The 144,179-nt window shown below is 38.2% G+C and overlaps 10 protein-coding genes across 14 annotated transcripts in view; 6 read left to right on the forward strand and 4 right to left on the reverse strand.

Moving 5' to 3' along the window:
• Positions 1-14,531: 14,531 nt before the first annotated feature.
• On the reverse strand, positions 14,532-87,184 carry LOC120418908 (beta-1,3-galactosyltransferase 5). Its single transcript, XM_039581435.2, has 3 exons — positions 86,723-87,184; positions 66,065-66,598; positions 14,532-15,971 (listed from the first exon to the last, which is right to left on the reverse strand). Exon 3 carries the CDS (start codon positions 15,841-15,843, stop codon positions 14,692-14,694), a length of 1,152 nt encoding a protein of 383 aa, XP_039437369.1. The 5' UTR covers positions 15,844-15,971; positions 66,065-66,598; positions 86,723-87,184; the 3' UTR covers positions 14,532-14,691.
• Positions 87,185-91,902: 4,718 nt separating this feature from the next.
• On the forward strand, positions 91,903-101,927 carry LOC120418919 (vacuolar protein sorting-associated protein 26B-like). The gene is made up of 7 exons (XM_039581450.2): positions 91,903-92,867; positions 99,621-99,831; positions 99,890-100,055; positions 100,119-100,283; positions 100,343-100,449; positions 100,509-101,021; positions 101,080-101,927. Exons 1-7 carry the CDS (start codon positions 92,865-92,867, stop codon positions 101,526-101,528), a joined length of 1,614 nt encoding a protein of 537 aa, XP_039437384.1. The 5' UTR covers positions 91,903-92,864; the 3' UTR covers positions 101,529-101,927.
• An 8,299-nt stretch (positions 101,928-110,226) lies between these two features.
• LOC120418937 (hatching enzyme 1.2-like) lies at positions 110,227-111,221 on the forward strand. Its single transcript, XM_039581475.2, has 3 exons — positions 110,227-110,535; positions 110,598-111,034; positions 111,095-111,221. Exons 1-3 carry the CDS (start codon positions 110,247-110,249, stop codon positions 111,176-111,178), a joined length of 810 nt encoding a protein of 269 aa, XP_039437409.1. The 5' UTR covers positions 110,227-110,246; the 3' UTR covers positions 111,179-111,221.
• A 1,857-nt stretch (positions 111,222-113,078) lies between these two features.
• LOC128093501 (uncharacterized) lies at positions 113,079-113,775 on the forward strand. Its single transcript, XM_052710498.1, has one exon. It carries the CDS (start codon positions 113,079-113,081, stop codon positions 113,745-113,747), a length of 669 nt encoding a protein of 222 aa, XP_052566458.1. The 3' UTR covers positions 113,748-113,775.
• A 3,488-nt stretch (positions 113,776-117,263) lies between these two features.
• Positions 117,264-122,624, reverse strand: LOC120418936 (uncharacterized). The gene has a single exon (XM_039581473.1). The coding sequence runs from the start codon at positions 122,622-122,624 to the stop codon at positions 117,264-117,266; it is 5,361 nt and encodes a 1,786-aa protein (XP_039437407.1).
• Positions 122,625-124,004: 1,380 nt separating this feature from the next.
• Positions 124,005-125,033, forward strand: LOC120418935 (uncharacterized). The gene is made up of 2 exons (XM_052709303.1): positions 124,005-124,603; positions 124,755-125,033. Exons 1-2 carry the CDS (start codon positions 124,274-124,276, stop codon positions 125,031-125,033), a joined length of 609 nt encoding a protein of 202 aa, XP_052565263.1. The 5' UTR covers positions 124,005-124,273.
• A 411-nt stretch (positions 125,034-125,444) lies between these two features.
• LOC120418926 (uncharacterized) lies at positions 125,445-132,703 on the forward strand. 4 transcript variants are annotated; one of them, XM_039581458.2, is made up of 4 exons: positions 125,445-126,302; positions 132,288-132,359; positions 132,420-132,515; positions 132,579-132,703. In XM_039581458.2, the coding sequence occupies exons 1-4, from the start codon at positions 125,445-125,447 to the stop codon at positions 132,639-132,641; spliced, it is 1,089 nt and encodes a 362-aa protein (XP_039437392.1). In that variant the 3' UTR covers positions 132,642-132,703. The 4 variants fall into 4 exon arrangements, with proteins under 4 accessions (XP_039437392.1, XP_039437393.1, XP_039437391.1 ...); XM_039581459.2 differs by lacking the exon at positions 125,445-126,302 and adding an exon at positions 126,319-127,257; XM_039581457.2 differs by lacking the exon at positions 125,445-126,302 and adding an exon at positions 130,201-131,123.
• A 4,954-nt stretch (positions 132,704-137,657) lies between these two features.
• LOC120418914 (39S ribosomal protein L54, mitochondrial) lies at positions 137,658-138,222 on the reverse strand. The gene is made up of 2 exons (XM_039581445.2): positions 138,080-138,222; positions 137,658-138,019 (listed from the first exon to the last, which is right to left on the reverse strand). The coding sequence occupies exons 1-2, from the start codon at positions 138,180-138,182 to the stop codon at positions 137,718-137,720; spliced, it is 405 nt and encodes a 134-aa protein (XP_039437379.1). The 5' UTR covers positions 138,183-138,222; the 3' UTR covers positions 137,658-137,717.
• A 75-nt stretch (positions 138,223-138,297) lies between these two features.
• Positions 138,298-139,435, forward strand: LOC120418915 (uncharacterized). Of its 2 annotated transcripts, XM_052709818.1 has the most exons (3): positions 138,298-138,415; positions 138,472-138,639; positions 138,696-139,435. In XM_052709818.1, exons 2-3 carry the CDS (start codon positions 138,486-138,488, stop codon positions 138,932-138,934), a joined length of 393 nt encoding a protein of 130 aa, XP_052565778.1. In that variant the 5' UTR covers positions 138,298-138,415; positions 138,472-138,485; the 3' UTR covers positions 138,935-139,435. The 2 variants fall into 2 exon arrangements, with proteins under 2 accessions (XP_052565778.1, XP_039437380.1); XM_039581446.2 differs by having other exon boundaries at positions 138,365-138,639.
• A 2,881-nt stretch (positions 139,436-142,316) lies between these two features.
• Positions 142,317-144,179, reverse strand: part of LOC120418909 (F-actin-capping protein subunit alpha) — a gene marked incomplete at its 5' end in the record, with an annotated part of 2,588 nt that continues 725 nt past the window's right edge. The window contains one exon of the mRNA XM_039581436.2: positions 142,317-144,179. This exon is cut by the window's right edge and continues 725 nt beyond it.

Below are 144,179 nucleotides of genomic sequence, written 5' to 3' on the forward strand. Positions count from 1 at the left end.
ATTTGATATGTTTTTAAAATATGATTCCAAAGATAAAAAATACCCAAAACTAAACCTTTCAAATAAAAAAGCAGTAAAATTGTTAATACAGCGAATGAAAATATTACTAAATTTAGCTAGTTTCTAAAAAAACTCAAATACTGAACATTCCTTCTAATGGTTCGTATCAACTTGAAATACATGTATATTCAAGCTTTTTAATTGAAAACTAATAATATTTAATGAAATTGTCTTTTTGGATGAAATATTTATTAAGTTAACAAGAACTTGTTAATTAAAAACAAAAATGATTGCAGAAAATTGATAAATTTCACGAATTTTACGCCGTCCTCGAAATCGTCAAAAATCAATCACCTTATATTAGTAATTAAACCAAAGTCTTCACTCGCTTAATTCTACAGTAGTTGAATTTGATAAAATATTTTGAGAAAAATCGTTACATTTTCACACAAACATAAAATTTCACGGGATTTCGCGGAAAAAGCCAAATTTCGCGGATTTCACGCTATCCGCGAAATCGTGAAATTTCACTAACCCTAATTATAAGCATCGAACAAACTTTTTCGAACAATTCAACTTTTCGGAAAGTTTATTTAAAAAACCTCGAAATAAACAACATTTGCGTGGTTTCGTCAATAAATTTACATTTTTGCTCATTATTCGAAAAATACAATCAATTCAAACGTAGTTTTCGGTTTTGTGATGTTATTTGACGTCCTTCATAAGACCCTTGCCTTACAGTTGGTCTAAATCCATTCTAAAGCCCAAAACCAAGGGTGGCCCATTCTGCCCCTACGGCAAGTAACATTCCGGGAGAGCTATTTTTTTCTCAACTCATTGCAAAACTTGAATTTTTCAGCACTCGTTGTTTTTTATGAAAATAAATGAAAATTGAAATTTTGAAATTTAGTGTTTATTAAAAAGGGCAAAATTTTCCGATTTAGTTCAAGATTTTATAATTTTTAAGTTTTTTTTCGTTTTTCAAAATTTTAATTTCTAAATTCCAATCTTGAATGGGTAATTCTCCGCCAACTCACACAGCAGTTGCCCCGACCCCTCTTCGATTTGCGTGAAACTTTGTCCTAAGGGGTAACTTTTGTCCCTGATCACGAATCCGAGGTCCGTTTTTTGATATCTCGTGACGGAGGGGCGGTACGACCCCTTCCATTTATGAACATGCGAAAAAAGAGGTATTTTTCAATAATTTGCAGCCTGAAACGGTGATGAGATAGAAATTTGGTGTCAAAAGGACTTTTATGTAAAATTAGACGCCTGATTTGATGGCGTACTCAGAATTCCGAAAAAACGTATTTTTCATCGAAAAAAACACTAAAAACGTTTTAAAAATTCTCCCATTTTCCGTTACTCGACTGTAAAAAAATTTGGAACATGTCATTTTATGGGAAATTTAATGTGCTTTTCGAATCAACATTGACCCAGAAGGGTCATTTTTTCATTTTAAAATTTCGTGTTTTTTCTAACATTGCAGGGTTATTTTTTAGAGTGTAGTAATGTTCTACAAAGTTGTAGAACAGACAATTACAAAAAAAATGATATATAGACATAAGGGGTTTGCTTATAAACATCACGAGTGATCATGATTTTACGAAAAAAAGTTTTGAAAAAGTTGGTCGTCATCGATCATGGCCGTTCATGGTCACCCGTGCTAGAGGGTGACGAGCGGAAATTCCCGGGAAAAATTTCCCGGGAAATCGGCCATTTTTGGACTTCTCGATTCCCGGGAAATTTGCTCGAGACTCCCGGGAAATTTTATACTTACAAATATCAAACCAAATTCAATAATTCAATCAGAAAAATATTTGAAAAATTCGAAATGGTTAAGAACATTGGATGCTCAATATTCGATTTTCAAAATGGAATAATCCAATGCTTCTCTAATCTTCTTAGTGTAAAAGTGTAAATTTTAACTTTTAAAAATTCCAATAACTATAATTGAGAGTAACCAAAAATGTCGACCCCAAAATTTACCTTGAAACATTCTTAACAGTTACATACCAAGAATGAAATATTCTTTTTTTTAAAGAAGGAAAACCTTTTCAAGATAAATCTTGTTTTTTTTTTAATTCTTGGTAAGCCAATTTCGCTGTATCGAGATAATTTCCTTTTTTGATGTCAATAAGTAATTTTGTGTTTTGCATATTAAATTATATTTTGAGAATAACAATCAGGCATTCTTTGTAAAGTTAGTGTCTGCTAATTCTGAACATTTACAGTTGATCTTAAGAAGGAAAAAATCAACTTAAATTGTGGTTTGGTTGAGCGTTTTAGCAGAATGCATTACTGTGAATACAAAGAGTTGTTCCTTTTAATTCCGCTACATATCAACTTAAAGTTTTTACTTTGTGTCGTTATTTATCATATTGCAAAAATACGATATTGCATAAATGGAAAATTATATATTAGTTATTTTTTTTACCTTCAAAAAATCTAATGACAAGTTCAACAACAAGTTCGGCAACTTTTGAAAAATGAAGATTCTTGAACATTTTGAACTGCAATTTTGAGTCCCAAAAAGGCTCAAGGAACGATTTTTTATTTGTAGATTGAGGTAAAAAATCAAAATGAAGAAATAGTTCCTCAAAACAACGAGTTTACTTAGTTTTATATTTCATTGGATTAGTATGAATTAATTGTATCTGAATTCATTAAAAAGAAACGTTTTTTTACTTTTATTTTAAGTTATTGACACTATAGGCTAGTTAAAAAAATTCCCGGGTCCCGGGAATTCCCGGGAAATGGCAAAACTCAATTCTCGATTCCCGGGAAATTGAAAATCTCGAGAGTCGTCACCCTCTACGTGACAGACACGGACGACGAAACAAAGAGAAACGCAAAAAGTAACTTTTTCAAAACTTTTTTTCGTAAAATCGCGATAACTCGTGATGTTTATAAGCAAACCACTTATGTCTATATATCAAAATTTTTGTAATTGTCTGTTCTGCAATTTTGTAGAACACTGTTACACTCTAAAAAATAACCCTGCAAAGTTAGAAAAAACACAAAATTTTAAAATGGAAAATTTTGTTCTAAATGAAAAAATGACCCTTCTGGGTTAATGTAGATTCGAAAAGTACATTAAATTTCCCATAAAATGACATGTTCCAAAATTTTTTACAGTCAAGTAACGGAAAATGGGAGAATTTTTAAAACTTTTTTAGTGTTTTTTTCGATGAAAAATTGTTGGCGGCAGACGTTGCTGAAGGGCGCTGATGCGCTGAACAAAAGAAATGTTTTCACCGATTACACGATTTCTTGTCAGTTAAAATAAAACCACGCTAAAGCTAACAACGCGTTTCGATTCATCCGGAATCCGATCCTCGAACGCAGTAATTCCACACTAAAGACGGTTTTGGCCATTGCCAATTCCTACAGGTTATTGGTCCCAGTGGAGGATCGGTGAATCGGTCGGTTTTACGGTGGAAATCGCGGATTTTTCGGACACTTGTTTTCGGCTTGCGAAAGGCTGGCTCGGCCAGCGGAAAGTTTTTTCAAGATGGCCGACTCGGGAAAGTGCTCGATCCAGAAGTTGTCGAACAGCAACTACGCGATGTGGAAGCTGGAAATGGAGATGGTTCTCGAAACCATGGAACTTTGGTTTGTTGTGGAGGAAAACGCTCCCAATCCGGTGACGCCAGAGTGGAAGAAAGCGGACCGGAAGGCCCGCGCGAACATTGTGCTTGCCATCGAAAGAGGCCAGTACCCGCTCATCAGGAGCTGCGCCACGGCTCGGGAGGTGTGGGACGCGCTCAAGGCCTACCACGAAAAGCAGACCGTAGAGACGCAGCTGTCGCTTCTGTGCCGGCTCTGTGACGCGAAGATGGAGGAAGGTGGTGACGTTGAGAAGCATTTGCTCGCCATGGACGCGCTGTTCCAGCGAGTGGAGGACGCGGGATTCGAGGTGGCAGAAAAGCTCCAGATTGCCATGATCCTGCGGAGCATGCCCAAGTCGTTCCATTTCCTGGCGTCGTCGCTGCTTGTGCGTAAGGACTCGGAGATCACGATGGCGCTCGTGAAATCTGTTCTGACAAACGAACACTTTTTGCGGGTGGGACGCAGCATGAGCACGCAGGGAGAGGAGCGGTACCAGAAGCACGAAGAACAAGGCTTGGCTGCGCAGAATGTAAACAAAGCCAAGAAATGTTACTTCTGCAAGAAGCCGGGGCATTTCAAGGCGGATTGCCCGAAGTACCAGCAGTGGAAGGCGCAGAACGAGAACGGCGAAGCATCCGGCAGCAAGCCACCGAAGACCAAGCCGGGAGCGAAGGCTAAACAGGCGAAAGACGGCGCAGACGATGCTGTCAGTTTCTCTGCACAAGTTCGTGGAGAAGTCTGTGCAGGAGTGAAGTTTGGCAACTCGTGGACGGTTGACAGCGGAGCATCGTGCCACATGACAAGTCGCAAGGAATTCTTCAACAAGCTCGATGATTCCAGTGTGGCTGTGGTGATGGCGGATGGGAACTGCTCCATGTCAAGTGGAACCGGCGGCGGAACTGTGGTCGGCGTGAGCGGTGCGGGAAAGGCGAAGGACATCCATCTGGAAAATGTCCTGTACGTGCCGAAGCTGGAGAACGGGCTGCTGTCGGGGAGCAAGATCGCCGAGAAGGGGTTCAAGGTGCTGTTTACTCGAGACAGCGTAAAGATAATCGACGAAGAAGACAACGTAGTGGCGCTGGGAGAAAGATCCGGCGGTGTGTACGTCCTGAAGGAGTCGGCGGAGGTTGCGGCTGTAGCTGGAGGAAGCTGCCACACGCTGAACTGCCAACATACGTGGCATCGGAGGCTCGGACATCGCGACGTAGCAGTGCTCGATCGCATAAAGAAGGAAGATTTAGTGTCCGGAGTGAAGATTGTTGACTGTGGAGGCAGAGGAAAGTGTGAGGAGTGCTTGGAAGGCAAGTCGGCCCGATTGCCTTTCCCTCAAGTGTCCGTGAAGAAGACGACGCAGCCGCTGCAGCTGGTCCATACGGATCTGTGCGGGCCGATGCCGGACGTGACTCCAGGCGGGAACCGGTACTTTATGTGCATCGTCGACGACTACAGCCGGTTCGTGAAGCTGTATCTGCTGAAGGACAAGGCAGAGGCGAAGGAGTACATCAAGAACTACGTGCGGATGGCGGAGAACCAGTTTGGTCGGAAGCCGGCCATCATTCGCTCTGACCGGGGCGGAGAGTTCGTGAACAAGGAGCTAGCGCAGTTCTACCGGGAGGAAGGGATCCAGTCTCAGCTGACCGCTGGATATTCCCCGCAGCAGAACGGGACTGCAGAGCGTCGGAACCGCTACACCAACGACATGGCGGTGTGTATGCTGCTGGACGCGAAACTGCACAAGCGCTACTGGGGAGAGGCCGTTGCAACCGCAGCGTACATCCAGAACCGCACGCCGTCTCGGGTTGTCGAGAAAACTCCCTACGAACTCTGGTACGGCCAGAAGCCGGATTTGAGCAACCTCAAGATCTTCGGCTGTGAGGCGTACGTGCACATCCCGGATGAGAAACGCGGCAAGTTCGACAGCAAGGCGGAAAAGCTAACCTTCGTTGGCTACGACTGCAAGGCGAAGGCTTATCGTTTCCTGAACAAGCGAACCGGCAAGATCATCATCAGCAGGGATGCAAGATTCCTGGAAATCGGAGCAGGGCTTCAGGAGGAGCCTCACGACAGAACCTTTGAGGTGGAGCCGCCGATGACCGATGCTGATGATAAGTCGCTGGTGGGGGACGACGACGAAGGCAATCGCAGCTTGGACGAGGAACCACTCTTCGAAGGTTTCCTCGACGTGTCGTTGTTCGAGGGTGAAGAACCGGGCCAGCCAGCACCAAGAAGGACGCAGCGCTCGAACGCTGGTCAGTTGCCGAGACGATTGGAGGATTACGTCGTCGGCAGCGCGAAGCTCGAAGTGGTGGAACCGAGCAACTACAAAGAAGCAACCACCGGTGCGGAAAAGGACAAGTGGCGGAAGGCCATGGACGAAGAGTACGAGTCGCTGTTGTCTAACGACACGTGGACGCTCGTACCGCTACCCCCTGGACGTCAAGCCATCGGATCAAAGTGGGTGTACAAGCAGAAGAGAGACTCGGCTGGGCAGGTCGTGCGCTACAAGGCAAGACTCGTTGCTCAGGGATACGCGCAGCGGTACGGTGTCGACTTCAACGAAGTGTTCGCGCCGGTCGCAATGCAGCAGACGTTCCGGGTGCTACTCACTGTGGCTGGACACCGCAAACTTCGAGTCTGGCATATTGACGTCAAGAACGCATATCTGAACGGGAAGATGGACGAAGAGCAGTACATGCGACAGCCTCCCGGATACGCGGTGCCTGGAAAGGAAGCCCTGGTGTGCAAACTCAACCGTTGCCTTTACGGACTCAAGCAGGCGGCGCGGGTTTGGAACACTACGGTGAAGCGGATTTTGCTGAGCTTGGGATTTAGGCAGTCTACCTCGGACGCGTGCCTGTTCTCGAAGCGGCTGGAAACTGGTGAGTGGATCTACTTGCTGATCTACGTGGACGATATGATCGTGGTGTGCAAGGACAAGAAGCACATCGTCAAGCTGGAGGAGGAACTCAAGAAGGAATTCGAAATTTCGTCGCTGGGCGAAGTCAGTCAGTTCCTCGGGATCAAAGTCAGCAAGAACGCGGATGGCTACTTCTCGATCAGCCAGCGCGCGTTCATTCGGGACATCGCACAGCGGTTCGGTCTCGAAGGAGCAAAAGGAAGCCAGTTGCCGTTGGATGCCGGCTACTACAAGCTGTCCAGTGAAACCTTGGCCGACAAGGAGCAGTACCACAGCTTGGTCGGAGCGCTACTCTACGTGGCGATGAACTCGCGGCCGGACATCGCAGCAGCTGTATCGATTCTCAGCCGGAAGACCAGTTGCCCACGCGACTGTGATTGGTTGGAACTAAAGCGAGTCGTACGATACCTGATCGCAACGGAGGACTACGAGTTGAAGCTGGGAAGGAGCGTCAAAGACCTCACGCTCGTTGGATTCAGCGACGCAGATTGGTCTGGAGACTCGACCGATCGGAAGTCCACGAGCGGATTCGTTTTCGAACTCGGCGGCGCAGCTGTTAGCTGGGGAAGTCGGAAGCAGAACTGCGTGGCTACATCAACGATGGAAGCCGAGTACGTTGCGCTTTCGGAGGCGGCGCAAGAAGCGGTCTGGTTGCGCAGATTGCTGTGCGAACTGGGCGAGGAGCAGAAGGAGCCGACGATCATGAACGAAGACAATCGCAGCTGCATCGACTTCGTGTCACAAGATCGTCAGAACAAGAGGAGCAAGCACATCGACACAAAATACTACCATGCGAAGGACCTGGTTACGGGCGGTGTGATCCAGTTGAACTACTGTCCGACCGACAGTATGGTTGCAGATGTGTTTACCAAGCCTCTCGGGGCGACCAAGATGAAGAAGTTCGCGGAGAATCTGGGGCTCACTCAGGAGTCCTAGAACCGGAAGTTCAGCAATCAGCGAGGAGGAGTGTTGGCGGCAGACGTTGCTGAAGGGCGCTGATGCGCTGAACAAAAGAAATGTTTTCACCGATTACACGATTTCTTGTCAGTTAAAATAAAACCACGCTAAAGCTAACAACGCGTTTCGATTCATCCGGAATCCGATCCTCGAACGCAGTAATTCCACACTAAAGACGGTTTTGGCCATTGCCAATTCCTACAAAAATACGTTTTTTCGGAATTCTGAGTACGCCATCAAATCGGGCGTCTAATTTTACATAAAAGTCCCTATGACACCAAATTTCTATCTCATCACCGTTTCAGGCTGCAAATTATTGAAAAACACCTCTTTTTCGCATGTTCAAAAATGGAAGGGGTCGTACCGCCCCTCCGTCACGAGATATCAAAAAACGGACCTCGGATTCGTGATCAGGGATAGAGGTTTCCCCTTAGGACAAAGTTTCACGCAAATCGAAGAGGGGTCGGGGCAACTTTTCCCGATTTCGTGTGAGTTGGTAGAGAATTACCCAAATATTGTTTATTATTTAATTTTGAATTTTTACGTTTTAATTTTTAAAAACGAAAGTATTCTTGAAAAAAAACATTCCAAAATTTAAAAATAAAAAGAATCATGAATCCGAAATTTGAATACCTAAAATTCAAAAAATAAAAATTGCAAGGAAATTGAAAAAAAAAAAAATCACATATATTTAAAATTTGCCAAATTAAAGATTCCCAAATTTTGAAAACGCATATCAAGACTTTCTCGATCGTCTGTCGTAATTTGTCGATACGATTACGATCGAGAAATCCTGAAATATGTGTTTCGGCACATCTGTAATTTAAATATTTTTAAGTCTGCCAGTTTTAAATTTTTTGAATTTCAAATTTTGAGTTTTATATTTCCAGTGTTTTTTTTTAAAGTTCCCATAAACATATGAAACACAATAGCTTATAGGACGTTTAAAAAAAAATTGTGGAATTTCAGATTCTTGAATAATTTAATTTTAAAATTCTGAATTTTTGAGTCGAAAAATTACGATCAAAATTTTACGATCGAATGCAATAATCACGAAAGATTTCCAAATATTTAAATATATCCTTTTGGTATGATCAGTTGTCAGAATTATTTAAAAGTTTTTTTTTATCGAACGCGTGCCAACCGAGCAGTAGTGCTATGGAATGGACTTAGCAGTATATTTTTACTGTTTGTACAATTTAGATAACGCGAGCAAATTTTAAAAATAGTAAATAGTAAAGACGCTTTACTCTTCATAAAATCGATAGTTTAATGAGTTAATACTAAAACTGCCAGTTGGAATAAATTATTACGATCAACGAATACAAACGAAAAGAAAACAGGACACCACGTAACCGATTGTAATGAAATTAAAACAATAACTTAAACGAACTAAACCGGCGGCGTGCCTTCCAATCAACGATTCATTATTGGTAGATGATATGACTAGACAGTGAAACATAATCGTTGCCTTCCGATCTTCGACGCTATGAGAAGGACTTAAATATATACTCAATCCCGTAAATTTTTACTTCTTACCGTCGGGGTGCCATCCGAGCATCGATGCTATGGAAAGGTCTTTCAAAACAAAATGAAATTTTAAGTAACATATTATTCATTAGTAAACCTCAAATAGTGCTGATACACAGAACTGTTTCTACCGATTTCATGAAACTCTTCGCGCACGATTTCGCGAAGCCTTCTTTCAATAAATTCAAGAAACTTCCACTACTTTCTCGCGAATCCTCGCGCGTCGATTCCTCCAACAATCTCCCCCACGAACACCACACAACTCACAGTTTAAAACATGGAAAAGTCGATTTTCGAGCAAATTACTCACATCAGAAAAAAAAACAAGATAAAAAGAGGCCTAAAGATCTTTTCACAAGCTATCATGGACATTTTCTCAAAGAAAGCGACTAAACTCCCCGTTGATGCTCCATACAATTTATATTTATATATTTTTTTCTCCCCACACTTGTTTGGTCGGTTGAAAACCGGTTTTGCGCGCGCTTCCCCTATCTTCAGTGTTGTGTTTTTTGTTTTGTATCACCTCAACGAGTTTTTGTTTTCTTGTTTGTTTGTTTAACTTATGTTTTTTTTTTCATTTACTTCTAAAGTCTCTTTTTTCAGTTTCACCTAGCCAGATTTATATATGTTTTTTTTTTCTTCTTTCTTTTTCAAATTCCATATCGCGCCTAAATTGTTTGCTTGTTTGCCTTACCTTATGTTATCCATTCCGAAGCTTCCATCCGTTTCACACAGAACACATGTTTTGTTTTATTCAATCAACCTACTTTATAGAATTATACAATATCACTCAGATTCGTCGGGTCGCATTACTTTCTTTAATGTTTGTTTTTTTTTTCTTCTGTGGTTTCTTTGCTTTCGTTTGTTTTTTTTTTTGTTTTTGTTTCTGTGTTTACATGTTTTTTTTTATGGTTTCAGTTTGTGCAGTTTTGTTTTTGCAAGTTTCTGTTTGGTTTTGGTGCGTTACATTTAGTGCGTTTCCACTGTTGTTTTGTTCTGGTTTTGTTTTCTTCTGGGATGGTGGTTAAAATGGTTTGCTTATTTTTCTGTAGAACTTATTTTTTCTCTGCTTTGAACGTGTTTCTAACTTGAATGAACGACTGCTCTTTGATCTATTTATTATGTTAAACATCACTCTTTCCACATGTTTCGATAAGATCGCTAAACTAACAATAAATATACAATTGTTTAATGTTTTTCCTTGTTTTGTTTTAACTCCTTTGCTCTAACTAGATTACACATCTGTTAATCGCGTGTTTTTTTCAACCTTTTCATACTTGCGTTTTTTTTTTCTCAAATAAATAAACATCTTTATATTTGTATCAATTCGCTTACCGCCTGTGCCCACTAAACTATGTTTTCCCCTATTTTTAAATAGAAAATTTTGATTGATTGATGTTTGTTATATATCTGAGAGCGATTTGTATGGTACGTTTGTCGTGTGGTTTGTTTCTGGTAATGTCTTCACTATAGTTTGGAATTTACATGAAAAAGAATCGAGAGGAAAAACTGTGAACTAGAGTTTGCGTCACTTTTTTTTTGTTGTGGTTATATTTCTTTAAATAGAGGATTCTCTTGACTGCGTAACTTGAACTCTAAATATTCCTCTACCAACGATGAAAGGTACCGATTGTTGTTACATTTTTTGTTTTTGTTTTTTTTTTGCTATACAAACTTGGGAATGACAACGATTTTTATTTTATTTTTTTGTTAAACTATTTCACAACCAAAACGATTCTCGAGCTTCTCGTTCCAGTTTCAAGTGACTCCTTCTGCTTTTCCTTTTTGTTTTTATTCAATCGTAGAAAAAATCGCGATTTATTTGGATTTTTTGTTCCTCTACAGACGGAAGTTTGCGTGGTAGATTTTCTACAAGAGTGTGTAACTTTATTTCGGATGACCACCAATTTTCAAACTATGACTTAGACTTTTTTTTACTGAATTCAATGTTGGAAAATCGAACCATCTGTCTAAACAAAGATAATTTTACCGAATATCGGTTGTACGATGAACAAAAATGAACTTCATTATCAAATTTCGGTAAGTTTTACCGAATATTTGGAAAATTTTACCGAAGTTAGGTGAGCTTTTATCGAATATTGTAATTTTGAGTTTACCGAAATATGCAGCATGAAACAGTTACGGTTAGGTTTACCGAATTCGGAAAAAAACTACCGATTTCAGTAAAACGTACTTAAATTCGGTTAAAAAATGCTAAATACCGAAATTCGGTAAAATTTTCTCCCGACTTAAATTTTCAACTACTGAATTCGGTCAAAAAATCTATGTGTTTAGTTTCTATTTGAGAGTCACTAACTTAAATGGGGGGAACAAACTGCTCTTTTTTCTCAACTAATATTGGCACATTGGCTAACTATAAGGTCTATGGCGTTCGTTTGTTAATGCTGTTTCTAATTACCGGATTAGCTAAACTTTTTTCTTGAAGAGACTAGTTAGAAATGTGCTTTAACTGGATTTCCACAAAATGATTCTTCTAACTAGTGTGTCACACTCTAAGCATACACGATTTTACAGATTATTTGCTAAGTCTTGCCATGCACAGTCTCGCGCCCAGTACCGAATAAGGGAACCAAGCTAGGATAGAGTTTTTAACGACAAATCATTTGAGCAAAAGAACGAACAAAGCGCCCCAATTGATGTGTCGACAGAGCATTTTTCTTTGCACTTAACATAATGGTTTCCGTTTTACTTTCGTTTCGCAACAAAACAAGAGGGTTTTTGTCTTCTATAATAATTTACATCAGTCGAGCATTTTTAAAAAGAAACAATTTAGTGCACAGACTAGCCATCAAGACTGCAAAAGTGTAAGCAAATTTTGACAGAATTGCGAGAGCACGACAGTGAGCAAGAGAGCAACTCTCCCAAATTCTCTTATTTTCTCTTGACAGCACACGAGATAAATGAGAGTTGCTCGCTTGCTCACTGTCTCGTTGCTCCGAAATTGCGAATCTCGCTTCTTTTACGCTTCAAACGCAAAACAAATTCTCAGTCTTGACCACCAGTCCGAGCGAGATTAATATCTAAGCCATTCTAAAATAATAAACGTTAAGCCTAATGAGTAAGGGTAAAACATCGATTTGGTGGTGGTGATTCGTGTGTATTTGAGCGCGTACGAGAATGTTTATGCAACAGAATGCGCCGTTCTAGTTAAACCAAAACACAAACCAAGCCAAGCTGATCTGAGCAATAAAATCCAAAAAGTGGCCCATCAGTTTGGTTATTTAGACGGGCTGAAATTTAAGTGGTGTTTACAATTCGTTCGATTTGAGCGTTGGAATTTATTGTTTGGGTTAAATTTGAAGAAAGCTGCTTTATGGATGTGTTGGCAAACAATTATGTTATCTCCTTTTGTAAAGAACGATATCGGTTTCTGTTGATGTTTTTGCAACTTTTTTTTTGAGGATATTTCAAGAACACATTTTTTCCTGGAAAACCTATTTTTCTTTTCAATTACCCCTGATTTTTTGCACATGTGTCAAAAATAATTCTGAAGTAGACTCTGAAATTGTATTCATGTCATAAATATCAATAAAATACGAACAATGTTTACTACAAAAACTTTCAACATCACTGTCGTGCTACCTGCAGTATTTTTGTTTGCTATCAATAGCCTTATTTCCATTCGACGCCGTTTAGTAGTTACTCAGTGCCAACTGTTGGTCAATTACCATTCAGATGACCCCCTGCAACATTGCACAGTGGGAAAAAAACTCAAGAGAATAAGGCCTTTGCTAATATTTTTCAAAGTTTAAATATCCCAAAAAGTCAACCTGAATTCAAAAATTCAAAAAATCTAAAATTCAAAAATTCAAAAATTTAGAAATTTAAAAATTTAAGAATTCTAAAATTCTAAAATTCTAAAATTCTAAAATTCTAAAATTCTAAAATTCTAAAATTCTAAAATTCTAAGATTCTAAAATTCTAAAATTCTAAAATTCTAAAATTCTAAAATTCTAAAATTCTAAAATTCTAAAATTCTAAAATTCTAAAATTCTGAAATTCTAAAATTCTAAAATTCTAAAATTCTAAAATTCTAAAATTCTAAAATTCTAAAATTCTAAAATTCTAAAATTCTAAAATTCTAAAATTCTAAAATTCTAAAATTCTAAAATTCTAAAATTCTAAAATTCTAAAATTCTAAAATTCTAAAATTCTAAAATTCTAAAATTCTAAAATTCTAAAATTCTAAAATTCTAAAATTCTAAAATTCTAAAATTATAAAATGCTGAAATTCTAAAATTTTAAAATGTTAAAATTTTAAAATTTTTAAATTCTAAAATTTTGTCATCAGTCAGTTCTAGGATTCTATATTTTAAAAATCCGAAATTTTAAAATTATTAAATTCATTCTGGATTTCCAGAACTCAAAATATTTGAAATCCTAAAATAAAAAAATTCTAAAAAATATATTTTAAAGTTTTCAAAAATAAATAATTTCAGAAATTCTGAAGTTCTAAAATTCTCAAGTTATAAAATTATAAATCCAAAAATTGTAAAAAAATGAATTCTTAAATGTCTAATCTCTTAGATTGAAACTCTAATATTTGAAATTTTATTTTTATTCTCAACCTTAATTTTAAGTTCTAGAACATTGAATTTCAAATTTAGAATTTTTTACTTCAGAGGTTCTATACAAAATTAAAAATGTCTTAAATTTTAAAATTCTCAGCTAAGAAATTTAAGAAGAAAAAAAAACATTTTTACGGTGTAGTCGCTACAGCGCACTGTTTACCATTTTTATTTATGTTTGACTATCAACCTGACAGTGGTACGACATGCTGAATACATTATTTCTACTTTTCTTGACTCCACAACATGCAACTAAAAATATGTGTTAGTAAAATTGCGCCTTTTATATAAAAAAACTGTCAAAATCCAAATAAATCAATTTAAAAAAATCTCTGAAGATTAAAATAAAAATCAATTTAACCTCCCCGCAAACTCACACTATCGATTGCGTGACACAGCTTTTTACCAAACATTAATCCTCTAGTTAAAGCGCCACCCTCCCGGACAAGTGAAAACAAACTAATCAGCCGATAAAGCAGACAGCGACGTCGACGACGACAAATTGTTATAAATTAGCCGGAAGGACAGACTGGACTGAACAGTGCAAACTGCAGCATGCAGAGGGAAGTTCAAGCTCACAGATTAACAGACGATTCAACTTTAACAAAATTGCATTTAAATTGATGTCCATGCAAAACGCTTGCAACGACCCAGCTGAGCAGCATGTGTCACGTGTGTAGATTGTGTCTACGAGATAGGGATCTACAACGTCGCATTACATCCGTCTCCCCGCCCTCATTGGACTGACCAGTGTGGACCAGAGCTATAGTAACCGAGAGACAGTAAACGTGTGGTGTAAATTGATTAGATCATGTCTTTGGATGGTTCCCACTCCCAGCGTAAAGCTGCCTGCACTTGTTCAAACAAATTGATGGGAGGTTGGTTTTGGGTGAATCATTTTCGAGCGATTTATTAAAATTCAATCGTTACGAAAATTCAAACCATTTAAGAAGAAGTTAAGTCCAAAAAATACAGCGAGTCGATATCGTTCCTTACAAAGCTAAAGAAGTAACCTACGTTTACAGCGGCACCACTTGAACACGTCGTCGCACACTCTCGCACTCACACTCTATAAGAGTCATTCTACTATCGGCCGCCGCCACCCGCAGCCGTGACCGCCCGCCACAGTTTGCGGATTTCGCCCTCGCGCAGGTCGGGCGTCGTGAAGAAGAACAGCTGATCGGTGGCGTTGGCGCGGCCCTCCACGATGGCGTCCTTCTGCGTTCGGTTGAGCAACATGGTGTCCGTCGGCGTAATGGTAACGTTGATCCGCTGGGCGATCGTCCCCGTGATGTGGACGTCGTCGATCCAGAAGTACGGCTGTCGCATCGCCTCGCGGTACAGCTGGTAGGCCACGTCCGGGCTGTACAGAATCGAGTAGCCCGGACAGTGGTTCGGGTAGTACTTGTTGCGGTACTCGGGGATGCTGACGAACCACTTGGAGCGATGCGTTCGCTTGACGGGGGCGTTCCAGATCTCCTGGCAGAACAGCAGGCGCCTCCGCGGTGTCTGCAGCCCGGACAGGACGTTGTACAGCGCGGGCGTGTTGACGAACACGTCGTCGTCCGCCTTCAGGATGTATTTGGCTTCGGGGCAGTGATATGTGAACCATTTGAGGGCCATCACGTGCTTGTACGTCATGTTCCGGTACGCGTCCAGAAAGCTGCCCTGCACGATGTCGTCGTACAGCCGGTTCTCCTTCTCGATCCGACGCTGCAGCACGCTGGAGTTGACCGCCCCCAGCAGGAAGACGAGCTTGGCTCGCGGATCGTACCGGCCCCAGGTATCACGAATGGTATTGCGCTTGTACCAATTGGTTGGTGCTGAATGTACTAACACTAGAACTAACGGTGATCGTCGATCATCACTCTTAAGGCTATCACCTAACTCGTCGGCGTCGTCCTCGCGCTTACTCCTACTCCTACTACTACTACTACTGCAATTGTTAAAGTTGATCGTAAATCTAAAATCTTTCAAATCTATCAAACTACTATAATCATCTTTTGGCAACGAATCTGCTGGATTGACTAATAACATCCCACCCGGCGGCGCCGAGAACCAACTCTGGTTCCCGGCGGCCAGCTCGGCCCACGTCGTGACCACCGCCACCGGTTCCGGGTACGGCCCGTTTACGCCGTTGCTGCTGACCACCACCGACTCCTGGACCGCCATGTGCCAGATCGTGAAGACCAGCGTGAGCCCGATGAGCGCCCCAAACAGGGGACGTCGCTCGAGCATGGTGGGGCAGGTTGTGCTGGTTGTTGCGCGGGGCGGCGGTCTTTCAGCGGTACTGTTGCGGCGGATGCTGGTCTTCTCGCATTGTGTAAGGGGGGTTGGGTAGGGGCTGGTGCTACCGTTGGTGAGATCTGTGGAAGATGGAGAGAAGGAAATTGTTAGTAGTGATTCGTTCGTCAAAAGTTTTGCTTTAAATTCACTCGAAGAATGAACTTTTTTGAGATTTCTCTTACAACTATCTTCAATACAAATGTCAGTGCGTGTGTAGGTATGTTGATCAAAAATATGCACATGGTTTTCTTGGCTTCGGTCCATTCGGTCCAGTTTCGCGTCCCATAGCATGGTATTGAAAATGGTTAAGTTTGATTTAGTTCTTCAAAAGTTATTCAAAACAAAAATTTTGGTTGATAACTCAACAGTTCCATCCTTGGTTCCGTCTCGGATGTCGTAAATAACACCTTGACGTTCGACCTCTTGCGGATATATTTTTTGCCAGCATTCAGGCGTAAACAAATGCAAAGAAGAAAATTTCATTTACTTTTGATTTTTGCCATCCTCACTGAGGAAAGGCTATAAAATCATTCGAAAAATTACCTTGCTAAAGACACCCCTTAGAATACAGAATCATTTTCTGAGCGAATGTCTGTGGGGATGTGTGCAGACATGATTTTCTTTCCATACGCATATCTTAAAACTGGCTGAATCGACTTTGGCCAGGATTTCCTTTTTTTATGACCGCTTTGGGGTCTAATAAGACCCTATTCGAGCAATTCCATGTCAAATAGGGAATCTGTTGTACCCGACCCTCTCCGATCTCAATGAAACTTTGTAGACATGTTATCCTAGGCATATATAAGCCATTTTTGTGTATATGGAGCCAGTTACACTCGGTAATGACATTTGAGAAGAACGTAAGTGTTTTAAATATTTTTGTATTTCGTAATTTAAATATTTCTGTATCTCGAAGCCGTTGCATCGTATCAAAAAGTGGTCAAAGACAAACTTGTAGAAAATTTGACGGGCTTTCCGAAAAAAATACACTGAAAGAAAAAAACACTCCACTTTTATGAGATTTTTTGATTTTTAAGTTTAAAAGTCAAATTTGAAGGTGAGCCCACGATTTTTTTTGTTCAAAATTTTTGTGAAAATAGCCTAAGATGTTACAAAAAGACTCACGAAAAATGCAGGATGGAGCAATTCACCTAAAAAATTACAAAAATCATTTACTGAAACTGTTTTTTTGAAAAGTGCTCTAAACGTCAAAATTTTCAAAAACCGAACTCGAGAGTCGATTTTCCAGACAATTTTACATTAAAGTCTCCATATTGACCATGGTCCTATGTCCAATCCTTGTGAAGTTACAGCGATTTTAAAAATAAAAATGTTGAAAAAATAGGTTTTTTGATGGTTTTGGCAATGTCTACATGACAGACTTGATTTTTCAGTCTCGAAAATATTTTTACCGGAAAGCTCGTCCAATTTCCCATAAGTTGTCTTTGACCACATTTCAATTGGATGTATGGGCTTACAGATATAAGCTAATTACATTGCTCATAACTGAAAACATAATATTTTTTCAGTGTAGTATAGTAACCTGGATAGTATATTAGCTTATATCTGTAAGCCCATACATCCATTTGAAATGTGGTCAAAGACAACTTATGGGAAATTGGACGAACTTTCCGGTAAAAATATTTTCGAGACTGAAAAATCAAGTCTGTCATATAGAAATTGCCAAAAACCATCAAAAAACCCGTTTTTCAACATTTTTATTTTTAAAGCCGCTGTAACTTCACAAGGGTTGGACTTAGGACCATGGTCAATATGGAGACTTTTATGTAAAATTGTCTGGAGAATTGACTCTCGAGTTCGGTTTTTGAAAATTTTGACGTTTAGAGCACTTTTCAAAAAAACTGTTTCAGTAAATGATTTTTGTAATTTTTTAGGTGAATTGCTTCATCCTGCATTTTTCGTGAGTCTTTTTGTAACATCTTAGGTTATTTTCACAAAAAAATTGAACGAAAAAAAATCGTGGGCTCACCATCAAATTTGACTTTTTTACTTAAAAATCAAAAAATCTCATAAAAGCGGGGTGTATTTTTCTTTCAGTGTATTTTTTTCGGAAAGCCCGTCAAATTTCCTACAAGTTTGTCTTTGACCACATTTTGATACGATGCAACGGCTTCGAGATACAGAAATATTTAAATTACGAAATACAAAAATATTTAAAACACTTACGTTCTTCTCAAATGTCATTACCGAGTGTAACTGGCTCCATATACACCAGGGGTGCTCAAAGTTTTTGGATGCCGGGCCAAATTTGAAGCTCAAATGAGCTTGCGGGCCATATGTACAAAATTTGTTTTTTTATATAATGAAAAAAAAAAACGATTTATAAATTTAAAAGACTAAAAAATACATTTATTCTTTAAATTGCCCTTTTTTAACATTTTCGTAATTGAAAAATAATAGCAAACGGAAAATGACAGTTTTCCTTCAGTTTTGTTGATATTATTATTGTTTTCGGTATTTGAAAAAAGGTATTTAGTTGTATGTACCTACTTGTGATTTCATTGAAATTTAAAGTTTTTTTTTCTATATTTTAAAAATAAGAACATCAAATTGGAACAATTTATGTTAAGGCATAATTTTATCTTTAAATTGACTGTAACAAATGAAAAGTTGTTGGATTTGTTTTAACAATAAGGCCGATGCAAACATTTAAAAAAAGATTTTGTTCGTCAACTTTGGCCATGGTCGAGGAGAGGCAAAAAAATAAAAGAAATACATAAAATTGATTGATGCCAGGATATTCAATATTTCAATGAAAAAAAAATAAAAAATGATAATAAAACACATTTCGATTTGCAACCATAATTTTTAAAATATGTAAGATTCGACGAAAAAAAAACATTTAACATTTTTTTGTTGTTCATGCAGAGTTCACTAAAATTCACAGCTTTTTTCAATAAACCCTAAGCATGGCCAAAATTATTAAAAAACGCAGAGGAATGTATTCAAAATGGATTTCAGCTGATTGCTCTTAAATAGCAAAAGCTTTGAACTATATTTGCAACCGCTTTATTCCTCCCCAAAATTTAGTCTGTCTGAATGAGATGGTAGTCAATCAGATTCATTATCCAACTGTCATGAGTTCGAATCCCGAGGTGGAATGTTTCTAAGTGCAAAGTGAGTTTGAGGCCCAGTTTATTGGTCATAATAACTTTTAAATTAATATGGAATGCTTATATTTTTGCTTTTATCACATTTTTATACCCTAGTCAAATTTGAAAGTTTCATAAACATTTCCAAAATGTTTGAGTATTTTGACAATATTTACTAGTTTCACTCACATTGAAACGTGTGAAAATGTTTAAATTTGAAAGATTTTTGAACAACATATTTGTATCGTAAAATAAGAACAAAAAAAGAATAAATTATTAGTTTTATATTAACAAAAACAAAAAAAAGATTAGCATTAAAATTTTTTAAATAAAGTTTCATTTTGAAAAAAAAAATCATTTTACAAATGGTCAACGGGCCATTTAACTTGATCATTCAAAATGAGTCCGCGGGCCACAAAATATCACCTCGCGGGCCACGTTTGGCCCGCGGGCCATACTTTGGTCACCCCTGATATACACAAAAATGGCTTATATATGCCTGGGATAACATGTCTACAAAGTTTCATTGAAATCGGAGAGGGTCAAGAAAAAAGTACCTAAAAAATTCCTGTTTGGGCTGGAATTGCTCATTCAAAATTATTAAGTTAATGAAGTACACTGAAACCCCGATGGTTTGACATTAACTGTTGTCAAACGAACGGGGTCACTTTTTAATTTACACCTCTTTTACACGGAATTTACACACTCTATCAAACGTTTGGTTTGATAATGTGCGTAAGCGCCGTGTAAAAAGTGACTGTTCGTCACTTTTTAGGTTGACTTTGACCAACCAACGGGGTACAAACTAAAAAAGTGTCAAACGAAAAAGTGACCAACCACCAGGAGTTGAGTGTATTATGAAAGTTATGATAAGAAAAAGTTTTTTTTAGATACAAAAAAGGGTAATTTTTTTTTTGCATAACCTCAAAAGGCCGGGTCTTTTTGTTTACGTGCAAGAGTCACGCCTGATGCAAAACGCCCGGTTGTCAATATTGCTTCAAATGAGAGTCTGCATGTTTTCTGTAAATGTCTGTATCAGGTATATTTTTTTATTCATAAATTTATTTTTATCAGGTCCTTTTCGATGCTTGAACCTGGTTTGGACCGAGTCGGCTCAATAAGCCGTAAGGCCGTAAACAATGCAGATCTGGATTAGGACAACTTAGGAGTTGAATTACTTTGTAAATGTGAGGAAGGCACCAACCACTTAATGGTGGATTAAGGGGTTACATACATGTAGAAAATTACAAAATTTCATATTACAGAAAATTTATTTAATCCACTTAAAAGATGATTTTCAATGACTCCTGAAAGTTTCATGATTTAACTGAGTTAGAGACGATTTAAGCTCAGAATTTTGCCATGCGCAAAGCCAACTGTCAAACTTTGTGAGCGTTTTTCTCTGAACACCAAGTTGATTTACGGGTGCCACGATATCTCGAGATGGGACGGACCAAATTGGCTGAAATTTTGGGTGAAGAATCCCAAGACATATCTCGTGTGCATGACGAAACCCGATTTTGGAATATTAAATTTTCAAAAATAACAAAAATCAAAAACTGGCGATTTTTAATACGAAAAACAGAAACATATTTTTATCTTTTTTTTAAATAAACTTTTTGAAAATCGGCCTTCGTTATGCACACGAGTCTTCACCAAAATTTTGAGCCGATTTGGTCAAAGCAGTGTGGAGATATCGTGGCACCCGTTTTTTGAAACTGCTAACTTCAAATAGCTATATCTCGGCAATGATACAACCAAATGTCATCAAATTTGTTTTGTTAATAGATGAAAATGTATATTTTAATGCCCTGAAAACAGATTTTGTTAAAAGTTTAAGTTTGTGCTCAAACCAACCTCTGACATTTTTGCCGATTTACATGTATGTAACCCCTTAAGGAACGTTTTTTTTAAATGAATAATACAGTCCATACTCGGTTATCCGAAGTCATCGGATTCACTTAGAATAATCGAATCACGAAAACAATGAGTTTCGTTGACTTGTTTTGGGTCGTTGAGCTAAAATACGACCTCAACAATATTCTTAAGGACGTATTACACTACAACAAATAAAACAAAACAGCCTGCAACAAGTTTGCGATTTAGGCAAACTGCGAGTATGTTTGTTTGCCACAGTCTAATAGCTTCTTTAATTGAATTGGAAATTTTTCAGCTAAGATGGCGGCCAAAATGGCGGTAATAAAATACTGAGAAAATACATGTTGGTCACTGAATTGGAATCTGGTTTTAAATATGAGAAAAAAATCGAAAATGTTTTTCTGTTCATAACAAAACCAGAAATGCAATTCGGATTAATTTTCTGATAATGTCTATGTAACTCCACGTCATTCGGAACAATCCTGTCGGATCTTTACAATAGGCATCCATTAGACGGCCCATGTAGTTACCGCTCAGTCCCACTTTACATTACTTCAGCTAGGGGGGTGGCGACTCGCAGTAGGGTTCCTTTGCTTCTCCAAGGAGCCCTTCCATGGTCGTCTGGCTGAGACCCCGGCGTTCAACCCAACGGGCGGCACATTTTTATTTACCCATTATTCTTCATTCAATAACGAGTTTGAGATATTTTTTCGAAAAGGGATTTTTCTATTCAACTATGAACAAGTCTCTACAATGCAACTGCAATCGCAAGCCGGAACACGTCCTTCCGTGGTCACGGAAATAGAACGCGCCCGGCTGGCCAAGAAACTTCACGTTGCATGCAGAAGTAACTCTTGCAGTGTCCTCGTCCTAGCTTGGAAATTTCCGTCCCCCCTGCGCGCTATTACTCATAAATATAATGCACTTTTGCGGCTGCTTTCTTTCTCATCACAACGGCAGCCGTTCGTCGCCGTCGTGCTAACTTGTCGTACGTTGATTTTGGGCTGAATTGAGTTAAAAAAGCCATTTTGTGCAGCACACAATGCCTCACCTTTTGACCTTCACAGATCTTCAAAATTCGATTTCAATCCTGAGATATTTGATAAAAACCGAAAAAAATCCGTGCATTGTTGTCGCTCTTCATATTGAAGAAGTTTTAAATTTGTCGTGCTATCTTGACACAGCCTGAAAATTTATATAAGTGCGACAGTTGGCCAAAGGGATTTCAGGTCAGAACGCGTTTGACACAGGTACGAGCTACCGTAAACATTTTCAATTACAACTCGGGACTTCGGCAACCAAATACCAAACAAAACGTGTTTGTTATTGTTTACATTGCGTGCTCTCGGTTTTGTTTATTCAAGGTCAAACATTAAAACGCGTTTATCTCGCAACGTCAAAAAGCGACAAACGACAAGATAGCACGACAGCGTCGAGTTGTGGAAGATGCAAAAATAGAGTGACAAGTAAACTTTGTAACATCCAGTCTAAATAGAGGCCAATAAATTGCATTATATGATTTCTATTGAAAAACTTCAAATAATTCAACTTGAAAAATTTAATGATTTTAAACCAAAAAAAATTCAAAAATCACAAAAGTGACAAAAGTCAGCAACGGAAACCGAACACAACTGAAAGTCCTTGCGCTCAAGCCAACAAGCCTTCTTCTGCTCTTCTGGGCGACCCCAGAGCAACTTTCCATCCCCTTTCGAGATCTAATTCTACGAACCGTCAGATAAGAATAACGCACGGTCGGCATCCCTCGCTGGGGTAACTTTGCGTGATTAAGGCCGCTGAGAAAAGTAAATTTGCGTGCTTCCACTTGAAAGGTCGTGCATTTCCTGGTTTCCTGGAGTTGACTTTGCAGGTTAGGAGCGAAATATGGGAGGAAATTTGGAGTGGTGATTAGTTTAGTGAGAATGGAACCAGAAAACTAAAGTCCTTTAAAGTCCTTTATTTTGAAGCTTTGAAAAAGTTAAGACCTGGAACAGGCAAAGAAGATTGACAAAATGTTTGCAGAAAAAAACGACACCAATCGATCAGTGTCCCCCAAGAAATTTGCTGTTCGAATTCCTTCACGATACTACACCCACAGGAAAGACTTGCTTCAGAAGTTGTCATCCTGGCCGTGCTCCATAGAATGATAGCGTTTCTGTCAAAACATGCATCAAACAAACTCTTTTATTTTGCTCGTGTGTGGATTTGACAACGTCCTAAAGTCTTCACAGATACCAAAGTCCGTGGTTTGCCTCTCCCATTTCATCAAGCGTTTTGTAGCGCAGTGGTAATGTGTTTGGTTAGAAACTAAAAGGTTGATGGTTCAAAACTCGATTGCCAAAAACATAACCTTTTTAATAGAACTTTTATTTCTTACACAAAGCCTTTTTTCAACTGAAAAGCAAGAGCTTGATATTCAAGTTATCACAAAATGCAAAGGATGGGATGATTGCGGTTAGAGGGTGACGGTTCTTGAGATTTTTTTTATCTCCCGGGAATTGAGAGATGAATTTTTCAATATCCTGGAAATTCTCAGGACCCGGAAATTTCCGAGAATAGCCAACATAATTGATTAGTTGACTTAAATTTAGGTACGTTTTTAGCCAATAATAACCTCTCGAAAAATCAACTTTTTAATATTTTTGTTGGAATTGCTCGAAAAGTACTATCTAAGAACAATTCTACTTTAAAAGATTTTCGATGTTTTTTTTTTGTTATTTAGGGCAAACGGGCAAATATTTTTCAAAGTTTATGTCGCCTTCCTCCTTCAAAACTGGTCCGAAAAATTAGGGGGAAAAACATTTTTTTTTCAAGAAACATTAAAATTTCAATGGAAATGCAAGTCTAATCAACTGAGAACAATCTAAAATAATCTGCATTAATAATCATATTAAGCATGTTTGGGCTCGTTTAAAAAAATGAACTTTTATGAAATTACAGTGTACAGCACCGCAAAACTGGACATGTGTATAATACATTTTAAAACACCTTTTTCATTCAATTGTTGAAACCGTGGACTAAAATTCCAGTTTTTTTTCCTTTTTTTTTGCCTTTTTTATTTAAAAGTAATTTCTGTAACTTAACAAAAGATTTAAAAATAAACAATTGATTAGGGTCCCGGGAAAATTTAAATTTTTGACCATAAAAAAGCACAAAACCTAAACTTGTGAGGAAAGTCATAATCCCCGTGTCACAAAAAAAAGCATAAATACAGTTCACATGAAGAATCTGCTATAATTTCATGGATATTAGTTGCATAATATTCCAAAGTTCAACATGTATTTACTTCTCAAGTTTTACACTTCTGTTTTTGAGATTAAAGTAATTTTTTTTTCTGCGTTCAAAACAACTGTTCAAACTTCTGCTATACGGGAAATATACCCATTTTAAGCCTAATAAGCGGTAGTGTTTGAATGATGCTCGATACTCTGGAGTGTTCCTTGAAATTTACTAAACCAAGTGCACCAACGAGTAGAGCAACTTTTTGTCAACATTTCTGTTTATTTTCATTTTTCCTAAAAGTTATTTTATTCCTTTTACAAGCATTTAAAAAAAATATTTTCCAAATGTATTCTAATCCGTCGAAAATGCATTGGGCCACGCCCTTTTTCCTATTTTCAGCTTAGTTCTTTTTTCTTCCAGCGCTCTTTTGGGTCTGCTTCGTGCTGCCAAAATTGATGAAATTTTAAGCGAACACTCACGCTGCGCTGGTGGTGGTGTTGGTGGCCACCCTTTGTTCTTTATTTGCCTTCGCTTCTCGCTCGGTTTTCTTGAGCCTTCGATGGAACGGGTCGTCAAACGTCAAAAGACTTGGCGCGTTTGTTTTTCGATGGCGCTTGCTAATTATTTACATGATTTGGGATTATTTTTCAAGTGAGTGACTAACTAATGTTCAAAAGAACATGTTGCCGATAGATGGAAGCAATTTCATATCTTAAGCGCTTTGAAAACGTTAGCGCAAGTGAAAAGACATTGATGGCGACTTTCGTTAAGCAGTTAAGCTCTGATCTTGCGTGTGGATGTGTGTGCCACCAAAATGATGCCTCGCAAAAAAGAAATTATGATCAAAAGTGCATTAAATTTGATCTTTTTGGCCAGTAAATGGCATAAATTTGCGTGCTTACTAGAGGCGGTGCTGTTGCTGGTAAGTTTATAGCCTAAATAGTATTATTGGAGCTTTAATCGAGCATCAAACTCTTCATATGGCGAAGATAGGTGTTTGATTAGAATGGGTATATTTCACCTATTTCTTGAAAGAACCAAATCTAAATAAAATTAACATATTTACGCGAAATGCCTTATCACGCCTAGCACGCAATCACCGCGCGCAACTCATGTGAATAGAAACCGCTCAGAGCTGAACAAATATTGAAAAAAAAATCTTGCATTCATAATTAGCACTGTTAATCAAGTGCTTACGCATAAATCAGAACGGCACGCATTTGCGCGTGATAGCTCTTTTTATCGTTTTTAACGACTATATGTTCACGCCATGGGTGTTGTGCGTCTAACTTCTCATCAACGAGAGAAGTCTCTCGTTTGAGATTGGTTTAACCCTTAACAAAAACATTTTTAAGCATTTAGTTATCTCTGTTAAGAAGGTTCAAAACATCGGGTTATGAATCCACTCAACCCCCGGTGATTGGTCACTTTTTCGTTTGACACTTTTTTAGTTTGTAACCCGTTGGTTGGCCAAAGTCAAACTAAAAAGTGACGAACTGTCACTTTTTACACGGCGCTCACGAACACTATCAAAACAAACATTTGGTAGTCTGTGTGAACTTTGTGTGGGGTGTCAAACTAAAAAGTGAACCCGTTCGTTTGACAACAGTTGGTGTCAAACCATCGGGGTTTGAGTGTAGTTTCAGACTTTATAAAAATTATAGTTTTATTCAGCAATTTTTCAAGATTTCTTTTCAAATCCAAGGTTTCGCAAAATAGTCCGCTTACGTCAATCGCCACCACAGTGACAATCCCCAACAAACAGGTGAAGAAGAAAACCCGCCAACGGCAGACACCTTGGCGCACCGGTGTCCTGAACCCTATCCCGCCCGAAGACCATCACACCGTCGTCATGAATATTCAAGCTCTATACTATAACCCTCCAACAACAATACCCGCCTTACCGCGTACTTTCTATGGGCAAACTTTTCCCCACTTTTCTCGTCGATTAAAAACATGAAAAATTGATAGCACCTCGCGCGTTCGGCCTTACCTTTTTTTTCTCGAGTGGTTGGGTCGGGTTGGCGCTGAGTCATGTAACCGCCTCTTCAAGGTGGTGGCGGGGTTCAAGTGGACCATCCCTTCCCGCGCAAACCGACTTGGACAATTGTGCCAAGTGATAATCGAAGAACATTGTGGGCGAAAAGTCGGTAGAGAAGACGGGAATTCTTTCGACAAGATGGCCGAAATATCATCCAGACGGGATGATCTCATCATCCATTTGCAGTAGTGCTGCAAATGAATGTCAGAAGCGTTCTCATCATTTTATTGCAGTGTATTTTGGTTTGGGTGTAGAACTATAAAAAAAAGAAGTTCAATTGAACCGGTGACGGTTGACTATGATCAGAAATCTTTGAATAATATTTCTAACAGACTCAAATCGCTTCTCTGGTTGAGGTTCCCTACAAAAACAGAGTTCTACTGCAGCTGTTGTCTACGAACTTTAACGTGGCTTTATGCAAAATTTCCCACCCGGAGGCCTCTTCCCGATTGAATTGCATCGATTAAGGAAGGAAACCCCCCTCCCAACCCCATCTAGCTTCTTTTTTAGTTCAATGCATTTGCCGTATACTCGATTATTAATGCTGTCTGAGTCCTGTTTCCGCTCTCTTGACTGACTGACTGACTGCCTGGTGGTGCATTGTGTCCGATGACGGAAGAACACGCCAAGAAGCCATACTTGATGCATGCAGAATATTCACATTGCTGCATTCAAATTATGCTCAAAATTATCGCATGGCTTGACAGGAGGGGAATTAGTTAACACTGATTGATTTTGCCTTTTTCGTTTGTACCAGATTTGAAAAAAATGAACTGAAAACAAACCTACAACTTAAAAATTTTGCGTGATAGTTTTGAAAACTTATTAAGAAACAATATCCTCAAAAAATCGTTCAAAATTTGCATACACGCTGCGGCATCTATCTAGTGTCATATGTACCTAAGACTTTCTACAGAGAGGACGACGTCAACGAGCAAACACAGAACGTGGCGGCCAACCCGAGTAGAGGTAAATGCCAGAAGAAATACTTAATAACTCATATCTGAATAATTCATAAAATATTCAGAAATTCTTGCGCCTTTGAAAAGAGATAAGTTGAGTGCAACTTTTGGTTTCATACCCAACCTAAGTTTAAGTAAAGATTGCTTATTAGTCAAATATCCCTGAAACGGTGGAGCAGTTCTCTCAGATTTCGGTTATTCGATTTTTTTTTGTATTTTTTAATCCGACTGAAACTTTTTTTGGTGCCTTCGATATGCCCAAAGAAGCCAGTTTGTCCATATAATTTTCCATACAAATTTGGCAGCTGTCCATACAAAAATGATGCATGAAAATTCAAAAATCTGTATCTTTTCAAGAATTTTTTGATCGATTTGGTGTCTTCGGCAAAGTTGTAGGTATGGATACGGACTACACTGAAAAATAATATTTAATTTAACTTTATGTCACTAAAACTTGATTTGCAAAAAAAACACTATTTTTATTTTTTTTTATTTTTTGATATGTTTAGGGGGCATTAAATTCCAACTTTTCTGAAATTTCCAGGTTGTGCAAAAAATTTTTGACCGAGTTATAATTTTTTTCACCAAAACTATTTTGCCTTCCTCACCTTACTGAAGAAAGGCTATAAAATCACTCGAAAAATGAACTTCTTAATTCGACCTCGTAAACCTACCTTCACGTATACCTATCGACTCAGAATCAAATTCTAAGCAAATGTCTGTGCGTGTGTATGTCTGTAAGTCCGTGCACCGAAAAATATGCACTCGATTATCTCTGGACTGGTTGAACCGATTTGGACCGTTCTGGTCTTATTCGATCCGTCATGGGGTCCCACAAGACCCTAGTTAATATTATGAAGTTTTGATAAGTACTTCAAAAGTTATGCTAAAAAAACAATTCTGGCTAAAGTTTGAAAGATTGTAAAAAGGGTGGTTTTTGTAATCAAACCCGTCTGATCATACATTTTTAGAAAGGCATTTGAAAGACCTTTCTAATGAGCCCAGAACATTGAAGATCTGATAACCCTATCAAAAGTTATGAGCACTTTAGTGTCATTTGTACATATTTTAGAGGCCGGACATTCTTACTACAGAAACAAATATGTACATAATTGTGAGGAAGGCACCAACCACCATCGGTGGATTAAGTAACGTTTTTGCCTTCCTCACCTTACTGAGGAAAGGCTATAAAATCACTCGAAAAATGAACTTCTTAATTCGACCTCGTAGACCTACTTTCACGTATACCTATCGACTCAGAATCAAATTCTGAGCAAATGTCTGTGCGTGTGTATGTCTGTAAGTCCGTGCACCGAAAAAAATGCACTCGATTATCTCCGGACTGGCTGAACCGATTTGGGCCGTTCTGGTTTCATTCGATCCGTCTTAGGGTCCCACAAGACCTATATTAACTATTATGAAGTTTTGTTAAGTATTTCAAAAGTTATGCTAAAAAAACGATTCTGGCTAAAGTTTGAAAGATTGTAAAAAGGGTGGTTTTTGTAAGAAAACCCGTCGGATCATACATTTTTAGAAGGGTATTTAAAAGACCTTTCTAATGAGCCCAAAACATTGAAGATCTGATAACCCTATCAAAAGTTATGAGCACTTAAGTGTCATTTGTACACATTTCAGAGGCCGGATCTCAAATATTTTGATGAAAAAGTTGTCCGGATCTATCATGATACCCATCGTTGAATAGGTAATCAAAAGACCTTTCCAACGAGGCCAAAACATTGAAGATCTGACAACCCTATCAAAAGTTAGGAGCACTTAAGTGTTGTCTATACATTTTTTCAAGGCCGGATCTCATATATTTCCTTGAAAATGAAGTCCGGGTCCATAATGCGACCCGTCGTTAGTTAGATAATTGAAAAACCTTCCAAATGAGCCTAAAACATCGATGATCTGATAACCCTATCAAAAGATATAAGCACTTAAGTGTTATTTATACACTTTTTGGAGGTCGGATCTCAAAAAAATTGATGAAAATGATGTCGGGGTCCATCATGCAACCCGCCGTTAGTCAGATAATTGAAAGACCATTCAAATGAGCATAAAACAAGATTTGATAATCCTATCAATAAGACGAAATAAGACAGAAAAGACGGTTGAGCACATTTTGTTTTATTCACAACATTACGTAGAAATGCAATACAAATGAAACATTGACTCTTTTTGTGGTGAAGAATAGTCCCGCATTACTGTGGGGAACCAGGATCCGGCTATGGGTGCCTCCAAAAGAGGTCATTCAAGGAGGCGATTGAAATTTTCTTCGTTTGAAAGGAGCCATACTATAATGAGGCGGTACTTATTTTTTGCCAGGGGGCAACTCGCGGCGGTTAAGTAGGCCACTTCCTGCAACTTAGAGCGGCCATCCTGGTGGTGGCTCAGCGACGATGTAGGTTTGACTCTAGGATCTGGCGTTGGACAGCAGCAAGTTTGTCCACCGGAAGTTCTACGCAGGCAGAACCTAAAAAGAAATAAAATTGCCAATTCGCGACAATATTATTTTGATAAAAGAAACACTTACTGTTATTGCTATCTTTGGCAACTTCATCTTACACATTTCGAGCCCGGTGCCTCCACCGGTGCCGAATCTTTTGGTGGTGACTTTAATCTGGTTTCGGAACTTGAATGGCTAAATATTACGTTGTTTTAGTCTGTCTTTTGACATCCACAAAAAATGTTTACAAATAGGTTGACAAAAAGAGCTTCGACGTTTGACGTTAGAAAAACTGTTATACGGATGCTGTTTTATCATTTGACTTCAACACACAGCTGTTATACGGGAGCAAGGATTGGTAGGAAAGGTAAACAGAGCATCAATAGAGTCGTATCAAAAAACCCTTACCAAAAATCATGATTTTCTGAGTTCAATATCCCACTTTTCATACGATTTTTTCAGTTCAACCCATATAATCATTTTTTTGGTTGTAGTTCCTGAACTCAAAAAATCGTACGAAAAAGTGGGATATTGAACTCAGAAAATTATGATTTTTGGAAGGTGTAGGACTTAAGGATCCAATTATGAGGAAGGCACTAACCACCTAGAGGTGGATTAAGCAACGTTTTTTTCATAAAATCGAAATATTGGTCGCGAAAATTTGTCAACTTCATTTTTCGATGTAAAATCAAATTTGCAATCAAAAAGTACTTTGGTGAAATTTTCATAAAGTGCACCGTTTCCAAGTAAAATTCATTTTAAGGTGACTTTTTTTGAAAATAGTCGCAGTTTTTCATTTTTTAAAATTAGTGCACATGTGCACTTTATCAAAATTTCACCCAAGTACTTCTTGATTGCAAATTTGATTTAACATCAAAAAATTAAGTTGAAAAATTTTTGCGACCAATATTTTTATTTTTTGAAAAAAAATAGTATTAAATAAAAAAATTATAACTCGGTCAAAGATTTTTTTGCACAACCTGGAAATTTCTGAAAATTTGGCATTTGATGTTCCCTAAAACATATCAAAAAATTAAAAATAGTTTTTTTTTGCAAAAAAAAAGCCATGAAGACAAAAATTTGGCCGTCGAGTAATTTTTTTATTTATTGGATGGTGTTTTTTTTTTGAAAATTTAGAAATCATTTTACTACAAATTTTGTTTGACATCAGTTTTTATTGTAAAATAAAAATGTTGGTAAAGCATTTCGTTTTGAGATATCTAGTTTTTTAAATTTTAGCTTGTCAATTTTAAATGAAGTGATCATCCTTGAAAAAAATCAAACATTTCAGTAAATTTCCAACATTAGTCTAAAAAACATTGAATATTTAACCTCTAATTGCTAAGATACAGCGGATAAAAGAAAAAGAAACAGAAACAGAAACATTCAAATTTTAAATGTTGAAAAATCATTAGTGAAATTTTCTGATCACCTTGAATTTTTTTATTTAAGTTATTAGTTGTATGTTGTACAACTTTGCCGAAGATATCAAAACAAAAAATATATCGGCCGAGATTGGATATCACGCATCTAGTCTTTTGCTGGCAATCAGTGCTTAAGAAATTTCTATTTCTTTTTTGTGACAGGTTACAGAACACTCCAATCGTCAACGACAACCTGATTTTGACATTCTGCTTTCGCTCGTTTCACACAAACGATTGAGTGCTATACGCAAAGTCACTCACACAGTCATTGACCTCCCTCAAGAAATACATTCGCTCAAAGAATGGTCGTTTCACATTCCACCGAGATTCCGATCTTCTCTCTCATGATCGCATTCAAATGATTTCTTTCACCACACAGCAAACACAAGCAAGACAGAGAGACAAAAACCAAAGAAAGATAAAGAGCACGTTGTCTCGTTCGGGCGGCTGCTTGAGTCTTGGCTTGAGTGGTGCTCATTTTTCGTTCGTTTTGTCTTTGTGTTTACGTTCAGCGACCGTCCCAAAGCAAAGACGATCATGATAGGCGCTGTGTGCCAGCGATCATATTTCATTTTCGGAAACGATCGCTGACAGAAAGTTCTTTCAAATGTCGAGCAGTCCCATTCAGTGACAGATCCCTTTTCAAGCATCGCTGGCAGTTTATTTTGAATATTTTTTATTTCTGTCAGAAGGTTGGACTCGGAAAAATTACTTTGGATGGATGGACTTATATATTTTTTAATTTCAGTATTTAACAAACATTTTTAAATGGGCTCCAAGAAATTTTTATTCTTAGATTTTTGGATTTTTTGCTTATAGTTTTTGACTTTTTGTATTTTTATTTTTCATCTTTTGGATTTTTTTTTTAATTATATACTGGGGGATTGCAGATGTCTTAAATACAAATTATTGGTTATAGATTCATAATATTTTACTAACTGGCCAAAGGAGGAAAAATTTTTGAAGCCGTCATTTGTTCCAGAAATATCAAAATGATGTATCTTGTACCACTTTGGCCTGCTCGGGACGCACTACTGGCACTGCATACATCCAGTAGCAGGGGGAAATTTTGGCATAATTACAACATCTGCTGGCGTCAGGTAGTCGTCGTGGTCGGTCCCGGAAGTGGCACCAATCGTTGTGGCTTGCATATCGTCCAACCGGGTCATAGGGCGTTCTATACCGCACATATGGATCATCGTATACCCTTGGACTGTCAGGATGTTTGCACAGTCTCGCCCAAACTTTGAAGGGGACCTCCTTTTTCGGGGGAGCAGCACCAATTTAAATGTTGATGATGTGGCCTTTCGTAACTTGTGGGTTGTGGACCAGATTGAAGACAAGAGGTTCATTAGTTTGTTCAATTTCGGCCTGATGAGGGTATGAGTGGGTTGAATAATTTAGGAATATGCAAAGTTGATGCATGTTTTATTGTCGAATTTGATAATCAACCTATGGTTTCAGAATGAGAGAGTGTTATTTTTTTATAGCTGTATTGAAACACGGAGAACTGACTCAACCTTCAACTTTTCGAACAAATTGAACCCGCCAAATGATATTCTTTCTAATGCACATAATCTTGCATAATCGCCCTCGCAACGTTCAGCCGGAGTGTCCGCAGTACTTACCGTCCAAGAAATGCCACGCCGCGGAATTGGCCATAGACTTGCTATCGCAAGTGTGATTGAATCCGTCTAGCGATCTCGGGACGATTTTCTTGCGGCGGTTTTCCTTACTACAACTTGGTATCTCCCTCTAGTGCAAGTAGACGAATCCGTCGATATAAAGCGGAACTGGAAGCCACGGTTGCGATACTTGAGTCGGTCGGTGATTTTCTTTTGCACTAGAGTTGTACGGAGATAAGGGTGAGAGGACCTATTTTGGATTGTTTATAAAAGGATCATCATCGAATTGACAAACCGACCTAACCATTCCCAAAATAGGACCATTTACCTTATATCGTACCGATATCGTAAACGTGGCCGTGGAAGCGCATCCACCGAGGCATGGCGAATCCTTCCTAAATCCGACGAAGGCTCGATACTTTCCACAAAACCGCGTTCTGGCTTACTTGTGGGCTGAGAGGCAAGCAAGCAAGTGGCGGTACGCTCCCCTTGCGGATGCCCCCGGATCTGTAGTGTGGGTGAATGCACCGTAATTACAGATTATGATTGGGTTTTGCGCGGCCATCGGGATTGTGAAATATGTTACAACATTTGCGCGGAAGGTCAAATAGTGCCATTTGTGTATATATATTTATATACCTATTTGCATTGGTGCGAACCCCAGAAGCTATGTTGTGGTGATCTGTGTCAACGGATTACATGATTACATCTCGAGGTTTGTGTCAACGCGTTGAGTAATCGATACTTGGGGACAAGTATTTACACTTCTGGTACATTATTAAACCTCTTATTCATGTAATCGTAAACTGTTTACATTTGATTTATGTTCAGAAAAAATGTCATTGAATGTATACAAATAGTTCCAACAGTTATTGCTACATATTCAAGCTTGATGCTTGAAAGTCAATCAATCAATTTGGAGTAAAATTTCAAACTGACTTGATTTATAGCTCTATTGATTTGATACCGTCAATTTCTGAAAGCAAACTTGACATGCATTTCTTGGAAAGCACCACCACCAATCCCTCGCAAGGACATCAAAGAAATCTTCAAACCAAATTCCAAAGCAAATCACACAAACCCCACTCCGGTACACCAACTTCCGAAAGCACCAACCAGGAAACTATGTTTATTCACTTATAAAACAGTTCGTTTCCTCCAGGCCAAATCAGAACCTGACGTTGGAATGCACCCGCGCGAAGCCAAAGTTTACCGAGGTTGGGTTTATTTTTGGCTGGCTCCAGAGAGGATCCTCTGCTGTGGTACTACAGCACAGTCATGCACAGTATGGAAAGTTCGCCATCATCCTGTGCTCGACCCCGATGCAGGACTAAACAATAAGCGATCAATACATGGACGTTTGGCGTTTTTTTTGTTCTTCCACTACGATTTTTTTTGCACATATGGACTCTACGATGTACTGGTAACTCAACCACGTGTGTTATGGACGTGTAGAGTAGCTTCAGCGCCGAACTACCACAAAGCAAAAACTATAAGCCACCCCTCATCATTGAGCTGAGCCTGCGATCGGCCGGCGAGAGGAGGAGAAGGATATGGGATGGGAAAGTGAATTTCCTTTTGTTCGCCAAGTTATTATGGCTTGTAAATTAACTTTTGCTTTTAACATAATTGCCCCCGCCCCCTCTGTTCGCGGTCCATTTTCCGAGTCCGGAGAAAGAGTGGCCCATATGTGACCCGCGCGCTAGTGTCGCGGTGTCAGAGACAAGTAGACGTAATAGTTTTTAAAAACAGGAATTTTGATATATTTTCAAAAGTTGGCTTTTGATGGCCTCTAAAACATATCAAAAAATTAATAAAAAATAAAAATAGTGTTTTTTTGCCAATCAAGTTTCAGTGACAAAAGTGAAATTAAAAATCACCATTTTTTTAACCTTGTATCATTTGTTTTCAGTGTAGTCCATATCCATACCTACAACTTTGCCCAAGACACCAAATCGATCAAAAAATTCCTTCAAAAGGTACAGATTTTTGAATTTTCACATATCATTTTTGTATGGACAACTGCCAAATTTGTTTGGAAAATTATATGAACGAACTAATGATGCAAAATGGCTTCTTTGGGCATACCGAAGGCACCAAAAAAGTTTCAGCAGGATTAAAAAATACAAAAATTAAAATTTATGATAAAATACCTATTCCGTAGAGAACTGCTCTAATAATTATATTAAAAAACGCAAAAAAGATTGGCAAAATCATTCTCTATACTTCTCTATGACTCAAAAGATGCGTTTTTTAAATACGGATTTTGGGAAATGATTTTTTGTAAAAAAATTTTAATTTAAAAATCGACAATTTTTTTCCGTGTACCTATTTTTTCTGAATAGTCATTAATACCTACAACTTTACCCAAGACACTAAATCGATCAGAAAATTCCATCAAAAATTAGAGGTTTTCGAAGATTAACGTATCAATTTTGTTTAAATTTTAATTTAAAAAAAAATCTGATTTACCATGTTCTCAGTTGTTCAATTTTGCACTATTATTCAATGAAAACTCCACTTTTATAAGAAATAATACTTGACCTATTTTTTTATGAGATATATTCTTAATTCTTCAAAAATAATTATAACAGTCTAATTGGATTTTTTTTGAATTTATTTGGTTAGTTTTCATACTTTCAAAAAGTTCAAAATCTACTTAATTTCATTTGAAATGAAAAACTTCAAATTTTATTTGATAGTTCTGTTTTTTTTATTGACCAAGCATTATCCATTTCTTAAACCATTTGCATGTGGGTCATTCCAGGTCAACTGGGTACACTTTTTGGCTCGACCTTCACCGATTTGGACCAAACTTGGAGGGAACGTTCATTTATCGATAGTTAACAGAAATTCCAAGTTTTGTGCTGATTGGACCATCCCTCTATTTTTGGCACCGCCCTCTTTTTTGACGATTTTCTAAAAAAACTTTTTTTCTTTCAAACATAATTTTGCGACTTTTTGAGCAAAAGACTTTCTAGAGGTTGTATTTTATAAATAATTGTCAAAGGAATTCATTAAAAATAAAATTTTAACTTTATACTTAAAATGTTAAAATTAGGGGGCATAATTTTAACATTTTAAGTATTAAAATTCAGTTTTAACCAATTCCTTATATATATTTTTTTATATAATCACCATCGTGTTCCCCGGACAGTTTTACATAATAATCAATGTAAACCTCAAACTAAAATGAACTATTGGCGAGATACAGCGATTTTACCGAAAAAAGTTTGATCTTGCACAGCACTCGGAAGTACATGGTGTACTTTTCAACAAAAAGGAATAAATCCCGCATAGTTCGGTTTTTATATGTGAGAAACTTATTTGGGATTTGAATTCATAAGACAGAGTGCTTACATTGCTTTTTATGTAAAATTGTCCGGGGAACACGATGGCGATAAAATTAAAAAATAAAAATATAAGGAATTGGTCAAAACTGAATTTTAATACTTAAAACGTTAAAATATAATAAAAAATATAACTCCTTGAACAAATTTCTAAAAAATGCAACCTCTAGAAAGACTTTTGCTCAAATAGTTGCAAAGTTATGATTAAAAGATCGTCAAAAAAAGAGCGGTGAGCAACTCTCTACGAAATCGGCCGATTTCGACCATTTTATTTTTTTGTATTTTTTATTTGACCTAAACTTTGTGGGGGCCTTCCGTATGACCAAATAAGCTATTTTGCGTTAATGGTTCACCCATACAAGTCTCCATACAATTTTGGCTGCTGTCCATACAATAATGGTATGTAAATATTCAAACAGCTGTAACTTTTGAGTGAATTTTCTGATCAATTTGGTGTCTTCGGCAAAGTTGTAGGTATTGTTGAGGGCTTTTGAGAAAAAAAAATAGGTACACGGAAAAAAATTGCAGATTTTATAATCAACTTTTTTTTCACTTAAACTCAATTTCCCAAAATACGTATTTTTAGGTTTTCGAGATTTTTTGATATGTTTCAGGGGACAAAAATCAGCAACTTTTGAGCCATAGAGAAACATGGTCAAAAATTCTGCCGCCGAGTTATGAATTTTTGAAAAAATAGTGATTTTTGGAAAAAATCGAAGTTTCATGCAAAAACAAGTTTGACATTATTTTTTAAAGCAAAATTGAATTTGCAATCGAAAAGTACTTAACACATTTTTTGATAAAGGGCTCCGTTTTCAAGATATAGCCACCGATAGTTTGATTTTAGCGAAATATTTGCAGTTTTTCAATTTTTAAAAATAGTGACCATAAGTGACCATTTCTAAAAATATTTTTTTTTTGAGAAGTTCATAAAATTTGCTATAAAATTGTCTAAGAGACATTGAAGATTGTACCTCGGGTTGCTGAGATAGAGCCGCTTTAAGAAAAAGAAACGGGAAAATTGAAGTTTTCTTAATCTCACCAAAATAACCCACCATTTTCTAATGACGTTATCTCAGCAACTAATGGTCCGATTATCAATGTTAATGCATGAAACATTCGTGAAATTTTCCGATCTTTTCGAAAAAAATATTTTGAAAATTTTTAAATCAAGGCTAACATTTTAAAAGGGTCAAACATTGAATATTACGCTCATCGGAAAATTTCACGAATTTTTCAAATTGCAATTTTTTTTACGTGTACCTATTTTTTTCTCAAAAGTCCTCAACAATACCTACAACTTTGCCTAAGACACAAAATTGATCAGAAAATTCACTCAAAAGTTACAGCTGTTTGTCTGTGAATCTCTGGATTAAACAAGGGAATAAATAAAACAGTTCGTCTATATTGGCATGGTCAATCGATGTCTACAAATAAAAGGAAAAAGTTTCCCTTTCATTTGTCTGTGATTTCCGCGACAGGACGAGAGGGTCCACTTTAGCCTATACACTGGCGTTTTTGTCCCCTGTCATCCCGCGTTCGTGCAAGAGGCCACTCCACACAATTGTGGTTGAGGAAGGGTTCGTCAAATGTTGGCGATATGGCGTGTTGTGTCGCGGCGGGCTTTATTTTTTGTTGATTTTTCAAAGGATTTTTTTATTCTCCTTTCTTTGTTGCTGCCTTTGAGGGGCTATTATTTAGAGGGGAAAGGTCGGCGAACCGTTGCAATTATTGTGGCCGAGGACATAATTTGATTCGTAATTATTCTTTCGAGGTTGTTGAATGCTTTAAAAATTGTTAATGATTTTACAATGGAAATTTTAAGCAATTAAATTCTGCAAATGCACTTCAACCCAACCAATGTAAACTCTTCACAACAGGCCTCAATCGTTCCCAAAGTTGTATTTATAGCAGTGACGGTCTCACCGACTAGCAAGTGCAATGACACTCAACTCGCCATGTTGCTGCAGTTTATGGTGCCAACAATGTGTCTACAGAACTGCGCACGTCAGCTTTCATCAAGAAGGCAAATTTCATCGGACTTGTTTTGAAGCCAAAGCAGAAGAAAAATAAAACAAATAAGAAACATCAAAATATTATTTTATTTTACCCTTAAACTCACGTGACGATTGAAACGCTCAACTGGCAACACTCGCGGAACCAGGCAGACTCGCTGGCATCATGCAACGAACGGGTTGGGATATAGGCTTGGGGCCAGATTGGCGGCATGTCTGTGAATGCAGTAAATATGGCGATGATGGCACTTGCCAAACCCGACCGGGGTGGGGGACACTTTGCCAACAACAACAGCAACAACAATTAACAACATTTGGGCGGGCGCGAGCGAATTAATTTGCTGGCGATTTTTGCGGTTTTGATTGCTTCTCGGAACGGACGGAAATATAAAGTCACTTGAGACACTCCCGAGCTGGTCTGACAGACGGCCAAATTGGGGAGCTAAGACTTTGGGGAAACGGGGTGAATTTGGTAGGCTTAACGAGTAGATATCTCCATGAATTTTAAAATTATTCTTTTCTCAATTCGTAAAAATATTAACCAATGAAAAATTATACATTTTTTTTAAGCTATTCCCCTGAAATTGCCAATTTACCCAACCTAAATCAAGCCAATTGACATGACAGCCAGACTAGTCAGTGTGTGTTTGGCAAGGAAATCTACCCTCTCCCACCAACTCTCTTCAGGCAGACACTCCTCGGACATGACAGATGACTTCCTGTGCCGCACACGGCGCGATAGCCGAAACCAAAATAAACAAATAAATAAAGGAAGAAGAAGAAAAAAACACGAGAGACAGTTGTTAAATTCGCGTGCTACCGCGCGCCTTTCTAAATATAAGCGATTAACAGCCGGTTAAAGCGAAGACGGAGAGCATGTGACGAGTGACGTGATTAGATTAACCCATTGCTATACAAGGAATATTAAAACCATTACCATTTTCACAAAAAAAAAATTAAAATGACAAAACAGCCGTTCAAATATTTGATACATTCAAATACAGTAGTTAGAGAAACTTAAAAAAATACTTATTAAAATTACAAAACATTTTGAGTCTTTCAAAATACCAAATGTTGCACTAGAAAATGTGAAACAGGTTTTAATGATATTTTAAGATAAAAAACTAACTCAATCCACCTATGTGGTTGGAGCCTTCCTCACTTATTACCAACAATGGCTGATATGATGGGATTGTACAAATATTTCATCTATTTTTTAGATCCGTAGTAAAAAAGTACATAAATATCACTTAAGTGGGCATATCTCGAGACAGGTTTGTCAGATCTTCAATGTTTTGGAGTCGTTGGAAAGGTCTTCTTATAAACTAACCAACGATGGGTCGGATAGTGGATCCGGACATAGTTTACATACATTTAAGTGAGATCCGGATATATGTGAAAATACATTTTTATACATAACTTATGAACTACTTATCGAAACTTCAATCTGTATAAAACTCGATCTATGGGACCCTAAACCAAGTCGAATGAAACAGGTTCGGGTAAAATCGGTTCAGCCAGCGCCGAGAAACATGAGCTAGTTTGTTGGTCACATACATACATACACACACACATACACACAGACATTTGTTCAGTTTTCGATTCTGAGTCGATATGCAGCAATTCCATTTGAAAAGAGCCTAAACCGAAAAAAAAGTTCTCCGATCGGGCTCAAAATTTTTCTGGGGGTTCCTTGGCCAAAATAATTAGACCCGTATTTTTTTGTTTGGCCATTAGGGTGACCTACATCGTGCTAGGGTGGTTCGAAAAATGGCAATTTTCGTCATTTTTCGCAAAAACCACTTTTTTCGAAAAATCATGCCTCCGCGCCATTTCATCCGATTTTAGCTGTCTTAGACGCAAAAGAAAGGTAATGAGTTTGGCTATTTGGGAAAAATAGTAAAAAGTTCCAAAAATCTAGCTTAACTATTGAAAAAGTCGTATGAAAACTTAAAATGGCGTTTTGACCGTGTCTGGACCAAAGAGCCTATGTCTGAAAATATTTTTATCGGATTCCTCGGAAAATTTCTCATAACATATCAAAAAGTTGGCGATGTCGAACCGTACGTTTTCGAGATATGATTTTTTGAAAATAAAAACTGCGTTTTTTGACGCGCCGCGCGCAAAAACAGCAAAATGACGAAATCGGCAAAAAATCTACTTTTTTCACTAAAACTGCGATAACTTAAAAATTTCAGCGATGACCTATATATGTCTGGGTACCAAAAGTTGCGTCTTTCAATTACAAAAAATTTGATACCCAGACATGTATAGGTCATCGCTGAAATTTTTAAGTTATCGCAGTTTTAGTGAAAAAAGTTGATTTTTTGCCGATTTCGTCATTTTCCTGTTTTTGCGAGTGGCTCGTCGAAAAACTCAGTTTTTATTTTCAAAAAATCATATCTTGGAAACGTACGGTTCGACATCGCCAATTTTTTAAAATGTTATGTGAAATTTTCCGAGGAATCCGATAAAAATATTTTCAGACATAGGCTCTTTGGTCCAAACACGGTCAAAACGCCATTTTAAGTTTTCATACGACTTTTTCAATAGTTAAGCTAGATTTTTGGAACTTCTTACTTTTTTCCCAAATAGCCAAACTCATTACCTTTCTTTTGCGTCTAAGACAGCTAAAATCGGATGAAATGGCGTGGAGGCACGATTTTTCGAAAAAAGTGGTTTTTGCGAAAAATGACGAAAATTGCCATTTTTCGAACCACCCTAGCACGATGTAGGTCACCCTAATGGCCAAACAAAAAAATACGGGTCTAATTATTTTGGCCAAGGAACCCCCAGAAAAATTTTGAGCCCGATCGGAGAACTTTTTTTTCGGTTTAGGCTCTTTTCAAATGGAATTGCTGTATGTATACATGAAGGTGGGTCTACGGCGTTTTTATACAAAGTTCATTTTTAGAGCAGGATTATAGCCTTACCTCAGTGAGGAAGGCAAAATCAGGAAGGAAGTACGACAAAAAGTCGAAAGGAAAAAGGTCGAAAAATAAGATAGTGTAATTTTACCATATTTAAATATAATTTCAAAATAATTGGTTCTTTCCAAATTCAAAATCGAGAAAAGTCTAGAAGCATTTTTTTATTTTTGTATTTTATTTATGCATTTTTGTTGTACAATTTTTTTTCCAATTTTAAAGTTTCTGGCCATTTGTTAATTTTCTAATATTTTTCAAAGTTCCTGACGTCAATACTTATCTGGAGTTTTGTTTTGAAAAGGTTCAATAAACCAAATTTTAAGTTTTTGCTTCTTGGGTGTTTTTTAAGTGCCTGACTCAAGGCTGTTTCATAAACACCCAAAAAGCAAAAACTGGAAATTTGGTTTATTGGACCTTAAAAAAAACTCCAGTTAATATTATTTTTTTTAAACAATTTAATAATGTTTCTGATATTTTTTTTTCATTCTTTCAAACATGAGCAGTTTGTTAAATGTTTTATAACAAAATCTGAATTCAAAAATACATATTTTTTTATAATTTCTTCTTACTGCTATGATTTCGGTGAGTTTTGTCCGTTCATTGGCATGTGACCAGTTTATTATAAATTAGTTAAGTGAAAAATAGTCTCTCCAAAAGTTAGAATAATTCAAATTACACGTGAATCTGTCTCTCTGTCGATATTGAAAGGATACCAAAACATATCAAGAGAGAGAGAATGGACGTAAGCAGAAATCACGCTCAAAGTTTGAAAAAAACGAATGTTTTTTTTTCTATAATTTTTTAATTTCTCTATGAGCTTCACAAAAATAAATAAATAAAGACACTGGTATTTTACCTTAAAAAAAGCTTTAGGAATGTCCTTAAAATAATAATGTTTTAAAGTGTATAGATTATATGTAAGGAAAAATTCATTTAATAGAATTAAAAGAATAAATTACCTTTTTCAATGAACTTCCTCAGCAAACGCTCATTTTAATGAATATACCCAGATAAATCTTATCAACCTAGATTGAAATTGATAAGTGAAAATTATTTACACATAAAAATAAAATATCAAAAAAGTTTCAATGAGATTGAGTGGTGAAGTGACATCAATTTGGTTCCAGAATTTAATACAATTATAAATCTACCCCAATGTCACATTGTGCCATAAAAAAATCTGAGTCCACTCAACCGACGATAAGAATGTTTAATTAGTGAGACATGGCTCATGTCACACAGTAGCACACACACAAACACACGTACCGACGATCATTATTTATTTTCATTTTGAATGGTCCGCTTCCGACTCCGTAAGAAGTGAAAACAAAGTCGACTTAACTTTGCGCGCTGCTGCTGTATCGCAAGTGATGACACACCAACCAAACACAGTCCTGCACACTAGAAGAAATATATGACGATTTGTGTGCACTGCACCAGACAAGAGGCCAGACAGAAGCGGCGTGAAAACGGCTTAATTCGCTGTTTTTGTTTGTTTACCTACTCTGGTTGTTTGTGCGTGGCATTTGCCGCCGCATTAACTGCGATTTAGTTGGGGAGGGGGAGAACGTTTTCTGCCATAATGGAGGCCATTTTTATCGCGTCAACTGTCGTTTGCTGCCATAATGGCGATTTTATGATTCTGATTTTAATTTTTTTGTATAAAATTCTTATTTGGCTTTGGCTTCATTCTATCGAAAGAGAAATGTTTGCACACCTAATTTTCCCACAACAATTCCCCGTTTCTTTTATTTACGACTCCCACTGCAATTCTAATCACACAACTCTTTTTGTTTGTCGCTGGTCGATAGTGAATGTCTACCCCCGAGTGCGCACCCCCGTTTTGTGTATGCATTTTTGCGCAAAAATGATGAATCAAAAAGAAGGAATAAAAAAAATGGCACACCAGGAAGCGGATGCCCATATGTGCCTCCGTCTCTTTTATATTTTTTACCCCTGCATTATTGTTGTTATTGTGTGTTTGTGTGTGTGTGTGGCACATACACTACACATACGTATTCGAAAATGCTCACTAGAGTGTCTGAAAAAATTGCATTCCTCACGTTAAATTTTATGATTCAAAAAATAGTTTTGTAAAAACATTTTTCGAATTAGGCCGATGCAAATATTCAAAAAGTTTTTGTCCCTCGGCCCAGGCCGAGGTCAAGGGGGGGGGGGGCAAAAAAATAAAAAATATGAAAATTTAAATAACAAGCCATAGTCTTCACATTTAAATGAAAAAAGTGTTTTAAAATGCATTTTACACTAGTTCAGTTGTTTTGCAATCATTAGTTTTCAAAAAATCTAAGATCTGACAAAAACAAAAATTGAATCGAAAAAAAAAAGATTTTGCATCGAAAATTTTCAAAAAATCTTAAGATTTTTTAATAAACCCAAACATGCTAAAAATTTCAGCTGGTTGCACTTGAATTTTCATTGAAATTTTGAAGTTTATTGTAAAAATATTTTTTTTGCCCCCTGATTTTTCGGGCCAATTTTGAAGGGGGGGAGGGGGGGGAGGGTGACAAAAACTTTTAAAAATATTTGTACCAGCCTTATAGGTCAGTTGAAGATCTGACCTTATCAAATGTTATGTGCAGGGTGACCACTCAAATCCCCTTTTTAAATTCCTGACTTTTCCAGCACCCAAAATATTTAATAGGCTTTTCTAATGTTTGATTTCAAAGCTTAAACTCTTTAAAAAAAAGTCAATTCAACCATCGAGCAAAATTTCTTAAGAAATAAAAGTATTAAATTTTTTAGTAAAAATAGAAAAAAATACTTCAAAACTTAAAGCAAATCATTCAGGGAGAAAACAAACAATCAGTCTTTAAAAAGAAAACAAATAGCCTTACAATAAAATTTCATTGTTTATTTTTAAAATTGTCAAACATAAAGATTTTTATAAAGATTTTTATTTTTAGATTTTATACTGGAAATGAAAAAGAGGATGGTGAAAAACTAAAAATAATGAATTTTAAATGTTTTTTTTTTCATAATATTAGCTATTTTGATCGAAGAGCACTTCTAAGCATATCAAAATATCTGAAATTCGTGTAGCAAAAATTATCAGGTTCTCTTTTTATTTTGATTTTTTTTTAAACCAATGCTGATTTAGTATTTAAATGTTTCAATTCTTTTCAATGGAAATCAAAATTGATAAGACCCCATTTTTTACAAATAATTTTATGCGAAATGATTGAAGATCAATTGAGATACAGTTTACCGTTTCCGAGAAAAGTTAGATCAATGCGATATTTTTGCAATGCAAAATTATGTCTCTTTTAAATGTTTGTCTTGAATTTCTATAAGAGAGATTAGAAAATTTCAGAACAGCAGTTGTTTAAGACCTGGTGTCCAATTTATCCTTAAACAAATTTAGAAGACATTTTTTGTACTTTAGGAAAAAATGATTTCAGTGTTATGAAGAACCATTTTGAAAAAAATAACAATTAAAAAAATTTTTTTTTTATGGGTAAATGGATAAATTTTAGTACAGTAAATTCTAAAACCAACTTCATCTCTAATAAAGAAGTAAATTTTATATTGGTAATGTTTTCGAACTTTTCGAAGAAAAGCCAATCCCATTTTTTAAAGTGGCAACACTGCCAAATGTCTTTTGTTTTTGTTCAAAAGTTGTCTTTTTAAAACTCTCTACACATATACAAAATATATATATTTTTAAGGAATCTCCTTCCGCTAAGTGATTTTTTATATACTTTAAATTAAAATTTCGGATTCAAAAACTAATCACAAAAACAAAACAAAATTTGCGCAAATTAAACCGCACCCCAAGTGTAGGTTACTGTTTCGTAAACTACCCGGAATATATTCATAGAAAGGAATTTCGTTCTGTTTTCATAAAGTGTGCACTTCAACCTGGATGCATCACTTGTCGCTTGTGTTGCTGTTGTTGTTGTTGCCGGTTGCTACCGCCGAGCTGGCACACAAATGCTTCACCGGAGGGAAAGGATTCACCATCATCACAGTCCCACGACTCCGGCAGAGTGCTGCCAGCCTATAAATAGACACACGTGCATTCATGTGCGTACTTGCTGCTGCTGCACTCGTGTTTTTTGAAGATATTTAGTACGTTTATGCAAACTGCACTCTGGAACTCGTAGCCACGATGAAGTACGATTCTGGCCTGGTATGAATTGAAACCACCAGAAGGGAGGAGTTATCGGAATATCCTGTGAGCACACTGCGGTCTATTGTTCAAGGAATGTTGGCTTGAGGCGACGTCGCACTTGCGGCGATGACCTACTTTCGGATACAATAGCGTCATCCAGGCAACTGTCCCATTCCGTAGGGATGTAACTCGATGCCGTAAGTATCGGACTCAGGGTTCAATTAATAACGGATCCGCAGTGGAAGGTTCGAGCTGGGCAAACAAACCTAATGCGCGAGATATCGAAGGGGCCGTAACCCTGTTATTATGGGGCCGTAGACCCTAAACAGATAAGAAACTTCATTGTTTATTGCTTGAACAGGGTTACGGTGAAGAAGATCTCCGACGAAACGTCTTCTCTAATAGAATCTGTAGCTGGTGGTACCGACGTCATACTGGATTCGTATCTAACCCGACGCGTTATGATGCGGCACGTTTTTGCTCCATGAGGCAAGAGCAATCAGTGAATACACCCAAAAGAAAAAAACTGAAAATCATCGATAAAAGAAATGTCAAAACCAAATCAAAATCATAATCGAAGAGAATGTCCCAAGTCGTTTCTTAATGGGATAAGGGAAATTCTCCACGGTATGTTTCGATTGGAATTTGAAAACAACTCAACAGCAAAACATGATTCGACCAACAACATCAAAGTGGTCATTCCCAGATACCAGTCCGATTTCCCCTCTCAAAGGTCAAAGAAGAACAAGAAGGCGCTTGAGTGAAATTGTATGTCATTATTTCTCGCATTGTGATTCCGGCTGACATTCAACAATTGTTATAATAGCACTAAAGTGAATTTCATGACCTGTAAAATTGCTAAAAGCAGTTCCAGATTAGTGAGCGTGCTCGAGAGCAATTAAAAGGTTTAGTATTTTTTGCCATGTTCCTCACGGTGAGAAGCAATTGTGGGAAAATCATCCGCATAATCTTTTGTGCGCCGGAGCGATTCTGTTATTTGTGAAATTTCATTACTTTAATTTCTTGATATTTCTATCCCAAATTTCGCCTTCCTAGTTCTGAGTGCCAAAACCTCTTCCACAAACAGCCCTGACGGCAAACAGCAAACCCATTTATCATCGCGCTCGGTCGTCACACGTGGCCCGTGCCACCCGATAACCCACCGCAGCACCGGTCTTAATCACTCAACCTTTCGGTCGGACGGACGATTGGTCGCGCGCCGTGCAGTCTGCCCACGGCTTTCGTCATATTTCGGGGCCGGTAGAATTATTCTTGTACCAAATATGACGTCAGAGTTGCAGCTGTTTAGCGGTATGGTTTTTAAATGTCCCACCGTGAAAAGGTTATACCTTTTTATTACATATATAGGTTATGTTTAATAATGCAAGCGGACCGTCTATTGTTAGTTTCCGATCAAATAGCAGTTTGTCGTACGGTTTGTCGAGCACACCAATTTTGGGGCGGGGATTGTTCAACTGTCAACTTGTCCTGATAGATATCGCCAAAAATAGGAGCCACGAGAGTAGGAAGAGAACAATTAAATTACCGGTAACATACCCTGAAGAGTGGTCCCAGATGGATGATAAATAAAACCTGTCAATGTGACGGGTGCCATCCAGGTCGACACAAATAGCCACACAGATGATCCCTTTCGGAAAGTGACCATCGATTGGAACATGGTTGGGTGGAGCTATTTTCGAAGTCTTCTTACTCCATTACCATAATTGAGTTCAAGTTGGCGTACGAGGGCGTGAGACAACTCCTGGTGGTTTAAATTATTCCATTGCGTTAACCTAGACCTACCTCTTCGTCGATAGGTCAATTGAGAGTAAATTTGATTTGTTGTTGTTAGTCTGAAGAATGTAAATGGCGTATTTTTGAAGACTCGACGATCCACACCAAAATTTCATTTCAAATACATACAAATTTATATAAAAAGTGGTGGAAGAAGGTGCAGAAGGGTGGAGGAATTTGGGAAAATCTTCGTTGGATAGGATAGGTTGGAAATTATATAAAAATAATAATTCAACCCGAGAAAAATATTTTTTGAATCCCGGGAAACTTTTGAAACAGTCATAAACCCTATGTTTTTATTATATTTGTTATGTTTTTCAAGCTTAAAATCCTAGAATTAGCTCAAAATTATTAATTGGTGATAATCTACACTTCAATCTAAACCAGGCCTGCCCAACGTCGGGCCCGCGGGCCGGATCATTTCATCCGGCCTGCGACGGCTTTTTAAAATATTTCTATGACCGGCCCTTAAGACTGTTCATGAAGTATTAAATAAATCAAATTATTGTCTGAATTAAAAAAATAAGCTTGAGATCAAATTTTAACATATTATAAGAACATTCTTCATGTTTGAATTTAATTCTTATAATTTTTATATTGATATTTTTTAACTGAAAAAATTGTGCAGGAAAACAAAAATATCCATTTCGTAAAATTGTTAAATTTATGAAAAAACTTGGATTGTTGTCTTAAAATTTACAAAAAGAGACTAAATGTTATTTCTTTTAGTTTTGACTGTGTTTACTTCAATTTGAAGTTTTTTTTTTCTATTTTTTTTAAATAAATAAGTAAGCAAAACTAATGTTTTTTCCCAGAACAACTTTTTAGTGATAAAGTTTTTTTTTTAAAAGCTTCAAAATCAAATTATTCCAACTGAAAATAGATCGGTGGAAATATTTTTGAAATATTGAAAAATGAATCAAAAACTTCAAAAACTTGCAACGATCATTGAAATTTGAATGTTTTTTTTTATAAAAAAAACGTATATCAAGGTATTTAATTGCAATCGTCAAAAACAATATCAAGCAAAAATTAAAATAAGTCAAATAAACAAATTTTTGAATGTTGTTTGTTTTTCATTTTTAAAATCAAGGTATATAAATCATATTTGTAACACTAGTTCTTTTATGAAATTGCTTTAAAAGAACCCAATCATAATTAAATTGAAAAAAATGTGTTTACTTTTTCAACTTTTATCAAATATTTATTCCGGCCCGTTACTGCTTCAGAAAAATCGTGAAAATTTCGTGGATTCCCGGGATTCGGTAATTCTCAGTTTTGAAACAATCCCAGAAATTTCCGGGATGGGCACACTAGTTAAAACTTTTGTATTTAAAATGCTGAATACTTGAAATGATTTGACAACCAATATAAAACAACATACTCGATAACAATTGCGGACCCCTGGACAAGTGTCCATAAAATAGTTTCTTTAAAGATGTTTAACGGTGATTATACTTTTCTATTTGGTTCAAACTTTGTGGAGACCTTCTCTATGACCAAAGAAGCCATTTTGTGTCATTGGTTCTCCCTTACAAGTCTCCATACAATTTTACAAAAATGGTACGTAAATATTCAAAAATCTGTAACTTTTCAAGGATTTTTTTTTTATTAATTTGGTGTCTTCGGCAAAGTTGTAGGTATTGATGAGAACTATTCAGAAAAAGGGACACGGAAAAAATATTTTTTTACAAAAAATAAATTTCACAGAATTAGTATTCTTTTATTTTTGAATATTTTATATGTTTCAGGGGACAAAATTCCGCATATTTTGAGCAATTCAGAAGAATGGACTAAAATTTTGCCGAAGAGTTATGATTTTTTGTAAATAGTGATTTTTGTAAAAAAAATCTTGTAAATCCTGTTCTTAAAGTGTTTTGACATTATTTATTTATAAAAAATCAAAAAGTACTTGACTATTTTTTTTTATAAAATGCACCGTTTTCAAAATAAAGCCATTGAAAGTGAAATCTTGTCAGATGAATTCGGGTTTTTTAGAAACATTGAAAATTGGACCACTTGAAGACAATCTTATGGGAAATTGGACGAGCTTTGCGGTAAAAATATTTACGAGAGTGAAAAATCAAGTCTGTCATGTAAAAATTGTCAAAAACCATCAAAACCCATTTTTTCAGCATTTTTATTTTAATACCCGCTGTAACTTCTACGAAATCGGTCCTTTTTTAGAATTTCAATTTTTGTATTTTTTAATCCGGATGAAACTTTTTTGGTGCCTTCGGTATGCCCAAAGAAGCCATTTTGCATCATTAGTTTGTCCATATAATTTTCCATACAAATCCGTCCATACAAAAATGATATATGAAAATTCAAAAATCTGTATCTTTTGAAGGAATTTTTTGATCGATTTGGTGTCTTCGGCAAAATTTTTTTTGGTGATGGTTTATTTTCACTTTTTGTCACTAAAACTTGATATGCAAAAAAAACCATATTAGCTGAGAAAATTCACTATATTTTGCTTTCTTGAACTTAGGCTGGTACACCATATTCTTGATTTACACAACGAAATGGGGGTGTTTAAATCGAGAATCGTTTAAAAAAAGAATGTCCATGACTTAAATCGAGAATATGACTTAAATTAAGAATATATGGGATTAAGTAATTTTTAGGAAAATTTTCAAAATGTGTCAATTGTATTTTATTGAGAAATGTTATTGAAACATTTTATCATGGTTTTGGAACACCTGGGATGTTCTAGTCCATCCGAAACTTCCGGAAATGTTGTGCAACAGGCTTATCAAAGAAACAAGTCGAACTTCAAGATTTTGACAACGGATCCTACCCAGACTGCTTCAGTGAGTGTAGTAAGCTACAGATCATTATTGTAACAACTTATTGGGATGATCTGGATCATCCAAGAATTCCCTGGAGTTAAGATCTTTGGGTCTACCGCCGTAACAAGCAAGATGTCGACGGTTTTTGACCCCGAAACATATCCGCATAGCTTCAGTGAGTATGATGGACTACTTTGCTGATGTTTAGGGATATTCTGGGACATCCAAGGACTCCCTGGAGTTAAGATCTGTGGGTCTACCGCCGTAACAAGCAAGAGGTCGACGGTTTTTGACCCCGAAACATATCCGCATAGCTTCAGTGATTATTGTAGACTAGTTTGCTGATGTGTTGGGATGTTATGGGACATCCAAGGACTACCTGGAGTTAAGATCTGTTGGTCTACCACCGTAACAAGCCCGAGGTCGACGGTTTTGACCCCGGAACATATCCGCATAGCTTCAGTGGATACGGTAGACTAGTTTTCTGATGTTTTGAGATGTTCTGAGACATCTAAGAACTCCTTGGAGTTAATATCTGTGGGTCTACCGATGTAACAAACCAGAGGTCAACAGGTTTTGACCACGCAACACATCCGCATAGCTTCAGTGAGTATGGTAGACTACTTTTCTGATATGATGGGATGTTCTGGGACATTCAAGGACTTCCTGGAGTTAAGATCTGTGGGTCAACTGACGTAAAATGCAAGAGGTCGACGTATTTGACCTTGGGAAATATCCGCAGAGCTTCAGTGAGTATGATAGACTTCTTTGCTGTTATGTCCCGTTCCAGAAAGTCCTTTTTACAGCCGTAGACCCTCGTGTTATAACTCAATGGAGTTCTTGGATGACCCAAGACAGGCCAATACATTAGCAAAGTAGTCAACCGTACTCACTAAAGCTATGCGGGTCTGTCCCAAGGTCAAAAACCGTTGACCTCTTGCTTGATACGGCGGTAGACTCATAGATCTTAACTCCAGGGAGTCCTTGGATGTCGCAGAACATCCCAACACATCATCATAGTAGTCTACCATACTCACTGAAGCTATGCGGGTATGTCTCGTAGTCAATAACTATTGACCACTTGCTCGTTAAAGCGGTGAACCCATGGGTCTTAACTCCAGGGAGTCCTTGGATGTCCCAGAACATCCCAACACATCAGCAAACTAGTCTACCATACTCATTGAAGCTATGCGGATATGTTCCGGGGTCAAAAACCGTTGACTTCTTGCTTTTTACGGTAGTAGATTCACAGATCTTAACTCTAAAGAGTCCTTGGATGACCCAGGACATCCAAACACATCCCAACACCCCAGCAAACTAGTCTACCATACTCATTGAAGCTATGCAGATATGTTCCGGGGTCAAAAACCGTCGATTTCTTGCTTGTTACGGTGGTAGATTCACAGATCTTAACTCTAAAGAGTCCTTGGATGACCCAGGACATCCAAACACATCCCAACACCCCAGCAAAGTAGTCCACCATAATCACTGAAGCTATACAGGTATGTTACGGGTTCAAAAACCGTCGACCTCTTGCTTGTTACAGCGGTAGATTCACAGATCTTAACTCCAGGGAGTCCTTGGATGACCCAGGACATCCAAGCATATCCCAACACTCCAGCAAAGTAGTCCCCCATACTCACTGAAGCTATGCGGGTATGTTCCAAGTTCAAAAACCGTCGACCTCTTGCTTGTTACGGCGGTAGATTCAAAGATCTTAACTCCAGGTAGTCCTTGGATGACCCAGGACATCCAAGCATATCCCAACACTCCAGCAAAGTAGTCCACCATACTCACTGAAGCTATGCGGATATGTTACGGGTTCAAAAACCGTCGACTTCTTGCTCGTTACGGCGGTAGAGTCACAGATCTTAACTCTAGGGAGTCCTTGGATGACCCAGAACATCCAAACACATCCCAACACCCCTGCAAAGTAGTCTACCATACTCACTGAAGCTATGCGGGTATGTTCCGGGTTCAAAAACCGTCGACATCTTGCTTGTTACGGCGGTAGATTCACAGATCTTAACTCCAGGGAGTTCTTGGATGACCCAGGACATCCCAATAAGTTCTTACAATAATGCTCTGTAGCCTACCACACTGACTAAAGTAGTCTGGGTAGGATCCGTAGTCAATATCTTGAAGTTTCGACTTGTTTCTTTGGTAAACCTCTTGCTCAAAATTTCCGGAAGTTTCGGATGGACTAGAACATCCCAGATGTTCCAAAACTATGCTTACATGTTTTAATATCATAACTTAATAACATACAATTCATACATTTTGAAAACTCTCCGAAAAATTACGAATTCTCAAAGATTCTTAATTTAAGTCATATTCTCGATTTAAGTCATGGACATTCTTCTTTTAAGTCATGACTTAAAAAAAGTTGCGTAAATCGAGAATCGTTTAAAAAAAGGTGACTTAAAAAAAGAATATGGTGTACAAATATTTTTAAAAGTTTTTGGTAGTTTTGGCTGGTACAAATATTTTAAAAAGTTTTGTATAGAAAATTATATGGAAAAACTAATGATGCAAAATGGCTTCTTTGGGCATACCGAATGCACCAAAAAAGATTCAGCCGGATTAAAAAATACAATATACTCGAATGACCAAAATCTCAGAGAATTGCTCAAGTATTAGTAAATGAATTTTGTATTTTTTCTTAAGGAGAGTGTACCATCCTGCATTTTTCGGGAGTATTTTGAGATTTTTCGAGTTGAGATTTCCTAAAAAAAACTGTGTCCATGTGGTTTGTGGATGGTCCCTAATCTTTGGTCAAGCCTGTTTTCTCTTATTTATCCTGGAAGCTCCGGGACCGGAATCCCTTGACAATACTGACTGTTATAAAGCTTGGGATGATCAAGATCGAGATACATTCACAGATTCTTGTCTACTAAGGAAGAATGTCTTCTGTTAATGTATAATTGCTGTAAATTTTAAACAACACCTTTATTGATTTCAGCGTATTATCAACATGTTTAGAATCCACTTGAAGCGGTTTATATCGACTGCCAATCAAAGACCCCATATCACAATCGCGTGTGCCATAAATATGTTGTCATCCGCGATATTTTCCACCCAAAGAAAAAAAAAACTCCAACCACTAATGTGAACTTCTGCTTTTTGTTTAAATTAGATAAACCCTTGTGTGCCATGCACGATAACCATCGTGCCTAAGCTTACATTATCGCCGTATAATGGGCTCGAATCACGATCCGTCTGCTCTGCTGAACTCTAGTGTCAAACAGTTCGTTTAATCCTACTCCTCCCCCTTCTCTTTCTCTGTATGAAGTTTCCCGACCCCTCTCCATACTCCATACTCAAAAAGGGCAAACGTGACGACGACGTTGAAAGTGGGGTTGGGGACCAATAATTCGGTCATGACTCAAACTACTGGCGTCGACAAATAACAAGTGCATTCTTTGCCTTTTGGAATCCACAAGGGGAGGCGTCCGGGAGTCTCTCTTCCGTGAGGTGAGTTGGGATGTTAATTTTGACTATCTTTAATTTTTTTAGCTATACAATAAGGGTTTACTGACTAATTCAAAATGCTCCAAGAGAAAGATATCAACTTGAGCATCCCTACGTCAAGATGTCTACAGTTTCAATTCAGAATGTGTACTACTCATATTTCGACGTGTATAAAATGGGTACATTTCTGTAGTGTCGATTATGTCATTCCGGCAATCAGAAACATCACAACACAGCGAACAGCTTGCAGACATTCTAGTCATCTCAGATTTATCCTGCAGCAGTAGTACGTGATTTTGGCTAAGAATGAAACATTACGTGATTTAAATAAAAATTAATAAACATCTTGTTTGACACAAAATTGTTCATTTTCTGCAAATTTGATTAAAATAAAATCTTATGTATAAAATCAGCAACCCTCCCCTAGCAAAAAAAAAGTTCTCCACCGTGAAGCTCGCATGCAACTTCAAAAGTGGGCGACTTGGCTCTTTCTCCGTTTTCCATCTCAATTTCAATTGTGTGGGTGGTGACGTGGTCCAGTTTGGCTAGAGTGTCGCTTTCCGGCTGGCAAATAACGGTGGTCCCGTGTCGTATGACATTCGGCACCGCACCTGGAATGTGGTGGCTTCCACGAATTACGCTCCGTTGGTCACACGATGAGGTTTTATGCAATCGCTGCAGCGCAAAAAAAGATGGTGCTAATTGCAACCGCAACTCTCGGCCGTGGTGACACGTTATATTTTGTGAAACAATGCTGTTTGAAGTTGAATTTTAATTGGTAAAATTCAAAGTTTAGAAAGTTTGAAGGAGTTTAATGATTTTTTATGTGTCTTATAACGTTTTCAAGATAAATTAATATATTTTTTAAATGCCCTAAGATTTTTTTAAATTGTTACAAATTTGTATTTTGGGAATATTAATATATTGAGAATTAAATTAGGGTTTGTTTTTTCAAATTTATTTTGTATTATTTTATTTCTGTGATTTTGTATTGCTATATTGTTTTATTTTCGTATCCTATATTTTTGTTTTGTCATATTTTTGTATTGTCGTGTTGTTTTATTTTTGTAATGTTGTAATTTAATCTGCATTTTTTATATCTGTGTTTTTTTTTTCATTATTTTTGTATTTCTTTATTTCTAGAGTTTTTTTAATAGGTCCTACAAGCTATTACAAGCTATTACATTAAAAAAAGCTCTATATTTCGATGCATCAGTGCTCTTTTGTAGTAAGCTTGCTGGTTTTTCTATCTAGTTAGCATAAGAGAGCACAGAAGCATCAATTTGTGGATTTGCTTTTGTGTTTTTATATTTTTGAAAGTTTTAGTATTTTTGTTTCTATTTTTATATTTTGTGGATCTCTTTATTTTGACATTTTTGTTTCTGTATTTTGGTTTTAGTATCTTTTGAAATATTGGCAATATTGTTTTTGCCTTTTTAATTGTTGTTTTGTTGTTTGGCAAATTTTGTCTATTCTTCCTATTGTGTTTCAGTATTTTTATTTTTATTTTGGTGTTTTTGTATTCTTGCTTGTTTGTATTTTTGCATTCCTGTATTCCAGTTTTTTTTTGAATTCAGCAATTCCCCACGAAAACAGCATGATTCGAAAAAAAGTTCTCCGATCGGACTCAAAATTTTTCTTGGGGCTCCTTGGCCGAAATAATTAGACCCGTATATTTTTGTTTGGCCTTTAGGGTGACCTACGCCGTGTTAGGGTGATCCAAAAACCACTTTTTAAAAAAAATCATATCTCCGCGCCATTTCATTCAATTTAGCTGTCCTAGACGCAAAAGAAAGGTGATTAGTTTGGCTTTTTGGGAAAAATAGTAAGAAGTTTCAAAAATCTAGCTAAACATTTGAAAAGGTCGTATGAAAACTTAAAATGCTGTTTTGAAGGTCTCGGGACCAAAGAGCCTATGCCTGAAAATATTTTTATCGGATTCCTCGGAAAATTTCACATAACATATCAAAAAATGGTGAAGTTATGTTTTCAATACTCTGAGATACGATTTAAAAAAAATAAAAACTGGGATTTTCGATGCACCACGCGTAAAAATGGGAAAATTACGAAACCGGGAAAAAATCGACTTTTTTCACTAAAACTGCGATAACTTGAAAATTTCAGCGCATTTCAAGTTTTCATACGACCTTTTCAAATGTTTAGCTAGATTTTTGAAACTTCTTACTATTTTTTCCCAAAAAGCCAAACTAATCACCTTTCTTTTGCGTCTAGGACAGCTAAAATTGGATGAAATGGCGCGGAGATATGATTTTTTGAAAAAAGAAGTTTTTGCGAAAATCGACGAAAATTGCCATTTTTGGATCACCCTAACACGGCGTAGGTCACCCTAAAGGCCAAACAAAAATATACGGGTCTAATTATTTCGGCCAAGGAGCCCCAAGAAAAATTTTGAGCCCGATCGGAGAACTTTTTTCGAATCATGCTGTTTTCGTGGGGAATTGCTGAATTCAAAAAAAATTACTGGAATACAGGAATGCAAAAATACAAGCAAGCAAGAATACAAAAACACCAAAATAAAAATAAAAATACTGAAACACAATAGGAAGAATAGAAAAATAAAATTTGGCAAACAACAAAACAACAATTAATTAATTATTTTTTTGAAAAAAGGGGTTTTTGCGAAAATCGACGAAAATGGCCATTTTTCGGACCACCCTAACACGGCGAAGGGGTCAAACAAAAAAACTACGCGTCTAATTATTTCGGCCAAGGATCCCCCAGAAAAATTTTGAGCCCGATCGGAGAACTTTTTTTTCGTGGGGAACTGCTGTATTTCAGTGTTTTTGTTTGTGTGTATTTTTCTATTCCTGTATTTTTGTATTGTTTTCTTTGCCTTTTTGTATATTTGTATTCCTGCTTTTCTATGTTTGTCTAATTGAGTGTTTTACTTTTTTGATGTTTTCATCAAAATTTTATGTGTTTTGTTTTTCTTTATTATGTATTGTGCCTCTTTTTATTTTCGTATTTCCTTTTTTTTGTTATTTTTATTCTTTTGCCATTTTGTATTTTTCACTAGCGTGAATAGTGTAAGGCAATATGATGCAACTGCCCCACCATCCTCAGAAATTTGATCTAAATTTAATCAGGTGGTGTCCATAAATAACGTATTTTTCAAAACGTCCATATTATTGCCTCACCTTCCGCGATAGGCTAGGTACGCTAGTGGTATTTTTTTTCCTTTTTGTATTTTTGTGTTTGTTTTGTTTGTATCTTTTGCCTTTTTTTATTTTAGTTTTTTCAGTTCTTTTTATTTGTGGGTTTCAGTGTTTCGTTATGTTTTTTTTTTCTTGTGCTTAATATATTTTATTTCGGTATTTTTGTTTGTTTGTATTTTTGCATTCCTGTGTTTTTCTAGTACAGCATATATGCCATTGTATAATTTTGTATTTTTGTAATTTAATATTTTTGACTTTTTTTCTATTTTTATATACCAGAATTTGTTTTTTGTCTATTTGTATTGAAGTTTTTATTGTGCTAATGTTTTTCTTTATTTTTGTAGAATGTTTTAATCAAAGATGGCCACCAAAATGGCGGTGATGAAATATAAGAGCGTTTAGGTTGCATAGGCAATGCACTGTTCAAATTTTGCTAAAATTGGGTCGCAGAACTCAAAATTTATGGAAGAAAAATAAGAAAATAAAACAACACGAAAAAACGTTACTTAATCCACCTTTTGGTGGTTGGTGCCTTCCTCACTTTCATAAAGTCAATACATTCAGTAAAAATAGCAGCATTCCCTTAACATGTTTAACAAATCAACTTTATTACTCATTTCTTTTGATAGGGTTCGCAGAACTTCAATTTTTCTGACTCATCGGCAAGGTCTGATAAAAAAAACCTATCCAACGATAGTTCGCATGGAAGATTCAGACAATATTTTTATCACAATATCTGAAATCCGACCTCTAAAAAGTGTATAAATAACACTTAAGTGCTAATAACGTTTGATAGGGTTGTCAGATCCTTGATGTTTTAGGCTCATTTGAAAGGTCTTTCGATTATCTAACTAAAGACAGGTCGCATGATGGACCCGGACATCATTTTTACTAAAATATCTGAGATCCGGCCTCCAAAAAGTGTATAAATATCAGTTAAGTGCTAATAACTTTTGATAGGGTTGTCAGATCTTCAATGTTTTGGGCTCGTTCTAAAGGTCTTTTAAATACCTTTCTGAAAATGTATAACATGATAGGGTTTCTTGCAAAAACCACCCTTTTTACAATCTTCCGGACATATGCCAAAATCGTTTTTTAGCATAACTTTTGAAGTACTTAACTAAACTTGCTGATTTTAAATAGAGACCTATGGGACCCCAAGACGGATCGAATGAGACTAATACGGTCAAAATCCGTTCATCCAGTCCGGAGATAATCGAGTGACAATTTTTTTGTCCACCCATCTACACACATCCACACAGACATTTGCTCAGAACATGATTCTGAGTTGATAGGTATACGTGAAGGGTGGTCTATGAGGTCGAATTAAGAAGTTCATTTTTCGAGTGATTTTATAGCCTTTCCTCAGTAAGGTGAGGAAGGCAAAAATTATTGATCATGATTCGATCCCCGAAGTCCCATTAAATCCTTCGGATAATCTAGTCTGGACTGTAGTTGTATTTTTGTATTTTGAACAAATAAGTTTTGCAACACATTTGAAAATACTTACTTTTTGTGACATCCTAGTTAAAATAGTCGAAAAACTAGTTGAACTTATAAAACTTATTGAAGCAGCCAATCAACTAAATGAAATTAACCATCTTCATAAAAATGAGAAAATAATCAAAAAATTAAACCTGATATTTTCAAAAAGAAATCCAGTGCCTCTAAAAATATTATTTCAAACAACCTGCATAAAAGAAAGAAGAAAGAGGTCCCTCACCCTCGTGGAGAAAGCACCCCCAGAGCAGGAGTATTGCACTGCTGTCTAGACGACGGACGCCATTGCTGGACGTTCCCGGCGTGGGCGTCATCCACCCAGGTTAAGGGGGAGGTTTGTCATGCCGGCCAATGACGATGATGACGTTTGGCGTGGGTGGGTGCAGTTGCATTATGCGGGGGTGTCGCCTCTCTCTATTTTTAACTGCATCGAGCAACTATGGAAAGTGCTGCAGCAGCAACGACAGCAGGTGGAATTGAACTCGTGCCTGGTGATTTGATTTCACCGGGCTGATAAGATAGATTAACTGTCTAGCGGTGGTTTTCAACACTACAAGCCTGATAACGGTCTCCTGACAGTGATAGCGGTGTTTTGCACCTACTTAGTGTTTACCGTGTGGGGTTTCTTATCGTTTCCATCGGGGGACAATATTTGCTTTCCGGTTCGTTTTACGCGCCTATTGACAACTGGAAGGAAATCAGTATCAATGGTCTTTTCTTTACTTGAAAAATCAAATAATGTTCTGTTTGTCTCATGCCTTTGGTTATCACTCAGTAAATGACGACCATGACTCATGGATTTCAAACCATTTCAATTTCATTCCATTCCATCATTCCAAACAAACTCTGCACAACGCTTCATTCCGAGCAATTGATGGAACTGGAGAGACAAATCTCTTCACAGAAATAAACCTAATTTAATTTGGCTTTGGTTCAACTGCTTTCCCAACCGTATGGTACATGTGGACGGGGACGATGACCATTCGTGTCACCCCATGCCCATATAATTGAGTAAATCAACAGACAGTACAGTCTGCCGCTAACCAGTAGCAAGTTACACTGTAAAAAAGTGATGGTAACATTACACAAATTTAAATTAGGATATTTCTCAACAATTCTGATTTTTTACCATTAAAGAAACAAATTTCGTTTTTTTTTTCTTTAGCAATTTCACATGTTTTAATTAAATTTCAAACACCTAATTTTTTATTTCAAACTGTGCTGCTCGACAAGAAACCAACGATTACGGTGGCCTTAACTAACAGCCGTTACTCAACCGCAGCCGTCCGCGTGTTTATGGAAGTCCTCCTTTTTTGAACAGGTCGTTCCGTCTATCTCTTTTTTTGTTGTTGTTGTACATTTGGACTGGTAACTGGTGTAAGTTTAATCAAGAACGAGTTTGGCAAATTGTCAATCACGAAAAAAATGTGTGTTTGTCATAGTCTAATACCTCCTTAAATAAAATCGACAAACAAACAAAAACCATTCTTTTTATTAACAGGCATGACGAAAAACGAACGCTTTACGAATCACGAAACTTCAACTCAAAATCATTAATTTATTGTTTCGACTAGGGTCGTTACCAATATTTTTTAAATGTTTTGTCGACTCAACCCACATTCAAAAAAATTCAAAATTTCAATGGAAACTCTAATCAATTCAAAACAGGATTCTTCTGTGTTGATAATCATATTCAGCATGTAAAAAAAACTTTTTTTTTTTATTTTGAAACCATGCCCCGATGATCAATCAAACTCGATTACGTGAGTAATATTCATGATTTCATGAATTTAGTTCATGATTTCATGAACTAATTTCATGATTCCCTGAATTATGGCAATGAAATCATGAATTTTGTTTTCGTTTAAAAAAATAGTCATTCACGACTTCATTAAATAGTGAACTTTTATTCATGCTGATTTTATATCGTACCGTAAAACGGGGTGACTTTGATAGGTTTGAGATTTTTCCGCAAATGAAGATTAGAAATTAAATACGTACGGAACGGTAAGAAATCATACTGACCGTAATAGAAAATGATTTTCACAATGAACATGATATCAAATTGGAAAACGAAATGCATTTTCGGATTCATTGGACAATTTTCCCAATAGAAGGTAAAATAAATTTGTAAATAATAAATATTATGTGTTTTTGAAACATAATTAAAAAAAAAATCTAAATTTTTAGACATTTTCATTATACATTTCACATAAAATGAGAAAACTTTTGATTCTTGCTTCGAATTATGATTAAAATGCAATATAATTTGATATTTGTATAAACAAAACTAGTTTCAACGAATTTCAGGCAAAATTCCGACTTTTTAACAATTTTACCTAAAATTTAAATGTATTTTGATAAAAAGCTTATAAACCAAGTTAACTAAATATAAACATTGATTTTTTTCTTAAAAACTATTATAGCCACCTTATTGATAGTACATTTAACGTAAATATAAAATATAAACATTTTTTTTATACACAATAATGAAAAAACTTTTTTCAAAAATGTTGCATGTACCTTGTGTGGCCTAGCCCAGTACAGGCTTTAAGAATAATAATCTTGATAAAAACTTAACCAGTTGCAAAATATTCCAAAAACAAATTGAAATCCTATCAATGTCAATCATGATTATTAAATCATGAACTTTGTTCACAACCACATGCACACATTCCATGAAATCATGGTCATGCCAAGTCCTGCATTTTAAGCATTTTTTTTACAATTTTTCTCTACAATAGTTCAACAATTCGTGGCATAAAAATCGCGATATTCGCGTTTTAGGGTTCGAAATTTACAATTTCCAAAATATTTTTTCCATACAGCCGCTCATGATCTTGAGGCGAGTTTCGTTTAGAGGTGGAGAAGTTGCAAAATCAGGGCCATTTCAAAAGCTACCTTTTGTAAAGTTTGGTGAAAAATCTTAAAGATAAAACAGATTTACTAAAAAAAACTATCTCCTTTACGTTTTCTCACTAAGGTAGAACAGAAGTTGAAGATAAAAAAAACATGCAAAATACTAAAATTGCTGGCATTTTTGGAAAACTTTTGTGAAAGCTAATTCCCTGGTTTGACTTTTGCCCATAGATTTTGCAAATCACTGTTAAAAATTGATATTTTTCAACACCCATTTTTTTTTTTTTTTTTGCAACAGCTTCGAACACCCATAATCTCTTAGGACAAAAGATAGGGAGTTTCGTTTAAACAAATCGAAGTTTTTCTCATAATTTAAAGATTGTTCTAAAACATTTTTTTACACCTTTAATTTAAGCCCTGTAGTCCACCAAGACGGCCATTTTAGAATTCAATTTCGCCATATTCGAAATTAGAGCGTCCAATTTCCCGTTCCGGGACAAAAATCCCGGGAATTCCCGGGATTTCCCGAATAAAAATATTTCCCGTTTCCTGGGAAATTTGTAAATTTCGCGGGAATTCCCCAAAATTCAAGCGAAAGTATAGATTTTCTCAAATTTTTGGAACTATTTTTTTGATAATGCTCTGAAAAAAACAATAAATGAACAAACTTAACATGATTTTGTTCAATTAAGTGTATTGTTTGGTTTATATATACTTAATCAGATTATCAGAAATTATGATATCAGAATTATTTCTGATAATATTAATTTTTGAAGAAACTGGGAACAGACTTGCTTAATGGGTATTAAATTTTTACAATTAGGTAAGCTTTCAACAGTGATGTAATTTAATCAAAACAATATTAACTCCTTACCTCCAAATTAAAATTGAGATTTTTTTTACGTTTTTGTTTACCATGATCAAATGAGAAGAAAATCGAATTTGTGCAAAAAGAATTAATTCAATTGGTTGAATACCTAGTACTAAAGAAATTACAATTTGAAGTAAAAGAATTATGGAGCACTGGTGCAACTGTTCTCAAAAAATGCAAAAATATACTCAAAGCTTGCTTCAAATATTTGAAAACATTGGGTTGTTTAGAGTAAAACCAACACTAAAAAGCTTTACCACATGTTCAAGAGCTGAAACCAGTATTTGTCATGAAAAACATAATTTCAAAAAATACCAAAATACATTTTCTTGTAGTTGAATGATTTTTTACATGCAGTCAAGCTGTTATTTGATCTTCACACATATTTTTTAAACATTAATGTTGATGTCCTATACAGTTTTGTTGCATAACATTAATTAAGACCAAGATCAAAACAATTTTCAATAAATTTAAAATTACCCGTTTCCCGGGAAATTTGTAACCCCGGGAAATTGGACGCTCTATTCGAAATCCACGAAAAGTTTCACGCCAATTTGAGCAGTCGGAGTTATAAATTGCACCGTCAAGTTAAAACCATTTTTTAGGTTAAATTTTTCAAGTTTTTTGTTTATGATTTCAATTATTTTTAAAAGTATCAAGAAAACTCACTACAATTTTTTTTGACATTGTTGATTAGATCTTTGATAACTGAGATATGGCCTCTTTTATGTCTTTAACATGAAAATCAGAAAAAAACGAATATTTCTAAGAGCAAAAGCAAATTTTTAAATCGACGATATTTAAGAAATGATTGGTCCTTAATTTTAATGTCAATAAACAAAATTTTGTGCCATTTTCTTAATCTATTGATCTTTTTTATTTAACTAAATGACGACTAACAAAAAAAATTCTTTTGTAGCAAACAACTTTGCCGAAAATACTATATCGATTAGAAAATCCTTTCGCTATTTACGAGTTTACGAACGTTTTCATTGCACCTCTGTTTGAACAGCTCCCAAGTTTATATGGAGACACGTAGGGAGAAACCAATTATACAAATTTGATTACTTGGCCATAACGAATCGATTGACAAAGTTTTTTCCAAATAAACAAGTAGTTTTTGCAAATCCGACGTGAAACTACTCACTTTTCCTGTCATTCGAAATAGCCTACTTTTCTGTACCAAAAATAACAGAATCGAATAGCAACACTTTTCAAAATAAATGCTGAAAAGTTCTACTTTTCAGCACTTGTTTCGAAAAGTAACACTTTTCAACATTTTTTTGATTTAAACGATTTATTGACAAAATACATGAAAATTTGACATAAAATTTCACTCAGTGTGTGTTTTTTGGAATTGCAAAAAATGTTGTATGGAACTTGTTGCAAAACTTGATTTTTTCAGCACTCTTCGTATTTATCCAACTCGGTGAACCTCGTTGGATAAATGTACGACTCGTGCTGAAAAAATCCTCTTTTTGCAACTTGTTGCATAAACTACTATTATGCAACATGTCGCAAAAAGAATTTTTTTCAGCACGAGTCGTACAATTATCTAACGAGGGTGCTAAGAAAATTCACGTATCAAACCAAAAAAAATAATGAAAAATGTTACTTTTCGATACTAGTGCTGAAAAGCAGTCATGCTTTTGAACGGGTTCTCTGTTCGTTCAAGTTCACGAACGTTCGTTCAGTAGGCCTTTTTGAAACGAACGGAGAACCCAGTTTAGAACTTCAACATTTTCCTTTGATAATGGGTCATTCCATCCCAAGTGACCACGCGTCCAACATCGACCTTCACCAAATCTACTCATATTTGGCATGGGGGTTGTTTTTGCCCCAAAAACAAAGAATCCCAAGTTTGGTGACATTTGGTCCACCCCCGCGCCCGTGGCATCCCCCTCTTTTTCTGAGATTTTTGAAAAACCTCATTTTTAAAATGCATTTTACTAAGAGAAAAGTTTACAAAAAGTGAACTTTTGGGTAAGCATATGTGAAGATTTTTTGACGTAGAATCGAATGGCGTACTCAAAATTTACGTAAAGTGTTGCCAGATATGAAAATTTTGCGCTTTAAGTTTTAAAATGCATGTTTAACCCTTTGGACGAGCACTTACGGGAAAACTGACAATTGCATTCGATTGCTGAGAGTTTTTTACATTAAATTCAATCAAAACCTCAGGGTAAATTGAATATTTCTTGAGATATCACATTTTTAAGTTGGAAAGCTCTGTATTGCATAGCAAATGTTTTACTTTACCATCTATTTTCAACAGTACATTGCGTGAGAGCATAGTAGGCCTTGAAATTTGAATATTTTGCTTTTTGCAATTTCTTAACGGAAGCAAGTGAATGTACCAAAATTGAATTTATGTATGTATGTATTGTATGTATGTATGTATTTATGTATGTATGTATTGTATGTATGCATTTGAGCCCCCGTCTTGGCAGGACTTGGTGTGGTTCACGGATATAAGAAAATGACAAAATGTTGAATTTCGAGCGCTTCAACAGGATTTTTCTAGTTTTATGGCCCCAGAAGCTAGCTTGATAATATGAGCCCATTTGGTTAAGGTTTGTGGGTCCAATTTTTACCTAAAGGATTTTTGGAGTTTTTTTTTGGCAAAACATACTCAAAAAATTAACCTATATAATTACGGGATCAATTCCTAGCGCTTTGCAATGTTCTACAAAGTTGTTCCCCGGATCAAATCTTTGAGAATTTTGACAATAAGAAAATTTGAGGGCGTTTTGGGAAACTTTGTCCAAGAAGATTTTAAAAGTGAAAATTCCTTAATTAAATTAATTAAGGTTCCATTCTAACTTTAGGTAAAAACTGGATCCACTAAGCATTAACCAAATGGGCTCATATTATCAGGCTAGCTTCTGGGGCCATAAAACTAGAAAATTCCTGTTGAAGCGCTCGAAATTAAACATTTTGTCATTTTCTTATATCCGTGAACCACGCCAAGTCCTGCCAAGACGGGGGTTCAAATGCATTTATACAATACATACATACATAAATACATACATACATACAATACATACATACATAAATTCAATTTTGGGACATTCACTTGCTTCCGTTAAGAAATTGCAAAAAAAATATTAAAATTTCAAGGCCTACTATGCTCTCACGCAATGTACTGTTCAAAATTGATGGTTAAGTAAAACATTTGCTATGCAATACAGAGCTTTCCAACTTAAAAATGTGATATCTCAAGAAATATTCATTTTACCCTGAGGTTTTGATTGAATTTAATGTAAAAAACTTTCAGCAATCGAATGCAATTGTTAGTTTTCCCGTAAGTGCTCGTCCAAAGGGTTAAAAATGTATTTTAAAACTTAAAGCGCAAAATTTTTATATCTGGCAACACTTTACGTAAATTTTGAGTACGCCATTCGATTCTACGTCAAAAAATCTTCAAATATGCTTACCCAAAAGTTCACTTTTTGTAAACTTTTCTCTTAGTAAAATGCATTTTAAAAATGAGGTTTTTCACAAATCTCAGAAAAAGAGGGGAGTGCCACGGGCGCGGGGGGGGGGGGGACCAAATGTCACCAAACTTGGGATTCTTTGTTTTTGGGGCAAAAACAACCCCCATGCCAAATATGAGTAGATTTGGTGAAGGTCGATGTTGGACGCGTGGTCACTTGGGATGGAATGACCCTAATACATCAGTAGACTAGCTAAACTTCATTGACTGTTAATCATCCGTTTACATATCAGTACTGCTAGCTTAGTGCTAACAATTAGGTTTAGAAATCAGAGGCAGTGAGATCGAATCTCTTTTTTCCTAAACTAGAAAAACGTTGATGTTTTTTTAAATCACGGTGGCAATAAGTTTATTTTAAATTAGCAAAAAAAGTGCTTAAATGTTTTTAACTTCAAAATAAAACTGTTTTTTTTTGTTGCACTAAGTCACCCCACGCTACAGTAGTTTAGTAACCGCGACACAGACGGGGGTGACGAGATTCCGCCGCGTGGCTTTCGAGTACAAACAGCCAACACGCGACACTAAACTCGTTGACTAGAAAACTTGCGGTGGTCGGTCTTACCTTGGGTTTAATTGACGGTTGCGTTTCACAAAACGCAACCGCGGGGCTATTGATGATATTGATAATGTTTATCTTCTTATTTCTTGTGCAGAATGCCACGTGGGCACGTGACGACATTTACGCTGTTTTGTTTGAATGCACTCTGTTGCGAGAGGCAAGAGAGGGCGAGATGTTGCGGAAAATTAGCAATTATTAAATGACTAATTGATGCTGATAAGTGCCTTATCGCATCATCACAAGCCCTTTGTTGTGGCGCGTGATGGAAGTGCGCAATTTTAAATACACAATTTTCCTTAATTGCTGAAGCATTGAAACGCTCGCTTTGAACCGCTCAGCTCAGATCGTGCACGTGATGCTGTTAGGCTTGAATGCTTTCCCGTCTGCCCTTGATGTAGTGTAATGTTTACCTATTTTCGATTATTTCTTACGAGACACCTGAAATACTCCTCGTTACATGTTACATGCGATACAATCGAGCTGTAATTACAGCTCTGTTATCATCGGACGTGCCAGCACTCACCTAAGAAGCAAAGCTGCTACGGGTTTCCGTGTGTTAAGTACTGTGTCTACTAATCGCTACGAACGCCACTGATGCTGGTACACTCTCCAAGACTCTGACGAAACAGCCAGCAGCGGATCGCCGCTTCCATCACGTGCTCTCAACCCCTTGCTAGTGCGCTGAAGTTGCTCGTTATCGGGGAGCTTCACTCGGCGCTAACGATGACGATGCGACCTTTCGCACTATCACATCAACACTACACACTCTTTTTTCACCTGTTACTACAAACTCCACCGCGACCACCGACCTAACCCTTTCACACCGAACACTATTTGTATTTACTTTGGGGCGCTGCTTCACCTGCTCCAGCAACCACCTTCTTCAACTCAACACAACTCAACTATATCTCGTGCGTCAGCAGCTCGGAAAATAACTTTAAATCGACCCGGTTGAAGCGGCAATCATTTTCCACTTTTCATTTCAGGGTGCCAGCAGACAACAGCAACGGCGATTTCGGCAACTCCACCGTTCACGTGCCCCAGCTCGTGGAAAAATCTGTGGAAAGAAGCAGAAGGGAAAGTGAGGTGTTAATTAGGTGCTGACGATTGACGAGCGCGATGAGGAGTGTGTTCGATTGGTTGTGTTTTTTTTTTTTCGTATTACAGATATGGTGGGAAAATGGCCCCGCCGAGGAAGCTCTTTTTTGCCGCGGTTGGCGTTCAACCGGGAAAGGCATCATGTGCTCACATTTATCAGCGCCGCTGATTAGTTTCGACGAGCGATTTGTTTCATTGGCATTATATGCTGGAATAGTTTGTTGAAGATTAGAGCCCAATATCGCCGTTTCTTATCGCGTCATTGAGCTCAATTCAAAAAGCCATTGTTAGATAAGCACGATGATTTAACATAAGTATTTCTAGAGTTTTATTTGAAAATTTCCTGTAAATATAGGTCAAAAATGCCCTTTAAAAAACTCTAGTATTGTAACATTGTGCTTCTTGGAAATTTAGTGTCAAAGGGACTGTTATGTAAAAGTGGACGTCCGATTTGATGGCATTTTCATCAGAAAAAAACAAGCAAAATTAGTTTTTTAAATACCGTAAACCGGGGTGACATTGATAGAATTTCAATTTATTTTTGAAATATTTGTCTTAAGATTACTATTTTTAAAACATGTACTAGGGTAGGCCACACAAGGTGCATGCATTACTTTTCAATAAAAAGCTTGTTCAATAGTGTTTAAAAAAATAGTTGCATTGATTTTTTTTAATTCCGAGGTGACTTTCCTAGTCATGCTAATGTGTTCAAATTTTATGTTTACGTCAAATGTACTATCACTAATGTGTCTGATACAGATTTTAAGATAAATTTTTTTTTTGAATAGTTAACTAAGTTTATAAGCTTTTTAACAAAATACATACAAATTTTAGGTAAAATTGTTAAAAAGTCAAAATTTTGCTAAAAATTCGCCAAAACTAGTTGTTTCTAAATTTATCGAATCATATTACACTCTAAACTGAAATCGAAGCAAGAATCAAAAGTTTTCACATTTTATATGACTTTCGTTCTACTGAAAATGCCTATAAATTAGGAGAGTTTTTTAAAATAATGTTTCAAAAACAGATAAAATTAATTATTTGCAAACTTATTTTACCTTCTCCTAATGCAGGGTTGTTACGGAAAAGTCGAGAAAAAATCCGCGCCAGATCCGCGCCGACCCCTAAACCCAATCCGCGCGAAATCCGCGCCATATAAAAAAAATCGCGAAAAACATAGAAGAGAGTAACATAATGAATGAAATTTTAAACGAAAAAAAGAATAATACAGAAGGCATTTGGATCAGTACCGTTGATCAGTTGTGGATTCATATCCCACCTGTACCAAATGGAATCTTTTTTTGTCATTTCTGAAACAATATGAGCATTTTTTGCAACACTAATATCATTGCTTTAAAAACAAATTCAGGAAAAAAAATTAAATTCTGAATTTTAAAAAATTTAAAACCATAAAATAAATCACCAAATTATAAAATCTAGGGATTTAGTACTTGATAATTTTCGCCAAAACTTTACTCTGGAAATACGAAACACAAAATTTCTATTATTTTTTTCTCTAAATTTCTCTAAACTAAAATATAATTCTAAAAATGATCCTAACTAAGAAAATGGCAAAAAATAATAATTTAATAATTCAAAAATTTAATAATTTTATAATTTTATAATTTGATAATTTAATAATTTGATAATTTGATAATTTGATTATTTAATAATTTAATAATTTAATAATCTAATAATTTAATAATTTAATAATTTAATAATTTAATAATTTAATAATTTAATAATTTAATAATTTAATAATTTAATAATTTAATAATTTAATAATTTAATAATTTAATAATTTAATAATTTCATAATTTAATAATTTAATAATTTAATAATTTAATAATTTAATAATTTAATAATTTAATAATTTAATAATTTAATAATTGAATAATTGAATAATTTAATAATTTAATAATTTAATAATTTAATAATTTTATAATTTAATAATTTAATAATTTATTAATTTAATAATTTAATAATTTAATAATTTAATAATTTAATAATTTAATAATTTAATAATTTAATAATTTAATAATTTAATAATTTAATAATTTAATAATTTAATAATTTAATAATTTAGTAATTTAGTAATTTAATAATTTATTAATTTAATAATTTAATAATTTAATAATTTAATAATTTAATAATTTAATAATTTAATAATTTAATAATTTAATAATTTTTAATTTAAAAATTCAATAATTTGATAACTTAAGAACTTTCTTAAAAAATTAAAAATTAACAAAAAAAATTAATTGTAATATTTTCGTATTTTTTCAATTCAATAATTCGTGTTTTGACAATTTCAAATTATGAATTCTATTTTTTTTTATTATTTGAATGTGTAAATTCTGAAATTTCAAATTGTTGAATTCTAGATTTCTTATTTTTTTAAATTTTAACATTACATTTCGCTTTTAGACGGAGATTTTAGCAGATTTCTAAATGGATTTCGTGTGATAATTGGGAGTAGAATCAATTCTACCTGAATCAGAATGGCAACAGAGTTTTTAATTTTTTCAATAAACGAAAAATTTAAAAATTTAAATTTTTATATTGAAAAAAACATCGAAAATCTAAAAAGTTTCATAGCTTCAAATTTTTAATATTCTGTAATTTTTTCGAATTTTGTTATCTATATATATAAAGTTGATAACGGAAAAACGGATCGGAGCGCTCTGGAACACTTTTTTATTTGAGTTTGAAAATTATGCTATTTTTTCACTAAAATGCCAATAACTCCCTTTAGAATTAACCAATTTGGATGTTCTATCCTGCATTTTGTTGCATTTTTAAAGCCCTTTCAGATGCATTTTGAATTTTGAAATTAAATAGAATTTTGTCCAAGTTATAGCCTTTTTAAGATTTTTTACGTTTTGAACCTTCAAACTTTGTGTCCCGATTTGCCCCACTTCCCGTTGACCTAGAGTGCTCATATTTTGGCCGGATGCTAGTTTTATATGTACAAACAACCCCTGAAAATTTCAGGCAGATTGGTGAGGTCCAAACGACGTCCCATACAAAGGGGTATGCCCTGTTCGTGGACTCGCTCTTAATAATTTAAAAATTCAATAATTTGATAACTTAAGAACTTTCTTAAAAAATTAAAAATTAACAAAAAAAATTAATTGTAATATTTTCGTATTTTTTCAATTCAATAATTCGTGTTTTGACAATTTCAAATTATGAATTCTATTTTTTTTTATTATTTGAATGTGTAAATTCTGAAATTTCAAATTGTTGAATTCTAGATTTCTTATTTTTTTAAATTTTAACATTACATTTCGCTTTTAGACGGAGATTTTAGCAGATTTCTAAATGGATTTCGTGTGATAATTGGGAGTAGAATCAATTCTACCTGAATCAGAATGGCAACAGAGTTTTTAATTTTTTCAATAAACGAAAAATTTAAAAATTTAAATTTTTATATTGAAAAAAACATCGAAAATCTAAAAAGTTTCATAGCTTCAAATTTTTAATATTCTGTAATTTTTTCGAATTTTGTTATCTATATATATAAAGTTGATAACGGAAAAACGGATCGGAGCGCTCTTTGTTGCGTTGGGTTCGTATAAGCCCAAGGAAGGTTTTTACGCTAATATATTGACACTTTGGCCACTCCGGAACCGATTCCGGAGCATCGGCAAATTGTATGGAAAAAGATGCGTAAAATCAAATTTTGATCACAGGAGGCTGAATAAACGAAAAAGTAAAAAAAAAAGTCAACAAACGAAAAAAGGCAGAACGAAGTCTGTCGGGTGAGCTTTGTTTTTTTTTAAGAGTTGTAATGTGATGTTAAATTTATATAACAAATCTTAATACATTAAAAAAAATCGCTCCTTGAAGATTATTTCAAAGTTTCTTATTAAGAAAAAAAAACAATCAATAATTTTTAGAAGAAAACATTCTTCATTAACAACTTCTTAGAAATTGATGTTTTCGCACTAAACGAAAAAAAAAAAATTATTTAATTCCTAATAATATTTTCCTTTGTAATTTGAAAGAAAATCTATCGTTCTCAATTATTTTGTTTATCAATATTACAATCCGCGCGAAATCCGCGCCTGAGCAAAATTAGCCAGCAAATCCGCGCCAGATCCGCGCGATACGCGCCATCCGCGCCATCCGCGCGATCCGCGCCGTCCGTAACAACCCTGCTAATGTCCAAGGATCCGAAAATGCATTCCATTTTTCGATTCAAAATCATGTTCATTGAGAAAACCATGACACTTTCAGAATAATGAAATAATGCTATTTATCCACATTTTCTTAATTATAGTTAACTCACTTTTTAAACTTTTCAAAATTGTATGAAAAGTTCTTCTAGGAGTACTTTGAACACTTCTCTACCACGGTCAGAATGATTCTATACCATTCCGTACGTATTTTTATTTTTTTTTCTTTTTTTTTTTATTCATAACTTATTTTTATTAGGTCCTTTAAGGTGATGTGACCAGGTTGGGACTCCTTAAACTCCATACTTGGAGAACATGTAACTGACGAGGGTTACTTGGTCCAAGCGGGTCTTGCAGGTCTTGAACCTGCCGATGTACTCGGAGAAAATACTCCACAGCTCTGCCGAACTGTAGAGTACCTCCCCGGCTTCGTCCTTCGTGGCTCCACCGTCTCGGGAGCCCCTGCTTCCTTGGCTTTTTCCTGCGGGGCGAGGGCGATCCTTCGATTTTCCGTCCGGAACTGCGCTCGGCAGCGGAGGGAACTCCGCCGGCGTAAAGGCCGGAACTGCTGAACTTTGCTTCTCCGCCTTTCTTGGCGGCGGTTTCGGTTTCGACGCCTGCTGTTTCAAGGGCCTCGTGGCGCGGTGGTTAGCGGCTTCGGCTGCCGATCCCTAAGTTGCTACCGGGCGCGGGTTCGATTCCCGCCTTTTCCTCCTGGCCTTCTATCGGATGGGGAAGTAAAACGTCGGTCCAATTGCGTAAGAGAGGTTTTAGGTGACTCACCACACATTACCTCCGGACGCCTAGAAATGAGAAGAAACTTGCAACAGAGCCCACAAAAGACCCGGGGGTCGTTAAAATAGATTGCTTTGCTTTTTTTTGCCTGCTGGCGCCTTCGGATGAAGTCCGCACACTTAGGGCAGCTGCGGCTTCATGGACTTTACACTCGTCCGTCTTGTGGGGACCCCCACAGTTGTTGCACCTCCCCTTGAGGTGGCAGTTTCTGGTCCCATGGCCCAGCTGCAAACAGTTCCTGCACTGGGTCACGTTCGGCCGCTTGTTCCGGTAGGCCTCCCACCGGATGATAGTGCTTGCCACAACTTTCACTGCAGAGAGCTTTTTCAGATTGGTGTATCCCTTGGGGACAATGTTCGGAGTTTCGTCCACGGTGGACTTTTCCTTCCGCTTGATGACATGCACCTCCAGCGCGTCCAGCTTCAGCAGGTACTTGACCTCGTCCGGTTTCAGTTCATCAGGTAAGAACTACCCGATGATTTCGTTCGCTCCGCCGTTCGTGGGTGTAGAATTCCACTTTCTTCTTCTTGAAGAGCTCTTGCAACTTGTCAAAATCTTTGACAGAGAAGCAGGTCACCTTGGTTCCAAATCGGGTTAGTTTGTAAATCGGGTTGAAACCAAATTTACAACTTTCCACTATTGTCACGAGCTTGTAAAAATCCGTGGTGCTCTTCACCACCAAAGGTGGTTGCTTTTGTTTACCTGCCGACTGGCCGGGTTGAGAAATCGCCGGGGCGTCTCCTCCTCTTGCTGGGCTGGCATTGTTGTTGTTTTCGTTTTCCGCCAGCGGGCTGAACTTGTTGTTATTGAGCACATTCTGCTCCACTTTTCCTTCTCGGACGACAGCTCCGGTGATCTCAGGGGTCTTCTTCCGCTTCCGATTTCCGGGGATGAGTTGAAAATCATCCGTCTCGGAGGTCTCTTCCACCTCCATCCGTCAAACAACTCGAGGCACGATGCCTTTAGCGCGCACGTCACACACGTCTACTCTCTCGGAGCTGTCAGAGCCCAGTATATATTGCGGAAAATTCTCAAAGCAATCAAAGTCACTCCGTTTTACGGTACTTCCATTTTTTATTACTTGACTATAAAAATTGTTGGAACATGTCATTTTAAGGGAAATTTAATGTACTTTTCGAATCGGCAATAACCTAGAAGAGTTTTTTTTATTTAGAACAAAATTTCATTTTAAAATTTCGTGTTTTTCTAATTTTTTAAGAGTGTAACAATGTTCTACAATGCACAGTGGTCCAGATCGCAAAATTAAGTGGAAAATGGTGTCTTCAGAAGAGTTGTTGCAAATGGAAAGGGGCAACTTTTAGATTGGTTGAAAATTAAGGTGGTTCACGATTAGGGTGATTTTGAAAATCTAACTTTACAAGAATATTTTTGGGATTTTTTTGTCTTCTAGAAAGTTATTAGGCTTGCCAATTCAAGTAATTTTGTCGAAGACACCAACATTTTATCTCGTAATCTACGCCTTCTATGACCAAATTTATAAAAAGCTTCTGAGCAAACCTTCAAAAATCAGTTTTTTGAACGTGGCAATTCAGGGTAAAGTTTTGGAGAAAAGTGACATTCGGAGCTCTGAAAAACGAACATTTTTATTTGTTGACATGTCAATTTGGACTCAAGGGTCAAAAGTTACACCCATTTTATGGTAAAAAAGATCCAAATTTTTATGTTTTAAATATATCTTGAAAAGACGCAAGCCAAATTTTAAGCACCAGGTTGCATTTGAAAAAGGAGATCTAGCACTACAAATGCTGAAAAAATCTCAGAGGTGTTTTTCTTTAAACTCGAAATATCTTCATTTGAAAAAACCTAATTTTCAAGGGGAAAACATATGGGACCACCCTAACGAAATTCGAAAATTGTTTATATATATTTTTTTCCAAGTAATTTTGTCCGCTGAATCTGAATCAGCCCTCATAATTAAGCCAAAGTATTGAAAAATCGATTTTTGGTCATTTTTTGGGTTTCCATGTAAAATTATCATTTATGACCAAATTATGACCAAAAATCGAGTTATCGATACTTTTGCTCAATTCTGAGGGCAGATTCAAATCCAGCGGGCAAAATTTTTGAAAAAGTTAATCGTCGTTAATGTTTCAATTTTCGTGGTAAGCGTGGCCTCTCACCCAGTCGGCCTGGGTTCGATCCCAGACGGTCCAGGTGGCAATTTTTCGATACGAGATTTATCTGATCACGCCTTCCGTCGGACGGGGAAGTAAATGTTGGCCCCGGTCTAACCTAGCGGTTAGGTCGTTAGCTCAGTCCAGGTGTAGGAGTCGTCTCCCTGGGTCCTGTCTCGGTGGAGTCGCCGGTAGGCAGTTGGACTCACAATCTAAAGGTCGTCGGTTCGAATCCCGGGGTAGATGGAAACTTATGTGTAAAAAGAGGTTTGCATTTGCCTTAACACTCAAGCCTTCGGACACCCAGTTTTGACTTTTGAGTAGGAATCTCGAACAATATATTTATTTTAAAGAATTACAATTTATTTCAATTATAAATTTCCTTTTTTTATTTCATGTTAAAAATAGTGAAAACTTTACATCCAGCTTTTCGCGACCTACATCGCATCTCTTCATGACCTGCACAACCAGCGCAGGTACGGTGTACGCGTACGGTACGGTTTCCTCTTAGCCAGTCAAATCAGCTGAAGGTGAAAAAAATCGTGTGGAGAGTGCGAAGCGAAAAAAAAATCGATTGCTCAATTGAATCGAACAACAGGTTAATTGAAGAGGGGCAACGCGGCCCATATGCGATAAGAATCTTGGCGTTATTGCGATTGATTGATAGTCGAATCTAATTGGCATCGAAGCCTTTTCTTTTTTTTCGCCCCGATACGGTGGCTATCAGGCGCGCAGATGCGAATTTGATGATAAATTAGTCGTTTTTTACGGGCCACTAAAAGCAAACCCTAGTTTTGCACCGTCAAAAAAGATGCTCCCACCGAACAAGTGCACACTAAAACCAAAGTACCCGAAACAACCTTGAACCAATTTCGCTGCCAAATGGTCTTGTTCAACGGGGAGTTCTGTCTTCACCACCTCGCCACCGTCACAGGTCGAATAAAAGTGGCGCGAAAAAAAAAGGAAAATCCATACCGGAAGGGAAAGAACAAACTCGAAGGTGACGACGATGAAAAGGATGCTCGAGACGTGGCCGCGCGAGTTTTTCCCTGTGCCGGGCGCATACGACCTTGATTTTGCGCCCCAGGACCTCGGCCGTGCCGTGGCCATCACCACTTCCACACCATCGTAGCACGTCGGAAAGGAGCGAACGAGAGACCGTTGGCGCCCCGAATCCAGGTGAGATGGTGGCAGGGTGGCGACTTGAATGATAATTAAAAATGGTTTACAAATTATCTTACATTATTTGAATTCTTGTTGCATTTATACTTTTCTGTGAGTTTTTCCTAAATTCTAAATATTTTTAAAGAACTTCTTAAAGTTCACATGGTGTCAACTCCATTCAGAGAAAAACAAATCTCCGAATCATAAAGAATCCACAAATTCACCGAAAAACGAAGGTTAATAAAAAAACATTTTGATGCAGGAAATTTAATAAAATCTAAAAATGACAAACGGTTGAACGATTACAGATAATCAAAATCTAAAACAAAAGGATCTTTCATCCTTCTGATAGAATATTAGTAAGTAACACTAGAACACCTATATTTAAAAAAGCTTTCTTGAAATACTGGAAACAAGCGCCACGCACTGCATTCACATTCACCAAAATAACTTACAGAACAAAGCTCAAAGATCGAGCATGACTTTTTTCAGATTATGTTTTGAACAGTCTGTTGAAGAGAATAACTTACATATTGCAAAAGAATATTTTTAGGAAACTAACTAACAGGGTGACCACTCAAATCCCATTTTCAAATTCCCGACTTTTCCAGAACCACTAATAATAGGCATTTCTAATATAAAAAAAATATTTGAAACAAAAAACTCTTTTTGAAAAAGTCAATATAAGCCATCGAAAAAAATTCTAAATGAATTATAACAAATCAAACTATTGACAATTTTTGTAAAATCAGAAACCTAATTTGTTTTGTTCAGTTGATTTTACAAAGATTCGTTTTTGATTTTGTAAATTTTAGTATAGGATTTTTTAATCAATGTTGAAATTTAAATAGTTGTCATTATTAAACTTTTTTTTCAGCTAAAAATTCAGTTTGTTTCATCTCTTATTTCATGCGCAATGTTCGCAAATTCTTCAAACATATTTGCAATAACTTAAAAAAAATTTCATGAATATTTTGTGCTATTTCAATATTTTTTATATTTTTTCAAATTGAAGATAACTTTTATCCTTTTTTTCTTTCAGAACGAACAACGATTGGCTTTCACTCAATATTTAAGTTTTCCGATAACTGAAATCAAGCTACACAGAAAAAAATATGTGAATTTACACAGCACGTAATTACTGTTTCTTATGTAAACTCACTCAATGTAATGTTGAAATATGATGTAAAGAGTAAAAAGTCATGGAAATTACTCCAATGTAAATCTAAATCTAATGTAAATCATGAATCTAACGGAAACGCTGAGCATGGAAACTCAAATCTGATGAATTTCTACCCGTGTTCGGCTTCCTGTAAATCCTTATTTAATGTAAATCATATATCCAATGTATTTCTGCCAAACGTTGACTTCAAAACTACCCGAACTAAAAATAGTTATATTTGGTTCTCTTTCTATCGCTCTCATACTTCGCTGGCCCACTGCCTGAGCCTCGACCTGAACAAGTTGATGCTTTAGCCGCTCGTTTATAAAATGCGAAGATGGCTCAGTCGGCAGCGGGTAGCAGCAGTAAAACCGAACATCCTACCCGTCGTCCGTTCGATTCCAGTCCAGCGTTATTCCACTTGGCCGTCGACGGGAAAGCGTCCCCTACCTGTGAAACAACTTTTTAAAATCCGAAGTTCCTTTTGCTGCCCGTTTCAATCATTTTAAAATAGAACATAGGCCACACCCTTTTCCTACTGCAATCCAAGTCGAGCTTCTCATTCCCATTGGCCAATCAGAATTAGTTGATTTGAACTAATTTAAATTGCAAAAGTAATGTAAATTCCAAAACTAATGTAAATTTTCAAAACTAATGTAAATTTCCAATGAATCTAATGTAAATTTCCAATGAACCTAATGTAAATATACATCATTTATCATGATACCTTTTGGTACATGATAAATAATGTAAATTTACAGGAATATTTTTTTCTGTGTATATCTAAAGTAATTTACCCATACTCACAGATTTTTTTTAAACATTTAATCAATTTGAAAACTTTACGCTGGTCATAATCGTTAAAATTAGGCTCTATTTTTATATTAGTTTTTCATTACCTTAGTTTTAAGACAGATGTTACCTCTTGAACCTTAAACTAAATTCCTTAAACCTTAAATTTAATGTAAGTTCCTAAGGAAGAATTGAGTGAATTAAAATTGAAAATTGTAAAAAATATTAAAATAATTTTCAAGATTTAGAAAATAATTTTCAAAAGAGTATGCTTAGGATTCCCGATTTTTCCCGACTTTTAGACAAATCACAAATTTCCGACTTTTTCCCGATTTATTGCGGATTTTGACGATTTCCCGACTTTTTCCCGACTTTCCCGATTTCCCGACTTTAGTAGCCACCCTGAATAAATAAGCAATATTTTCATTCGATGTAATAACAATTTGACTACTATTTTATTCGAAAAGAATAATGTTATGAGAAATTTAAAGTTTCAAGCTTGGTTTATTCAACATTAATTGATGCCTTTCATTTGATTTGATGATACAATCACCTTTTAAGAACATTTCAGATTTTTTCTGAGTCCTGTTAAATTTTCACGATATTTGATTATTTTGTGTTGGATGGTTTCCGTGGAAGTAGAGCGTCCAATTTCCCGGGGTTACCAATTTCCCGGGAATTCCCGGGAAATTTTAAATTATTGAAGATTGCTCTAATCTTAATTCTGAATCATATTTTGCACCAAAATTGAATAGAACAGCGACTTTAATGGTTAAAATAAGTGTAAAGATCAACTAATAGCTTGACTGCATGTAAAAATTCATACAACTACAAGAAAATGTATATTTTTCTAATTGTTTAAGCTCAAATCGTACAATAAATCAAAAAATGATCTCTTGTATTTTTGTTGAAAAGTATTTTTTCACCAAAGTGTTTGGACAGTAAGTAAAATGAATCCGTACTCCGCAATCGTAAATTTCTTTAAAACTTGCCTCTGTGACCAGTTTGAGAATGTATGGTTTGACACATGAAGTTGAAACGAATAAAATCATTCAGAAATTATTTTTTTCATAACAAATAACTTCTCTAAACCAAGTTAAGTTTTTCCTTAAAAATCTAACTTCTCGTGTTTGTTTTACTTCAAACAACTCAATGTTTTCAAATAGATGGAGCAAGTTATTCAACCATGTTTGCATTTTTCGGGCACCTCTTAAACAATACAAAGTTAACCTTCTAACACCCATAATTCTCTTACTTTAAATTGATTTTTTTGAATGAATTGAAGTAATTCTTCTTGCAAAAACCTATTTGAAATATTTAATGAAACCAATTTAATTTTCATCTAATTTAATCATGGTAAACAAAAACGTAAACTATTCGTATTCTTTATTCTGTATCCAATTATTCTTCAAAAAGCTTACCTGAATTGTAAAAGTTTATTTTCATTAAGCTAGGTCTATTTAAAGTTGTAATTCTTGATATTAAATTGAGTTTCTCCATTTTTTCTAGAGCATTTTTCAAAAAATGGTTCCAAAAATATTGAGAAAATGTATACTTCCGCTTAAATTTCGGGAATTCCCGGGAAATTTATAAATTTCCCGGGAAACGGGAATTATTTTTTTACGGGAATTCCCGGGATTTTTTTTCCCGGGACGGGAAATTGGACGCTCTACGTGGAAGTTAAACAAAATACTACTTTTTTGTTTTCTGTTGCGTTTTACTAACATTTTGAAGATTTCGTTACAGATTGAATTATTTTTGCCTATTGATTTTTAATTAAGTGTACAAAATGAACAAGAATGTTGAATATTGATATGAGATTCAATAAATTCAAAAAATATAAAATAGAAGCAAATCAGCGAAAACATAAGTCGAATATTAAAAAAGTAATATTACATCTGGGAAGGGGTACATCTTTTATGTCAGAAGAAATGTGTAATTTTACCTCTGAAAATATGTAATTTTACCACTTTTCTGCGGTAAAATTACATCATAAAATAGGTAATATTCAACCTTCCAAAATTACACCCTCCAAATTTACACAATTTTTAATGTGCAGTTACATAAATCAGAATACGCAAGCCCTAAATTTCGTTTTTAAATAAATATAGAGAGCCCACCCATACGGTATCCATGTTTTTTTTTTGGAAATTAGGAAAAGTTTGTTTGTGTCACCTTCAAATTTAGCGAAGAATTTTTTTTTAGTTTATTGAAAAATAATATATAACGAAGCATAAAATGTACTTTCTGTAATTTAAACATCAGATTTTCAGAGTTATTTTAACATTTTTCACGTTCCGCGAAATGTCCGTGAAATTTGGTGTTTTGAAATTATGGTCCCCGTGAAATTTGCAATTTTTGAGCGTGAAAAATCACTCACCCTAGCTCATGTTTTTTAACAACAATTAAAAAAATGTTAGACTTGGTTTGAAATTTTTGTAGATCAGAAAAAAATTACATTTTTCGACATGCAGAATCGAACAAATAGTTGCCAAGATATCAGTTGATTTTTCGAAAATTTGAGCCAAAAATTGCCAATAACTTGTAAACTTAGTACTTTATGAAAAAGTGTGCAAAGTCATTTTCAATTGTTGTTGTTGTTGTTGTTAATTCATTTATTTCAATTGCAAATTTGATTTTGCATTTAAAAAATGAATATATTTTTAATGTGATTATATATTTTTTATGCAAAAGAAACATAATTTGCACCATCCTAAACAATGGAGCAAAATACGATTTTTAAAGTCTTTTAGAAAACATTAAAAAAACTGGAAAATCGAAAAATAACTATTTTGGCAATTTAACTATTAGTGAAAACAATATAGAAGTTTTGTTTTCCTTGTACACACGTTTTCTAAACTGTAAGTTTTATTTTATGTTTAGAATACATTTAATAAAGTTTGGTTTTGCTTTTTTTTATCAAATAAAGTGATTTTAGACTTTTTTTAAACTTGAATATAATCATATTCAATACTTTGCCGAAGACACCAAATCGATCAGAAAATGTCTTTCCAAGATACAGATCTGGAGTTTTTTTTTTAAAAAAAAAGGACCAATAAACCAAATTTAGATAGATTTTCCATTGTTTACCCATTTTTATGATCGCCCGCAAATTTGTATAGAACAAAACTATTAATGGAAAATGGCTTCTTTTGACAAATCTAATATAATATCTTTCATCTGAATTTGAAAAAAAGTACATTAAAATAATAATAAAAAAAAGCAAAATTGTTGAGGATTACTATTGAGTTTTTTTGTTTTGTTAAGCAATCTGATTATTTTTAGAAATTTTTAAAGAAATTTGTTTTAACAGATTCCTAAATGAGTTTATTTTTTAATTTATTTTATACATACAGAGTATTCTTTTAAATATGATAGTTATTTAAAGTCATTCGTATTTTTATGAACAAATCAAATCTTGAACGTTTTGTAAAAAATCTATGAATCTAAGTCTTTTTCGGAAATCGTTAAGTTATTGGGCAAAAAATATACTTCCAAGTTCACACCCTGTTGAAAAAAAAAGTTTATTAAAAGAAATCAACGAGGTGTGTTTGATTTTTCCAAGGTTTTCTTTTGAAAAAATATTTTTATTTACAGTTTTAAATTAAACATTCATCAATTCAACCTGTCAAAAATTTACCTCACCACCCTGTTCGTAACTGCCCGGTAATGGTGGTGGTGTTGCACATTGGACAATGACCACCATCGGAAGAAAGCACACAGATTCCACAAACTCCAACAGGCCACCAGCATCTTAGCGGCGGTAGGGAGGCCGGTTTCGGGGCTGTTGTGTTGATGATTTATTGCCACCGAGGTGAACCCGGCCTCCGTCCATGTTTTCACCGGGGTGTCGTGATGGTTTCCTCGAGGGACGATGACGGGTTGCAGGTTTTTGGAGGGGCAGGTTGGCTTGTTGAAAAGTGTAGCGAAATTGTATTATTTGCCACCGCGCCGTCGATAATGGTGCCTCGGTGGGTATAAATAGAACACATCAGAATGGAATTTGCGGCGCTGCTTTTGCGGGCGGAGAGCGTGAGCGTGATGATCGAGTCTGTCCAGCGAATTTGGAGGAAATTATTGCCAAATCTATGCATTAGCACGTTAGAAGAAATAAATTCAACGAATGAGAAACTTACAGAAATTTGTTGGAAAAATGCCTAAAACTTATATCATATTCAACAGAAATTCAACGGCAGATCAACCGACGTGTATCATGAATCAATGATAACCATAATTGAGAGCACTCTGAATGCTGGCACTTTCCCAGAGTGCCGCGCGGAGCCTGTTGCTGCCGATAATAAGATCAAAGCCGTACTATCGTTGCAAGCCACTTGATGCCACCTCCTAATGGATTTTTGAATAGCTGAGCTTCGTTAGTTGGCCATTGAAGTGGATGTCTTTTGAAAGACACTTTTGTGGTGATTTTGAAAATAGTTTGGCAAATGTTTGAAAATAAGTTAAGGCACCTTTTTGGCGTATTTAAAAATCCTAAAAATATTAGTAGTCTAGACTCGATTATCCGACGTTTTGATTATCCGAAGTTTTTTCTAGGACTTTGGATAATCAAATCACGAATCAAAAACATGTTTTTCATGCTTTTTAAATATTCCTAATTTTAACATGAAATCTGAATTTCCATTTCAGCCGCCATTTTGGATTAATCACTCTAGAGTAGTTTATGGGCTCTTGGGCACAAAACTAAAAAAAAAAGACAACGAAAAAAATCCTGATAAGCAAGTCTCTCATATTTTAGTCATTCATTTTTTTTTTGGTAGTTTGTAATCCGGCTGAAACTTTTTTGTTGCCTTCGGTGTGCCCAAAGAAGACATTTTGAATCATTAATTTGTCCATATAATTTTTCATATAAATTTGGCAGCTGTCCATGGGACCATCCATAAACCACGTGGACACTTTGGGGGGGGGGGGGGGTATGGCGATTGTCCACGATCCATACAAAAAAGTTTATTTTTGTATGGACAATTGTCCACGAGGGGGGGGGGGGGTAACAGAATCCCAAAAAAGTGTCCACGTGGTTTATGGATGGTCCCCATACAAAAATGATATGTGAAAATTCAAAAATCTGTATCACTTGAAGGAATTTTTTGATCGATTTGGTGTCTTCGGAAAAGTTGTAGGTATGGATAAGGACTACACTGAAAAAATATGATACACGGTAAAAAAAAGCTGATTTATAATTTAACTTTTTGTCACTAAAACTTGAATTGCAAAAAAAACTATTTTTAATTTTTTTTTATTTTTTGATATGTTTTAGAGGACATCAAATGCCAACTTTTCAGAAATTTCCAGGTTGTGCAAAAAATTTTTGACCGAGTTTTAAATTTATGAATCAACACTGATTTTTAAAAAAAATCTAAATATCGGTCTCAAAAAAAAATTATTTTCATTTTTCGATGTAAAATTAAATTTGCAATCAAAAAGTACTTTAGTGAAATTTTGATAAAGTGCACCGTTTTCAAGTAAAAACCATTTTTGAGTAACTTTTTTGAAAAAAGTCGCAGTTTTTCCTATTTTTAAATTAGTACCCATGTTTGCCCACTCTTGAAAAACATATTTTTAAAAAGCTGAAAAAATTCTCTAAATTTTGCTTAATTTTTGGTTTAAAAACAGGAAAATTGATGTTTTCATAGTCTTACCCAAACTACCTACAATTTTCTAATATATCTCAACAAATAATGGTCCGATTTACAATGTTAAAATATGAGACATTCATGAAATTTTCCGATCTTTTCAAAAACATGTTTAAAAAATAAATAAATCAAGACTTACATTTCAAAAGGGCGTAACATTGAATGCATTTGTTCATAAAATTATTTTTATTAGGTCATTTTTGGTGCTGGGACCTGGTTTGGACCGAGTCGACTTTTTCAATTACATTTTACTTAAAGCTAAGAGTAATTACAGAGGATCTTTTATTTTTCTTTACTTACTGAGCAACTCTCTACGAAATCGGCCGATTAAGACCATTTTTATTTTTTGTATTTTTTTTTATTTGACTTCAACTTTGTGGGGGCCTTCCCTATGACCAAATAAGCTATTTTGCGTCATTGGATCACCCATACAAGTCTCCATACAATTTTGGCTGCTGTCCATACAAAAATGGTAAAATGTAAATATTCAAAGAGCTGTACCTTTTGAGTGAATTTTCTGATCAATTTGGTGTCTACGGCAAAGTTGTAGGTATTGTTGAGGACTTTTGAGAAAAAAATAGGTACACGGAAAAAAATTGCAGATTTTTTAATCAACTTTTTAAACAATTTTTTAATCAAGACTAACATTTTAGCAGGGTCAAACATTGAATATTTAGCCCATTTAAAATGCTAGTCTTGATTTAAAAATTTTCAAAATATTTTTTTCGAAAAGATCGGAAAATTTCACGAATTTTTCATGCATTAAAATTGAAAATCGGACCATTATTTGCTGAGATATGGTCATTAGAAAATGGTGGGTTGTTTTGGTGAGATTAAGAAAACTTTAATTTTCGTGTTTCTTTTTCCAATCTTCAATGTCTCTTAGACAATTTTATAGCAAATTTTATGAACTTTTCAAAAAAAAATATTTTTAGAAATGATCACTGAAAAACTGCAAATATTTCGCTAAGATCAAACTTTCGGTGGCTATATCTTGAAAACGGAGCCCTTTATCAAAAAATGTGTAAAGAACTTTTCGATTGCAAATTCAATTTTGCATTAAAAAATAATGTCAAACTGGTTTTTGCATGAAACTTCGACTTTTTCCAAAAATCACTATTTTTTTTTTTATTTTTTAACTCGGCGGCAGATTTTTTGACCATGTTTCTCTATGGCTCAAAAGTTGCGGATTTTTGTCCCCTAAAACATATCAAAAAAATCTCAAAAATCAAAAAATATGTATTTAGGGAAATTGAGTTTTAGTGAAAAAAAAGTTGATTAAAAAATCTGCAATTTTTTTTCCGTTGGTGTCTACGATCAGAAAATTTACTCAAAAGTTACAGCTGTTTGAATATTTACATACCATTTTTGTATGGACAGCTGCCAAAATTGTATGGAGACTTGTATAAATGAACCAATCACACAAAATAGCTTATTTGGTCATAGGGAAGGCCCCCACAAAGTTTGAGCCAAATAAAAAAATACAAATAAAATCCATTTCCGGTCTTGGTAGAGAATTGCTCTACTACTCTTTTTTTTATTATTACTATTCGATACAAATGCCGATAATCTCTAAACGGATTTTGAGCTTGCCTTCAAAACAATTTTAAATAACTTCATAAAATATAAAAAAATAAGAAAATATCTGCAAAAAATATTTTTTTTAATTTTATTTCTAAATTAATTTTTAAAATTAAACACTTTACTAAATTTTAAATTCCGCAATTCGCAACGTGTCGTGTCTTGAGTTGACAAATACATGTATGTAATATATTTTGATTTTCGGCGAAATTCCACAGAAAAAATGGTTTGAAATCAAAGATTAAGTTGCCAATGTTATTCTCGGTGGCGTTTGTCATCCCGTCGCCGGGGCCCTTGTTATTTATTTCTTTTTAATATAATTTTGAATTTTTGTTTTAATTTTTAAACAAATTTTAGAATCCGTTGATATTTTTTTCATGATTTTAGTATTCACTCGGATTTTTATTATTTTATGTAAAAATAAGTATGCAGTAATTTTTGTATTTTCCCACTTTATCCTTGAATGCATTTTAGAGAATGTAAAAACACAAAATGTAATGTCAGGTGGTGGTAGAATAAGCCAAATACTATAACGAAAAAAAACGAAAAATATTATAACAAACAAACATAAAATAAACAAGATAAAAGCAAATAAATATACTTAAACTGAAACAATAAAAAATACCTCCCCAACACGGAAAAAAATAAAAATTTCGAAACATAATTTAAAATTAAAAGATTAGAAGCAGAGCATGAGAGACCACCAATGGTTGCCCCTCCGTTGCTGAACAGAACCGTAATATCGAGCCAAACATTTCATTAGGGCACAAAACCAAAAACCGCGATTCGAGAAAATCGCTTGCAAAAAGTGCACAACTTGTTTCAACTCCTATTTAAAAAAGAAGCTTGACTGATGGTATTTTTACTTATGATACGATAAAACACATCATTATCCTCAACTCTGCTTATGGGCCCTTTCTAGATGCGATTTCGAAGAGAATTGAAAGGACACTAAAGCGCTGTCATCCGATTGTTGTTTTGAATGATGTTTATGGGCCTTTTTGTTTAGTTAGAAATAATGAGGAATCCAGCGGAAATTTTGATAATGGGTGAAGTTTTGTGATCGAATGGTGAAGATAAGGTATGTGGAACATAAAAATTCTTCAAAAGTGTACTGAACAGCAGCCGCTGGACCGTATTAAATATTGTGTTTCGACGAAGTTTTTTTTCTGCAGAAATCTTTGGTGAAACGTAAACCAAACGTTGTTTTGAAGTGAATTAGTGTTAAGAATGTATGAAAAGTTCACTTTATAATATAGAAGGTTCCTCAACTACGAAAAACTAACGAAAAAGAAAAGGGCACAATTGAACATTTTTTCTGGTTCTGAGTGAACATTGTTATGGGCCCTATGAGTTTTTGATTTTTTCAATAGGAAATTGTTTGTTATCAATCTGATTCTTGGAGGGCATGTAGGGAGTGTAATAATGAATGGAATAGTGGAATAATCCCGAATGTTTACGTTTTGGTTTTGTGCCCTAATGAAATGTTTTGCTCGAATATCCTTTCAGCACGATCCATCATAGGCTTCGGCGATCTAGTGATGTTTCCCTTATCAACAGCATGTATGAATGTGCCGAAAAGATAAAACACTATGATTACAAAAACTAGATCAGTTGCGAATAGGTAACAGTCATTGGCCACCAACGGCGCCCGCCATGTCAGTTTGTAGATCTCGTTTTTAAGGGACGGGAATGTTAGTTTGCGCGGTTAATCGGGATTAATCGGATAATCGACATGAAGGAAATGTTTCGACCCGAAAAACAATCAGAAAAAGGGTATGAAAACTTAAACAGAGCCAATTTTTGAAAATATTGTATGCTACGGTTCAATCTTCAAATGAAATAAAACCAAAAGCTTTACAGGTTCCAAAAATGGTTCAATTCTTAATTTGCGAAATGAAAATCGCTTGAATTTGTAACAGCCCTCTAAACAAATAGCAGCTCTGCCAATTTTATATTTTTTTTTTTTGCATTTTTTCTCAATCAAATGTGAAAAAAAACTAACAAGATAGCCAATAAATCAACAAATTGCAAAACAATAGTTCCAGAACATCAACTTCATCGATTAATTTCGCATACTCGCGCCACCCCTCTTCCCTTGCCGCATTGCATGCCTCCACCACCACGCACAACAAACGCCGAGGACCTTGGCCAAGGACTTGAATCGGTCACCGAAAAAAAGCGTTCCTTCCCGTGCGGGCACTGCGTTTTGGGGTTGGGGCGACACGACGTTTGCGTGACCATGTGCAAATCCAGGAGCAAGAGCGCCTGGGCTGTGGTGCGTTTTATTGATCGCAGGCCCTAACGACGGAATCAGATGGTTTCACGCGTGGGGTTGGGCCAAATCTGTGCCAATTGTTGGGCGATTTCTGGAGGGGGTTTCGATGTGGCCGGGGTCACATGGTCCCCAGGCGGGAAGGGGAAGCGCTGCTATAACTTAGTTGTTAGCGAACTATTTAGCACACCTTCTGGTAGAGATTGAAGGTAAGAAAGTTATGATGTTTATGCAAATTAGCACCGGGGCGTCAACTTTTTTTTTGTAGGTAAAGGAGAACCGGATTCCAAGACGCAAGCTTCCAGCAGTAGCCGAAACAACTCGTTTTTATTTTTGGACTGATTATTCACCTTGGCGAGCGAAGTTCCTTCGGCTTCGTAGCTGGAATCGATGACGAATTTTTGCACCTCTTTTGTGTTATTCAACAATAATCTTTCTCCTTTCACACTCGCAACACACACCAGCCACACTTTTATTTTGATTTTGTTTTATTTTGGCCAACTCAGAAGGCCCTGGAGAAAGCACTGAAGCACCATGGCAGCAGAGGAAAAATGGCAATCTTTTAATCCGTCGAAAAGAAAAGAGCCAAATTCCTCAATCCAAAAACAATCATCAAACTGCAACAATCATTCACTATTGTTTCATTTAAACACCCCGCAAATTAACCATCCAAACACCCGAATTTTGAGCTTTCACTTCCAGGCTTGCTTGCACCACACACCACCAAACGCCCCACAGCCAGAGAGGGTGGAAGATTCGCGGATTTGATTCGCCACGACGAGAGAAAAATAACCGTTCCGCACCGAACGTCCGAGTCCGACTGGATGGGAGAAGAACGCTGTAGCCGCGGCGGTCGAAAGAGAGAGAGGGAGAGAGAAGCATAATTTTGAGCATAAAAAAGTGCATCGCAGCTGTCAATCAAGCAGGGGGTTCAGGCCGGGCTACACCACCGATTAAAACAGGGAAGGAGAGTAATATTTGGAAAGGACGTATTGCTGATCGGAAGGAACGCGGTCAAGAAATCAAGCAAAACAATGCCAAAGAGCCGTTGTGGGTTTGTAAACAAAGAGTGTGTCCTGCTCACGCTAGAGGGTGTTTACATCTGGCATGAAAGGGATACACTCTTTGTTTACAAACCCACAACGGCCCTTTGGCATTGTTTTGCTAGAAATGTTGCGTGTTCTTCCCAGTCACGACGTTCTAGCAGGATTCTAGCAGAGTTCTCACAGAGCTGGATATTCTTACAGCATTCTAGCAGAAATGTTCCACCGTTCTAGCAGGATTCTGGCAGAATCAGCTCTGCTAGAATATTTCGTGACTGGGTTTTCGTGACCCCCCAAGAAAAGTTGACAGTTCGGTATGAGCGCGATTGACGGTGTGCGCGCTTGAGGTTCTTTCGAGGAAAAAATAAAAAAATTAAAAAATTTCAAAACTTAAAATTAAATAGATTAAAAATGTTTATTCTAAAACTTTTAACAACAATTATAAACAAAATTAAGAAATCAATAAATAAAAGCAAATTTAGAAATTCTTAAATTCTAAAACAAGAAAAACTAAAATTAAAAAATATGTAATTATGAAATAACGAAATTAAAAACTATGTAATTATGAAATAAGGAAATTAAAAAAATAGGAAATTAGGAAACCAGGGAATTAGGAAATTTGGAAATTATGATATTAGCAAATTAGTAAAATAAAGAAAATGAGAAAATTATGAAATTAAGAAATTAGGAAATAATTATGAAATTAAGAAATTAGGAAATAATAATTAGGATGTTAGGAAGTAAGGAAATTGGTAAATGAGGAAATAAAGAAATCAGGAAATTAGGAAGTTAGGAAATTAGGAAATTTGGATATAAGGAAATTAGGAAATAAGGAAATTTTTAAAATTAGGAAACTAGGAGATTAGGAAGCTTGGAAATTAAATTAGGATATTAGGAAGTGAGGAAGTTAGGAAATTGGGAAATTAGGATATCAAGAAACTAGGAAATAAGGAAGTTAAGAAGTTAGGAAATTAGGGAATTAGGAAGTAAGGAAACTAGGAAATTAGGTTTTTAAGAAGTTAGGAAGTTAAGAAATTTTGAAATTGATATGCTAGGAAATTAGGAAGTTAGGAAATTATGAAATAAGGAAAATAGTAAATTCAGGAATTAGAAAATCGTGAAATAAGGAAAATAATATGTTAGGAAATTAGGATGTTAGGGAGTTAGAAAATTAGGAAAATAGGAAGTTAGGAAGTAAGGAAGTTAGAAAGTTAGGAAATTAGGCAAATCGCCCTGCACAAAAACAAGTTCGATTATGTCAACTCAATTTTTGAGATCAGTTTTCTTGTAACTTCAGCTGATCCGTCAATAACGGAGTAGCAGCTCATTGGCAGTCAACCATGCTCATGCTCATGCTCATGCTCAATTTTTGAGATCAGTTTTCTCAATATTGAGTTGATGATTGCGAACACATTTTTAGAAAATTGTCTCGGAGAAGTATGAAACGGACCACAAAACCTCGAAGAAGAGGATGTGGTGTACCAGAAAGCGGTTCCGCCGGTGAAAAACGGTTGTACCGCCGAGACCGTAGAGCTCCGGATTGCTACACCCCGAGACTCTGGGCTTAACCTAGTTTATTCTTGTGACTTTGTGGCCGCTCGTTTGGTTCGCGACCAGGGTACACAACAGGCAATAATCGAAAACTCCGCCACATTCTCCTTTGTCCGTACCAACAGGTGGCCGTCCAGGTTCGGAACCGGCTTGTGGATGTTTCATTGTCCTGGTCACTTTGCGGCATGTGCCGCACCGCAACCTGGTGAAAGAGGCTCTCGGCGCTCTTGTAGAAATTCGTCGCAATCTAAAGTTCTCCCACCGACAACCGTTATCTCCCCGCGGCTGAACGTTTCAACTCCTCGTCTAGACTGTACCAGCAGGTCCATCTGGATCTCCTCGCCGTCCTTATCGGGCTGTCCTGTCCGCAGTCCACATTCCCGGCGCTGTTGGCTGTTCCAATCTCTTGGATTTTAATAGAGTAAGGCCGTTGCAAATATTTTTCAAAGTTTATGTCATTTATGTATTTTTTATACATAAGAATTGACATAGGGCTTTATGACCCTATTCCAAAATTTAATAACCTGAAAAATATTTTTTTTTAACTCTGAAATTCTAAAAAAATGTTTAGAAAATTGTGAAATTCTTAAATAGTTAAATTGTTAAATAATAATTCTAAAAATCCAAAAATTAAAATTTTCCAAATTATTGAATTTTTAAACGAACAATAGGGTCCTAAAACCCTATGTCAAACCATTTCTTATAACTTATTTTCATTTTAACGCAAAAAAATAAATTGACAAGAATTTTTTTAAGGATCAACAATCCAAAGGTCGTCAGTTCAAATCCCGGGGTGGATGGAAGCTAAGGTGTAAAAAGAGGTTTGCAATTGCCTCAACAATCAAGCCTTCGGATACCTACCCAGTCAAATCAATCCGAATTCTGAAATGGAATCTAATTAGAATCGTATATAAATTTCGTTTCAAACAACCGGTTCGAACACGGAACCGGTTGTTGCGTTTGAAACGGAATTCGTATGCGATTCTAATTAGATTCCGTTTCAAAATTCGGATTGATTTGACTGGGTAGTTTCGAAGCAATGCTGTAGAGCGAATAAATTGATTTTTAATTTGATCAATTCCCCAAAAACTCTTTTTTGTTATTTTCAACATTTTTTATATGTTTTAGGGGACAAAAACTCGCAACTTTCGAGCCATAGAGAAACATGGTCAAACATTTTGATGCATACACGCAAAAAAATCGAGACAGTTTAAATCATTGTTTTTTATTGTTTCAACCAAACGACTAATCTCAGAAGGAATCAAAACAACTCAAACTTTAGCATTGATTTAACTCGCTGTTTTTTGTCGAACCTTTTTCCAAAAATCAACAAAATTAAAGGTTGATTGAACCCAAAAAAATACTTTGAATCTATTTTATAATTTTATTTGTTTAGAATGAAAAATAACTTACCCTGTGGCCGCTACCTGTCAAATTTAAAAATTGTTGGATAAATATGTTTAGTGAGGAACTTCTAAAAGAACAGTTCTCGGATTAGTTTTCAAATGGCCGTAAAAGCCATTGGTCAACAAAGTCTTTTTTGCATCGGTATTCGTGCTACTTACGAAAAAACAATTTCAAAAATGGTTGAGATTGTTCACGTCTTTCAAGTGCCCCAAACTAAAAATAAATGAAATTTTGTTTCATTTTGGATAAAACCGAAAATGAGTGTCGGAGGTCACGGTGGCTCTTAACGCTGTTGAAAACTCACCAGAGAATTCTAGAGTTTTTTTAAAGGTCCTATCAACATATGAAAGACAATAGTTTATAGGACCTTTTTAAAAGAAAACTGATTATCAAGTTTGGAAAACTCTCCCTTTTTAAATCAAACTCACAGTTAAATAAACATGGCAAGTTAACAAATACTTTGACCAAATCAAAAAAGCAATTCAATGCTTAAATAGTTGTTAAAATTCCGTACAAATCCGTATTATGCGAAAAATTCCTTACAAAAATTCCGGCCTGTTAAAAATCCGCGAACAGGGTCGAAAATCCGTATGATAAGGAAAAAATCCGTACAGTTGGCAGCCTTAATACCTCTTCCATTATTCCGCAAAGCTGACATGCACTCATTTCAAGCAAAACAATGCCAAAGGGTCGTTGTGGGTTTGTAAACAAAGAGTGTGTCCTGCTCACGCTAGAGGATGTTTACATCTGGCATGAAAGGGATACACTCTTTGTTTACAAACCCACAACGGCCCTTTGGCATTGTTTTGCTAGATTTTAAAATAAAATTGAAACAAATCACACTGGAAAAAAACTCATCCCAATGGCAATCAACCAAAAATTAACTGTCATGGTCATAACTGTGTCATCACCTGCCTAGTTTTTTGCAAACGCTGGAAAACGCACGACAATCGCCCGAAAATGGCAGGACTCAATCGACATCGAGTAGATAACGCTTCGAATCGCACGACCGCGGGACTTCAGTCTATCAGGGAAGGGATACACTATTGTTTACAAAAGTTATGTGCCCTTTCGAAAGGTTAGGCTCCATTTGTGAAAAGCTTTCCACAACTTACTCGATTGTCTAAAAATCGCTGCAATCTGCAATATTTTGTTGAATTAACCCTCACACAGGCTGATATAACAAAATACTTTTCTGTGTGTAATTTTTTTCTGCATACCGTTTATTCAAAGAGTATTTCCCTTCTCTCTAGTTTATTTTGCAACTCAAAACCCTTTTTTTAATTATTTTTTTTTTTCAGATCCGTTTGCGTCCAAAACAATGATTTTTTACTTTTTTCTCTCTGACCTGATCTCGGCTTATAGGACCTTTTCAAAAAAAGAAATAATCATGTAAGCCTTTTTCAAACGATACTCTCGAAATATTTGAGAAATGTACCCTGTGCTGAACATTATATACCAGTTTCTTGGCCAAACCCGTTTTTATGCCAGTCTCCACACCAACAACAACTGTCAGTTGCGTTTATGCTTCTTGTCACTTCTGTCAGTGAAAAGTGCAGTCAGCAGCTCCGCGATTGAAACTCGAGAGTTCCGATTTTTTTTCCTGAGCTTATCAATTTGCTAAAGTTTCGCCGTAAATTGCCGTCAAATTTGCCTCCCATGTCCACCTCGGGCGGTTCCAGTTCCAATTGATTTGCCATTGGAGGACAGTTGCGCGCTTCAATTGACGCTGATTGAATTACATAAGTCGGCTGGAAGTGGTTCGCAGGATTTTTGGACGGACTTTTCTTCGCGTTTTTGCTTTTTTTTCCCTGATGGCGTTCCGCAAATGACGATTCATCGTTCAGCACGTCCAGCAGCAGTGGAATAATACCCGAGACACGGTGAACAATTCGGGAATTGCGGTGACGGGAAGGAATCCGGAGGGTGGGAGTAAATTTTGAAGAAGACTAAAAAGTGGTTGTTTGTTATTTGCGGTTTCCGTGTTGGCCAACACTGTGGCGGCCGGAAGATTGGACATTGTCAGGTGGCCAAACGTTGTGCACTTTCCAAAAGTGCTTGGATTGCAAGTTTTGCTTTAGATTGCTCAGCAAAGGCAGCCGAAACGGTTTCCAGCTGCTGCTTCCGGGCTTCTCCCCACCGCCGCAGGTGACCCCCCGATGCCCCACACTGCCTGGCCACAACTGTCAGACGGGGACGACGGACAGACACGGCAGTGCAGTGCAGTCAGTGTGTCTGTGTGTGTTTGTGTGTGATTAAGTGAGAAATAGGGAGGAGGAAATTATTTCGTCATCGTTTGCTGATTGCAACGACCACAGACCAAAAGTGAACAACTTTCAACGAGCAGAGCAGAGGAAGAAGCAATTCCAGCAAATCGGAACATTACTGCGGGAGTGGAAGAAGACGAGGAATTAACCGAGCCATCTTGCAAAGTGACCAACATTGGCCGCCTCTGCTCGATCAATTGGATTAGAAAGGAGCGCTGTGAAAAATGGTATGTTGTTCAGCGGCGGCGAACTTGTCACGAATGGTTTTGCGATTTTCGGAGTAAGGTTTTTTTTTGTCTAAAAGGAGTTGAAAAAGATTTGCGATTAGAAACTAAAACTGCGTTTAATATACCAAACGTTACTTAATTCACCGTAAGGTGGTTTGTGCCTTCCTCACATTCATGTATTGAATACATTTAGTAAAATTATCATCATTCCCCTTCAACAAGTTTAACACGTTAAGCTTTATCACTCATTCCTTTAAATAGAGTTGTCAGATCTTTTTTTGTTGGCCTTGACTCTAACGATGGGTTGCGGATCTAGACAACGTTTTCATCAAAATTTCCGAGATCCGGCTCCAAAAATGAGTGTAAATAACACTTAAGTGCTTATAACAATCTGAGTCGGTATGTATACGTGAAGGTGGGTCTAGGACGTCAAATTGAGAAGTTCAATTTTCGAGTGATTTTATAGCTTTTCTTCAGTAAGGTGAGGAAGGCAAAAAACTCAGAATTCCTAAACAATCTTTTTAAACATATTTTCTATTCTATATTTTAAATCAATTATAATCAATTCTAAAGTTATTTTTTTTTTGGAACAGGTCGAATAAACAAGATTTTATTTTTCTTTGCTTTTTAGGTTTTTTGAAACCGCCTTCAAGTTGGTCCAGGTGTAATAAAACATCCAAAAAGCAAAAAAAAAAAAAATGTTTTTGGACCATTCAGAAATACTCTAGCATTCGTTTTGAGTGCAAAATTTCAAATTGTATTTTCTTTTAACTATTTTAATCTAAGGCCGATGCAAATTCCGGGTCCGGTGGTGTAGTGGCTAGCGTGGTAGTCTCTCACCCCAGTAAGGCCTGGGTTCAATCCCAGACGGACCCGGTGGCATTTTTCGAGACGAGATTTGCCTGACCACGCCTTCTATCGGATGGGGAAGTAAAACTTCGGTACATTTGCGTAAAAGAGGTTTTGGGTGACTCACCACACATAACCTTCGGACGCCTAGAAATGAGCAGAAACAACAGAGACCGCAAAAGACCCTGGGGTCGTTAAAGTGAATTGCTTTGCAAATATGTTTCAAAGTTTTTGTCCCTCGGCTCTGGCCGGAGTCGGAAAAAGTCCCAAAACTTTAAATAAAATTTGTATCAGCCAAATGGGAAAAGCGCAGGTTAATTAAACATTTTTAATATATGATTTGGAACACATAAAAAGAAATCGAAAAATATTTATTTATTTTTGGCTAAGTTTACCAAATAGAAAAAAAAATCTCTTCTAAATTTGTGCTGATAGATAGGATAAAAACTTGAGTTTTTTTTTGCACCTTACTGAGGAAAGGCTACAAAATCACTTGAAAAATGAACTTTTAAATTAGACCTCCTAGACCCGTCATTTACACATATCGACTCAGAATTACCAGCTGAGCAAATTTCTGTGAGTTTGGCTGTATGTAGACATGTGTACCGAATCAATGTCACTGGAATATCTCGTCACTGACTGAGCCGATTTTGACCGTATTGGCCTCATTCGATTCGTCTTGGGGTCCCATAAGTCCCTATTGAAATTTATAAGATTTAGTAAAGCACATCAAAAGTTATGCTTGAAAAACTGCTGCATATAAATTTCCAATTTGCAAAAAAGGGTGGTTTTTGCATGAAAACCTGCCATATTATGTATTTTTAGAAATGTTCTGAAATTACCTTTCTTGTGGAATAAGAATTTTTCAGATCTAACTTCAAAAATCAAATCAAAATATTCGCTCTACAGCATTGCCTTGGCGTTCTCGATTGCGAGATTCCTACTCGAAACTAGGTGTTCGAAGGCTTGATTGTTGAGGCAATTGCAAACCTCTTTTTACACCTTAGGCTTCCATCCACCCCGGGATTCGAACTGACGACCTTTGGATTGTTAGTCCAACTGCCTACCAGCGACTCCACCGAGGCAGGACCCAGGGAGACGACTCCGACACCTGGACTGAGCTAACGACCTAACCTTTTTTAAGTTAGTCCGGGACCAACATTTACTTCCCTTCCGACGGAAGGCGTGATCAGACAAATCTCGTCTCGAAAAATGCCACCGGGACCGTCTGGGATCGAACCCAGGCCGACTGGGTGAGAGGCAATCACGCTTACCCCTACACCACGGTCCCGGTAAGATCTGACTTACCTATCTTAAATTACAAGCAGTTTAAAAAATGGTCTAAATTTTCATAACCCCAAATGGTCGGGTCTGATCGCAACGAAAAAGCCGTGTAGAGGGATGCCATTTTCCTCAAAGGCGTTGTCTGTATAATATTGACAAAAAGTCTGTAGAAAGTCTGTTTTTTTACTCATCACTTATTTTTATTAAGACCTCTAGGTGCTGCGATCACGTTAGGGGAGATCCATAAACCATATGGACACTTTAGGCCCTAAAGTTTAGGGGGTTGGAATCACTCTATAAATGAGAGGAATTTTTATCCGAATTTTTTATTTGCAAATTTGATATTTTTGATCCACAAACCTAACAAAAACATATTTTAAACAAAGTTAAAATCTCTTGAAACATCATAAAAACTTCATAATATTTATCCTAAATTAAGTTTTTTTTAAACTAATGGTGGCATTCTTGACAGGAAAAATCGAGAGATAAAAATGATATGTTTTGAAATTTGAATGAACCTTGGAAATTGATATTTCGTAAAGATTTCATTGTTTTTAAAGTTCAGGATGGTCAACTCGGGTAATAAACAGGTAAACCGTCAAAATGTCGGGAATTTGATTCTAACGGGAGAAAATCAGGAATAAACTCGGGTATTAGACTGACAAACCGTGTTGAGTGTTTTATTTTGAAATAAAAACAAATCAAATAAAAAGTATTTTCGAAAACTTTCTGATGTTTTCGGATATTTTTTTCTGAGTTGGTCAAACTAGATCTTGACTTCTACTGACAAAAACACGTTTTCTGCAAACAATCACTTTCAGGTGGATGCAATAAGAAAACAAAGTCGGAATTCTTGTTGGTTCAAAGTTCGGTTCTTCATCTATTTAAGTTATTCAAAAAATCGCATCACTATAGAATGTTTTAACTTCTTTTGCTTGAACTCAAAAGATAAAATTGTAGTAATTAAAAATTAAAAAGTATTTATTTGCCCAACATGTAACCGGTAACTTGTGAAAAATAAATCCAGAGTTGTTACCGACGGCGCGGTGTAATTCCTTAAAAAAATTGTCAACAAAAATCCCGGTTTCCGGGAAATTGCAAAATTAAACTCTCGATTCCCGGGAAACTAAAAATCTCGAGAATCGTCACCCTCTTGTCTTGGCCAATCGCTTCACACAGCGAAACAAATACTTCGTGATTTTATTTTTTTCCCTTATCCGCCTGACGACCCGAATCACAAACGAATACACTCAAACCCCGATGGTTTGACACCAACTGTTGTCAAACGAACGGGGTCACTTTTTAGTTTGACACCACTTTTACACGGAGTTTACACACACTACCAAACTTTTGTTTTGATAGTGTGCGTGAGCGCCGTGTAAAAGTGACAGTTCGTCACTTTTTAGTTTGACTTTGACCAACCAACGGGATACAAACTAAAAAAGTGTCAAACGAAAAAGTGACCAACCACCGGGGGTTGAGTGTATGTTCAGAGAGGAGAGAATCTAACAAAATACCAGCGAGGCGCTCACTTGGCCTGCACTACCACAGTTTGCCGTCAATTTATATTTGGCATGGTGGAAATGGCTGTCAAATGACTCAAATCTTAAGTTCGTTTGACACTTTTTTAGTTTGTACCCCGTTGGTTGGTCAAAGTCAAACTTAAAAGTGACGAACTTTTACACGGCGCTCACGCATACTATCAAAACAAACGTTCAGAAGTGTGTGTGAACTCCGTGTAAAAGGGATGTCAAACTAAAAAGTGACCCCGTTCGTTTGATAACAGTTGATGTCAAACCAACGGGGTTTGAGTGTATTGTCTTCCATATGTCTATAGGACCAATTCAAAAACAACTCTGGAAATGTATCTTTGATGTTGTGTTATCAACAAAATAGAGGAGAAAAACAACTCGCGACAAAATTTTGAGGCTAGGAATTTTGACAGGTATGATTTAAAAAATAAAAAAAAAAGCTGAAAATTGAAATAACAGACCACGGTGTCAACATTTGAATGAACAAAGTGTTTTAAAATGCATCATACATCAGTTCAGTAACAACTTTTCAAAGGGGCGAAACCCTCAGATGTAAACAAACTGGGTTTTCGTCAGAATCATGTAAAGCGAACAAAACTGTTTCTAAAACACTCTCCAACATCTCAAAATTCCGAAACTACGTAATTTTACAAGCAAAAAACAAAAGGGCTAATCAACAACATCAATCAAAACAAACCAAATTGAGTATCCGCCCTTGTGTTTTCACCCAATCACGAGGGGCGAATGTAGTGTTTTCTGCAAGTTTCGATATATTTTTAGAAACACTAAATTTTCGTTATAATGCAGTCAATTTTAACCTGACAATCCTCAAAATGGATCAAAATGTATGTTTCTGATGTCTCTGAAATACATAACTTTCGGATCTGGTCTGGTTTCACAATCTGAATTGACTTTCATTAATTTACTGGTTTTTGGGACATCCGGGGATTCTGGGTCGAGCAGTTCCAGGACAAAAAGTTAGCGTATGGAGGTTTAGGAGGAATGCCGTACAAAATCATCGCCTCCGTAACTTGAAACTATGCATAGATTGAGAAGGCAGGATGGTGTCGCGAAGTGGCCTAGTCGTCAGCTGCCATGTCTCCCACTTCCGGTGGGGACACCCCAAGGAACTTCACTTTAATATAGACCACATCGTCAAACCAACTTGCTACTTACTGTGTATCATAGCCGTGATCCTTTCTCAACGATTCTTGGGCTGAATCGGACTCCTTCTGAAGGCTTTCCAGACCCTTTTTTATCACTGAGGTTGGAAATATCACTGTATTATCACTGACTGTAACGTTTCACAATGATAAAATAGTTGTTTAACCACTTTTTTCCTTAAAAACCCGAAAAATTAAAAAAAAACAAAAGGGAGAATCGGTTGTTTACATCTGCTTTGCGGCGCAACCTGACGGGCGATTCCGTTGTTTTGGTTGGGTGGGTGGCGAATACGGTGGGGCAAAAATGTAGGCACGCTCTTCAGAAAGGCGTAATTTCTTTTTCTCATTGTTTAATATCAAAAACACCTTAATTTATTTCAAATTGCTCTCTACGATGAAATTATTGCTATTTTCTATTACGTTTTGACAAAATTGATGGTCTTCATGCTTTTTTGAGGAAATAGTAATTGATCGAATTTGCAAAATTTTGAATGTTGATTTTCCCGAAACGGCAGGATTGTAGTTTTCGCCCTTTTGAAATGTTGTTACTGAGTTGTTTTGCAATCATTGATTTCCAAAATTTCTAAATAATTTTGCGAGAAAAAAAAGTTTTTGCGGTGCTGTTCATTATAATTTCATAAAAGTTCAAAATATTTTTAAACGAGTCCAAACATGTTAAATATGACTATCAATGCAGAAAAAGGCATTTAAGATTGTTCTCAGTTGATTAGACTTCTATTTCCACTGAAATTTTGATATTTTTTTGAAAAAATATTTTTTGTCCCCTGATTTTTCGGACCAATTTTGAAGAGAGGGGGGGGGGGGGGGGGCAAAATAAGCTTTAAAAAATATTTGCAACGGCCTTATTAAAAAAAACTGTTACAAAAATTTGTTTTTCCCACCAAGCAAAACCTGAAATTTTTCTGTTTTCAAAACAACTTTTATAGAGAAGGTTTTTTTTCGAAAACGCCTAAGTCCGTGCACCAAAAACAATGCACACGATTTTCTTCGGACTGGACCGATTTGGTCTCATTCGATCCGTCTTGGGGTCTCACAAGACCCTAGTTAACCCCTTCCCGCCCAGGGCAAAATCGAGATTTTTTACATTAATCACCATTACTTGTAATTGAATCGACCTAATTGGATGAAATTTTAATGGTTATAAGCAAACATTCTATCCAGGTTTTTAAGCGAAGATGGCGTTCAATTGGTAAACGTCCGAACTGTCAAAATCACGCAGTAGCACCAACATTAGAAAAAAATGTGGCCGTCATGCCATGGCACACTTGTTTCGCAATGTTGGTACCACTGCGTGATTTTGACATTTCGGGCGTTCACCTATTCGAACGCCATTTTCGCTTAAAAATCTGGATATAAACTAACGCAGGTTGACCCAGGTTTTCAAGATGATTGGTTGCAGAGAAATTCGACTTTGAAGACAAAATTAGTGGTGCTCTGGAGTAAATATTGGCGTTAGAGTGTTAATATTATGATGTTTAGAAAATAACTTCAAAAGTTATGCTTAAAAAAACGATTTTTATTAAACTTTGAAAGTTTTTAAAATGGATGGTTTTTGTAAGAAAACCCGTAATGTTATACATTTTCAAAACATTGATGATCTGACAACCCTATCAAAAGTTATAAACACTTAAGTCTGTACACATTGTGGAGGCCGGATCTAAGATATTTTGATGAAAACGTGGTTTTCAAAAGACATTGCTGTTGGGTCTGAAAAATTGAGGATTCAAAAACCCTATCAAAAGAATTGCTGAAATTTCAACAAGGGCCAGCTTGACCGTATTATCATTTTTTTTTGTTCCATGTTGTTTTTAAATTGTTATCACAGCCAAATAAGAGGCGCATCTACAACCAACATACATTTGCAAGAATCGACTAACAAAATTGCCTGATTTTGTTTTGTCCAGAACTTTCTCCGCTTCGGCCAGTCGGCGGACATCGACATCGTGTTCGATGGGGCCGAGCACCGGCAGTACGCGGACATCAAAACCGAGGACGGCAAGAAGGAAAAGTACCTGCTGTACTACGACGGCGAAACGGTCAGCGGCAAGGTGAACATCACGCTCAAGAAGCCGGGCAGCAAGCTGGAACACCAGGGCATCAAGGTGGAGCTGATTGGTGGGTGTTTGAGGACTTAGTTGGGATATGAACGGTATAAACAGATCTTCGCTTGCAGGACAAATCGAACTGTACTACGATCGCGGAAACCACCACGACTTTCTCAGCCTGGTGCGCGAGTTGGCCCGCCCGGGGGATCTCATCCAGAACACGTCGTACCCGTTTGAGTTCGCGAACGTCGAGAAGCCGTACGAGGTGTACGTCGGGTCAAATGTTCGTTTAAGGTAGGGTTTCCCCCGTTGGACAACTAGTTGATGCACATACTTGAAAGATCGCTTTCGCTTCAGATACTTTCTCCGGGTGACGATCGTGCGCCGCCTCAGCGACATCATCCGCGAGGTGGACATTGCGGTGCACACGCTGTCCAGCTACCCGGACACGAACAGCCCGATCAAGATGGAGGTCGGCATCGAGGACTGTCTCCACATCGAGTTCGAGTACAACAAGAGCAAGTGAGTGGCGCATCCGGATTGGTCCATCTCGAGCAAAAACTGAATCTCGTTCGTTTCAGATATCATCTCCGCGATGTCATCGTTGGTAAGATCTACTTCCTGTTGGTGCGCATCAAGATCAAGCACATGGAAATTGCAATCATCAAGCGGGAGCAAACTGGTTCAGGTGAGAGAGACATACATTAATTTAAATACGTATTTCACCGTATTTCGACCCTCGCACAGGTCCCAACATTTTCACCGAGAACGAAATCATCGCCAAGTACGAAATCATGGACGGCTCGCCGGTCAAGGGCGAAAGCATACCGATCCGGGTGTTCCTGGCCGGGTACGACCTGACGCTGACGATGCGCGAAATCAACAAAAAGTTCTCGGTGCGGTACTTCCTGAACCTGGTCCTGATCGACACCGAGGACCGGCGGTACTTCAAGCAGCAGGAAATCACGCTGTGGCGCAAGGCGGACAAGACGCGCAAGTCGCTGACCCCGTCGCAGGCGGCCGCCATTGCCGCCGCCCAGGGACAGCCCGGTCAGATGGCCGGCCAGCTGCAGCCCCAGGCCAGTGCCACGAATCCCCACATACCGCACCATCTGGTGGGGCAGGGGCCGTCACTGCACGCGGCCGCCATGGCCAAGGAACCGCTCGGCGATGGGGATCTCAGCAATAGCAACGGCGCGAAGAAACCGGACGAGAGCAATCCCATCATGGGCCTGTTCACCGAGGATAGCTCACAGTCGGGTAAGTTGAGAGGGCGATCACTTTCGGAGGATTTCCCCTAATTGAGTCCCTTTCGTAGACTTGCGACCGAAACCCGCCGCTCGACAGCGAAGTGAAGACGCCACAGAGGACAGCAGCAGGCCCGCGGTGATGGAACGATCGGCCGTCCCGATCGCCTCAGTGCTGGTGGACGAACCCACCGACGAGGACACACTGCCCCAGTCCGGCGGCGGTGGCAGCGGCAATCCCGGCCAGCAGCATCTGCACCGGGAGGCCGGCGACGGCGCGGCCTCGATTTCGCACACCACGGACGAGGAAACGTCCTCGCTGTTTGACGCCAACGATCTGAGCTTCAACGCCGCCAACAATCCTCCCGCTCCTCCGACGACGGACCCGGAAACGCCGGAGCACTCCTCGACAGTGGCGGAAGCACCGAGTGCGGCGTCGGCGGTCTCCACGAAGCCGGAAGCGGCACCGCGTGAATCCAAACAGCAGAAACAGCTCGAGGAGCCGCTGGCAGCGGAGTAAAGGGGGTTAGTCTAATAACAACAACAGAAAAAAAACACAGGTAAAATATATCTCCCAATATATTAGCCTTTAAAATTGAACAGCAGTCCTTTCTGATTTGCGTTTCTTCGTGACATTTTGTCCCCTGTTTAAAAAAATACACCGTGCGAAGCTACGAAGCATGTATTTATTAACGGTTTAAATCAAATTGAATTCTAATAAGCTTAAGTTTAAAAATTAAGAAAACCCCTACTTTTGAATCGTGCGTCGAATACACACAGAAAGTTCTGACCAGATAAGTAAAACTTAACAACTAATAGTGAAAAGAAGCAATTTTTCCACCAGAGAGGGAAGCTCAATTGTGGGGGAGCTTCCCGCGGGTTGTGTACACACTCGAAATGTTTTCTTTGAAAAGAAAAACTTTGTTTAACCACAAACTGCAGAAATGAAAACAATTATTAACAAAAATAGTAACAAGATGAGATGAGAGGAATAATGTGTTTATAGAAATTATAAAAAAAAACAACAACAACAAAACAACAAAAAAAAACAGATTAAGTGAAAATTTTAAGTGAAATATTTAAAATTAACAAACCAACCAGCACTGTATCAAAGGTTATAACAACAACAACAACAAGAAAAAGTACTAAGTGAACAAGTTACTTTCAAAGTGCGTGTGGCCTGGCGTGGCTATGAGGAAGACATGCAAAGCAGAAGAATCCCAAGGAAGACAAGGCGACGGACGCGTGGCATGACACTGACCCTGCGTGAAGCGTGATGCGGAAGGAAAGTGAAAAGTGTGCAAAATTGTGCGGTGAAGAATATATTATATTGAAAAATAAACAAGTTATGTATATCAAAAAGGAGTTTTGTCAGTGTATTTGTTGCGAATTGACTAGGTGAGTTAAAAAAATGAATATCACAGGCCGCATTTATTTTATGCTACAGAGGGGAAATTCTCGTAAATTTGGCAGATTAAGCACTCGCTCCTAAGGGCATCTCCAGCGCTGGGGTGCAAATCAAATTTGCACCCGGCTCATGAATACCGAGATCAAATTTGCCACCTTGAAAAAATTCCGTCATCCCCACCGCTAGGGTAGCAAATTTGCCACCGAAACAAGCCCACCGCGGGGGGCAAATATGGGTTTTTATCATTTTTTGCTCTCGTTTACCTTCAAAATCAATAATTATGTGTTGATTCATGCCTAGAAATGCTAAAAGTTCATTAAACTTTTTAATCCTATTGAAAATTTCATTTTTCGAAAATGTCGAAAGTTAAACCATTTGCTACCCGATTTGATTCCCACCTAATTTGCTCTCGAGTTTGCCCCCGAGTCTCCCACCGCGCGTAGCAAAGCAAGTATCAAATTTGATCTCAAGTTCATCTGTAGAAGAAAAATTTGTGTCGGTACCTGTCGGGTACTCATTTTCTGATACCCGACAAGTACCGGCAAGCCGGGGGCAAAGTTTTGGATGCGTGTTTCGGAGATTTTCTATGTCTGCTCTTGTGGGTGATTCAAAAATTCAAAAATTCACAAAATTCTAAAATTTAAAAATTCAAAAATTCAAAAATTCAAAAATTTAAAAATTCAAAAATTCAAAAATTCAAGAATTCAAAAATTCAAAAATTTAAAAATTCAAAAATTCTAAAATTTTAAATTTCAAAAATTTTAAAATTAAAAAATTCAAAAATTCAAAAAATTTAAAATAAAAAATTCCAAAATTATTTTTTTACTTTTCCAAAATTTTAATTTAAAAAAATTAATATTTTTTTCAATTATTTTAGGCTGTTGCACATATTTTTCAAAGTTTATGTCGCCCCCGGCACCGCAAAAAGTTTTTTTTCGGCGAAAAAAAAATCTCTTCAATAATTGGATATTTTGAAAAATAATGATTGCAAAACAACTGGGCAGGTGTGAAATGCATTTTAAAACACTTTTTTCATTCAATTGTTGAGAACATAGCTTGTTATTTCAATTTTTATTTTGTTTTGCTCCAAAAAAAAAATTTAAATTTTTTAAATTTTTCAAATTTTTTAATTTTTTTAAAATTTTTTAAAATTTTTAAAATTTTTTATTTTTTTTTTAAATTTTTTAAACTTTTAAAATTTTTTAATTTTTTTAAATTTTTTAAATTTTTTAAATTTTTTAAATTTTTTAAATTTTTTAAATTTTTTAAATTTTTTAAATTTTTTAAATTTTTTAAATTTTTTAATTTTTTAAATTTTTTAAATTTTTTAATTTTATAATTTTTTAAAAATTTTTAAATTTTTTAAATTTTTTTAATTTTTTAAATTTTTTAAATTTTTTTTGTTTGCAAGCTGAACAAGGCGCTGTACGGGCTCAAGCAGTCGAGTAGAGTCTGGAATCAGAAGCTGGACGCAGCTCTGAAGAAGTTCGGACTGGCCCCGACGAAGTACGATCCGTGCGTTTACCTCAGCAAGAGCGATGGCAACATCCTGATCGTGGCCATCTACGTCGACGACCTGATGATCTTCAGCAACAACAACGCAAGGACGAACAAGCTGAAGAAGCAACTCAGCAGCCACTTCCGCATGAAGGACTTGGGAACCGCGAAGCACTGCCTCGGAATCCGGATCGAGAGGATGGCAGATGGAATCGCCCTGGACCAGGAAGCGTACATCGAATCCGTTCTGAAGCGGTTCAACATGAGCGAGTGCAAGCCGGTCAGCATCCCGATGAACGCGAGCGAGAAGCTGTCGAACGAGATGAGCCCGAAGACCGAGGCCGATACCGCGCTGATGAAGGACGTCCCCTATCAAGAAGCGGTCGGCTGCCTCATGTATCTGGCCCAGAGCACGCGGCCGGATATCCTGTTCGCGGTCAACACCCTGAGCCGGTTCAACCGGAACCCGGGACCGAAGCACTGGAATGCGGTGAAGCACCTGCTGCGATACCTTCGCGGCACAGCTACGCGCAGGCTGGAGTACAAGCGGGACGCTGAGTCGGAGATTGTCGGCTACTGCGATGCTGACTGGGGATCGGACCCGGACGAGCGCAAGTCCACAAGCGGATACATTTTCCTGGCGCAAGGAGGAGCGATTTCGTGGTCCTGCAAAAAACAGCCCACGGTGGCGCTCTCGACGTGCGAAGCCGAGTACATGGCGGTGTCTGCGGCTGTCCAGGAAGCGTCGTGGTGGCGCGGGATTTCAACGCTGTTCGGATCCAACCAATCGATCGAAATTCGGTGCGACAACCAAAGTTGTATCGCCATCGCCAAGAACGGTGGCTACAACCCCCGCACGAAGCACATCGACATCCGGCATCACTACATCCGGGATTCCTTGGAGCAAGGTGTGGTGAAGTTGGAGTATGTGAGCACGGACAACCAGATTGCCGATGGACTCACGAAGCCGTTGCAGAGGACGAAGCTGGAGGAGAACAGGAGTTCTATGGGCATCACTTCTACTTCAGGAGGAGTGTTGAATTGGAAGTAACGAAGCTTTTTTTATTTTCAATGATCCGTTGTTTAATAAATTTTTAAATCAATTGTAATAAATTAACTTCGTGGGCCTTTTCCTGACACAAAAGGTCCTAATTAACAGCTCATTCCAAGGGGTGTCTTGGTCTTTTTTTTGCATTGAAATGGAAAAAAGTGATCAGAAATGGTTTTTAACCGTGCTTTAAAACTGTATGTCTTAACATTACATTCCCGCTTAACCAATTTATAACAGTGCACTTTTCTATGACAAAACAAGAATTGTTGCAATATTGATTCGCCCCTGCAAGTTTCCGTACAATTTAATGTTAGTCTTGATTTGAAAACATTGTTTCCGAAAAGATCGAAAAATTTCACGAATGTTTCATATTTTCAGGGCTGCGGAGTCGGGTCATATTTCAAGCGACTCCGATTCCGGCTTTCTGGAATTAGCCAACTCCGACTCCGGGTCCGGCTTTAGATCCAACCGACTCCGACTCCAACTCCGGCCCACCAGCTCTAGCCGACTCCGACTCCAGCTTTCAAAAAATGGTTGGCTCCGACTCCGCCTCGACATATTTTTAAATATTTCGAATGTTAGTTTACTATTATTTCGAAAACATTGTTAAATAGGATTATTTATAAACTCTCTAAGTGGAAAAAACCGGAAAAAAGTTTCTAGTTTTACAAGTTTACAAAATATAGAGAATTTTCTCAGCTTCTCAAAAATAACTTGAAAACGGTGCAATCTATCAAAATTTCACGTAAGCACTTTTCAATTTTACATTGAAAAATGAAGTTAAATAATTTTGGCGACCAATATTTCGGTTTTTTGAAAAAAAAATCAGTATTGATTCAAAAATTCATAACCCGTTCAAAGATTTTTTGCACTACCTGGAAATTTATGAAAAATTGGCATTTGACGTCCTCTAAAACATATCAAAAAATAAAAATTAATTAAAATAGTGTTCTTTACAAATCAAGTTATAATGACAATAAGTTAAATTAAAAATTACCAAATTTGTTTTACCGTGTATCATTTTTTTCAGTTCAGTGTACTGCCGTTCTACGCATAATTGTCCCATGTCATTTTTGGTCGATTCTGACTTTTTGTCATTTTTAGGTTTAGTTTGACATTAACTTTTCGAAAAACACATGAAATCTAGTACTTTGTTAGGAAGCTCATTAAAAACAACACCAAGTCTGTTTGTCCCATCGTTGTACTTCTACGCATAATTGTCCCTCCAAGTATTTTCCTTCGCGGAATCATTAGTTTTATAAAGCATTGTGTCTTGTTTACCTTTTGTAAAGCAAGAGAATAACAAATCACAGTGATAAACTGCTAACTGGGGCGATCAGGGACATATGGGGTGAATAGGGACCCACGGGACAATTATGCGTAGAAACACAAAAAACGGTCGAAAAATTTCAATCGCGCTTTTCTCAGTTGTACTTTTTTGAACATGGGACAATTATGCGTAGAACGGCAGTGTAGTCCTTATCCATACCTACAACTTTGCCGGAGACGCCAAATCGATCATTTTTTTTGAATTTTCATGCATCATTTTTGTATGGACAGCTGCCAAATTTGCATGGAAAATTATATGAACAAACTAATGATGCAAAATGGCTTCTTTGGGCATATCGAAAGCACCATAAAAGGTTTAGGCGGATTAAAAAATACAAAATTAAAATAAAAAAAAATTATCGATTTCGTAGGAAGCAGGAAGCAGTTTTAAAGAAACTGCAGTATCTTAGAAAGTTCTCTGGCAGACGGTAAATAGAAGTTTTTAAATGGCCGACGTCCAGTTTCTCTTTGAGAACGGATTTTTTTGATCGATTTGGTATCTTTGACAAAAACTTTGGCATTGCTTAGATTTTTGCGGAAAATAACAGTTAGGGCGTCCAATTTTCCCGGGTTTTGAATTTCCCGGGAAACGGGAAAAATATTTTTGAAATCCCGGGAATTCCCGGGATCCCGGGAAATTTTTTTATCAGTAATAAAATTAGCTTAATAATATTAAATGGTGATAATCTTCACTTCAATCTAAACAAGGACAACAGTTTTTAAATAGCCTAAAAGAAAATAAAAATTGATAAACCTCAATTTTGTTCTTTGTGGTGTTTGGATTTTAAATCAAATACAATTTTTAATTCCAATTGGAATATTTGTTTTCATTTGCGGCTCAAATTACATAAGTTTTTTTGAAAATATTTCCTTTATATTTTTTTATATGACATGAGTAAAACAGCTTAAAAAGTTTCTTTTATTTGTCTTTAAAAACAAAAAAACGACAGCAAATAAAATGATTACCAGTCTATGTAAAATTTTAGATAAATTTTGAATTGATAGATTTATATAAAACATATTTAATAAATTAACTTAAAGTTACTACCGCCAACCGGAGGGAAATCGGGTCTAAAGTCTGAATAAGTACAAGAGATTTTAGAGCAATATATTTGGAAATCGGTGTACTAATTGTTTTGTTCTATTGCTGTTTGCTCAAGTAGCATTTGTCATTATTTGGTCCAGATGCCGGTGTTTGATTTTTTTACCGGTGTTTGATTAAAAATATTTTAACATGATTTTTTTTTCAAATTTAAATTCGTAAATAAACGTAAATATATCCATTCTATTTAAAAAATAAAAGAGAAAATAATTAAAGCGCTAGACATTTTGCGGACCTGTTAACTAAAATTATAATATTTTTTCCTAATAAGCCAAATAAATGCTTATATTCGCCGAATTCAAATTTAAATGCAATGTATCGACTAATTAGTTTTCAACTGATCTTATATTTTAATGCTTCTTATCGATTACTTAGTATTCTACTATTTCCACAACCAAATCTGAATTTCCAGAACAAAATATGATTATTTTTTTCAATTTCGGGAATTCCCGGGACAAATTATGGAAAATCCCGGGATCCGGGAATTCCCGGTTTTGGGAAAATCCCGGGATTTTTGTCCCGGGAATTCCCGGGATGGACGCACTAATAACAGTTACACTCTGGAAAAATGTATTTTTTTTAAATTGGACAAATTATTCATCTTTTGATTTTTGGTTCAAATTTATTTGGCAGTGTTGCCAATGTTTCGAAAAAATCATGATTCTTGAAAAACATTGAAAAGTCATAGCTTTCGTCTCTGTGGTACACTGCCGTTCTACGCATAATTGTCCCATGTTCAAAAAAGTGCAACTGAGAAAAACGCGATTGAAATTTTTCGACCGATTTCTGTGTTTCTACGCATAATTGTCCGGTGGGTTCCTATTCGCCCTATGTGTCCCTAATCGCCCCAGTTAGCAGTTTATCACCCTTATTTGTGATCCTCTTGCTATACAACAGATAAACAAGGCATAATGCTTAGTAAAACTAATGATTCCGTATAAGAAAATACTTGGTGGGACAATTATGCGTAGAAGTTCAACGATGGGACAAACAGACTTGGTGTTGTTTTTGATGAGTTTCCGAACAAAGTACCAGATTTTATGTGTTTTTCTCAAAGTACACATCAGACTAAACTTAAAAATGGCATAAAGTCAAAATCGTCAAAAACTGACATGGGACAATTATGCGTAGAACGGCAGTACAGCCTCTGCGAGAAAAGTAAAGAGTAAAACTGAGGTTTTCTCTACATCATCAAAATAGCGTCTTATTCAGCAAATATGAGTCCTATTTTCAATGTCGAAAATATTATAAAATTTCTATCTTTCGAATGGTATTACAAAAAATAAATCAATTTAGCCCTAACATTTGGTATGGGCGATAAACGTGTTTTTTAATGTTGAGGTTGATTTTGACTTTTATAAATATAATTATTGGAAGGATCGGAAATTAAACGATACTATTATATTTTGTCATTAAAATTCGAACGAATATTTGCTGAGTGAGTTAGGGAGCGTTTTTTTAACTTAACGCAAAACTTGGGATTTTTGAACCCCTCTGCAATCGTTGCACATTTGTCCGGATCTTGAAATTAGGTGAAAAATTAATTTTCTGAAGATTTTGTGTCCTCAGGAGAGTTGTTGCAAACTTTCCAAGACTATTTTTGGGGTTTTTTTTTCTATTTTAGACTACGACTAACTTTGTCAACAGCATCAGCGCAAAAGTTCAAAAATCAGTTTATTAAACGTAGTAATTCAGGGTTAAGTTTTGAGAAATTATATGTAAGGGTCAAAAGTTAACGACATTTTAAGATAAAAAAGATACACTTTTAAAACTCAAATATCTCGAAAAAGCGCAGGCCAAATTTTAAGCGCCTGATTAAATTTGAAAATTTGAAAAAAATACAGTTAGCACGAAAAGCGCTGAAAAAAACTTAGGGGTATGTTTTTAAAATTTGAGATATCTTCGTTTCAAAATGTCTAATTTTCAATGGAAAATTTTATAGGATCACCCAAAAGAAATTCTAAAGTTTACCGCCCTCGGAATTGAGCCAAATTAGTCAAAATATGATATTTGGTCAAATTTCTATGTAAAATAATCATAAAACCCATTGCCCAATCTTCCACGTCTTTGAAGCAAATTTAAAGGAAATTTTTAGATCCTTTCGAAAAAAATCAGAGATGGTCAAGCTTGGTCAAAAGTCAAACGGGTAAAAACGTAATGTTTTAAATAAAAATAAATTTTAAGTGGCTATAACTTGAAACGGGTCACGATATCAAATGTTATGTCGAGTACTTGTTGAACAATGAATGAATCATTGAAAGTTTGATTTTTATCTAAAAAAAAACTGGCTGCAAATATCAGCTTTTTTCAATGTGTTTCAAAAATTATGATATTTCCGAAAAAATAATAAAACTGCTAACGATCTTTGATTTACTAGTGCCATATCTCGGAAGATGGCATTTCTATCATCTTAAACGTATCTGAAAATTACAAATAAGTCAGTTGCAACACTCGTGGAACACTTGGAAAACAAGTATTCCACGAGTTTGCAACCGTTAAAGATTCTGAAGTTCGAGGTCGTTTTGACTAAATTTTAATTAATGAAAAATCCATAAGAGCACCGCGGCTACATCACGTGCTTAAACTTTTACGCTCGGTAACATTGAATCGTAGTAAATAACATTGACCTAGATATCTTGGAGGCATGCCGAAGTTTGCGTCACACACCGCCGACCTGTGTCGCAACACGGTATGTAATCAAAAATTAATTGATATTAGAACTTTTCGTTATCACCATGTCGGCGCTCGCTCACCTCCCAAAACGGCGGCACGCCCGCACTGCCGGGAGTCCCATCTCTATATTTGATCATCAGGTTACAACCGCACAGGTTACGCAGTTAGTGTAGTGAAGATGCTTCTCAAGATTGTTCCGTTGGCGGTGGCGTTCGTGGTTGTGGTTCTGGCCGAGGAAGAATTCGACTTTGATTTGTCACAGTTTGGTGAGGGGTTGTACGAACGGAAGCAGTCGGAGAAGCAGCTGGTGGGGCCTTCGGACGAGGATGATGAGGTGAACCCGGAAGAGTTGGGCAGTTTCGCCGAAGGGGACATTTATCAGCCGTTGGTCCTGAAGAACTCGTACAAGTTCAAGAGCAAACGCTGGAAGAACGCAGTGGTTCCGTACGAAATAAGTGAAGAGTTTAGTGAGTATCGGGTGGTTCTAATGATCATCGTAACTGGAACTAAACACGATCACAACTTGCAGACATCTTCGACGTGCTCAAGATCCAGGAGGCGTTCAATACGTTCAAGCAGAAAAGCTGTGTGCGGTTTGTGCCGCGTGACTCCCAGCGGGATTACATCTCGATCGAGGGGTCTTGGAATGGGTGTTGGTCAACGGTGGGTCGGGCCGGTGGCAAACAGATCCTGAACCTGCAGAGCAGTTCGTGTCTTAAGCGTGCGGGGACGATTCTTCACGAGCTGATGCACGTGTTGGGATTTTTTCACGAGCACACCCGCTACGATCGCGATCGGTACGTCAACGTGAACATGCAGAACGTGAAGCCGGACTCGGTGACTAACTTCAAGAAGGATCGCCAAGATCGAGCGACGACATACGGGATTGGTTACGACCTGGGGAGTGTTATGCACTATTCGACGATGGCATTCAGTCGGAACGGAAGTCCCACAATCGTGCCGAAGGTACTCGGGGATGGAATGTTAAATGATTGTATGAATATTTAATTGATTGCTTGTTTGCAGATAAAATACCCGGAGAAAATTGGCCAACGGAATGGATTCTCCACCAAAGATATTCAAAGCATCAACAAAATGTACTGTTCCTAACGAACGTTTGGGACCATCCATAAACCACGCGGACACATTTTTTTTAATTCTCAGGGCCCACCTTCAAATTTGACTTTTAGACTTAAAAATAAAAAATAATAATAATAAAAGTGGCGTGTCTTTTCTCTCAGTGTATTTTTTTAGAAGCCCGTCAAATTTCCTACAAGTTTGTCATTGACCACTTTTTGATACGATGCAACGGCTTCGAGATACAGCAATATTTAAATTACAAAATACAAAAAATGATGAAACACTTTTGCCCTTCTCAAATGTCATTATCGAGTGCAACTGGCTCCATCAGGGTTACCAGGGTAAAATTTTGAAAAATCTGGCAAAGTATCGATCAAATCTCTGGAAAAATCTGACAGACAAAAATTTTGTAATTTTGAATGGTAATGAGGACATGAATTGAATAAAAAAAATTGTAGAATTAGATGGTTTAATAGATTTTTTTACCTTAAAAGTGTTGAATTTACATCATCTTTTTGAAAATCGCATTATATTTTTTTTTAAATCAAAAATATTTTTAATATGGGCATAAAGTTAAAAATCAGGCAAAGTCTTCAATATCTGGCACAGAGAAGAGTAAATCTTTATTCTGGCTGACACTTGAAAAATCTGGCAATCCCAGATTTATCTGGCAACCCTGGGCTCCATATACACAAAAATGACTTATTTAAGGTAAGGATAACAAGCGTACAAAGTTTCATTGACATCGGAGAGGGTCGAGTAAAAGTACCTAAAAAATACCTGTTTTGGGCAGGGAAAAAGACAAAAAGAGGAAGAAAGGCCTCGAGCTAGAGAGGATTTCAAGATGAAGAGATCCGTTTTCGTACCCCTACACAATCCCCCTTCCCTTCCCACGCCTTGTCTTTCAACATCAATTCCTTACCCTACTAACCCCGAGTAGGCCGCGGGTTATCGGCTCCTCTCCCACTAACATTTAAACACAAGATCCTCTGTAATTACTCTTAGCTAAAGCTAAAGTTAAATTACAAAAGCCGATTCGGTACTAATTAGGTCCCAGCACCGAAAAGGATCTAATAAAATTAATTTTATAAAAATAGATCCGTTTTCATTTCGGAGGGATGAGCACGAAGCGATTTGTTTACATTTTTTAGAAGCACTAACAAATCGATACCAACAAAATAAAAACAAAATGGCTACATACTTTTCATAGCCTTGCTCTTTGTTATATTGGTCATGTCTGTAGCATAAACACATGCAACTTTTTTCTTAAATAGGGTCCAATGTAAACATTGCAATTTGAATGGTTTCATTACATTAAATGTCAAATCATTCAAATTGCAATGTTTACATTGGACCCTATTTAAGAAAAAAGTTGCATGTGTTTATGCTACAGACATGACCAATATAACAAAGAGCAAGGCTATGAAAAGTATGTAGCCATTTTGTTTTTATTTTGTTGGTATCGAGGATGGTATAGATTCAAGTACCTACAATGCAATATTTTCGTAACGCGGCACACTTTCCGTTTTTCTGGATCGACACAGCGTCAGAAATAGGGGCCCATAGAGTTACCTTCGTGCGCATGTATTACGTGTACGTACATGAAAAAGATTGAGGTTAAATTTAGTACCGGCTAGCAAAACAAATGGTGCGCTAGTGTTTGTGAGATCGAGCATAGATAACTCTATAGAGCTTTATTTTCGTGTACGTACACGCAATACATACGCACGTAGATTACTCTACGTACAATGTCAGACCTGACGTTTGGTTACAGCTCCTTAAAAGTATTCTCAACTGCGACGTGTGGCAAGATAGCACGAACATGAATAAATTAATTAATACAATCTAATCAACTTTAAATGCATTTCGTCCAACTATACAATTGCAGTGGCATCCACTACGTTCAGTATAGAGCTCGTCCCTCGAAGCGATGGATGCTATTAAATTGATAAACGTGTTGAACCGACTGCTATCTTCAAATGTTCTAGTTACGCGAAAGCACAATCGCTTGGTTGCAGTATCCTCGGGAGCATTCCGAAATTTCTTTCTATTGCTTTCGATCCTCGCAATTGCCGAGTATTTTTTAGTGATTCAATTTAACGCGTTCAAAGCTGTCATACTATTCAAGCCGGACGTTTCAATTGCATCTTCGGTCGTCATGTACATGGCTTTCATGGCGGTCCAACTTCCGATGATCGTATCCGACCTGAAGAATCGCGCGATGGTCACCGACCTGTGCCAACGCGTGCTGCAGATTGATCAGGACTTGGTGACATGCTTTCCGGGATCGACCCAACGGCGCTGCCAGTATTGGTGGATTAAGCTGGAACTTGTGCATTTGACCTGTGTCAGCATTATGTTGACGGTGCGGGCCATAGAAATGTCCATCATTCTTTCAAGTACTTTTGGAATTGCCATCGTGGGACGTGTCCTGCTGGAATGTTTGATGCAACTGAGGTTGATCTTTGGCCAATTGCTGGTGGAGATTTTGAGTTCGCAGTTTGATACACTACGACTGATTGCGATTTCTCGCGAGAATCTTCACAAGATGGTTTACTTCTTGGACGAGTTGATCGAGCTTAAAAAGCTCGTGAGTTGAGCATTTGGTGTCCAGCTGCTTTGCGGTATTGGAACCACCTGTCTGACGTGTTCAGTACTTTCGTACGTTCTACTAATTGACATTCAGCTAGGCGCATTCGACGATGATGATGTTTTTTGGGATTACTTCAATGTCGCATACAACGCGAGTTACTTGCTTCTGCTGTTCCTGCTATGCTACCGCCATGAAGTTATCGATGATAGGGTGAGTATCAAGGTATTTACATATTGAATGCCACTTTCGGTATGCAGAACAAATATTGCTGGAGCTCTAGCCATAATAAGCCTAAATAATTAAAAGCGATAAGTTTCACTTCAACCGAAAACAGAACCGAATTTCACCCACGAAAACTTTCAGATGTCCAAAATGGAGTTGCTGAACACTTTCAACGTTCTGTGTATCTCCAGCTGTCGTGTAGTTCAAGAAAATGGCCGCTCTCGCGTATACTTCCGCAATGTGAACTCGGTGTTCTTAGTGCAACTGGCAGTAGTTTCCGCAACATCTTTTTGTGGGCTTAAAGATTATAACCAGCGATCCGAGTTTTACCTGCAAAGTACCGCTCAGATGACCGGTGCCGTTAGGAATGTCGCGCTTACGGTCGTAGTGCTGATTGTAAACATGTTGCTTTTAATGAAACGCACTAAAATCTACGTTTTTGTAGAGCAGTTAATTCGTCTCGATCGTCAGATTGGAAGCTTAACGAATCGTTACCAAATAACAGTCAAAGTTCGTTTAGTTATGCTGCAAGTCGCTTTCGTGTTTACTTTGTACAGCATCATTCTTGTTTGCCGTATAATTCTGTGCTTCGTCTACTACTTCCCTCAATTTGGTTTAGTCGCCGGGATAGGTCTTGTCCTGACGGTATTTGTAGAATTCCAATTGCGCTTACAGCAACTATTTGTGCAGTTCTTCGTAGAACACTTGACTACGCGATACCAACTGATTCGACAACTGCTACCAGCGAAAATCCCCAACCAAAAACGACTCATAAGATCATCGCTCAAGTTGTACCATCAGCTCGGCTCCATGCAACAGCTGCTGAATCGTACCTTCGGCATCCCGTGCCTCCTGTTTACACTGACGTTCTTTTTGGGATGTGCTGAAGCGTGTTTCTTCAGCCTGCACATGCTGGAGGTGGACTATCCGTTGGCCAAGATTCTAATGGAATCCGTCTATCTGGTGCCGGGCGTGACACTGTTCCTTGGATTCACCTACCAGTGCGACGGGTTAAGCCGAGAGGTGAGTTTTCAGGACCGGTTTAAAATACCTACGTTGTCATAGATTCTTGGTTGTTGGGCACAGTTATCGTCATGGAAAAGGGATCCATCAAGATTTCTGAAAAAAGCGAAAACAAAAACTCGCTACTTTTTAAGCCTGTACAAAAATTACTTGTAATCGAGGGTCCTGAGCCTCGGTTCAAAGATCACAAATCACTCACTCATCGATGAACGCGAGCGAATACGACTCGCTAGCTGCCAGCGTCAATCGCTTCACAAAGCGATACAAATCTAGATACAAATACGAGTCACAAACGAGTATGGTCAGAGAGGAGAGAATCTAACAAAATACTAGCGCGGCGCAACAACAAAATTTCAAAATATTGTTGATAAGATTGATTTTAAGCAACTTATGACATGATCAAAGCAGAGCCGATCGCAGACTATTTTGTGTCAGCTTTGAGTGAAAATCGGTCTCTCTGAGCCTGTACTACCCGATTGGAGTGAGAGGGAGAGCAAAACAGAGAGTTTTCAGCAGCGATTGGTGTGGAAGTTTGAGCAGTTTTGAGTCGTGTTGCTCAAGAGTGAAAAAGTCTGTTTTGAGCAATCCACTATTTCTTTGCTGGATTGACAGTCGGTCAAATTTGACCAAACCACTAAAAAACTATATGTTGAGATTTTTTTTCTCTGTTTGAAGAATCAATTTCGCTACAATAAGCAAATTTCAAATCAGAAATCGCATGATTAATCAATGGATTCAAACGGCTTTATGGATTCCAGTAAATATTTACACCATTACTCGACTTTTCGCCACCATCAGCAAACGTCAAATCAATACAAATTACGTTTGCGGAGGGTGCCGAAAAAGGGTAAACATATCACTTCGTGCATCAGCCAATGTGTAGCCCCCAATTCCGGAAGTTCCGGAAAACAGCAGTAGGAACACAAGCTGTCATCATAAGCCATTTGACCGTATCCGGATCATCCAAAAGTAATGTTTGTCCGGAAGATCTTTGTAATCGGGTTTTGTATTGAAGCACCTACTAGGCTCACTAGGTCCACTTTGTAAACAATACTAAAACGACTAAAACCGATTTTATCAGTCTATTCGTAGGCCGATTCTGTAGGGATCGATTAAGTCTGATATTTCGTCGGCTTTGAGAACTAAGCAATTCTCTGAGATTTCGGTCATTCGATTTTTTTTTTGTATTTTTTAATCCGGCAGAAACTTTTTTGGTGCCTTCGGTATGCCCAAAGAAGCCATTTTGCATCATTAGTTCGTTCATACAATTTTCCATACTAATTTAGCAGCTGTGCATACAAAAATGATATGTCAAAATTCAAAGATCTGTATCTTTTTAAGGATTTTTTTTGATCGATTTGGTGTCTTCGGCAAAGTTGTAGGTATGGATAAGGACTACACTGAAAAAAATGATACACGGTAAAAAATTTTTTGGTGATTTTTAATTTCACTTTTTGTCACTAAAACTTGATTTGCAAAAAACACTATTTTTTATATGTTCCATATCCATACCTACAACTTTGCCGAAGACACCAAATCGATCAAAAAATCCTTCAAAAGATACAGATTTTTGAATTTTCACATATCATTTTTGTATGGACAGCTGCCAAATTTGTATGGAAAATTGTATAAACGAACTAATGATGCAAAATGGCTTCTTTGGGCATACCGAAGGCACCAAAAAAGTTTCAGCCGAATTAGAAAATACAAAAATTAAAATTTAAGAAAAAATACCGATTCCGTAGAGAACTGCTCAACTGTCAAATTTCTATGGTTTAGGGTAGAGTAGTCATCAATGAGACACGGGGAACAATGATAAAATGGCTCTCACAAGTCGTAGTTTCAACCAATCAGGCTCATATTTGGGGGAAAGGTGTGTCTACTGGATACACGTCTGCCATTATAGTGGCTTTGGTTATGGACGCTTCCTTGAAAAGTTATTCATAAATGTTTGATTCTGGGATGTAAAAGTAAATTATGGACAAAAATTACTTTTTCGCTCTGTTCCTCCGGATGAGTGGACTGTATAAATCGGTTTTCGCGGTCAAGTAGAAATTTCGGGAGCAAAGGCAAGAACGCGTCCGTTTGCTAAGATAACTACTTGAGATTGTTCGTTTATTCGTGTTTGCCGTGTGTTTCGTTACAGAGATCGTGTGTTAGTGTGTGTGTGGAGTTGCGCGCGCGCTTCGTACAGGGTGTGCCAAAAACGCCGCTGCTGTTTCTCGTGCTAGGGATGCGCAAGTAGCGCAACATCCTCCCCCGCGTTGAAATCGTATTTCAATCTTCGTCCTCGTCCAACGGCAGCAAACACACCTCGGTCACCGCACGCTTGAACTTCGCTCCATTCGCCATGCGCACCGTAACGACGCGAGTCACGCCATCCTCTCCGGGGTGCGCGGTCACGATTCGTCCAAGAGGCCACTGCAGAGGTGGCGCGTTCTGATCCACGAGCAGCACAAGTGAACCCTCCTTGATGACCTTCGTCTTCAGCCACTTCGATCGGTTTTGCAGCTCCGGCAGGTATTCAGCTGTCCACCGCCTCCAGAAGTGCTGCAGCATGGTCTGCACCAGCTGCCATCGCGACAGTCGGTTCTCCTTCAGGTGCGAGTAGTCTGGTTCTGGCACGGCCTGCATCTGCGCTGGCGTGATCGCGGTGTAGTCCGACGGGTCGTCCGAGCTCGGCACCAGGGGCCGCGAGTTCAAAACAGCTTCTATCTGGGTCAGCGTGGTGTAGAGTTCCTCGTAGGACAACTTTCGCTCGCCGACAATCCGCTTCAGGTGGTGCTTGACCTGCTTCACGCCGGCCTCCCAGATGCCGCCGAAGTGTGGACTCCGCGGCGGGATAAAAGACCACTCGATTCCCTTCTCGACGCAGTAGCTGGTGATCTTCTTCGTGGCGCACTCGTTCTGGAACATCTGCCAAAGTTCGTGCAACTCCGTTTTGGCCCCGACAAAGTTGGTCCCGTTGTCGGAGTGCATCGTTTTCGGGCACCCGCGTCGGCTGGCGAATCGTCGCAAGCTTGCTAGGAAGGCGTCCGTCGTCAGGTCCGAGACCAGCTCCAAGTGAATGGCCCGGGTCTGCAAACACACGAACAAGCACATGTAAGCTTTCGTGATCTGGGGCTTACGCGTGGCTGACGACGCCTTGATCCAGAATGGCCCGGCGTAGTCCACACCGGTGTTCGAGAAGACCGGAGCTGGCTGGACACGATACGACGGGAGGTCACCCATCAGCTGTGTCGTCTTTAACGGGTTCGCTTTGAAGCACACGATGCACTTCCGGATCACTTGGCGGATCGTACTCTTCACGTTGAGCGGCCAGAATCGTTGTCGTACAACCGCTAGCAGACCTCGTTGCCCGATGTGCAGGTTGTCCACGTGCAGTTCTCGGACGAGTGCTTCGGTGATCGGGTGCTTAGCCGGCAGCAGCATCTGGTGACGGCTATCGTACGGCACGAACGCCCGCTTGATCCGGCCACCAACTCGCAGAAGGCCGTCGTCGGGAGAGCGGAATGCCTTCAGCCCGTTGAGTCGATGGTTTGTGTCCGCACCGTCCATCAGTGCGAGGATTTCTTGCTGGAATGCTTCGCGTTGAACCAGCCGCACGATCACGAGCGTCGCTGTGCGCATCTCCTTGGCGGTGAGTCGTCCCTTCACCACCTCCGTTTTGCGCGACTTGACGAACCTCGCCAAGCGCATCAAGTAGGCCATGCTTCTGACGATCCCCGTGAAACTGCTCAACTTGTCAAACATCGGGAAACGTTCGACAGGAGCTGTCATGGCCAGCACTACTCCAGTTCGCATTTCCGGCAGCTCGTCATCCGGAATCACGATTTCGTCCGCAGCCGCGGCTACGGTTGTGCGTGGTCGGCCCTGCCACCACTTCTTGGACTTGATCAGCTTCTTCGGTGTGACTCCCCGCGAAATCAAGTCGGCCGGGTTTTCGTGCGTAGCAACGTAATGCCAGTGGAAGTTTTGCGTCAGTTTTTGGATTTCGCTTACCCGATTCGACACGAACGTCTGCAGCAGCTGCGGGAGTTTCTTGAGCCAAGCCAGGACGATTTGCGAGTCGCTCCAGAGGTGCACCGATTCGAACTTGAGTTCCGTGGCGCTCAGGAACTTCACGACCATTCTAGCGAGCAGCAGTGCCGCCAGCAGTTCAGCTCGGGGGGTCGAGATGGCCTTCTCCTTGGGCTTCCGTTTCTTGGGCAGGATTCGAGACTTGCTGCAGATCAATCTCATCTCGGTCTCCTCGTTCGCGAAGAAGCCCTTCACGTAGATGCACGCACCGTAGGCCAGATCAGATGCGTCCGCGTACCCGTGCAGTTCTAGCTTGAGCGCGCCTTTCCAGGAGATCCATCTCGGCAGTCGCACTTCTCTCAGCGCGGTCAACTCGATGCGGAAGCTCCGCCACTTCTCGCCGATGTCTGTTGGGACCGGGTCATCCCACTCGATGTGCAGTTCGCCAACTTCTCGCAGGATCAGCTTCGCGTATGTGATGACTGGCCCGAAGAATCCCAGCGGGTCGAAGATCTTGGCCAGCTGACTCAGAAGCTTCCTCCGAGTCACTTCTTCCAGGTCGTCGAAGTCGGGCACTGACACCGAGAACCAGTCCTCAAACGGGTTCCACGTAACGCCCAGCGTTTTCACGATCGTCTTCGAGCTGTCGTCGGTGACCTCGAACGAATTGCCACGCAGCTCTTCAGGGACCTCTCGCAAGAGGTCGGAGTGGTTCGCGCACCACTTGTGGGCGCCGAAGCAAGCTTTCGCTAGTAGCCCGGTCATCTCCCGTTGGAGTTCGCACGCCTCAGCAAGCGTATCGGCACCCGTCAGTACGTCGTCCATGTACGTTCCCTTGTCGACCACCTCGGCGGCCCTCGGGAACTCGTCTTCGTGATCTGCTGCAGCTTGTTTCAGCGCCATGGTTGCTTGGAACGGCGAGGGTCCCAGGCCGTACGTCACCGTGAGCAGCTCTCGAACGGTGAGAAAATCGTTCCGGTCGTACCTCCAAAAGATTCGCTGGTACCTTGTGTCTTCCGGATGGACGCGCACTTGCCGGAACATCTTCGGGATGTCGAGCGTGAAGACGAACTGGAAGCCTCTGAATCGGAGCAGGATCGCCGTCAGGTCGTTCTGGATTGTTGGGCCGATCCTCAGAACGTCGTTGATCGAGACGCCCGTGGACGTCTTCGCCGACCCGTCGAACACGACCCGCAGCTTGGTGGTCGTACTCGTGGGCCTCAGCACGCAGTGGTGCGGCAGGTAGAACGCCGATCCCGGGTCCTCGTTCGGTGCTTCTTCGATCTCTCGCATGTGTCCGAGTTGCTCGTACTCTCGGATGAACTGCGAGTACTGCTCCTTCAGTTCGGGCTGCTTGTCCAGTTTCCGCTCCAGAGCCAGAAAACGCCGCAGCGCCATCTCACGCGAGTCTCCCAGCTCGCGCTTGCGTTCGTTGAAAGGGTGACGTACCACGTAGCGCCCTTCCTCAGTTCGTTCGTGTGTGTGCTGGAAGTGCTCCAGACACATCTCGTCGTCCACCGTCGGGGATGAGCGGATCTCGTCGCAGGCCTCCACCTTATAGAAGCTCTTCAGCAGCTCGATGAGCGGCTCTTCTTCAGACGTCTGGCAAAGTGTGCGCGCAACGACCGTCGCATCGCTCGCAATCACACCTCCGGCAATCCAACCCAGCTTGGTGTTCCTCAGCACAGGTCGGTCGGGGCCGAGTTCGTATCGGCCGTCTAGTAGCAAGTTCCAAAAGTATTCGGCGCCGATCAGCATATCGACGCGTCCTCGTTTGTTGAACGCCGGGTCGGCCAGCACAAGTTCGCTTGAGATGGGCCACTCCGAGGCGTCGAAGGATTTCACCGGAAGCTCACCAGTGATTCGTGGGGTCACCAGGAAGTCCAGTTCAGCAGCAAAGTTTCCGTGGCGAGACCTGATGGTCGCGCGCAGTCGACGGCTAATCCGGGTTTTGTTACCGCTCAGACCACTGACAGTGAAGTCAGCGGGTTTCAGTTTCAGGGAGAGAAGGTTCGCGAAGCGTTCGGTCACAAAATTCATCTGCGAGGCGGAGTCGAGTAGCACACGGCACGGGATGGGAGTGCTGCACTTGCCGTCAACCAGAACCACGGCAGTCGAGAGGACGGTTTGCTTCTCCGAGCTCGCAGCGCTCGCGCACAGGGTTGTCGACGTTCCGGCTGCTGGTGTGTTGACCGTCTGGGACACTTCGGACGCTGGCGTCGTTGGAACTGCGCTGTTCGTGACCTGGCTGGGACTGTCCTCGTGGAGCGAGCTGTGGTGCTTCTTGCCACAGTGGCGACAAGAGCCGGACGAACACGCTCGGGTTCGATGACCTTTCATCAAGCAATTGAAGCAGGCGCCGCACTTTTTCAGGATCTCGTACTTGTCACTGACACTTTTGTTTTTAAAGGCTTCGCACTTCCACAGTTCGTGAGCGGCCTTGCACACTGGACACTTTTGTTCGTTTTTCGATTCACTCACTGCCAGCGTGTGGCTTCTTCCCGCCGTCTTCGGCTTCGCACTCTCCTTCGCTGGTTTCACTTTGGTGTCGATCTTCTCGGAGATTCGACACTGCTCTTCCAGGAACGCCATCAACGCAGCGTAGGTCGAGAGCACGTTCTTCTTCTGCTTGGCCTCCCAGGCCACCTGCAGCTTCTTCTCCATCTTGCCCACGATGAGGTTGACCAGCATCTGCTCGCCGAGCCAAGCCATCGGTAGTTCCTGGTTCTTCAAGGCGTCAACGTTCTTCGTGCAGGTGTCGATCACCTTCCGCAGCTCCGCAGCATCCTCCTGGCTGTTCTTCGGTAGACCGTAGAGTTTCTCCACGAGTTTGTCCACAACGATCCGCTTGTCCTCGTAGCGCAACGTGAGCAGCGCCCAGGCGGCATCGTAGTCGTTGTTGTTGATCATCTCGTCGTCGATGATGCCAGCTGCTTTCTCTACGAGGCAATCCCGCAGGTGGTAGAGTTTCAGGGCAGGCTCTTCTTGTCGATAGCGGTTCATCAGAGTGGTGAACAGCGCCTTGAACGCGTACCACTTCTCGTAGGACCCATCGAATTTGGGCAAGGGCACTTGCAGCGGTGGGAGGTAGGGCTGGGCTGGCTGCTGGATTGGCGCTCCGGCCGCTAGAGCAGCTGGTTCCGCCTTCGGCACGACATCGATCAGCGTGCTCAACTTCAGCGACACTTCGTTGAAGACACCCTCGAACTCCACGTACTTCTCGGTTTGCACTGTGTCTTGGTCTTCAGAGAGCGGCAGTGCGTAGATTTTGTTTTGCACATCGTTGCACTCGCCGTAAATGTTCTCCAAAGCCCGCTTCTGCAGCTGGAGGAAGTGAACGTTTCGAACGTTCGGGTTCGGTTCCTCCTCGCTGTCTCTCAAGGCCGCACGCACACGAAACAGCTTTCCACGCACTGCCTCTCTCTGTTTCACTAGCGCCTTCAGTTGCGCGTCCATCTTCCTCTTTTCTTCTTTCTTCTTCTTTTCCGACTTTTGTTCGGCCACAGACTTCACTTGCGGCGTCGACGGGGTCTTTGGTAGTGTTGGTGTCGGCAACGGCGACGGAGACAGTGGTGGTGTTCTTGGCGTTCTTTTAGACTTCCCGAACGGCGTGGACATCGTCCATTTCACTCACACACTTTTTCCTGCTGCCCGTCCGCCATTTGCAAAGTCCAAACCACGCCAACCCAAGCCGACCAAATCTTCCGGAAAAGTCACTTTTTCACTTTTTCTTCACGAAATCGGAACGCCTTCGGGCAAATTCCGTCGGGATCGCACTTCCCGGGTCACTTCCGCCGTTCCCCGGAGGAGGCTACTCTTTTTTCTTCAGCAGCAACGCGCACTTCCGCGTCACCAACATCCGATCGCGGATGTTTCAATCGGCACTTTTCTCGCGAAAAACAGAACCACGACGATTCCACCGGTTTTCCGCGTATCCGGTTCCGTAAGGACCAATGTTCCTTCGGATGAGTGGACTGTATTAATCGGTTTTCGCGGTCAAGTAGAAATTTCGGGAGCAAAGGCAAGAACGCGTCCGTTTGCTAAGATAACTACTTGAGATTGTTCGTTTATTCGTGTTTGTCGTGTGTTTCGTTACAGAGATCGTGTGTTAGTGTGTGTGTGGAGTTGCGCGCGCGCTTCGTACAGGGTGTGCCAAAAACGCCGCTGCTGTTTCTCGTGCTAGGGATGCGCAAGTAGCGCAACACGCTCGTAGGCTGCCATTAACACCAAAACTAACATTTCTTCAAATTTCTGTCGACGTTCCATAGGGATTGAGTTGGGCTACAATGTCCTTTCATTAGGATTGGCCAAAATTTAGAATATACCCAGTATCCAGGACTGTCTCATTGTTCCCCACTCATTTCAGCTCATGGGTAACAATGAGACACTTTGATTTTTCTTCATTAAACTTTTCAAAATCTATGGAAATCTTTCAAAACATGAATTAAAAGTGATTTTTGGCATATTTATTGAGTTTTAACTTCATTTAACCAAAAATACAAAGTTATTTGGTATAAATATACGGATTTTACAAAATTTAAATACTTTTTAGTATAACTTTTGTTAATTAAAGTTTCATGTTGGTAAAATTGCTCTAAAATGTTCAAGGCAAGTTACCTGCAATGGAACAATACAAAAACATGATGTTTTACTAGAAAAATCTTGATTTTCGTAGTGTGTCTCATTGTTCCCCAGCTGTCTCATTGTTCCTGCAAAGTGCGTCTACAATGAGACAGTTGAATAACTCTGGCTGTAGATGTCGGAGCGATCTCATATTTTGGTCAATGTTAGAACACATTAAACAATGCAACAAAAAGCTCATTAAAACATGCTGATGAAAAAATGAGAAAAATCTTTGAAAGTTGAAAACCAAAAGTGTCTCATTGATGATTACCCTACCCTACTACTGACAGTAAAATTTTCGCTAGAGTAGCTGAAAATTGCGTTAAAACAGCAAAAAAAATAGCTAGATTTTCTGCTGACAGATATTTTTACTGAAAACAAACCAGAAAAGCTAAAATTCAGCAAAAAAAAAGGATGGATTTGCGAAATTGTCGGCAAATATAAGCAAAATCATTCTACTGGTTTGATGATAGAACCCCTTTTAGTGAATTGCTTTAATCTTGATGAATATCTTTTGCCTTTTGAGGGATTCAGTGCAATTAAAAAGGATTTTAAAAATACATATAAAAGGAATTTATTATTAATCACGTCTATCAAAGTAACAACCCGCAGTTCATTCAGTTATTGCTCCAATCCCTGAGGAGATGGACGCCTGCAGGCTTGTCAACCTGTTCAACTACCTGCTGGTAGGCAACGTCCGAATCGTTCGCCGTTACCATCGACTGTGCGCCGTACCATCGAGAACGCTGCGGAATTTCTGCACCCTGCTAACCATGGCCCTGGTTACCGCCTACTTTGGCATGGTCCGGATGCGAATGTTTTCAAATGTGCTTATTTTTTCCGACGTTTCTACGGTTGCATTCCTGCTGATGCACCTGATGATCATCTTCGTGCAGATCTCGTCGATCCTGGCAAGCGTGCGCAATCGAACGTGTCTTGCGCAACTCTTTCAAAAGATCATCGACTTTGGGAGCGTTCTTTTATTACGTAACGCAGTAGGGGGGGAGGGGGGGTCGGAGGCCGTGTTACGCTCCATACAAAATTTTTAAAATTTGTATGGAAATTTTGTTACGAGGGGGGGGGAGGGGGTCTAAAAGTCCGATTTTTCGCGTTACGTAATAAAAGAACGCTCCCTTTGACCGTGAGCTGGCAATGAACTTCCCGCGTTTGATACACCAGCAGTGTCGACGAAGCAACTACGGCTGGATCAAGCTGGAGCTGGGAACGTTGACGTGCATTGCGATTCTGATGGCCTCTCGAGGTTTTGGCGTCTTTCTAATGTTTCCGGGTACCACCGGCCTTGCCATGATCGGACGAATCATGCTGGAGTACAATCTGTACACCAGGCTCGTCTTTGGTCAACTGATGGTGGAGATGCTAGCGGTGCGCTTTGAAGCGTTGTGATGCGCGATTCCTGGGGGACGGCTGCGCAAGATTGTGGACTTTGCCGACGAGCTCGGCGAGCTTAAGCGGATGACGACCGCGGCGGTTGGCTTTCATTTGCTCGTGGGGATCGCCACCATCTGTACGGTTTGTTCCGTGCTGCTGTTCAGCATGATGACCAAGCTGGAAAAGGGATTCCACATGGCCCAGTATCCGTTTTGGTACGGTTTTGACATTCTGGACGCCGTTGACCACATCGGCAAGCTGGCTGTGCTGAGCTACCGGTACGGGGTGGTTGAGGTTAAGGTGAGTTCTACTGAATACTGTATGTGCGAAAGCAGCATGAATAGTTGATGAATCGATTCAATCATCAACGACGGCTTCAAGGGCTGCAATGCGTTAGGTTTGAACGGTTTGCTTCAGTTCTACGCCATGCTGGACCTGAAACTCATTAATGCGTTCCGTATCAACGGTATTCGAATAGTGCAATTGAACGGAAAGCTTCGGTTACAACCGTACAATGTACATTTTGCATTTCTAGTGTCATGGGGCGTTTGTTTAGTAACGATTTATTGTGGATATAAAGAAGTCTTGAGCCGGGTTAATTTGTACATGGAAACAACAGTCGAAACGGCCGGTTTAATCCGGTATAACGTAATAACGTTTTCTGTGCTTACTTCTAGTGTTCTTTTCCTATTGAAACGAAATACTATCCATGAAATAATAGAAAATTTGATTTGCTTCGATGAAGAATGTACCAATATCACAAATAACTGTAAGATGCCAGTGAAGCTACGTTGGACGAAAATACAACTCGTGTTCGTGTGTTCAACATATACAATTATTCTAGTCAGTAGACTAGTCTGGTTCACAACAACCTATGTCCAGGCAGGATTCTACCGAACAATTACACTTGTTCTTATGGTGTTCGTTGAGTGCCTCATGCGAACGCAGCACATTTTTATTCAATTCTTCGCGGAAAACTTGGCGAGACGTTACCAGCTCCTTCGTCTAGTGCTGAACATCAACCGGTGTTGTTTAGTGACGATTTTCAAGTTCTACGGCAATCTCTGCACAACACATCGGCTTGCCGCCGATGCTTTCGGTATCCAATGCATTCTGCTTGTTCTGACGTCATTTGTGAGTTGTGCCATTAATTGCTACTTGAGCATCTGGTTGGCACAAGAAAGCCATTCGCTGACGAAAATATTGATGGAATCTGTCTATCTCATTCCACTAGTATCGCTGTTCTTCGGATTCACCTATCAGTTTGAACGCCTAGTCCAAGAGGTAAGCTATCAAGTTGTCAATACACCTGATCAATAATGCAAGCGTTTCATCGAACCATAAATTAAGCAAGAACTAGCGGGTCAGTCCACTCCCAAAGGTCACCATGGGAAGGTTTCGCTTCCTCAAAGTCGCCAAGCTGCTCCTGATGTGCAACATCGAGTACGACTCGGAGCGAGGCCAGATGGTACAAACTGGAACGCTCCCCAGTTTAGTGGTTGTCGCGGTGTATTTTTGCTTTGTCCTGTATTACGTGACCCAGGTTCCGCACAATACATCGAGCTCGTTTGTGGAAAACTTTTCCGTTGTTGGGAGGGTTCTGGTTACTTATCTGACCATCATGCTTGTGGTCGTGGAACACTTTTTCAGACGCAAAAGAATGCTGAAGCTGGGCAAGCTGATGCTGGCCTACGTCGAGTACCGCAGAAGTCTGTTCAAAGAGATTCCAACAACGGCCGACATTGGGAAGCTGGCGATTCGAGTCCAAATCTGTACCATTGTGGGTTTGCCTGCGTTTTATTTTGTGATGCAAATTGTGCGATACTTTCGTTACATTAACTTCGTTCATGTTGCACTGACTTTCGCCAGTTTAATACCCGATGCTTACATGTTGGGAAATTTAATTTTCGTACAAATGTTCAACAATTTTGTATGCAGGGAAATGAAGCAGCTTACCCGGCGCCTACTTGCTATGCCAATTCGACCTTTAGTGCATGGTTTTGATCAGCTGATCGTGATTAAACGCTGCCTTGATGTTACTTTGGGCGTGCGTTTGCTGTTGACTTTGTTCCAGCTGACCGTAAACGTGTCCATCTACAGCTACCTGGCGCTACTTTACATGTTTGAACGTCGCGGCAACTTTGTGTTCGAAATAGTACAATCATTGGCAACAATAGTCATCAATAATACATTGGTTCTACTTGGAGTGACGTACAGCTTCGACCGGATCCAAAGTGAGGTATGTATGGAATAAGTTTTATCTTAGGGATTCCATCTAATTCTGTCGAATCCAAAATTCATCCTTCATTTCTAGTATCAGTACCGTTTCAACTGTCACCATGAGACGGTTTCGCTTCCTCCGGGTTTCCAAAATGCTCCTGCTGTGCAACATCGATTACAACGGTTCCGAAATAGTACAATCTGGAAAGTTCCGCGGTCCAGTAGCAGTAGTGGTATTTGCGTGCTGCGCTTTCTACTTCTTTTCGCGCTTGTATCACGATCTGTCGAGTACCTTCGTAGAAATGTACTCTTATTTGGGGAATGTGGCCGTCACCTATCTGACGGTTCTTGTCGTAGTCGTGGAACATTTTCTCCGGCGGAACAGAATGCTATTTTTGGGAAGGTTGATGTTGGATTACGTTAAAGACCGTGATGACCACTATAAAGAAGAATCTCAGTTTGACTTAGGAAAGTTCATGATTCGAGCGCAAATCGGTACAGTTGTAGTCTCGTCCACGTTATTGTCTGTGGTGAAATTCAGAACTAATATGTCTTACTTTTCCTTTTGGGAATGCTTAGTGGTACTTGTGTTATCTCTATCATTTGTATACGCCTTGGTAAATCTTATTTTCATTCAATTCTTCACACATTTTGTATGTTGGGAAATGAAACAGCTTACACTGAATCTACGCTATGCGCCAATCCAACGATCAATCAATTGCTTCGATCAGTTGATCGTGATCAAACGCTACCTTGGCGTCACTTTGGGGGTTCGTTTGCTGTTGACGATGTTCCAGCTCATAGTGAACGTGTCCTACTCCAGCTACATACCGTTGCTGTACATGCCAGAACGTCAGTTTGCCGAAAACTTGGATACGTTGCACACTCTGGCCACAATGCTGCTCAATAACACGTTGGTACTGTTCGGAGTGACCTACAGCTTCGACCGGGTGCAGACCGAGGTAGGTACTAATTACGACGATGTCCCGTTGTTATGTTTGGATCCAATATGCATGCCTTCCAGCAAACCCGCTCAACAACCACTTTCAGTACCATCCCAACAGTCACCATGAAACGTTTTCGCTTCCTAGCCGTTTCCAAAGCGCTTCTGCTTTGCAACATCGAGTACGATACCGAGCGCAGCGAAGTGGTGCAAGCTGGAACGATCCGCGGTCCGGTTGCTGTTACGGTGTTTTCCTTGTTCATCTTTTACTACATGGCCTACATGCATCACTACGCGACTGCGTCTTTCGTAGAGATGTTCGCTCTTCTGGGGAATGTCGCCGTCACCTTCGTGACGGTCCTGATCGTGGCACTGGACCAGACGATCAGACGTAAAAGGATGCTCGGGTTGGGGAATCTTATGCTTGATTACGTGAAGTATCGTAACGGTTTCTTTGAAGAAATATCGATTTTTGACTTGGGAAAGCATCTAATTCGAGTTCAAATTTTCGCAGTTGTTGGTTTAGGAACTTCACTAAACTTAGCACAATTTGTAAGAAATCTACCTCAGTTTTATTTCTTTCGATCGGTTGTGATTTTTATTTTAACTATGTCGGATGTATACATCTTGGGAAATCTGATTTTCGCTCAATTTTTTACGAATTTTATTCGTAATGAAATGAAGCAGCTCACGCTGCATCGCCGCTCCCTTCCGATTCAACCTTTGATGCACAGTTTCGACCGACTGATCGTGATCAAACGCAGCCTTGGCTCTACCTTCGGAGTACGTTTCCTGTGGACGTTGCTCCAGCTCATCGTGAACGTTTCCTTCATCAGCTACCTTAGTCTACTGTATGTGGTTGATCGTCAGTTAACCTATGAGCGTTCGTTTGATTTGACGCACTCGCTGGTCACAATGCTGATCAACAATACGTTGGTACTGTTCGGGGTGACGTACGGCTTCGACCGGGTGCAGAGCGAGGTATGTACATATTTAACATTGTATAAACAATAACAACTCTCTAATGAATTACCTTTAACAATCGTGTAATCATCGGCCATCTTTGGTCAGTTCCCCCCGAAAGTTACGATGAGACGGTTCCGATTCTTCAGAGTCTTCAAGCTGCTTCTGATGTGCAACATGGAGTACGACGCAGTGCGAGGTGAAATGGTTCAAGCTGGAACGTTTCGCAGTCCGGTAGCCGTGGCACTGTACTTTGGCTTTATTCTGCACTACATTACACAGTATTCGTACTCTGACGCAGGGTCATTCGTAGCAAACTTCTCCGTTATAGGAAATTACGTCATCACTAATCTGACGATCTTGCTGCTGGTGGTGGAGCAATTTTTAAGACGACGGAAATGGCTTACCCTGGGCCGGCTAATGTTGAGCTATGTCACTTGCCGGAATGAACTCTTCAAAGAGATTCCTACATTCAACTTAGGGCTCGTTTTGATTCTACTACAAATAACTACTGTTGTTGGATCATACACGTTGCTATTTGTACTACAGCTCTTGAAGCACGCTGCAAACTCCAATTTCCTGGAAACGATTGCCTCATTAATAACATCAATGGCCAATGTCTACGTCAACATAAGTCTAGTGTTTGTCCAATTTTTCGCACACTTTGTGTGCTGGGAAATGCAGCAGCTTACGCTGCACCTCAAGACATGTCCGATCGGTTCGCTGTTGGACGCATCAGATCGGTTGGTCAAGATCAAGCGAGCCATAGCCGAAACCCTTGGAGTGCGGTTACTGTTGGCGTTGTTCCATCTGCTCGTAAAAGTGTCCTTCTTCGGATACCTCGGTCTGGTGTATTGCGCCGATCGACGGGTATCCGGCAATTTTTGGTTTGAAGTAATACATGTCATGGCGACCGTGCTGATCAACAACTCAGCCGTACTGCTAGGGGTATCGTACAGTTTTGACTGTGTCGAGAGAAAGGTAGGTACCATTTGACCTTGTCTAAAATAATGTATTCAAAACAACAACAAAACAGCATTAAGCTGGAATCAACCCATTTAAGGAGATTATGTTGATCTAAGTATTCCTAAATCCAGCAGTCTACTAGCACGTCCAATATGGAGCTGGTCAACCTGTTCAACTCGCTGTACGTGTCCAGCTGTCGGATAGTGCAACGTAAAGGACATTACCACGTGTACCATCGAAACGTGGTTTCGACCTTCATCGGGCCCCTTGTCATCTGTGGGATAACTGGATTCTGCGGCGGAACTATAACTCTGGAAAGGTTACACTTTTTCCTGCAAAGTACCGCCGAGCTAAGTTCGCTCGCTCGTTACGTTTCGCTCACGGCGATCGTCGTGTTTCTGACCGTGTGGTGTCTGGTCCAACGCAGAAAAATCCTCAAACTGCTCGAATCGTTGATAAGCTATGATCGTCACAGCTGCAGGTTAATCAATGGACGGCAACCTGCTATCAAACTACGTTTAGCAAAAACGGGAATCACCTTTATTTGCCTGACATACGCGGTCTTGCTCGGTATCCGAGCATTCATGTGTTTGACATACTACTTGGAATTTGGACCGCACACAACGATCCTTCTTTTCGGAGCCGGTCTGCTGGAACTCTACTTCTACCTTCACCAGCTGTTCATGCAGCACTTTGCCGAGCAATTCTCCGAACGTTACCGACTTCTTCGCCGCCAGCTGCGACCATCGAGTGTCCGGACGCTAGTCCGGTCAGTAAAGCTGTACGATCGGCTAGTTTTGATGCAGGAGATCTTCGCGGACACTTTCGGAGTTCAGCTGCTGCTGTCGACGCTGCTAACCTTCCTGGACTGTGCGATCATCACCTATCACAGCTTTCATATGCTGGGCATGGGTGTATCAGCGATCACTGTGGCGATCGAGTCGGTGTTTCTTATTCCACGGGTTTTACTCTTCTTCGGACTCACGTATCAGTTTGAGCGATTGAGCTTTGAGGTAAGTTTATCTAGTGAATCCGGTATTAGGTCGGCTATCAAAATATAACATTTGTATGATTGATAAGCGTATCAATCAGCATGCCAACAAAACGTATGGATTTGAAATTACGCTTCTGGGAAAAATACCCCTAGAAATCATCCTTATATCCGAAAAAGCACACAGTCTACGACATGTCCGACCTTGAGCTGGTTAACGTGTTCAACACCTTGTACATACTCAGTTGCCGTGTGGTTATCCTAGACGGGCGCTATAAAGTGGTGTTTCGAAATCCAGCTACCATTGCCGCAATCCCGATAATTTTAGGCCTTATTAACGCATTCTGTGGAGTTTTAATCTTCAATGAACGATTGAACATTTTCATGAGCAATGTAGCTCAGCTCAGTTCTCTGGCTCGTTTTTTCGCAATAAATTTCACAGCTCCAGTTTTGGGCGTGCTGTTTCTGTTGGATCGTCACAACATCTCAGACATGATGCAGCGGATTATTCTATTCGACGAACATTTCAGAAAAGCAACCAACAACTGGCAAACCATCGTTCGTCTGCGATTGGTGCGGGCGCAGCTCAAACTTATAGGCATTATCTACAGCCTGATGATTGGCTTTCGGTTGCTCATTTGCGTACTCTTCTTCGACAAGTACGGACTCTGCACCACAGTCATGCTGATCTCGTCTCTCTGCCTAGAATTACAATTCTGTCTGCAGAAGGTCTTCGTACAGTCCTTCGCTGAACACCTGACGATACGATATCAACTTCTCCAGCACACGTTGATCAGCAACAGGCCCGATCGCAAGCGATTGATTCCGTCATTAAAGCTATACGATCGACTCATCTCCATGCAGCAACTGCTGGCCAATACTTTTGGCGTTCAATTGCTGCTGTCCACGTTGATGCCCTTTGTGAGCTGTGCCGTCGTAACGTATGGAAGCCTGCACTTTCTTACGCTGAACGTGGCTGTGGTTCATTTAGTCATGGAGCCAATCTATGTGATTCCGAGTATCGCCTTGTTTTTCGGGTTCGCCTACCAGTTTGACCGTCTGGCTGGAGCGGTGAGTCGGACCATGGATTTACTTCTACAAACTCGAAAATCAGTCTGAAATCCCTACCTTATCACACGGAATCGGTAGCAATTCTCAAGCTGCTTCTTTTCTCTTCTAATTTCAGGAACAAGAGTTTAAAAATGCAATCAAATCGCTTCAGTACGAAGCCACGGAGGAGCATTCCGAGGACTATCTGGTGAGATACCAAACAAGTCCAACAAAAACCACAAAACTCGTAACACTCGCATGCTTTCAGAACTTTCTCGACCTAATCAACCTCAAGCTGATGACGGAATCGCCCAAAATCACCGCCTGCGGACTTTTCACCGTAAACTTGCAAGTGTTTTACAATGTAACGACCCTTTCTTCCGTTGAAAAAATGACGATCTTTCATGGCTCCTTTTCCCGATTGCAGGTGTTTGCCGCCATCGTCACCTACATCATGATACTGTTCCAGTTCAGGGATTTCGAAAAGTGACTTCACAAAACGTGTACTTTCAGTAACAAAACAATAAATGTACTTAAACACCTAGTCAACAACAGAAACTACTTCCGCGTCAGATTATGCCGATAGTCGTAGTAGTTCAAATTGGGGTGCAGCTTCTCCCACTCCTCACGCATCTTGCGGCGCTTCTCCGCTTGGGCCTTTTGCATCTTGTACACGAACAGCGGTCGGAAGATGATGGTCGTCCCCTCGGCCTGCAAGTCCTGGTCTACGACGTGGTTCACCTGGCAGGACACGCGCGGAGTAAGCGTGGACGTAACTAGCGCGATTACCAGTACCGTTGTTGCGAGGCACTGAAAATTTTGCAATTTTCACTTTCAAACCGAACTCGTAGGTCGTAGAAATTGCTTACCGTAAGCGTTGCGCTGAGATGACTCATTTTGTTCGTCGGGAAACAACTCTCGATCGATGTAAACACTGCACGACTGAGGATCGCTGCGTCGTACGCATGGTTTTGTAGTCCCCAATTAACACCCAGAGATGCGGCCCGGTAGACACTGCGAAGTATCACACATTTTGCGCGACAATTCCGCTCGACTGGTTACGGATTTCCGAGTAACATCTCGATTTGTGGCAATATTTATAATATTTGGCAAGGGAGATATGATGGATATCCATTCTCCTTGAATGGTCGAATTTGGGTTACCGTTTGATTGTATTGATACAGTCACTTAATTTTGGGGGAAATAAGCATGCAGGTGATAAATCAATTGAGAGTGTGACCTAACTTATGACCGGATGATATACAATAATTCGCGCTTCTGCTTTCCTCACTGAGAGAAGGTATTAAAATCACTCGACAAGACCCAGCTTCGAATGAAAGATTATGACTGAAATCTAGAAGATATTTCTTAACCTAAAGCTGAGAGGCTCTGGAAAACAAAATCAAGAAATAATTCTGAAATTCTAGTTTTTTTTTTAAATTTTTAAAATCACTGAATTTTTTAAAGCTGCGTTAATTAAGGGGTTACATACATGTAAATCGGCAAAAATGTCAGTGGTGGGTTTGAGCACACACTTAAACTTTTTTTTTAAATCTGTTTTCAGGTCATTAAAATATTACTTTTCATCTATAAACAAAATAAATTTAAAGACATTTGGTTGTAGCTTTGCCGAGATATAGCTATTTGAAGTTATCAGTTAGCCGAGCTCCTGTGGTCTAATGGTTACAGGTTTCGCTTTATGAGCGGAAGGTCGTGGTTTCAAACCCACATGGCTCGGCACATCCTTTCCCCTGTACTCTTCACATGTATAAGGACCAACTGTTCTCTGTATAATTGTCCCATCTGCCTAATAACAGAAGAAGCCTTTGTGATTCTATAAATAGAATTGCAAGTCCGCAATAGATCTAATTCCTGGTCGCAGTGGATAGTGGCATCGAACAAAAAAAAAAGTTATCAGTTTCAAAAAACAGGTGCCACGATATCTCAACATTGCTTCGACCAAATCGGCTCAAAATTTTGGTGAAGACTCGTTAAACCGGTCTCGTGTGCATGACGAAGGCCGATTTTCAAAAAGTTTATTTTAAAAAAAGATAAAAATATTTTTTTGTTTTTCATATAAAAAATCGCCAGTTTTTGATTTTTGTTTTTTTTTTGAAAATTCAAAATTTCAAAATCGGGCTTCGTCATGCACATGGAATATGTCTTGGGAGTTTTCACCCAAAATTTCAGCCAATTTGGTCCGTCCCATGTCGAAATATCGTGGCACCCGTAAATTAACATGATGTTCAGAGAAAAACGTTCAGAAAGTTAGACAGTTTGCTTTGCGCATGGCAAAACTCTGAGCTTAAATCGCCTCTAACTCAGTTAAATCATGAAATACCTTCATGAAACTTTCAGGAGTGTTTTAAAATCATCTTTTAAGTTGAATTAATAAATTTTCTGTTATATGAAATTTTGTGATTTTCTACATGTATGCAACCCCTTAAATTCTTAAATTGCTCAAAGTTTATAATATTCAACAAATTCTTAAAATTCACCAAATTTTTAAAATTAATACATCCTTAAGATTCTAAAAATTTATAAAATTTATTGAATTTAAAAATGATTAAATTAAAAAAATCACTGTTCTTCAAAATCATAAAATTTTAAATTTTAGAAATTAAAGTTCAAAATGCTGCATCTTAAATTACAGAAAATCAAGTTTGCAAGTCAGACCAACAATTTGAGAAAATAAAAATTTTGTGATTCAATTATCCTAACCACAATTACCAAGATTTGAAATTTAAGATTTTTTTAAATTAAGAATTTCTGTTTTTGTAGCAGGCCAAGTGCGAATGATGCTGATGATACCTCTTCAGTTGACGCTCAGGTGAGGAACATCCTGGAAGGAGCGACACTGACTACGTCCGTAGTCCTGTTAGATCATTCTTGATCAAGACAGTATAGCTCTGGTTCCTTGCAAGTGTCCTATTTTCTTACCTCCACGTTGGCTTGGTTTTCATGATGACCTAGCTGGTGGCCTGTGGAAACGGCTCGTAAACCTTTGACCACCGCGGGTCAGACTCGAGACGGCTAAAAGAAAGGGGCGCGACAATGTGGGACAGGGAAGTAATTTGTGATTGTAGACGGTATTGTTTTGATTCGCAGTATGTTGAGTCAACTGCTGTGGATGTACCTGAAACATCGCACAACGGGGTTTCTCTTCTTTTCGTTTTTATCTACCATTAGAGAGCCTGGAGCTTGTTAGAGAACGGACATCTCGAGCCTGAGGTGCCAGTCGAGGCACGGGAGCTGACAAACGTATGGTGCCTATCGAGCAAAATCCTTTGTGACGGTTCTCGTGCTTCGATTGGTGCTTTTGATTTGAGATGTCCGTTCTCGAATAAGCTCCAGGTTCTCTATCTACCATCTATATTCTGTTTATTTTGTTTCACTGATTCTCTAACACGCCTTATGTTTATTATCGTCCATTTGTTTTCGATTTTTCTTTCATGATTCTCTTATTTCTCAACGCTTTTCCACTATATTTACTAATTGATGCTGCTGTAACAAACTGTCTGTTTTCCCTTAATTTGGCAGCGATGTCAATTTTGTTTATCTTTATTTATCTATTTGAATAATTGTTCATCTGCCCTATAAATTTCCCTTATACAATCTAAGCTTGTTTGTTGCCTCTATTTATTAACTATTGTTAATTTCTTTATCTACTTCATAAATTACTATCTTTCTTTTACTATTGATTCTTCAAATAGTATATTTCTTTCATTGTCCATTGTTTTCAATCTTCACCCTTTTCTTCAAACAAATGAGGTTCGAGCCCTTACTCAAATTTTGAAATGATTAAAGAATTAACACAAATATTACTATTGTACTTTTGAAAAACTTGTATAAAATGCTTAGGACCAAAAATTGTAACAAAACACCGCGACAAAAGAAATAGCAACATATAAACACGACTCAACTCTAGGAATGATTTCAGCAGAAAACAATACACAGTAAAATAACAACTAGTTTTTGAATTCAAACTAAAAATAAAACAGTTTTTGCTTTAATGAAAGTTGATAGGCACACTATAAATGGTTAGGCGCTTATACTTACATCAAACCCTACGTAATGTACCACCCCCGGCCGAGTTAAAATGCGTAACCGGAAAAGAAGGTGTGCATGCCTGGCACGAACACTCAAAGCGTGTTCTAGCGTGCTGCTCGTACTGACTCAGAGCAAGGGTGAGATGTAGGTGTAAGGGCAGTGCGTGTTCGTCGGGAACCTAGTGCATAAGATCGGTCAAGGCCCGTTCTTACACTGAAAATTGCGAATTGCGAATTAAGAATTTCTGTTTTTGTATTTTATTTTGGATTTTTCATACAATTTTAAAAATTTAGGGTTTTAATTTGATTTTTTTTTATATTTTTGAAAATATATTTCTTGAATAATTGTATGTTTGTTTTCTTATTTTTAAGATTTATAAATTCTTTATTTTTTGTTTTTTTTTTAAATTATTTTTTGAATATCCAAATTTATGATTTTTTTGTTTGCCATTATGCCATGTTTATAAGACCCATTCAATAAAAAAAAACTCTAGAAGTATCCAATAAGAGTGCTGAAAAAGTAGAAAAATCCCGCTTGATTTTTTAAAAGTTCCTAGGTACACTCATCCCTCATATTCGGAACAGTTTACAGATCGGCCAATGTTCAATAAATCATATAAAATCGATAATTGAACATAATGATTTGCTTTTACCTTCATGTGAATGCTTTTCTTGCGATCTTTCAATTGATGTATAGACCGGCTGTACATTTTTACGATTTATATCAAGTTTTCGAAGAAAAACATTGACCATTGAAATCCACAAATTCGGAACACTTTTTTCTTACGATGTAAACAAACTTTTTTTTTCTCTCCAGTTGTACATATTTTTTGCAAAATAATGACTTTGCACTCTGAAACCAATAGAACTCATGGTTAGTGATGATTTATGAATGGTCTGATAACTTTTTTGTGAAATTATCAGTTAAATTCAGGTGTTCCACAATTGTGGGAGACACAATAACATCCCACAATCATGGAACAGACAATTTGGAGGCAGTATTTTGCTGCTCTGGATAAAATAGTCTTGAAATGCAGTTTTTGTTTGAAAAGTATTACTTTTACTGGTGAAATAGCAAGAGAATGTCCAAATAAAGGCCTTAAAAATAGCAGGGTCGGCAGAAAAGTTGCAGTTTGCATTCTATTGACAAATTACCACAAAAGTGTTCCGAATTTGTGGGTGTTCCGAATATGTGGGATGACTGTACCTACTTAGGAAACCCCTGGCGCATTGGTTGTTTGGAAAAAGTACTCTTGAAATAAATTATGAAAATGTGAGCTCAAACTTCAAAATTTTACCTATTTTTGTGTATAAAATGCATTGCATGCATGCTTATTATAACGCGTGTAATAAAAGACCTTAAGAGCAATGTCGTACGTCGTACCACCCCTTACAAATGTTGCTCCAGATATCTAAATCGAGAAATGCTTTCGGACAACACCAACAGTCCCTTTAGCTTTTCGCTAACACTCCAAATCAATTTTTATTCTCTAAAAACCACTCTCTAGAACCCCTCCCTAGAACTTCTTTAGTTTAGCCAACTTGTTGTTCCGCTGCAGCGCCATTCGCCGCAACTTGCGCCAGTACGCCTTCGTGTCCGGGTCCATCTCCTCCAGCGTCAACGGCCGGCCCACGTGCATCGTCCACAGCCACTCCGGGTACTCCGAGTCGGGCTTCAGCTTGACATCTTGCCCGGTCTTTAGGACGTTGCTTCCACAAACATAGTTGACCAGCTTGTTGACGTCGGTTTCGACGGGGATTTCCTTCTTCTCCACCACGGGGCCCAGTTTGCCGAGCTTCTTCTTTTTGGAACCGAGCGCTGAAAGTTGTTACCGGATTAGGGTTGATTGGTTTTGGGTGGGTTTTCTGGATCGCTTACCTCCACCGGGTTTTGGTGTTGCATAATTCCGGATTGCGGTGGTCTGAACTATGGAACACCGGCGCAGCAGGTTCGAAAGGTTGATGGCAAATAGTGTAGTCATTTTGGCTAGATGTTTCTTTGACGAACACTTAATTTATTTTGTTGCAACATAAGCTAAATTTAAAAACTAATGTGGCTAAAGAAACGAGATTGTTTTTGTTGTTGAACAGCTCCGAAAGTTCACATGCTGCTTGTTTGGACGGAGCTGTCAAAAAGGGGGTGGTCACTCACGCCACATTCACTCGTGAGTGACTGTCACGCCAGTGTGTTCAAAACATTGCCCCCGGTTGGGAGGTAAAAATTTAAAACACTGATTGAGTAACAAATTTTAAAATCGTCAACGAAAACAGTCCAGGACAGCGTGATGCCTGTGTCCCTGCGAACGCTGGTCAAAACGGCCACCTACATTGGGATCGGCGGAATCAGCGCGGCACTGTACATGAAGTTCAAGCTGGAAGACCGGGTGCGGGCTCAGCCGTACTACAAGGACTCGTTGAAGCTGCTGCGGGCACATCCGGGTAAGATGGATTTTTGAAATCTTCTTTCAAAATAATGTACGAAGAAACATTTTCAGGAGCAATTTCCGTCCTGGGCGAACCGATTAAGGACATGGGCTTTGACTTTGGCGTGGAGATGAACAAGTTTGCCGACGGCAAGATCGACGGCTTTGTGGTGCCCGTCAAGGGCGTCAATCAGCGGGGCAAGCTGCACTTTTGGGCGGAGAATCGGGACGAAAAGTGGCACATTACGCGAGCCGAGCTGGAGCTGGACAAGGATCCCGACCGACGGTTGCTGCTGAGGAAGGCAGAGTAGAGGCAGAGATTGAGTAGATGTGTAAATAAAACTGAATTTAATTTATTTTTGTTTCTTTATTTACTCAATAGGTACAGTCCAGACTCGATTATCCGAAGGCCTTGGCAAAATTTCACTTCGGATAATTGAAACCTGTGATAATGGAATAACGATTTTTTTTCGCTGTCTTTTTTTGGATTGTTGAGCTTTATTATGAACCCTTTCAGGCCTGAATTTTCAAAAAAATATTTTTTTAGTCAATGATGGGAAAATGATTCTTATGACCATACGAAAATTATAGGCTAGTTTTGGAAATTTTGATATTTGGGTCATATATGAGTCATGGGTCTACCAACTCTTGCTGAGCAAAAATCCGTACACTTTGCCGATATGACACCATGGTATAACAAAAACTGTCAATGAATTATTTAGATAAATTAAATTTAATAAATTTGAGAATTAAAAATATAAAACTGTGTCGTTTTTACAGCTAACAAATTTCACAAAATGCTATCAGAGTGCTTATGACTTGCACGTTTAAAAGTATTCATAAAATAAACCGTGATTTGAATCAAATTATTATGTTCTAAATTTTTTTTTGTTGAACGTTTAAAAGTTTACGAAATGTCAAGTTTGCTTTTACGTATAATATCGTTCTTGGTGTTTTCACGAACACTTTTCCAAAGTTTTTTTTTATTGAAAAGGTTCTATAACATGTGAAACACAACAGTTTATAGGACCTTTAAAAAAACTCTAGATTTGCTTATTCAAATGTTTTAAAAAGTTTAAGAAAGCCTTTGAAAATAGATAAATAAATTTAGAAAGGAATTTCTAAAAGAACAATTCTAGAGTTTTTTAAAAGGTACTATCAACATATGAAAGACAATAGTTCAAAAACTCTAGAATTATTGATAATCAAGTTTGAATTGAGGAAACCCCGGAAAACTCCCTTTTTAAATCAAACTCACAGAAAAATACAAATTTCTAGTTAACAAAAGCTTCGACCAAATCAAAAAAGCAATTCAATGATTAAAAAGTTGTTAAAATTCCGTACAAATCCGTATTATGCGTAAAATTCCCTACAAAAATTCCGGCCTGTTAAAAATCCGCGAAGAGGTTCGAAAATCCGTATGGTAAGGAAAAAATCCGTACAGTTGGTAGCCTTAAACATGGGTCATTCCTTCCCAAGTGACCACGCGTCCAACATCGACCTTCACCAATTCTGCTCATATTTGGCATGGGGGTTGTTTTTGCCCTAAAAACAAAGAATCCCAAGTTTGGTGACATTTGGTCCACCCCCGCGCCCGTGGCACCCCCCTCTTTTTCTGAGATTTTTGAAAAACCTCATTTTTAAAATGCATTTTACTAAGAGAAAAGTCTACAAAAAGTGAACTTTTGGGTATGCATATTTGAAGATTTTTTGATGTAGAATCGAATGGCGCACTCAAAATTTACGTACAGTGTTGCCAGATATGAAAATTTTGCGCTTTAAGTTTTAAAATGCATTTTTAACCCTTTGGACGAGCACTTACGGGAAAACTGACAATTGCATTCGATTGCTGAGAGTTTTTTACATTAAATTCAATAAAAACCTCAGGGTAAAATGAATACATATAATACATACATACATACAATACATACATATATAAATTCAATTTTGGGACATTCACTCGCTTACGCTAAGAAATTAAAAAAAAAAAAAGAATATTCAAATTTCAAGGCCTACTATGCTCTCACGCCAAGTACTGTTGAAAATTGATGGTTAAGTAAAACATTTGCTGTGCAATACAGAGCTTTCCAACTTTAAAAATGTGATATCTCAAGAAATATTCATTTTACCCTGAGGTTTTGATTGAATTTAATGTAAAAAACTCTCAGCAATCGAATGCAATTGTCAGTTTTCCCGTAAGTGCTCGTCCAAAGAGTTAAAAATGCATTTTAAAACTTCAAGCGCAAAATTTTCATATCTGGCAACACTGTACGTAAATTTTGAGTGCGCCATTCGATTCTACGTCAAAAAATCTTCAAATATGCATACCCAAAAGTTCACTTTTTGTAGACTTTTCTCTTAGCAAAATGCATTTTAAAAATGAGGTTTTTCAAAAATCTCAGAAAAAGAGGGGGGTTGTTTTTAGGGCAAAAACAACCCCCATGCCAAATATGAGCAGAATTGGTGAAGGTCGATGTTGGACGCGTGGTCACTTGGGAAGGAATGACCCACATATGGTTTTATAGCGCGACGTCACGAGCGCACACGCACACACATTTTTACAGAGACACACGTGCGAAAGCCAAGCTGTCTAACCTCAAAACCGAGTCGGCGCAAAACCTAATAGTTCATAGCACCATTTAAAAAAAAAAAAACCTTCTGGGATCGAATCCAGGCCGACTGGGTGAGAGGCAATCACGCTTACCCCTGAACCAAGGGTTCCGGTCAGTCATTAGATTTCTAAAAAAGTGTCCACGTGGTTTATAAATAGTCTTCTGCTGAATGCAACCAGGAGCGACCCGATTAGTTGAAATTTCCCGGAGACCTGGGGACATTATGAACATTAATTTGAGACCAAGAAAAGAATATTTGATTTAAAAAAAAAACGTTTTTGGCGAATTTTTATGTTTTAGGTCGAAAGAAGTAGTTCTCTTTTCCACGATTTTCATCGTTGTATTATTTTTTATTTTGATGAAACTAGTTCATACATTCCTTATTCCTAGATCAAATTTTCAAAAGATCCTTTCTGCATAGGAAACCCATAAGGGATAGGTTGTTTTGAAAATTTAATCTAGATTTCAAAAGAAGCAATTTTTAATTTTTCGTTTTTCCATAAAATTTTGCTGGTTGCAGAAATGGGTACGTAAATACACTCAACCCCCGATGGTTGGTTACTTTTTCGTTTGACACTTTTTAGTTTGTACCCCGTTGGTTTGACAAAGTCAAACTAAAAAGTGACGAACTGTCACTTTTTACGCGGCGCTCACGCACACTATCAAAACAGACGTTTGGTCAGAGAGAAGGGTTTGGTTTGGTAGTTTGTGTGAACTCCGTGTAAAAGGGGTGTCAACTAAAAAGTGACCCCGTTCGTTTGACAACAGTTGGTGTCAAACCATCGGGGTTTGTGCGTAGTATGTAACAAGAGAATGTTAGGAATCACTTATTATGTTGATTCTTCTTACGTATGAATATTTACCAATTTGACTCACCTTCTCACGCAAGAAAATAAAAAAAAATCAAGAAATTTTCCAACGATTTTTAAAAGTAAGGTTAATATTCTTGGTCACTTTTAGCAATTCACTAAGAATTTTAGCCTTAAACCTTGAAAAAAAAAATGTGAATAAATTTGATATTATTGATAATAATCAATTTTAGGAGGATTTCGGATATCTTTAAAGAAAAGCTATAGAAACGTTAGCTTTTTATATGAATTTTTATTTAATTTTCATATATATGTAATAATAATTAAATATACATTATTTTTATTACTTTTTCAATTTAATATAGTTATTTTTGTCGTCTCCTTGCCTTCTTCTCGTTCATATTTCATGTTTTTTTTTCTTTTTTGAATTAATTACCTCATAATTACTCAACGGTTGTGTGTGTGTGTTTTTCTTTATGTCTATGCGTGTGTGTTATTCAAACGTCACCGTAATGCGTCCGTTGTGAATGTTTCGCTCATGTTAAATATGTTGTTGGTTTTTTTTTCCGTTATTCAATCATTGTTTTGAAGTTTTATCATGCGTGTATTTTTTGTTGTTGTGTGTGTAATTCTGTTTCTTTTTTTCATTCATGTTTCGTTACTTAGTTCCTTAAATGTTATCCTGCGTGTGTCCTCTTCTCAAACAGTTTTCCATTTTGTTTGCTCTTCAGTTCGTGTACCGCCCTCTTCCTCAATCTCTATCCCATTCAGGAAGTGTTTTTTTTTTAATTTACTCTGTTGTTTTTTTTTTTTTGTTCGCCTATATACTATATCCAAGGTTTGGGGGAGGGGTTCGATTACGGGAAACCAAATGAACATGTTTCGTCGTCTCTGTGTTCGGAGCCTATTTGGATTGGTTTGTTTTGCTATCTTTCAATGTAATGTTTTTCAACTGCGTTGGATAATTGTTTTCGAATTTTATTAGTTTCTCGATTCAAGTTTAATTCCCTTACTCTCTATCACACATTTTGCCACAATTGTTCAGTTCGTGGAATGAAGGTAAACCTTTTATTTCTTGCTATTTTTATTTCTCGAGCGACAAAATGTTCAATTTCTAAAAACCAAGTCAGCGCAGAATGGTCGTCGAAAGTTAAAACCCAGACTTTGTAGACAGAAAAAGAGAGAGAGAGAGTATTTCTTCGCTTAGAAAGTGCGTTAAAATTGGCAGTATTGAACGGGAAATGTCAAACTTGGGTAAAATAAAGAAGCAGCCGGCAAACAGAATCGACTCATTATCTAATCGCGCCGCGGCAAGGTGTGAGCCCTGTCACCGGTCTCGCCTTTTTTCCGATAAGATTGCAGAAAAGCCCGTTTCGTTTGAGCAGGGTGTTCACAGAGGGGGTGGTCAAAAGAAGAGGAAAACCATTCTCCAAGCGAAATTTTGTTTGTTTTGTGTGTGAGTGTGTGTGTGGGAAGATGCGAGGGTAAAACTAATCTATTGAGCGCGTTAATAAAGTTGCTACTACTGCAAAGTTTCGTCCTCTTTCCAAGGTGGTAAGAATTCATCGAACTCGTGAGAGTGTGTGTCAGACTAACATTATCTAAAAAGAGTGTTTTCCATTTGTTTTTGCTTTATCTATGTTGCAGGCCAAACGTCGGTGAATTCGAGTTTCTGAGTTGAGTTCTAATACGTGTTTTGCGTGAGTTTTTTTTTGTTTAATTTTGCTTTTCTATATAATTGATTTTTTTCTTTCTTTTTTTTTTTTGTCACTAGAGGTTACACTTTACCCTTTTTAATTATTCCCTACCCAGCGATGAATTTACAGCGATGTTATCTCTCGAAAGCGTTCGTTCAACGGTCTCACGATTGATTTTGCGAACTAGTTGTGTAAAGAGTGTCTGTTTGAATGTGGTTGCTTGTTTATTGTAAAAAGACGATGTTTTGCTTCGAATATTTGCTGCTTGATTTTCGCGTTTTTTTTGCTTTGTTTTTGAAAATTATTAGTTAAATTTGTTATAATTGTTTCGCGGTTTTGTTACACGTAGCTCTCACCATCAGCTCCCTCTATAGAACGGTGCATGTCTATAGAAGTTTCCCTCCCCCTCGTGTTCCAGCGGGCTCGCCCACACGAAAT

Source organism: Culex pipiens, chromosome 3, assembly GCF_016801865.2.
Source record: "Culex pipiens pallens isolate TS chromosome 3, TS_CPP_V2, whole genome shotgun sequence".
Classification (NCBI taxonomy): domain Eukaryota; kingdom Metazoa; phylum Arthropoda; class Insecta; order Diptera; family Culicidae; genus Culex; species Culex pipiens.

Bases quoted from the DNA above. Each gene is read 5' to 3' on its own strand.
- LOC120418908 (XM_039581435.2), bottom strand. From the start codon at position 15,843: ATGCTCGAGCGACGTCCCCTGTTTGGGGCGCTCATCGGGCTCACGCTG.
- LOC120418914 (XM_039581445.2), bottom strand. From the start codon at position 138,182: ATGACTACACTATTTGCCATCAACCTTTCGAACCTGCTGCGCCGGTGT. The intron at 138,020-138,079 runs GTAAGCGATCCA...AACAACTTTCAG, and splicing joins AACACCAAAACCCGGTGGAG to CGCTCGGTTCCAAAAAGAAG.
- LOC120418937 (XM_039581475.2), top strand. From the start codon at position 110,247: ATGCTTCTCAAGATTGTTCCGTTGGCGGTGGCGTTCGTGGTTGTGGTT. The intron at 110,536-110,597 runs GTGAGTATCGGG...CACAACTTGCAG, and splicing joins CGAAATAAGTGAAGAGTTTA to ACATCTTCGACGTGCTCAAG. The intron at 111,035-111,094 runs GTACTCGGGGAT...GCTTGTTTGCAG, and splicing joins GTCCCACAATCGTGCCGAAG to ATAAAATACCCGGAGAAAAT.
- LOC120418926 (XM_052710497.1), top strand. From the start codon at position 131,297: ATGTCCGACCTTGAGCTGGTTAACGTGTTCAACACCTTGTACATACTC. The intron at 132,173-132,287 runs GTGAGTCGGACC...TTCTAATTTCAG, and splicing joins TTGACCGTCTGGCTGGAGCG to GAACAAGAGTTTAAAAATGC. The intron at 132,516-132,578 runs GTAACGACCCTT...TCCCGATTGCAG, and splicing joins ACTTGCAAGTGTTTTACAAT to GTGTTTGCCGCCATCGTCAC.
- LOC120418919 (XM_039581450.2), top strand. The intron at 100,056-100,118 runs GTAGGGTTTCCC...CTTTCGCTTCAG, and splicing joins GGGTCAAATGTTCGTTTAAG to ATACTTTCTCCGGGTGACGA. The intron at 101,022-101,079 runs GTAAGTTGAGAG...TCCCTTTCGTAG, and splicing joins CGAGGATAGCTCACAGTCGG to ACTTGCGACCGAAACCCGCC.
- LOC120418935 (XM_052709303.1), top strand. From the start codon at position 124,274: ATGGACGCCTGCAGGCTTGTCAACCTGTTCAACTACCTGCTGGTAGGC. The intron at 124,604-124,754 runs GTTCTTTTATTA...ACGTAATAAAAG, and splicing joins AGATCATCGACTTTGGGAGC to AACGCTCCCTTTGACCGTGA.
- LOC128093501 (XM_052710498.1), top strand. From the start codon at position 113,079: ATGGATGCTATTAAATTGATAAACGTGTTGAACCGACTGCTATCTTCA.
- LOC120418915 (XM_052709818.1), top strand. From the start codon at position 138,486: ATGCCTGTGTCCCTGCGAACGCTGGTCAAAACGGCCACCTACATTGGG. The intron at 138,640-138,695 runs GTAAGATGGATT...AAACATTTTCAG, and splicing joins GCTGCTGCGGGCACATCCGG to GAGCAATTTCCGTCCTGGGC.
- LOC120418936 (XM_039581473.1), bottom strand. From the start codon at position 122,624: ATGTCCACGCCGTTCGGGAAGTCTAAAAGAACGCCAAGAACACCACCA.